The sequence below is a fragment of the Pleurodeles waltl genome, chromosome 8 (assembly GCF_031143425.1).
Source record: "Pleurodeles waltl isolate 20211129_DDA chromosome 8, aPleWal1.hap1.20221129, whole genome shotgun sequence".
Taxonomy (NCBI): domain Eukaryota; kingdom Metazoa; phylum Chordata; class Amphibia; order Caudata; family Salamandridae; genus Pleurodeles; species Pleurodeles waltl.
Window position 1 is genome coordinate 679,127,160 of NC_090447.1, and position 144,179 is coordinate 679,271,338.

Below are 144,179 nucleotides of genomic sequence, written 5' to 3' on the forward strand. Positions count from 1 at the left end.
TTGTCCTAATCCAGCCTCTGATACTGCGGTGCACCAACTGTAGTCTTAAATGGATGCCTCCCCGATAGTGCCTCTGACGTCGAACACACTCATTTCAACTTGCTAATCAACAACTAAATAAATGAAAGTGGTGCATTTTCTTATGGGACCTTTTCAATTAATTTCACAAATATTACTAATTTGACAGAGTTAAAATGCATATTAGGGATAATGAAAACCGAAATATTTATTTGTTCTCTTTTGACAACAGGTACTATGTATTGAATGCTTCCGATGGATCCATATAACATGCATTCAAACAGATGAGGAAACGTTGCTCCAACAAGAAGGTTTTCATTGTAGTAAATGTATCGGTAAATATTGTTTTTACTGTTAGCCCAATATTGGAATTTTTAGACAAGTTCACAAATCAGCCCATTCCAATGACAATTCGATCATCAATAAGACAGTGTGCTGCCACCATCTCTGCCATAAATGTACCCCTCACAAACACTGTTGTGACATTTTCTTGATCAATGTGCTAATAATGTTTATAAAATATGTATTATATTTCATACTGTTTTGGAAAAAATATATTCATGTACATAGTTGTGTCATTAAATTTCCCTTACCACTCAGAAGATCAGAATTAAAATGAAGATTAACTCTGGTGATTAGCTAGTGTCTTCATTGCGATTGCATTTTTAGTTGCCTTTATGTAGCCATACTGATTGCACCTTGGAAGATATTACGCTTTGGCTGCTACATACTGATCGTTTGCCAGGCCCTCATTACAACCTTGGTGGTCAGTGATAAAGTGGCGGTAATATCGCTAACAGGCCGGCGGTCAAAAAAATGGATTTACGCCCATGGCGGAAAACGCCAACACAGACAGCCACTTTAACATTCCGACAGCCATGGCTGTAGCAACAAACACCGCAGCGGTAACCGCCGACAGGCGGAACACAATGTACCACCCACACTATTACAAGACACCAATCTGCCAGATTTTCTGGGGCGGTACCAATGTCCTCAAACGCACGGCGGAACAGTCTTTGAAAGGGAAACCGCTCACCGCTCGACACTCAACGAAGAACCAGGACGCCATGGAGCCCGAACTACAGGTGTTACCAATGTTGGTGTATCTACCAGGAGTACGAATGGTGACGGCAATGACCACGGTGAGTACTGTACCTAGCACACAGGGGAGGGGGAAGGAAAAAGAAAGTGACACACACACGCAAAACGCAACACGCCCACCCACAACAACACACATACACACACAAATCCAATAACTTCACAGATACACCCCTTCACCCCTGGAAGAACGCAAGGACCAAACGAAATGAGTTTAACAAGTGTAATATTCAAACAATCAGATAGCCCAAGAGAACAGTAAATAATCAGTATACACAAATATTTACAGAAAGTACACAAGACCGTACACTGTCCCATGAAATGTCCGTGGACCAGTGGTTCCAAAAAGCATGGCCGAAGCCCACACATGACACCTGTCTCAAAACGGAGAGAACACTGCAGAGGCATCATGTAAACAAAAAACAGGCACCTCAGGGGGAAGGGGAGGGGGGCACCTCAGCCAGATGATGGTACAACCCCACTGCTCATCAAGGGGGCTCCATGCCCACTGCCAGGTCCTGGGGAGTGCAAAGCCACAGTCTCTCAAGTCTCTCAAGTGGGTGGGTTGCACATTGCTTGGTCCTGGGGAGTGCAAAGCCACAGTCTCTCAAGTGGGTGGTTTGCCCACTGCCTGGTCCTGGGGAGTGCAAAGCCACAGTTTCTCAAGTGGGTGGTTTGTCCACTGCTTGGTCCTGGGGAGTGCAAAGCCACAATCTCTCAAATCTCTCAAGTGGGTGGTTTGCCCACTGCTTGGTCCTGAGGAGTGCAAAGCCACAGTCTCTCAAGTGGGTGGTTTGCCCACTGCCTGGTCCTGGGGAGTGCAAAGCCACAGTCTCTCAAGCGGGTGGTTTGCCCACTGCCTGGTCCTGGGGAGTGCAAAGCCAGAGTCTCTCAAGTCCCTCAAGTGGGTGGTTTGCCCACTGCTTGGTCCTGGGGAGTACAAAGCCACAGTCTTTCAAGTGGGTGGCGTCTTCCACTGGTTCTGGAGGTGGCTTTGTGCCCAGAGTGCTTCATCCAGACAAGGACTGTGTTAGTGGATGCTCTTCTCCACTGGTTCTGGAGGGGGATTTGTGCCCAGAGTGCTTCATCCTTTCAAGGACTGTTAGTGGAGGCTTTTCTCCACTGGTTCTGGAGGGGGCTTTGTGCCCAGAGTGCTTCATCCTTCCAAGGACTGTGTTAGTGGATGCTTTTCTCCACTGGTTCTAGAGATGGTTTTGTGCCCAGTGATGCTGCTCCTGGGGTGTGGCATGTTGACTTCCTCTCACCTGTGTGTCACAGCCACGCAATGTTCCCGGAACAGGTAGCATGATACTCCATGGAGGCTGACTCACACTCCATCCTGTGGTGACTTAGGCTGCCAATTGCTGGTTCGTGTCAGTGCTGGAGGTGGTGTCTCATGTGGCATGTCCAGGACGTCACCTGCAGACTCTGACAGCTGCACACTGGGAATGGGGCTGACGTCTGACAGAGTGGCATCGGCTGTGCATGTGCCGGTGCTGGTGGTGGTGCAAGCGGCGGTGCCTGCGGCGGAGATGCTGCCAGTGCAGGCTGTGGTGCAAGTGACTGTTGGGGTGGATGGAGACACCATAGCGTCTCCGGCAGCCTCGGATGGCTGATCCTTGGGGAGGATGCTGCAGACTGATGTTGTGGCAACAGCAGTGCAGGTGGTGGTGCAGGTGGTGGTGCAGGTGGCGGTCGGAGCGGCCGTGGTGACTGAGGTTCATGTGGCTGCCATCCCCGATGATTTGGTGGTCACCAGCCCCTTCCCAGATGACATTGTGCCCAGAGGTGATGTGCCCTTTGGCTTGTGGCCCTTCCCCATCTTGACAGCCGCTGCAGGGACTTTGGCAGTGTCCACTCTGTGTTTGTGCGAGGCCTTACTGGGTGGGTGGTGTGACTGTCCCCTGCTTGAAGCCGGTCCCTTTTTGAGCTTTGCAGGTGGTGGAATAGGGTGGTCCTTCTTTCCCGTCGGTGGCACACTGGCAGCTCTGACGGGTGCCCCCTTTGACCATACTGGAGTAGCAGGGACCACAGCGGATGCAGATTTGGTGGCTGAGGTGCTGGGCTGGTATCTAGACATCCTGGCCCTAGGAGAAGGACGGGGAGGGGGAGGTGAAGGGAATAGCTCCAGGTTAGCTAGGTAAAATTTTTGGGACACACTGGGATGGGAAGATGGAGGGGGTTTGGGAGTGGAGAAAGAGGTAGTGGTTGTAGGAGGTGTACGTCTGTTGAGTTTGGATGAAGGTGGATGGGTTGGAGGCTGTTATGAGGTGGATGGCTGTTGAGTGGGTGTGTGCCGGTGTTTGTGTACTTTGGGAGGAGGGTTCACAGACATACTGGGAGAGGACACAAGGGACGTATGAATGGTAGTGGGGTGGTGATTGCACGTGAGCGGTGTGTAGTGATGGGCACGCTGGTGATGGAGGTAGTGGCTGAGGATGTAGTGCATGCAGGTGACAAGGAGGGAGGTGGAGGACGTAGAGGAGGAGGACACAGTGGAGGCAGTGGATGTTGGTGTGTCTGCATGGGTATGGTGCTAGTGTGAGTGCCTGTGGGATGTGTGCTGCTTATGTTTGCCTGAGCCACTTTTGTGTGTTGATGTGGTGCATGCTGGTCTGATGGTGTGCTTGGGATAGGCTGAGGTAGAGGGGATTGGGTCTGGGTAGTGGAAGTTGGAGGGGGGAGGCTGGACACAGGGACAATGGCTGCCATCAGTGCTGAGGCCAGAGCCTGAAATGCTCTCTGTTGGGCCGCCACGCCAGAGTGAATGCCCTCCAGGTATGCATTTGTTTGTTGCAAATGCCTCTCGACACCCTGGATGGCATTCAAAATGGTTGACTGCCCAACAGTGAGGGATCTCAGGAGGTCAATAGCCTCCTCATTGAGGGCTGACTGGGGCAGGGCCTGAGGTGCCTGGGACAAAGGAGATGCCCACCCTCCTGGGTGAGCGGGCATGGGAAACACGCTGAGTCGCTGCCGGGAGGGCGGTCCTGGGAGGGGGTGGCAGCTGTACCTGTTGTTGCGGTGGGCACAGAGGTGCCAGCCACTGCAAGGGAGCACCCATCAGAGGAGGAGTCGCTGTCGCTGGTGTCCCTTCCTGTCCCCGTCGTGGAGCTCCCCTCGCCCTCCGTCCCACTGGTGCCCTCACCGTCGGTGGATTCACCCTCCTGGGCCATGTGGGATGCAGCTCCCTCCGTCCCAGTGCCTCTGCTCCTCCACCAGATGATGCTAATGCACACAAGGACAGGGTGACAAAACAAGAAGGGAGGGAAAGACAGAGGAGACACATGGTCAATGCCAGCAACACCACTACCGTTGGCGGACACAACACACAGGGAGCAGCCCTATGCACTAGGCCATGCACTAGCAGTCAGTAGGAAAATCACCTGCCCATGGGGGACTATGCCTAACACCATTTTCTGCACACCTGGAACCCACAGGAGGCTGACTAGTTGTAGATGGCCACTACCACTATTGGAGTTGGAGTGCCTCAGATCCTGCCTAACAAAAGACCTACCCTACCAAGTTCACCCTGGCCGAGTGGAACCCACAGCCCACATCCCCCACCGAGAGACCTCGTAAAGCGCGCAGAGTCAGCTGAATGAGACTGTGCTCACCCCTTTGTGGCTGCTGTGATGCCCTCACGCACCCTTCCAACTCCAGGTATGCCACCGCAAGGATCTACAACATCAGGGGGGTCATGGTGCGACGGGCACCCCTTCCACATTGGGAGGCCATCCCCAGCTGGGCCTCCGCCGTCTTCTTGCTCCAGCGGTGCAGGTCTTCCCATCTCTTGCGGCAGTGGGTGCTCCGTCTCTGATAGACCCCCGGGGTCCGCACTTTTTTGGCGATGGCACGCCAACTACCCTTCTTCTGGTGGGCGCCGACCTAGAGGAAAGGTAAAGGATGAAAGGAAATTACTCTCCCGTCCCGTTTGTCATACTCATTGCCCACCAGGTAGGACCCATGCCCTGACACACATACACTCAGCATCCTCACATGCAGGTCTCAGCCCCCACCCCCACATGTATCTTCCATCCACACCACTCCATACATTCATGGCCCACATATCATGCTAATGGTGTACTCACCTGTTTGTCTGGTGGACTGTAGAGTAGCATGTACTGGGGGAGGACCTCATCCACTAGTCTCTCCAACTCCTCCGAAGTGAAGGCAGGGCCCGTTCCTCAGACACTCGAGCCATTGTCGCTTCCAGACACAGGTCACAGCAGCACTTGCAGTATAGGTCTTTCCTGTTGAAGATCAGGTATCAAGTGAGTGAACAGATAGAAAATGGCGGTCATGTCTACGGCGGTGCAAACCATCACCACCGGCGTACATTGTCATTGGCTCCTGGAACCCATAGGGCCCAAAGATAACCAATGCTGAGTTGCGCGGTGGTCTTTGACCGCCTACCGCGATGCTGCACAACGTCAGCGCAGTTACCTCATTTCCCCTTGTCCCTCCTTACAGGTCAGGCAGCCGCCATTTCAGGGTGGCACATGGCATGGCACCTAACTGCGTCACAGCACATTTGGGCAGAAATATGGACAGACAACGCCACACACGGATTTACTCACATTACAGCAAAAATACTTGTGCAACATCTGTGGTACATGACCCTCTGCTCACCATTCTCCTCCATAGGGCACATCCGCTGGGGGAGATGATGAGATGGCGTCATCCTCCGGTGTACAGACCCCTGGTGGATCTGTTGACAATGGAAGTCAGACACATGATTATCACCTACAGGCTTGATCGTGCCACAATCCAAGAACTGTGTGCCCAATTGGAGCCTGACCTGATGTCAGCTATCCGTCATCCCACAGGAATACCCCCTCTAGTGCAGGTCCTGTCAGTGCTCCATTTCCTGGCAAGTGGCTTCTTTCAAACTACATTCGCCATGGCATCAGGGATGTCTCAGCCAATGTTCTCCAACGTGTTGAACAGAGTGTTGTCTGCCCTGCTGAAACACATGCTAATGTGTGTAGGGGTATGTGGAAGGGGCTGGGGTGATGGTGGAGGAATATCCAGGATAGAATCCAGTCTCTTTGTATCACAGGTGCATTGTCCAAGGGGGCATAGGCAATGGAGCAATGGCAGTTCAAGGTGGACAGGGTAACAGAGTGGGACAGAAGGGTGACAATCAGGAGAGTCTTATTTCCTGGCAGGGATCTTGGCAATGTTCTGTGTCTTCTGCCTGGATCGCAGAGACTGTTTGCGGGGTGGTTCTCCTTCAGCAGGGGATGGGGTGCTGGTGGCCTGTTGGTCCTGTGGCGGTGCCTCCTGTCCACTAGCGCCGGCAGACGTGGAAGGATGTACATCGTTTGGGCTGGTGTCAGGGGCCCGGTGGTATGCCACTTTCTCCCTCATGGTGTTGGCCATGTCTGCCAGCACCCCTGCAATGGTGACCAGGGTGGTGTTAATGGACTTCAAGTCCTCCCTGATCCCCAGGTACTGTCCCTCCTGCAGCCGCTCGGTCTGGTGGGATGCTCCCATGATGTTTGAGAGTTCCTCGTAGAGAGTCGGTTTCCTGGGCCTGCCCTCCCCCAGTCACACAGCAGGCCTCCCAGCTTCCCTGTTATCCTGTGACTCTGTCCCCTGAACCGTGTGCCCACTGCCACTGACCCCAGGTCCCTGAGTGTCCTGTGTTTGTGGGGTTGCCTGGGCTCCCTGTAGTGGTGGACACACTGCTGATTGACGTGTCCTGGGGACAGTGGCATGGGCCCTCTGGGTGGGTGCTGTGGTGGTGTTTCCTGAGGTGGGAGGTTCTGTGGTGGTTTGGGACTGTGGCAGGGGAACCGACTGTCCAGAGGTCCCTGATGGGCCGGGCTGGTCATCTTGATCCAGGCATGCAGAGCTGCTGTCATCACTGTGGGCCTCTTCTGTAGGGGCACTGGATATGTCTGGCACCTCCTGTTCGGTGAAGTTGGGGTGGAAATGCATTGTTATTGTATATGTGTGTCCCATCTTGTGTAATGGGTGTGTTTGCCTCTACTACTGTGCTTGCAATATCGCCTTGGCCCTTGTGTGAGTGGTGATTGTGTGTCCTGGGTGAGTCTCTCCCTTGGACATGCTTTGGTGATGGGTGTCCATGCAGGTCTGTGATGGGTGTCCATGCATTGGTCTAACATGCAGGGCTTGGTATTGGGTTGTGGGTTGTGATAGTGGGGTATATATGAGGTGGTGGAGTGATGGGTGTGAGGGAAGGGGAAGGAGTTGGTGACGGCATGCAGGTAGGGTAGGGGATAGTATAAATTTTCCTTACCAGAGTCCAGTCCTCCTGCTACTCCTGCGGGCCCTCAGGATGCATGATCACCAAGACTTGCTCCTCCCATGTTCTTAGTTGTGGGGGAGGAGGTGGGGGTCCACTGCCAGTCCTCTGTACGGCTATCCGGAGTCTGGATGCCACGGAACGTACCTTCCCCCGTAGGTCATTCCACCTCTTCCTTATGTCATTCCATGTTCTTGGATGCTGTCCCACTGCGTTGACCCTGTTGACAATTCTCCGCCATAGCTTCATCTTCCTAGCAGTGGAAGTCTGCTGCACAACTGTGATCCGAATTACTGTGGCTCTACCCGGATGATTTCCTCCACCATGACCCTGAGCTCCTCCTCAGAAAACCTGGGGTGTCTTTGAGGTGCCATGATGTGGTGTGAGTGACGTGTGAGGTGATGGTTGATGTGATGTGTGGGATGATGTTTTAGGTTGTGTGGTGTTTTGTGCGTGGATGGTGTATGAGTGATGGTGTTGTGTGCCTCTGGATGCTGGTGTTGTCTTTGCTTTTCTCTCTCTCTGCTTCTTCAAAATCTTCCGTTGTAAGGGGTTGTGGGTAATGTGGGTGTGTGTTTTATATTGGATTGGGTGTGTGGGTGTGGTGTGTGTATGTGTATCAGGTGTGTGTATTTTGAATTGTCCAATGTGGTTATGTTTTGTAAATGTGTGTGTATTTTGAGCGCGGCAGTGTGTACCGCCAATGGTTTACCGCGGTTGAATGACCGCTGCGTTGATTCGTGGGTGGTGATAGTGTGGGCGTATTCATGGTGGCATAACGGTGTGAGTTTTGGTACCACCAATTTATCACTGACCTTTGGTGTGGAAGACTTGTGTGGGTGTCTGTCTTGTGGAGGATTTTTAAGTGTGAGTCATAATACCCGTAGCGGATTTCCGCCGTGGACAAGGTATGTTGACGGCCGTCGCCACGATGGTCAGCGGACTTTACCACCAGGGTTGTAATGAGGGCCATAATGTTTCCCAACTGTGAAGAAATTGCACAAATGTGCAGTTAATTGAGGTCTCACACGGAGCAAAGGCAGGGAACCACCACCTCTTTGATTGTGTTTATGCCTCTCTCTTTCATTTCCCTGGCTAGGAATACACAACTGTCATCCTGCATAGATTTGCCCAGCCATAGAGTGTATACAATGTCTTCAGATCCTTGGCTACAACACCTTCTAGTTCTTGGATTTCATAATGTTGCACAAGTTGGATAGTGCTTTAAGACAGCCTATACTCAAAGAAGTTTAATTTGGTTTGGTGGGTGCACAGTTCTCTAGAATTTCTTTGTGCTTTACGCTTCCTGTAACAACAGAGAGTCATCCAGCCATGAATGTGCACTACCAGACTGGCTTTGTTTTCTGTGGTTGGCAATGCACAACTGTTGGATTTCAACAATTTTTCGGTTTCCAGGCTGTAGGAAGCTGGCCTGGCCTATAGTGGGTACCTGATGGTACTTACACCTTGTGCCAGGTCCAGTTATCCCTTATTAGGAGTTAGTAGTGTTCTAGCAGCTTAGCCTGATAGAGGCAGCTATAGCAGGGCAGCTTAGGCTGAACTAGGAGACATGCAAAGCTCCTACTGTACAACTTATATCATATAGCACTATATCATAAGAAAACACAATACTCAGAGTTACTAAAAATAAAGGTTCTTTATTTTAGTGACAATATGCCAAAAGTATCTCAGAGGATATACTCCCTTAGGAGGTAAGTAGTGTAGGAAAGTACCATCTTGCCTGGCATGTTACCCCCATATTTCACTGTATATATGTTGTTTTAGTGTATGTGTCACTGGGACCCTGCCAGCCAGGGCCCCAGTGCTCATAAGTATGCCCTGTATGTGTTCCCTGTGTGATGACTAACTGTCTCACTGAGGCTCTGCTAATCAGAACCTCAGTGGTTATGCTCTCTCTGCTTTCTAAAATTGTTACTAACAGGCTAGTGACCAATTTCACCAATTCACATTGGCATACTGGAACACCCTTATAATTCCCTAGTATATGGTACTGAGGCACCCAGGGTATTGTGGTTCCAGGAGATCCCTATGGGCTTCAGCATTTCTTTAGCCACCCATAGGGAGCTCTGGCAATTCTTACACAGGCCTGCCACTGCAGCCTGAGTGAAATAACGTCCACGTTATTTCACAGCCATTTACTACTGCACTTAAGTAACTAATAAGTCACCTATATGTCTAACCTTCACCTGGTGAAGGTTGGGTGCAAAGTTACTTAGTGTGTGGGCACCCTGGCACTACCCAAGGTGCCCCCACATCGTTCAGGGCAAATTCCCCGGACTTTGTGAGTGAAGGGACACCATTTGACGCGTGCACTATACATAGGTCACTACCTATGTATAGCGTCACAATGGTAACTCCGAACATGGCCATGTAACATGTCTAAGATCATGGAATTGTCACCCCAATGCCGTTTTGGCATTGGGGAGACAATTCCATGATCCCCAGAGTCTCTAGCACAGACCTTGGTATTGCCAAACTGCCTTTCCCGGGGTTTCACTGCAGCTGCTGCCAACCCCTCAGACAGGTTTCTGCCCTCCTGGAGTCCAGCCAGGCCTGGCCCAGGAAGGCAGAACAAAGGACTTCCTCAGAGAGAGGGTGTTACACCCTCTCCCTTTGGAAAAAGGTGTCAGGGCGGGGGAGGAGCAGCCTCCCCCAGCCTCTGGAAATGCTTTGATGGGCACAGATGGTGCCCATCTCTGCATAAGCCAGTCTACACTGGTTCAGGGATCCCTCAGCCCTGCTCTGGTGCGAAACTGGACAAAGGAAAGGGGAGTGACCACTCCCCTGACCTGCACCTCCCAGGGGAGGTGCCCAGAGCTCCTCCAGTGTGCTCCAGACCTCTGCCATCTTGGAAACAGAGGTGTTGCTGGCACACTGGACTGCTCTGAGTGGCCAGTGCCAGCAGGTGACGTCAGAGACTCCTTCTGATAGGCTCTTACCTGTGTTACTAGCCTATCCTCCTTCCTAGGTAGCCAAACCTCCTTTTCTGGCTATTTAGGGTCTCTGCGTTGGGGAATTCTTTAGATAACGAATGCAAGTGCTCATCCGAGTTCCTCTGCATCTCTCTCTTCACCTTCTGCCAAAGGATTGACCGCTGACTGCTCAGGACGCCTGCAAAACTGCAACAAAGTAGCAAAGACGACTACTGCAACCTTGTATCGCTTCTCCTGTCGCTTTCTCGGCTGTTTCTTGGTGGTGCATGCTCTCAGGGTAGCCTGCCTCCTCTCTGCACCAGGAGCTCTGAAGAAATCTCCTGTGGGATGACGGAATCTTCCCCCTGCAACCGCACACAACAAAAGACTGCATCACCGGTCCTCTAGGTCCCCTCTCAGCACAACGAGCGTAGTCGCTGGAACTCAGCAACTCTGTACAAGTGACTCCCACAGTCCAGTGACTCTTCAGTCCAAGTTTGGTGGAGGTAAGTCCTTGCCTCCCCACGCTAGACTGCATTGCTGGGTACCATGTGATTTGCAGCTGCTCCGGCTCCTGTGCACTCTTCCAGGATTTCCTTCGTGCACAGCCAAGCCTGGGTCCCCGACACTCTAACCTGCAGTGCACAACCTTCTGAGTTCTCCTCCGGCGTCGTGGGACTCCCTTTTGATTCTTCGGGTGGACTCTGGTTCACTCCTCTTCCAAGTGCCTGTTCCGGTACTTCTGTGGGTGCTGCCTGCTTCTGTGAGGGCTCCCTGACTTGCTGGGCACCTCCTCTGTCTCCTCATCCAAGTGGCGACACCCTGGTCCCTCCTGGGCCACAGCAGCATCCAAAAACCCTAACCACGACCCTTCCAGCTAGCAAGGTGTAGGAGGCTGGACTGGCTTGTAGTGAGTACCAAGGGGTACTTACACCTTGCACCAGGCCCAGGTATCCCTTATTAGTGTATGGGGTGTCTAGCAGCTTAGGCTGATAGATAATGGTAGCTTAGCAGAGCAGCTTAGGCTGAACTAGGAGACGAGTGAAGCTCCTACAGTACCACTAGTGTCACTTGCACAATATCATAAGAAAACACAATACACAGATATAGTAAAAATAAAGGTACTTTATTTTTATGACAATATGCCAAAGTATCTCAGTGAGTACCCTCAGTATGAGGATAGCAGATATACACAAGATATATGTACACAATACCCAAAAATATGCAGTATAGTCTTAGAAAACAGTGCAAACAATGTATAGTTACAATAGGATGCAATGGGGACACATAGGGATAGGGGCAACACAAACCATATACTCCAAAAGTGGAATGCGAACCACGAATGGACCCCAAACCTATGTGACCTTGTAGAGGATCGCTGGGACTGTAAGAAAACAGTGAGGGTTAGAAAAATAGCCCAACCCAAGACCCTGAAAAGTGAGTGCAAAGTGCACTAAAGTTCCCCAAAGAGCACAGAAATCGTGCTAGGGGAATTCTGCAGGAAAGACCAACACCAGCAATGCAACTACGATGGATTTCCAGACGAGGGGACCTGTGGAACAAGGGGACCAAGTCCAAAAGTCACAAGCAAGTCGGAGATGGGCAGATGCCCAGGAAATGCCAGCTGTGGGTGCAAAGAAGCTTCTACTAGGCAGTAGAAGCTGAGGATTCTGCAAGAACGACAAGGGCTAGAAACTTCCCCTTTGGAGGATGGATGTCCCACGTCGTGAAGAGTTGGGAATAAGTGTTTTCCTGAAGAAAGACTGCAAACAAGCCTTGTTAGCTGCAAATCGTGCGGTAAGGGTTTTTGGATGCTGCTGTGGCCCAAAAGGGACCAGGATGTCACCAATTGCGTCTGGCGACAGAGGGGGCTTCGAGCAAGACAAGGAGCCCTCTCAGAAGCAGGCAGCACCCGCAGAAGTGCCAGAATACGCACTACAAAGAGGAGTGAAACGGTGCTCACCCGAATTTTCACAAAGGAGTCCCACGCCGCCGGAGGACAACTTAGGAGGTTGTGCAATGCTGGTTAGAGTGCCGTGGACCCAGGCTCGGCTGTGCACAAAGGATTTCTGCCGGAAGTGCACAGAGGCCGGAGTAGCTGCAAAAGACGCGGTTCCCAGCAATGCAGTCTGGCGTGGGGAGGCAAGGACTTACCTTCACCAAACTTGGACTGAAGAGTCACTGGACTGTAGGAGTCACTTGGACAGAGTTGCTGGATTCAAGGGACCTCGCTCGTCGTGCTGAGAGGAGACCCAGGGGACTAGTGATGCAGTTCTTTGGTGCCTGCGGTAGCAGGGGGAAGATTCCGTCGACCCACGGGAGATTTCTTCGGAGCTTCGAGTGCAGAGAGGAGGCAGACTACCCCCACAGCATGCACCACCAGGAAAACAGTCGAGAAGGCGGCAGGATCAGCGTTACAGAGTTGCAGTAGTCGTCTTTGCTACTTTGTTGCAGTTTTGCAGGCTTCCAGCGCGGTCAGCAGTTGATTCCTTGGCAGAAGGTGAAGAGAGAGATGCAGAGGAACTCTGATGAGCTCTTGCATTCGTTATCTAAGGAATTCCCCAAAGCAGAGACCCTAAATAGCCAGAAAAGAGGGTTTGGCTACTTAGGAGAGAGGATAGGCTAGCAACACCTGAAGGAGCCTATCAGAAGGAGTCTCTGACGTCACCTGCTGGCCCTGGCCACTCAGAGCAGTCCAGTGTGCCAGCAGCACCTCTGTTTCCAAGATGGCAGAGGTCTGGAGCACACTGGAGGAGCTCTGGGCACCTCCCAGGGGAGGTGCAGGTCAGGGGAGTGGTCACTCCCCTTTCCTTTGTCCAGTTTCGCGCCAGAGCAGGGCTGAGGGGTCCCTGAACTGGTGTAGACTGGCTTATGCAGAAATGGGCACCATCTGTGCCCATGAAAGCATTTCCAGAGGCTGGGGGAGGCTACTCCTCCCCTGCCTTCACACCTTTTTCCAAAGGGAGAGGGTGTAACACCCTCTCTCTGAGGAAGTCCTTTGTTCTGCCTTCCTGGGCCAAGCCTGGCTGGACCCCAGGAGGGCAGAAACCTGTCTGAGGGGTTGGCAGCAGCAGCAGCTGCAGTGAAACCCCTGAAAAGGCAGTTTGGCAGTACCCGGGTCTGAGCTACAGACCCGTGGGATCATGGGATTGTGCCAGCAATGCCAGGATGGCATAGAGGGGGCAATTCCATGATCTTAGACATGTTACATGGCCATATTCGGAGTTACCATTGTGAAGCTACACATAGGTAGTGACCTATGTGTAGTGCACGCGTGTAATGGTGTCCCCGCACTCACAAAGTCCGGGGAATTTGCCCTGAACGATGTGGGGCACCTTGGCTAGTGCCAGGGTGCCCACACACTAAGTAACTTAGCACCCAACCTTTACTAAGTAAAGGTTAGACATATAGGTGACTGATAAGTTACTTAAGTGCAGTGAAAATGGCTGTGAAATAATGTGTGCATTATTTCACTTAGGCTGCAGTGGCAGGCCTGTGTAAGAATTGTCAGAGCTCCCTATGGGTGGCAAAAGAAATGCTGCAGCCCATAGGGATCTCCTGGAACCCCAATACCCTGGGTACCTCAGTACCATATACTAGGGAATTATAAGGGTGTTCCAGTATGCCAATGTGAATTGGTGAAATTGGTCACTAGCCTGATAGTGACAATTTGTACAGAGAGAGCATAACCACTGAGGTTCTGGAAAGCAGAGCCTCAGTGAGACAGTTAGGCATAACACAGGGAACACATACATATAGGTCACAAACTTATGGGCACTGGGGTCCTGGCTAGCAGGGTCCCAGTGACACATAACAAACATACTGAAAACATAGGGTTTTCACTATGAGCACTGGGCCCTGACTGGCAGGATCCCAGTGAGACAGTGAAAACACCCTGACATACACTCACAAACAGGCCAAAAGTGGGGGTAACAAGGCTAGAAAGAGGTTACTTTCTCACACAAGGCTTGTTTGCGGTCGTTCTGCGTGGGAACACCTCTGCAAGCTTCTTCACGACGTGGGACAGCCATCCTCCAAAGGGGAAGTTTCTAGCCCTCTTCGTTCTTGCAGAATCCACAGCATCTACCATCCGGTGGCAGCTTCTTTGCACCCTCAGTTGGCATTTCCTGGGCATCTGCCCACTCTCGACATTGTCACGACTCTTGGACTTGGTCCCCTTGATCCACAGGTACTCAGGTCCGGAAATCCACTTTGGTTGCTTTGCTGGTGTTGGTCTTCCTTGCAGAAACCCCCTATCACGACTTATGTGCTCTCTGGGGGTTATAGGTGCACTTTACACCGACTTTTCAGGGTCTTGGGGTGGGCTGTTTTTCTAACCCTCACTGTTTTCTTACAGTCCCAGCGACCCTCTACAAGCTCAAATAGGTCTGGGGACCATTCGTGGATCGCATTCCACTTTTGGAGTATATGGTTTGTGTTGCCCCTATACCTATGTGCTCCTATTACAATCTACTGTAACTTTACATTGCTTGCATTACTTCGTTTTGCTATTACTGCATATTTTTGGTATTGTGTACATATATCTTGTGTATATTTGGCATGCTCATACTGAGGGTACTCACTGAGATACTTTTGGCATATTGTCATAAGAATAAAGTACCTTTATTTTTAGTATATCTGTGTATTGTGTTTTCTTATGATATTGTGCATATGACACCAGTGGTATAGTAAGAGCTTTGCATGTCTCCTAGTTCAGCCTAAGCTGCTCTGGTATAGCTACCTTCTATCAGCCTAAGCTGCTAGAAACACCTCTTCTACACTAATAAGGGATAACTGGACCTGGTACAGAGTGTAAGTACCCCTTGGTACCCACTACAAGCTAGGCCAGCCTCCTACATTGGTTGTGCAGCGGTGGGATAAGTACTTGTAACAACTTACCACTTTGTCATATTGTACTTTTCATAAGAGAAAAATATACAAAACAAGTTCAGTGTATGTACACCTAACCAAAAAGTTCTGCTTTTCTTCTCTTACACTATCTGCTAAGTGCTGAAAAGTACTCCTAAACTTTCCAAAACTTTCAAAAAGTTGAAAAAGTTTTTTTCCTGTTCTTTAAAAAGTCCTAAAACTTTTTTTCTCTTTTATCTGTCCCTAAACCTTTTCTATCATGTCTGGTGTAGGGACCCCTCTTAATTTGGTCAATACTACTTATGACCACCTTAACTTTAAGAGCCTAAGGAGTCTCTGCGTTGATAAAGGTTTAGTCGTAGGAAAGAACCCTTCTAGAGAGTTACTATCTAATATGCTTATTGCGAATGATAAGGTCCAGGGTGGACCCTCATCATCAAAGTTGGTAGATAGCTCACACTCTGACTCAGGGGATGCCCTTGAAGGAGTGCTACAAGGTTCCCTTCCTAACCTGCCCCTTAGCAGACCACCTAGCAATGCTGGTAGTAATAGAAGCTCCCATCACAGTAGGGATGTTTTTCTTCCTGCAGGCCAGGTTGCTAGGGTGCCAACTGTTAGGGACAGGTCTCCCACTGTTCATTCACATCATTCTTCTGTGTCAAAACATTCCCAACCCACCCACCCTGATGACAGGATGTTAGAAAGGGAACTCAATAGGTTGAGAGTGGAAGAGTCCAGGCTGAAGCTTAAACAGCAACAGCTGGCTCTAGACAGGGAATCCCTAGACTTAGAAAAAGAGAGACAGAGGTTGGGGGTTGGACCCCAAGGTGGCAGCAGCAGTATTCCAGATAGCAATCCTGTGAGAGAGCATGATTCTAGGTATCTGCATAAGATAGTTCCCCCTTACAAGGAGGGGGGTGACATTAACAAGTGGTTTGCTGCACTTGAGAGGGCCTGTATGGTACAGGGGGTCCCTCAAAGGCAGTGGGCTGCTATCCTATGGCTATCTTTCAGTGGAAAGGGTAGGGATAGGCTCCTTACTGTGAAGGAAAGTGATGCCAATAATTTTACAGTTTTGAAGAATGCACTCTTGGATGGATTTGGCTTAACCACGGAACAATACAGGATTAAGTTCAGAGACACCAGAAAAGAGTCCTCACAAGAATGGGTAGACTTTGTTGACTATTCAGTGAAGGCCTTGGAGGGGTGGTTACATGGCAGTAAAGTTTCTGACTATGAAAGCCTGTATAATCTGATCCTGAGAGAGCATATTCTGAATAACTGTGTGTCTGATTTGTTACACCAATACCTAGTGGACTCAGATCTGACCTTTCCCCAAGAATTGGGAAAGAAGGCAGACAAATGGGCCAGAACAAGAGTGAACAGAAAAGTTCATACAGGGGGTGACAAGGATGGCAAGAAGTAGGATAGAAAGTCTTCAGACAAGGGTGAGGACAAATCTAAACACGAGTCTTCATCAGGCCCACAAAAACACTCTGGTGGGGGTGGAGGGTTCAAATCCTCTTCTAATCAAGTAAAGAAACAATGGTGCTATTTATGTAAAGTAAAAGGCCATTGGACAACTGATGCCAGTTGTCCAAAGAAAAAGCACCAAGCCTCCCACTACCACAACCCCTACTGCAACCTCTAGTACCCCTAGTAATAGCAGTGGTGGTGGGAGCAAACCTACTAATAGCCAATCCAAGGGAGTAGCTGGGCTCACTTTTGGTAATTTAGTTGGGGTTGGTCTTGTTAGGGAGACGACAGAGGCTGTGTTAGTCTCTGAAGGTGCCATTGATTTGGCCACCTTAGTTACTTGTCCCCTTAATATGGATGTGTAGGAAAGTACCATCTTGCCTGGCATGTTAGCCCCATATTTCACTGTATATATATTGTTTTAGTTGTATGTGTCACTGGGACCCTGCCAGCCAGGGCCCCAGTGCTCATAAGGGTGCCCTGTATGTGTTACCTGTGTTATGACTAACTGTCTCACTGAGGCCCTGCTAACCAGAACCTCAGTGGTTATGCTCTCTCATTTCTTTCCAAATTGTCACTAACAGGCTAGTGACCAATTTCACCAATTTACATTGGCATACTGGAACACCCTTATAATTCCCTAGAATATGGTACTGAGGTACCCAGGGTATTGGGGTTCCAGGAGATCCCTATGGGCTGCAGCATTTCTTTTGCCACCCATAGGGAGCTCTGACAATTCTTACACAGGCCTGCCATTGCAGCCTGAGTGAAATAACGTCCACGTTATTTCACAGCCATTTACCACTGCACTTAAGTAACTTATAAGTCACCTATATGTCTAACCTTTACCTGGTAAAGGTTGAGTGCTAAGTTACTTAGTGTGTGGGCACCCTGGCACTAGCCAAGGTGCCCCCACATTGTCCAGGGCAAATTTCCCAGACTTTGTGAGTGCGGGGACACCATTACCCGTGTGCACTATACATATGTCACGACATATGTATAGCGTCACAATGGTAACTCCGAACATGGCCATGTAACATGTCTAAGATCATGGAATTGGCACTCCAATGCCATTCTGGCATTGGGGAGACAATTCCATGATCCCCTGAGTCTCTAGCACAGACCCGGGTACTGCCAAACTACCTTTCCCGGGGTTTCACTGCAGCTGCTGCTGCTGCCATCCCCTCAGACAGGTTTCTGCCCTCCTGGGGTCCAGCCAGGCCTGGCCCAGAAAGTCAGAACACAGGACTTTCTCAGAGAGAGGGTGTTACACCCTCTCCCTTTTTGAAAAAGGTGTCAGGGCTGGGGAGGAGTAGCATCCCCCAGCCTCTGGAAATGCTTCAATGGGCACAGATGGTGCCCATTTCTGCATAAGCCAGTCTACACCGGTTCAGGGATCCCCCAGCCCTGCTCTGGCGCGAAACTGGACAAAGGAAAGGGGAGTGACCACTCCCCTGACCTGCACCTCCCCGGGAAAGTGCCCAGAGCTCCTCCAGTGTGCTCCAGACCTCTGCCATCTTGGAAACAGAGGTGCTGCTGGCACACTGGACTGCTCTGAGTGGCCAGTGCCAGCAGGTGATGTCAGAGACTCCTCCTGATAGGCTCTTACCTGTGTTGCTAGCCTATCCTCCTTCCTAAGTAGCCAAAACTCCTTTTCTGGCTATTTAGCGTCTCTGCTTTGGGAAATTTTTTAGATAACGAATGCAAGAGCTCATCAGAGTTCCTCTGCATCTCTCTCTTCACCTTCTACCAAGGAATCGACCGCTGACTGCTCTGGAAGCCTGCAAAACTGCAACAAAGTAGCAAAGACGACTACTGCGACCTTGTAACGCTGATCCTGCCGCCTTCTCGACTGTTTTCCTGGTGGTGCATGCTGTGGGGGTAGTCTGCCTCCTCTCTGCACTAGAAGCTCCGAAGAAATCTCCTGTGGGTCGACGGAATCTTCCCCCTGCAACCGCAGGCACCAAAAAACTGCATCACCCGTCCTCCGGGTCTCCTCTCAGCACGACGAGCGAGGTCCCTTGAACTCAGCAACTCTGTCCAAGTGACTCCCACAGTCCAATGACTCTTCAGTCCAAGTTTGGTGGAGGTAAGTCCTTGCCTCCCCACGCTAGACTGCATTGCTGGGTACCACGTGACTTGCAGCTGCTCCGGCTCCTGTGCACTCTTCCAGGATTTCCTTTGTGCACAGCCAAGCCTGGGCCCCCGACACTCTAACCTGGAGTGCACGACCTCCTGAGTTGTCCTCCGGCGTCGTGGGACCTTCCTTTGTGACTTTGGGTGAGCTCCTGTTCACTCCACTTTGTAGTGCCTGTTCCGGCACTTCTGCGGGTGCTGCTTGCTTCTGAGTGGGCTCTTTGTCTTGCTGGACGCCCCCTCTGTCTCCTCAAGCAATTGGCGACATCCTGGTCCCTCCTGGACCACAGCAGCATCCAAAAACCCTAACAGCAATCCTTGCAGCTAGCAAGGCTTGTTTATGGTCTTTATGCACGGAAACAGATCTGCAAGCTTCTTCACGACGTGGGATATCCATCCTCCAAAGGGGAAGTTCCTAGTCCTCTTTGTTCTTGCAGAATCCACAGCTTCTACCATCCGGTGGCAGCTTCTTTGAACCCACAGCTGGCATTTCTTGGGCATCTTCTGTAGGAGGCTGGACTGGCTTGTTGTGAGTACCAAGGGGTACTTGCACCTTGCACCAGGCCCAGTTATCCCTTATTAGTGTATAGGGTGTCTAGCAGCATAGGCTGATAGATAATGGTAGCTTAGCAGAGCAGCTTAGGCTGAACTAGGAGACGAGTGAAGCTCCTACAGTACCACAAGTGTCACTTGCACAATATCATAAGAAAACACAATACACAGTTATACTAAAAATAAAGGTACTTTATTTTTATGACAATATGCCAAAGTATCTTAGAGTGTACCCTCAGTAAGAGGATAGCAAATATACACAAGTTATATGTACACAATACCAAAAATATGCAGTATAGTCTTAGAAAACAGTGCAAACAATGTATAGTTACAATAGGATGCAATGGGGACACATAGGGATAGGGGCAACACAAACCATATACTCCAAAAGTGTCTCTGGGGAAACTTTAGGTAACGAATGCAAGAGCTCATCCGAGTTCCTCTGCATCTCTCTCTTCACCTTCTGATAAGGAATCGACTGCTGACCGCGCTGGAAGCCTGCAAACCTGCAACATAGTAGCAAAGACGACTACTGCAACTCTGTAACGCTGATCCTGCCGCCTTCTCGACTGTTTTCCTGCTTGTGCATGCTGTGGGGGTAGTCTGCCTCCTCTCTGCACCAGAAGCTCCGAAGAAATCTCCCATGGGTCGACGGAATCTTCCCCCTGCAACCGCAGGCACCAAAAGCTGCATTACCGGTCCCTTGGGTCTCCTCTCAGCACGACGAGCGAGGTCCCTCGAATCCAGTGACTCTGTCCAAGTGACCCGCACAGTCCAGTGACTCTTCAGTCCAAGTTTGGTGGAGGTAAGTCCTTGCCTCACCTCACTGGGCTGCATTGCTGGGAATCGCGACTTTTGCAGCTACTCCGGCCCCTGTGCACTTCCGGCGGAAATCCTTTGTGCACAGCCAAGCCTGGGTCCACGGCACTCTAACCTGCATTTCAAGGCTTTCTAAGTTGGACTCCGGCGACGTGGGACTCCTTTGTGCGACTTTGAGTGAGCACCGTTTCACGCATCCTCAAAGTGCCTGTTTCTGGCACTTCTCCGGGTGCTACCTGCTGCTGAGAGGGCTCCTTGTCTTGCTCGACGCCCCCTCTCTCTCCTGGTCCAATTTGCGACCTCCTGGTCCCTCCAGGGCCACAGCAGTGTCCAAAAACGCTAACCACATGATTTGCAGCTAGCAAAGCTTGTTGGCGTTTTTTCGGCGGGAAAGCACTTCTGCACGACTCTCAACGGCGAGTGGGATTCGTCCACCAAAGGGGAAGTCTCTAGCCCTTTTCGTTCCTGCAGAAACCTCAGCTTCTTCTGTCCAGTAGAAGCTTCTTTGCACCCGCAGCTGGCATTTCCTGGGCATTTGCCCATCTCCGACTTGCTTGTGACTTTTGGACTTGGTCCCCTTGTTCCACAGGTACCCTAGATTAGAAATCCACAGTTGTTGCATTGTTGGTTTGTGTCTTTTCTGCATTATTCCTCTAACACGACTTCTTTGTCCTTAGGGGAACTTTAGTGCACTTTGCACTCACTTTTCAGGGTCTTGGGAGGGTTATTTTTCTAACTCTCACTATTTTCTAATAGTCCCAGCAACCCTCTACAAGGTCACATAGGTTTGGGGTCCATTCGTGGTTCGCATTCCACTTTTGGAGTATATGGTTTGTGTTGCCCCTATCCCTATGTTTCCCCATTGCATCCTATTGTAACTATACATTGTTGGCACTGTTTTCTAAGACTATACTGCATATTTTTGCTATTGTGTATATATATCTTGTGTATATTTCCTATCCTCTCACTGAGGGTACACTCTAAGATACTTTGGCATATTGTCATAAAAAATAAAGTACCTTTATTTTTAGTATAACTGTGTATTGTGTTTTCTTATGATATTGTGCATATGACACTAAGTGGTACTGTAGTAGCTTCACACGTCTCCTAGTTCAGCCTAAGCTGCTCTGCTAAGCTACCATTATCTATCAGCCTAAGCTGCTAGACACCCTATACACTAATAAGGGATAACTGGGCCTGGTGCAAGCCTCCTACATTGGTTGTGCAGCGGTGGGATAAGTGCTTTGAGACTACTTACCACTCTTGTCATTGTACTTTTCATAAGAGAAAAATATACAAAACAAGGTCAGTGTATATACACATAGCCAAAAAGTTTTGCATTTCCTCTTTTCACTCTTTTCTAAGTGCTGAAAAGTACTTCTAACTTTCTAAAAAGTTCTAAAAAGTTTTAAAAGTTTTTTTTCTCTGTCTTTCTAAAAGCTCTGACAAACTTTTTTATCTTTTTCTATCACTTTAACTCTCTCTAAAAATGTCTGGCACAGGCCAAAATGTTGATCTGTCCAAACTTGCATATGACCACCTTAGCTGGAAAGGAGCAAGGAGTCTCTGTGTAGAGAGAGGTTTGAGTGTAGGGAAGAATCCTTCTTTGGAATTATTGCTTAACATGCTTAGAGAACAAGATAAGGCCATAGGGGCCACATCTGTTGAAAAAGTAGCAAATGGTTCCCAATCTGATCCAGGGACTTCCCCAGGAAAGGATTCAGGAAAGAAACTTCCTAGCCTGCCCATTACTAGACAGTCTAGCATAGTTGGTAATGATGGAGAGCCTCACCATAGAAATAGTGTTGTCTCACATCATAGCAAAAGCATTTATTCTCACCATACTGGTAGTGATGTTTCTGTTAGCCAAGCTGTTAGGGTGGCTTCTGTAAGGGACAGGTCTCCTTCTGTTCATTCTTCTGTGTCTAAGAATGTCCCTTCCACCAACCCTGATGACAGAATGTTAGAGAGGGAACTCAATAAGTTGAGAGTGGAACAAACCAGACTGAAGCTTAAAAAGCAACAGCTGGATTTGGATAGACAGTCTTTTGAACTAGAGAAAGAAAGACAGAAGTTGGGTTTAGATACCCATGGTGGCAGCAGCAGTATTCCCCATAGTCATCCTGCAAAAGAGCATGATTCCAGGAATCTGCATAAGATAGTTCCCCCTTATAAGGAGGGGGATGACATTAACAAGTGGTTTGCTGCACTTGAGAGGGCCTGTGTTGTACAGGATGTCCCTCAAAGGCAGTGGGCTGCTATCCTATGGCTATCATTTAGTGGAAAAGGTAGGGATAGGCTCCTTACTGTGAAAGAAAATGATGCTAATAATTTCCAAGTTCTTAAGAATGCACTCCTGGATGGTTATGGCTTAACCACTGAACAATACAGGATAAAGTTCAGAGAGACCAAAAAGGAGTCTTCACAAGACTGGGTTGATTTCATTGACCATTCAGTGAAGGCCTTGGAGGGGTGGTTACATGGCAGTAAAGTTACTGATTATGACAGCCTGTATAACTTGATCCTGAGAGAGCATATTCTTAATAATTGTGTGTCTGATTTGTTTCACCAGTACTTGGTGGACTCTGATCTGACCTCTCCCCAAGAATTGGGAAAGAAGGCAGACAAATGGGTCAGAACAAGGGTGAACAGAAAAGTTCATACAGGGGGTGACAAAGATGGCAACAAAAAGAAGGATGGTAAGTCTTCTGACAAGGGTGGGGACAAATCTAAAAATGAGTCTTCATCAGGCCCACAAAAACACTCTGGTGGGGGTGGTGGGCCCAAATCCTCTTTTAATCAGAACAAGGAAAAGAAACCATGGTGCTATTTATGTAAAATAAAAGGCCATTGGACAACAGATCCCAGTTGTCCAAAGAAAAGCACCAATGCTCCTACCACTACAACCCCCACTGCTACCCCTAGTGTCCCTACTAATAGCAGTGGTGGTGGGAGCAAACCTACTAATAGCCAATCCAAGGGAGTAGCTGGGCTCACTATTGGTAACTTAGTTGGGGTTGGCCTTGTTAGGGAGGCCACAGAGGCTGTGTTAGTCTCTGAGGGGGCTATTGATTTAGCCACCTTAGTTGCTTGTCCCCTTAATATGGATAAGTACAAGCAGCTACCCCTAATAAATGGTGTTGAGGTTCAGGCCTACAGGGACACTGGTGCCAGTGTGACTATGGTCATAGAGAAACTGGTCCACCCTGAACAACACCTACTTGGTCACCAGTACCAAGTAACCGATGCTCACAACAACACACTTAGCCACCCCATGGCTGTTGTAAATCTCAACTGGGGGGGGGTTACTGGTCCAAAGAAAGTTGTGGTAGCCACAGATTTACCTGTAGACTGTCTACTAGGAAATGATTTGGAGACATCAGCTTGGTCAGATGTGGAGTTGGAGGCCCATGCAGCAATGCTGGGCATCCCAGGGCATATTTTTGCTTTGACAAGGGCTCAGGCCAAAAAGCAAAAAGGACAGGGAAGCTTGGATCCTGGAACAATGGACCAAGTGCTCCCTAAAGCTAGGGCTAGTAGAAGCAAACCACTTCCTACTATCCCTCCCTCTACAGTGGATTCAACTTCTGAGGAAGAAGAATTCCCTCCCTGTGCAGAACCTACACCAGAGGAGCTGGAAGCAGACACTGCTGAGCTTTTGGGTGAAGGGGGGCCTGCCAGAGAGGAGCTGAGTGTGGCACAGCAAACCTGTCCCACATTAGAGGGTCTCAGACAGCAAGCTGTCAAGCAGGCTAATGGGGATGTCAGTGACTCTCACAGAGTTTACTGGGAGGACAACCTCTTGTACACTGAGCATAGGGATCCTAAACCTGGAGCTGCCAGGAGATTAGTGATTCCTCAGGAGTACAGAAAGTTCCTCCTAACCCTGGCACATGACATTTCCCTAGCTGGGCACCTGGGTCAAATGAAAACTTGGGACAGACTGGTTCCATTGTTTTATTGGCCTAGGATGTCTGAGGACACAAAGGAATTTTGTAAGTCCTGTGAAACCTGTCAAGCCAGTGGCAAGACAGGTGGCACCCCAAAGGCACCCCTTATTCCACTGCCTGTGGTTGGGGTTCCCTTTGAAAGGGTAGGGGTTGACATAGTTGGCCCCCTAGACCCTCCTACTGCTTCAGGCAATAGATTCATCTTAGTGGTAGTGGACCATGCCACAAGATATCCTGAAGCTATTCCTTTAAGGACCACTACAGCACCTGCAGTGGCAAAGGCCCTCCTGGGAATATTTTCCAGGGTGGGCTTCCCAAAGGAAGTAGTATCAGACAGGGGAAGCAATTTCATGTCTGCATACTTAAAGGCCATGTGGAAGGAGTGTGGTGTAACGTACAAGTTCACAACACCCTATCATCCACAAACAAATGGACTGGTGGAGAGATTTAATAAAACTCTCAAAGGCATGATTATGGGTCTCCCTGAAAAACTCCGCAGGAGATGGGATATCCTTCTACCATGCCTCCTTTTTGCCTACAGGGAGGTACCCCAGAAAGGAGTGGGCTTCAGCCCCTTTGAACTTCTTTTTGGACACCCTGTTAGGGGTCCACTCACACTTGTAAAGGAGGGTTGGGAACAACCTTTAAAAGCTCCTAAGCAGGATATTGTGGATTATGTACTTGGCCTCAGATCAAGGATGGCTGAGTACATGAAAAAGGCCAGTAAAAACCTTCAGGCCAGCCAAGAGCTCCAGAAGCAATGGCATGATCAGAAAGCTGTTTTGGTTCAGTACCAACCAGGGCAGAAAGTGTGGGTCTTGGAGCCTGTGGCCCCAAGAGCACTAAAAGATAAATGGAGTGGACCCCACACAATTGTTGAAAAGAAGGGAGAAGTCACCTATTTAGTTGACTTAGGCACTGCCAGGAGTCCCCTTAGGGTGCTCCATGTCAACCGCCTGAAACCCTACTATGACAGGGCTGATCTCACCCTGCTCATGGCAACTGATGAGGGACAGGAAGAAGACAGTGATCCTCTACCTGATCTCTTCTCTTCCACAGAACAAGATGCTCTTGTGGAAGGTGTAGTTTTGGCTGATTGTCTTAATGCTGAGCAGAAAGATAATTGCATAAATCTCCTAGATCAATTCTCTGAACTCTTCTCTACTGTGCCAGGTACCACTTCTTGGTGTGAGCACACTATAGATACTGGAGACAGTTTACCTGTCAAAAGTAAGATCTATAGGCAGCCTGACCATGTCAGGGACTGCATAAAGCAAGAGGTCCAGAAAATGTTAGAACTAGGAGTAGTTGAGCACTCTGACAGTCCATGGGCTTCTCTTGTGGTACTGGTACCAAAACCCCATTCCAAAGATGGAAAGAAGGAAATGCGGTTTTGTGTAGACTATAGAGGTCTCAACTTGGTAACCAAAACTGATGCTCACCCTATACCCAGGGCAGATGAGCTCATAGATACACTGGCATCTGCCAAGTATCTAAGCACTTTTGATTTGACTGCAGGGTATTGGCAGATCAAATTGTCAGAAGATGCAAAACCTAAGACGGCATTTTCTACCATTGGAGGACATTACCAGTTTACTGTAATGCCTTTTGGTTTGAAAAATGCACCTGCCACTTTTCAGAGGTTGGTGAACACAGTCCTGCAAGGGCTGGAAGCTTTCAGTGCAGCATATTTGGACGATATAGCTGTCTTTAGCTCCAGCTGGGATGATCACCTGGTCCACCTATGGAAAGTTTTGGAGGCCCTGCAAAAGGCAGGCCTCACTATCAAGGCTTCAAAGTGCCAGATAGGGCAGGGTAAGGTGGTTTATCTGGGACACCTTGTTGGTGGGGAACAGATTGCACCACTTCAGGGGAAAATCCAAACAATTATTGATTGGGTTCCCCCTACCACTCAGACTCAGGTGAGAGCCTTCCTAGGCCTCACTGGGTATTACAGGAGGTTCATTAAGAACTATGGCTCCATTGCAGCCCCTCTTAATGACCTCACATCCAAGAAAATGCCTAAAAAGGTATTATGGACAGCAAACTGTCAGAAAGCTTTTGAGGAGCTGAAGCAGGCCATGTGCTCTGCACCTGTCCTGAAAAGCCCTTGTTACTCTAAAAAATTCTATGTCCAAACTGATGCATCTGAATTAGGAGTAGGGGCAGTCCTATCACAACTTAATTCTGAGGGCCAGGATCAACCTGTTGCTTTTATTAGTAGGAGGTTGACCCCTAGAGAAAAGTGTTGGTCTGCCATTGAGAGGGAGGCCTTTGCTGTGGTCTGGGCTCTGAAGAAGTTGAGGCCATACCTGTTTGGCACTCACTTCATTGTTCAGACAGACCACAAACCTCTACTTTGGCTAAAACAAATGAAAGGTGAAAATCCTAAATTGTTGAGGTGGTCCATATCCCTACACGGAATGGACTATACAGTGGAACATAGACCTGGGAGTAGCCACTCCAATGCAGATGGACTCTCCAGATATTTCCACTTAGACAATGAAGACTCATCAGGTCATGGCTAGTCTTATTGTCCTTCGTTTGGGGGGGGTTGGGTAGGAAAGTACCATCTTGCCTGGCATGTTACCCCCATTTTTCACTGTATATATGTTGTTTTAGTTGTATGTGTCACTGGGACCCTGGTAACCCAGGGCCCCAGTGCTCATAAGTGTGCCTGAATGTGTTACATGTGCAGTGACTAACTGTCTCACTGAGGCTCTGCTAATCAGAACCTCAGTGGTTATGCTCTCTCATTTCTTTCCAAATTGTCACTAACAGGCTAGTGACCATTTTTACCAATTTACATTGGCTTACTGGAACACCCTTATAATTCCCTAGTATATGGTACTGAGGTACCCAGGGTATTGGGGTTCCAGGAGATCCCTATGGGCTGCAGCATTTCTTTTGCCACCCATAGGGAGCTCTGACAATTCTTACACAGGCCTGCCACTGCAGCCTGAGTGAAATAACGTCCACGTTATTTCACAGCCATTTTACACTGCACTTAAGTAACTTATAAGTCACCTATATGTCTAACCTTTACCTGGTAAAGGTTAGGTGCAAAGTTACTTAGTGTGAGGGCACCCTGGCACTAGCCAAGGTGCCCCCACATTGTTCAGAGCCAATTCCCTGAACTTTGTGAGTGCGGGGACAACATTACACGCGTGCACTACATATAGGTCACTACCTATATGTAGCTTCACAATGGTAACTCCGAATATGGCCATGTAACATGTCTATGATCATGGAATTGCCCCCTCTATGCCATCCTGGCATAGTTGGCACAATCCCATGATCCCAGTGGTCTGTAGCACAGACCCTGGTACTGCCAAACTGCCCTTCCTGGGGTTTCACTGCAGCTGCTGCTGCTGCCAACCCCTCAGACAGGCATCTGCCCTCCTGGGGTCCAGCCAGGCCTGGCCCAGGATGGCAGAACAAAGGACTGCCTCTGAGAGAGGGTGTTACACCCTCTCCCTTTGGAAAATGGTGTGAAGGCAGGGGAGGAGTAGCCTCCCCCAGCCTCTGGAAATGCTTTGTTGGGCACAGAAGTGCCCAATTCTGCATAAGCCAGTCTACACCGGTTCAGGGGACCCCTTAGCCCTGCTCTGGCGCGAAACTGGACAAAGGAAAGGGGAGTGACCACTCCCCTGACCTGCACCTCCCCTGGGAGGTGTCCAGAGCTCCTCCAGTGTGCTCCAGACCTCTGCCATCTTAGAAACAGAGGTGCTGCTGGCACACTGGACTGCTCTGAGTGGCCAGTGCCACCAGGTGACATCAGAGACTCCTTCTGATAGGCTCCTTCAGGTGTTAGTAGCCTATCCTCTCTCCTAGGTAGCCAAACCCTCTTTTCTGGCTATTTAGGGTCTCTGTCTCTGGGGAAACTTTAGGTAATGAATGCAAGAGCTCATCCGAGTTCCTCTGCATCTCTCTCTTCACCTTCTGATAAGGAATCGACTGCTGACCGTGCTGGAAGCCTGCAAACCTGCAACATAGTAGCAAAGACGACTACTGCAACTCTGTAACGCTGATCCTGCCGCCTTCTCGACTGTTTTCCTGCTTGTGCATGCTGTGGGGGTAGTCTGCCTCCTCTCTGCACCAGAAGCTCCGAAGAAATCTCCCGTGGGTCGACGGAATCTTCCCCCTGCAACCGCAGGCACCAAAAAGCTGCATTACCGGTCCCTTGGGTCTCCTCTCAGCACGACGAGTGAGGTCCCTCGAATCCAGCGACTCTGTCCAAGTGACCCCCACAGTCCAGTGACTCTTCAGTCCAAGTTTGGTGGAGGTAAGTCCTTGCCTCACCTCGCTGGGCTGCATTGCTGGGAACCGCGACTTTTGCAGCTACTCCGGCCACTTTGCACTTCCGTCGGAAATCCTTTGTGTCCAAAAACGCTAACCGCACGATTTGCAGCTAGCAAAGCTTGTTGGCGTTCTTTCGGCGAGAAAACACTTCTGCACAACTCTCCACGGCGAGAGGGATCCGTACACCAAAGGGGAAGTCTCTAGCCCTTTTCGTTCCTGCAGAAACCTCAGCTTCTTCTGTCCAGTAGAAGCTTCTTTGCACCCGCAGCTGGCATTTCCTGGGCACTTGCCCATCTCCGACTTGCTTGTGACTTTTGGACTTGGTCCCCTTGTTCCACAGGTACCCTAGATTGGAAATCCACAGTTGTTGCATTGTTGGTTTGTGTCTTTCCTGCATTATTCCTCTATCACGACTTCTTTGTCTTTGGGGGAACTTTAGTGCACTTTGCACTCACTTTTCAGGGTCTTGGGGAGGGTTATTTTTCTAACTCTCACTATTTTCTAATAGTCCCAGCGACCCTCTACAAGGTCACATAGGTTTGGGGTCCATTCGTGGTTCGCATTCCACTTTTGGAGTATGTGGTTTGTGTTGCCCCTATCCCTATGTGTCCCCATTGCATCCTATTGTAACTATACATTGTTTGCACTGTTTTCTAAGACTATACTGCATATTTTTGCTATTGTGTACATATATCTTGTGTATATTTCCTATCCTCTCACTGAGGGTACACTCTAAGATACTTTGGCATATTGTCATAAAAATAAAGTACCTTTATTTTTAGTATAACTGTGTATTGTGTTTTCTTATGATATTGTGCAAGTGACACTTGTGGTACTGTAGTAGCTTCACACGTCTCCTAGTTCAGCCTAAGCTGCTCTGCTAAGCTACCATTATCTATCAGCCTAAGCTGCTAGACACCCTATACACTAATGAGGGATAACTGGGCCTGGTGCAAGGTGCAAGTACCCCTTGGTACTCACTACAAGCCAGTCCAGCCTCCTACAGACGTCGAGCAAGACAAGGAGCCCTCTCAGCAGCAGGTAGCACCGGGAGAAGTGCCAGAAACAGGCACTACGAGGATGCGTGAAACAGTGCTCACCCGATTTTACACAAAGGAGTCCCATGTCGCCGGAGACCAACTTAGAAAGTCGTGCAATGCAGGTTAGAGTGCCGTGGACCCAGGCTTGGGTGTGCACAAAGGATTTCCGCCGGAAGTGCACAGTGGCCGGAGTAGTTGCAAAAGACGTGGTTTCCAACAATGCAGTCTGGCGTGGGGAGGCAAGGACTTACCTCCACCAAACTTGGACTGAAGAGTCACTGGACTGTGGGAGTCACTTGGACAGAGTTGCTGGATTCAAGGGACCTTGCTCGTCATGCTGAGAGGAGACCCAAGGGACCGGTAATGCAGCTTTTTGGTGCCTGCGGTTGCAGGGGGGAGATTTTGTCGACCCACAGGAGATTTCTTCGGAGCTTCTAGTGCAGAGAGGAGGCAGACTACCCCCACAGCATGCACCACCAGGAAAACAGTGGAGAAGGCGGCAGGATCAGCGTTACAGAGTTGCAGTAGTCGTCTTAGCTACTTTGTTGCAGTTTTGCAGGCTTCCAGCGCGGTCAGCAGTCGATTCCTTGGCAGAAGGTGAAGAGAGAGATGCAGAGGAACTCTGATGAGCTCTTGCATTCGCTATCTAAAGTTTCCCCAGAGACAGAGACCCTAAATAGCCAGAAAAGAGGGTTTGGCTACCTAGGAGAGAGGATAGGCTAGCAACACCTGAAGGAGCCTATCAGAAGGAGTCTCTGACGTCACCTGGTGGCACTGGCCACTCAGAGCAGTCCAGTGTGCCAGCAGCACCTCTGTTTCCAAGATGGCAGAGGTCTGGAGCACACTGGAGGAGCTCTGGACACCTCCCAGGGGAGGTGCAGGTCAGGGGAGTGGTCACTCCCCTTTCCTTTGTCCAGTTTCGCGCCAGAGCAGGGCTAATGGGTCCCCTGAACCGGTGTAGACTGGCTTATGCAGAATTGGGCACATCTGTGCCCATGAAAGCATTTCCAGAGGCTGGGGGAGGCTACCCCTCCCCTGCCTTCACACCATTTTCCAAAGGGAGAGGGTGTAACACCCTCTCTCAGAGGAAGTCCTTTGGTCTGCCATCCTGGGACAAGCCTGGCTTGACCCCAGGGGGGCAGAAACCTGTCTGAGGGGTTGGCAGCAGCAGCAGCTGCAGTGAAACCCCTGAAAAGGCAGTTTGGCAGTACCAGGGTCTGTGCTACAGACCACTGGGATCATGGGATTGTGCCAACAATGCCAGGATGGCATAGAGTGGGCAATTCCATGATCTTAGACATGTTACATGGCCATATTCGGAGTTACCATTGTGAAGCTACATATAGGTAGTGCCCTCTATGTAGTGCACACGTGTAATGGTGTCCCCGCTCTCACAAAGTCCGGGGAATTGGCCCTGAACAATGTGGGGGCACCTTGGCTAGTGCCAGGGTGCCCTCACACTAAGTAACTTTGCACCTAACCTTTAACAGGTAAAGGTTAGACATATAGGTGACTTATAAGTTACTTAAGTGCAGTGTAAAATGGCTGTGAAATAACGTGGACGTTATTTGACTCAGGCTGCAGTGGCAGGCCTGTGTAAGAATTGTCAGAGTTCCCTATGGGTGGCAAAAGAAATGCTGCAGCCCATAGGGATCTCCTGGAACCCCAATACCCTGGGTACCTCAGTACCATATACTAGGGAATTATAAGGGTGTTCCAGTAAGCCAATGTAAATTGGTAAAATTGGTCACTAGCCTGTTAGTGACAATTTGAAAGAAATGAGAGAGCATAACCACTGAGGTTCTGATTAGCAGAGCCTCAGTGAGACAGTTAGTCACTACACAGGTAACACATTCAGGCACACTTATGAGCACTGGGGCCCTGGATGCCAGGGTCCCAGTGACACATACAACTAAAACAACATATATACAGTGAAAAATGGGGGTAACATGCCAGGCAAGATGGTACTTTCCTACATCTTCCCACTCCCGACTTGATCGTGACTCTTGGACTTGGTCGCCTTGTTCCACAGGTACTCTCGTCCGGAAATCCATCGTTGTTGCATTGCTGGTGTTGGTCTTCCTTGCAGAATTCCCCTATCATGAGTTCTGTGCTCTCTGGGGAACTTAGGTGCACTTTGCACCCACTTTTACAGGGTCTTGGGGTGGGCTATTTTTCTAAACCTCACTGTTTTCTTACAGTCCAAGCGACCCTCTACAAGGTCACATAGGTTTGGGGTACATTCGTGATTCGCATTCCACTTCTAGAGTATATGGTTTGTGTTGCCCCTGTACCTATGTGCCCTCATTGCAATCTATTGTGACTATACATTGCTTGCACTGTTTTCTATTGCAATTACTGCATATTTTGGTATTGTGTACATATATCTTGTGTATATTTGCTATCCTCATACTGAGGGTACTCACTGAGATACTTTGGCATATTGTTATACTAAAAATAAAGGTACTTTATTTTTATATCTGTGTATTGTGTTTTCTTATGATATTGTGCACATGACACCAGTGGTATAGTAGGAGCTTTACACGTCTCCTAGTTCAGCCTAAGCTGCTCTGCTAAGTTACCTTTTCTATCAGCTTAAGCTGCTAGACACCTCTTCTACACTAATAAGGGATACCTGGACCTGGTGCACAGTGTAAGTACCCCTTGGTACCCACTACAAGCCAGGCCAGCCTCCTACAAACACAATACACAGATATACTAAAAATAAAGGTACTTTATTTTATGACAATATGCCAAAAGTATCTCAGTGAGTACCCTCAGTATGAGGATGCCAAATATACACAAGATATATGTACACAATACCAAAAATATGCAGTAATAGCAAAACGAAGTAATGCAAGCAATGTAAAGTTACAGTAGATTGCAATAGGAGCACATAGGTATAGGGGCAATGCAAACCATATACTCCAAAAGTGGAAGGCGATCCACGAATGAACCCCAGACCTATGTGAGCTTGTAGTGGGTCACTGGGACTGTAAGAAAACAGTGAGGGTTAGAAAAATAGCCCACCCCAAGACCCTGAAAAGTAGGTGTAAAGTGCACCTATAACCCCCAGAGAGCACAGAAGTCGTGATAGGGGGTTTCTGCAAGGAAGACCAACACCAGCAAAGAAACCAAAGTGGATTTCCGTACCTGAGTACCTGTGGAACAAGGGGACCAAGTCCAAGAGTTGCGACAATGTCGAGAGTGGGCAGATGCCCAGGAAATGCCAGCTGTGGGTGCAAAGAAGCTGCCACAGGATGGTAGAAGCTGTGGATTCTGCAAGAACGAAGAGGGCTAGAAACTTCCCCTTTGGAGGATGGATGTCCCACGTCGTGAAGAAGCTTGCAGAAGTGTTCCACGCAGAAAGACTGCACACAAGCCTTGCTAGCTGCAAGGGTTGTGGTTAGGGTTTTTGGATGCTGCTGTGGCCTAGGAGGGACCAGGATGTCGCCACTTGGATGAGGAGACAGAGGGGGCGCCCAGCAAGTCAGGGAGCCCTCACAGAAGCAGGCAGCACCCGCAGAAGTACCGGAACAGGCACTTGGAAGAGGAGTGAACCGGAGTTCACCCGAAGGCACAAAAGGGAGACCCACGACGCCGGAGGACAACTCAGAAGGTTATGCAATGCAGGTTAGAGTGTCGGGGACCCAGGCTTGGCTGTGCACGAAGGAAATCCTGGAAGAGTGCACAGGAGCCGGAGCAGCTCCAAATCACGCTGTACCCATCAATGCAGTCTAGCGTGGGGAGGCAAGGACTTACCTCCACCAAACTTGGACTGAAGAGTCACTGGACTGTGGGGGTCCCTTGGACAGAGTTGCTGAGTTCAAGGGACCTCGCTCGTCGTGCTGAGAGGAGACCCAGAGGACCGGTGATGCAGTCTTTTGGTGCCTGCGGTTGCAGGGGGAAGACTCCGTCGACCCACGGGAGATTTCTTCGGAGCTTCTAGTGCAGAGAGGAGGCAGACTACCCCCACAGCATGCACCACCAGGAAAACAGTCGAGAATGCGGCCGGATCAGCGTTACAAGGTCACAGTAGTCGTCTTTGCCACTTTGTTGCAGTTTTGCAGGCTTCCAGAGCAGTCAGCGGTCGATTCCTTGGCAAAAGATGAAGAGAAAGATGCAGAGGAACTCTGATGAGCTCTTGCATTCGTTATCTAAAGAATTCCCCAAAGCAGAGACCCTAAATAGCCAGAAAAGGAGGTTTAGCTACTTAGGAGAGAGGATAGGCTAGTAACACCTGTAGGAGCCTATCAGAAGGAGTCTCTGATGTCACCTGCTGGCACTGGCCACTCAGAGCAGTCCAGTGTGCCAGCAGCACCTCTGTTTTCAAGATGGCAGAGGTCTGGAGCACACTGGAGGAGCTCGGGGCACCTCCCAGGGGAGGTGCAGGTCAGGGGAGTGGTCACTCCCCTTTCCTTTGTCCAGGTTCGCGCCAGAGCAGGGCTGGGGGATCCCTGAACCGGTGTAGACTGGCTTATGCAGAAATGGGCACCATCTGTGCCCATGAAAGCATTTCCAGAGGCTGGGGGAGGCTACTCCTCCCCAGCCCTGCCACCTTTTTCCAAAGGGAGAGGGTGTAACACCCTCTCTCTGAGGAAGTCCTTTGTTCTGCCTTCCTGGGCCAAGCCTGGCTGGACCCCAGGAGGGCAGAAACCTGTCTGAGGGGTTGGCAGCAGCAGCAGCTGCAGTGAAACCCCGGGAAAGGTAGTTTGGCAGTACCCGGGTCTGTGCTAGACACTCGGGGATCATGGAATTGTCTCCCCAATGGCAGAATGGCATTGGGGTGACAATTCCATGATCTTAGACATGTTACATGGCCATGTTCGGAGTTACCATTGTGACGCTATACATATGTCGTGACATATGTATAGTGCACGCGTGTAATGGTGTCCCTGCACTCACAGAGTCCGGGGAATTTGCCCTGAACAATGTGGGGGCACCTTGGCTAGTGCCAGGGTGCCCAAACACTAAGTAACTTAGCACCCAACCTTCACCAGGTAAAGGTTAGACATATAGGTGACTTATAAGTTACTTAATTGCAGTGGTAAATGGCTGTGAAATAACGTGGATGTTATTTCACTCAGGCTGCAGTGGCAGGCCTGTGTAAGAATTGTCAGAGCTCCCTATGGGTGGCAAAAGAAATGCTGCAGCCCATAGGGATCTCCTGGAACCCCAATACCCTGGGTACCTCAGTACCATGTACTAGGGAATAATAAGGGTGTTCCAGTATGCAAATGTAAATTGGTGAAATTGGTCACTAGCCTGTTAGTGACAATTTGGAAAGAAATGAGAGAACATAACCACTGAGGTTCTGGATAGCAGAGCCTCAGTGAGACAGTTAGTCATAACAAAGGTAACACATACAGGGCACAATTATGAGCACTGGGTCCTGGCTGGCAGGGTCCCAGTGACACATACAACTAAAACAACATATATACAGTGAAATATATGGGTAACATGCCAGGCAAGATGGTACTTTCCTACAGTGTTTTCTTATGATATTGTGCATATGACACCATTGGTATAGTAGGAGCTTTGCATGTCTCCTAGTTCAGCCTAAGCTGCTCTGCTATAGCTACCTTCTATCAGCCTAAGCTGCTAGAAACACCTCTTCTACACTAATAAGGGATAACTGGACCTGGTACAGAGTGTAAGTACCCCTTGGTACCCACTACAAGCCAGGCCAGCCTCCTACATTGGTCGTGCGGCAGTGGGATAAGTACTTGCAACTACTTACCACTTTGTCATTTTGTACTTTTCATAAGAGAAAAATATACAAAACAAATTCAGTGTATGTACACCTAACCAAAAAGTTTTGCTTTTCTTCTCTTACTCTATTGCTAAGTGCTGAAAAGTACCTCTAAACTTTCAAAAAGTTTCATAAAAGTTGAAAAAAATAATTTCTTCTGTTCCTTAAAAAGTTCTGAAACTTTTTCTTTCTTTTTCTGTCCCTTAAACCTTTTCCTATCATGTCTGGTACAGGTCAAACTCTGGATCTGGCCAGCACAGCTTATGACCACCTTAACTGGAAAGGTGTAAGGAGTCTCTGCATTGATAGAGGTTTAGGGGTAGGGAAGAATCCCTCTAGAGAATTGTTGGTTAATATGCTCATTGAAAATGATAAAGCCTTAGGTGGCACATCAGGTGAGAGATTAGCAGATGGTTCACACTCTGATTCTGGGGCAGCCCCAGCAAAAGTGTTAGATGGGAACCTTCCCAACCTGCCCCTTAGCAGGCCACCTAGCATGGCTGGTACTAATGTGAGCTCTCATCACAGTAGGGATGTCACTCCTTTAGGCCAGGTTGTTAGAGTGCCATCTGTTAGGGACAGGTCTTCCTCTGTTCATTCACACCATTCTTCTGTGTCTAAGCATGCCCATTCCACCCACCCTGATGACAGAGTGTTAGAAAGGGAGCTCAATAGATTTTGAGTGGAAGAGTCCAGGCTGAAGCTTAAAAAGCAACAGCTGGATCTAGACAGGGAAGCATTTGACTTAGAAAAAGAAAGACAGAGGTTGGGGTTTGGACCCCATGGTGGCAGCAGCAGTATTACAGATAGTAATCCTGTAAGAGAGCATGATTCTAGGAATCTGCACAAGATAGTTCCCCCTTTCAAGTAGGGGGATGACATTAACAAGTGGTTTGCTGTACTTGAGAGGGCCTGTGTTGTACAGGGGGTCTCTCAAAGGCAGTGGGCTGCTATCCTATGGATATCTTTCAGTGGAAAGGGTAGGGATAGGCTCCTTACTGTGAAGGAAAGTAATGCCAATAATTTTACAGTTTTAAAGAATGCACTCCTAGAAGGTTATGGCTTAACCACTGAACAGTACAAGATCAAGTTCAGAGAAACCAAAAAGGAGTCTTCACAAGACTGGGTAGACTTTGTTGACCATTCACTGAAGGCCTTGGAGGGGTGGTTGCATGGCAGTAAAGTTTCTGACTATGAAAGTCTGTATAACTTAATCCTGAGAGAGCATATTCTTAATAACTGTGTGTCTGATTTGTTGCACCAATATCTAGTGGACTCAGATCTGACCTCTCCCCAAGAATTGGGAAAGAAGGCAGACAAATGGGTCAGAACAAGAGTGAACAGAAAAGTTCATACAGGGGGTGAAAAGGATGGCAAGAAGAAGGATGGAAAGTTTTCAGACAAGGGTGGGGACAAATCTAAAAATGAGTCTTCATCAGGCCCACAAAAACACTCTGGTGGGGGTGGTGGGCCCAAATCCTCTTCTAATCAAGTAAAGAAACCATGTGTAGGAAAGTACCATCTTGCCTGGCATGTTACCCCCATATTTCACTGTATATATGTTGTTTTAGTTGTATGTGTCACTGGGACCCTGCCAGCCAGGGCCCCAGTGCTCATAAGTGTGCCCTGTATGTGTTATGACTAACTGTCTCACTGAGGCTCTGCTATCCAGAACATCAGTGGTTATGCTCTCTCATTCCTTTCCAAATTGTCACTAACAGGCTAGTGACCAATTTCACCAATTGACATTTGCATACTGGAACACCCTTATAATTCCCTAGTATATGGTACTGAGGTACCCAGGGTATTGGGGTTCCAGGAGATCCCTATGGGCTGCAGCATTTCTTTTGCCACCCATAGGGAGCTCTGACAATTCTTACACAGGCCCGCCACTGCAGCCTGAGTAAAATAATGCACACATTATTTCACAGCCATTTTCACTGCACTTAAGTAACTTAGAAGTCACCTATATGTCTAACCTTTACTTAGTAAAGGTTGGGTGCTAAGTTACTTAGTGTGTGGGCACCCTGGCACTAGCCAAGGTGCCCCCACATCGTTCAGGGCAAATTCCCCGGACTTTGTGAGTGCGGGGACACCATTACACGCGTGCACTACACATAGGTCACTACCTATGTGTAGCTTCACAATGGTAACTCCGAATATGGCCATGTAACATGTCTAAGATCATGGAATGGCCCCTCTATGCCGTCCTGGCATTGTTGGCACAATCCCATGATCCCACGGGTCTGTAGCACAGACCCGGGTACTGCCAAACTGCCTTTTCAGGGGTTTCACTGCAGCTGCTGCCAACCCCTCAGACAGGTTTCTGCCCTCCTGGGGTCCAGCCAGGCTTGGCCCAGGAAGGCAGAACAAAGGACTTCCTCAGAGAGATGGTGTTACACCCTCTCCCTTTGGAAAAAGGTGTGAAGGCAGGGGAGCAGTAGCCTCCCCCAGCCTCTGTAAATGCTTTCATGGGCACAGATGGTGCCCATTTCTGCATAAGCCAGTCTACACCGGTTCAGGGACCCCTCAACCCTGCTCTGGCGCGAAACTGGACAAAGGAAAGGGGAGTGACCACTCCCCTGACCTGCACCTCCCCTGGGAGGTGCCCAGAGCTCCTCCAGTGTGCTCCAGACCTCTGCCATCTTGGAAACAGAGGTGATGCTTGCACACTGGACTGCTCTGAGTGGCCAGGGCCAGCAGGTGACGTCAGAGACTCCTTCTGATAGGCTCCTTCAGGTGTTGCTAGCCTATCCTCTCTCCTAAGTAGCCAAACCTCCTTTTCTGGCTATTTAGGGTCTCTGCTTTGGGGAATTCCTTAGATAACAAATGCAAGAGCTCATCAGAGTTCCTCTGCATCTCTCTCTTCACCTTCTGCCAAGGAATCGACTGCTGACCGCGCTGGAAGCCTGCCAAACTGCAACAAAGTAGCGAAGACGACTACTGCGACCTTGTAACGCTGATCCTGCCGCCTTCTCGACTGTTTTCCTGGTGGTGCATGCTGTGGGGGTAGTCTGCCTCCTCTCTGCACTAGAAGCTCCTAAGAAATCTCCAGTGGGTCGACGGAATCTTCCCCCTGCAACCGCAGGCACCAAAGAACTGCAACACCGGTCCTCTGGGTCTCCTCTCAGCACGACGAGCGAGGTCCCTTGAACTCATAACTCTGTCCAAGTGACTCCCACAGTCCAGTGACTCTTCGGTCCAAGTTTGGTGGAGGTAAGTCCTTGCCTCCCCACGCCAGACTGCATTGCTGGGAACCGCGTGTTTTGCAGCTACTCTGGCTCCTGTGCACTTTTCCAGGATTTCCTTTGTGCACAGCCAAGCCTGGGTCCACGGCACTCTAACCTGCATTGCACGACCTCCTGAGTTGTCCTCTGGTGGCGTGGGACTCTCTTGTGCAACTTCAGGTGAGCACCGTTTCACTCCACTTTGTAGTGCCTGTTCCAGCACTTCACGGGGTGCTGCTTGCTTTTGAGTGGGCTCTTTGTCTTGCTGGCCGCCCTCTCTGTCTCCTCACGCAATTGGCGACATCCTGGTCCCTCCTGGGCCACAGCAGCATCCAAAAACCCTAACTGCAAGCTTTGCAGCTAGCAAGGCTTGTTTGCGGTCTTTCTGCAGGAAAACACTTCTGCACGACTCTTCATGACGTAAGACATCCGATCTCCAAAGCGAAAGTTTCTAGCCCTTGTCGTTCTTGCAGAATCCTCAGCTTCTACCGTCCGGTGGCAGCTTCTTTGCACCCACAGCTGGCATTTCCTGGGCATCTGCCCACTCCCGACTTGATCGTGACTTTTGGACTTGGTCCCCTTGTTCCATAGGTACTCTCGTCTGGAAATCCATCATTGTTGCATTGCTGGTCTTGGTCTTTCCTGCAGAATTCCCCTATCACGACTTCTGTGCTCTTTGGGGAATTTCAGTGCACTTTGCACTCACTTTTCAGGGTCTTGGGGTGGGCTATTTTTCTAACCCTCACTGTTTTCTTACAGTCCCAGCGACCCTCTACAAGGTCACATAGGTTTGGGGTCCATTCGTGGTTCGCATTCCACTTCTAGAGTATATGGTTTGTGTTGCCCCTATTCCTATGTGCCCCCATTGCATCCTATTGTGACTATACATTGTTTGCACTGTTTTCTATTGCTATTACTGCATATTGTTGTGTTGTGTACATATATCTTGTGTATATTTGCTATCCTCATACTGAGGGTACTCACTGAGATACTTTGGCATATTGTCATAAAAAATAAAGTACCTTTATTTTTAGTATATCTGTGTATTGTGTTTTCTTATGATATTGTGCAAGTGACACTAGTGGTAATGTAGGAGCTTCACTCATCTCCTAGTTCAGCCTAGGCTGCTCTGCTAAGCTACCTTTTCTATCAGCCTAAGCTGCTAGACACCCCTATACACTAATATGGGATACCTGGGCCTGGTGCAAGGTGTAAGTACCTCTTGGTACCCACTACAAGCCAGTCCAGCCTCCTACAGACATCCATCCTCCAAAGGGGAAGTTTCTAGTCCTTGTCGTTCTTGCAGAATCCACAGCTTCTACCATCCAGTGGCAGCTTCTTTGCACCCACAGCTGGCATTTCCTGGGCATCTGCCCACTCCCGACTTGATCGTGACTCTTGGACTTGGTCCCCTTGTTCCACAGGTACTCTCGTCAGGAAATCCATCGTTGTTGCATTGCTGGTGTTGGTCTTCCTTGCAGAATTCCCCTATCACGACTTCTGTGCTCTTTGGGGAACTTAGGTGCACTTTGCACCCACTTTTCAGGGTCTTGGGGTGGGCTATTTTTCTAACCCTCACTGTTTTCTTACAGTCCCAGCGACCCTCTACAAGGTCACATAGGTTTGGGGTCCATTCGTGGTTCGCATTCCACTTCTAAAGTATATGGTTTGTGTTGCCCCTATCCCTATGTGCCCCCAATGCATTCTATTGTGACTATACATTGTTTGCACTGTTTTCTATTGCTATTACTGCATATTTTGGTATTGTGTACATATATCTTGTGTATATTTGCTATCCTCATACTGAGGGTACTCACTGAGATACTTTGGCATATTGTCATAAAAATAAAGTACCTTTATTTTTAGTATATCTGTGTATTGTGTTTCCTTATGATATTGTGCATATGACACTAGTGGTACTGTAGGAGCTTCACTTGTCTCCTAGTTCAGCCTAAGCTGCTCTGCTAAGCTACCTTTTCTATCAGTCTAAGCTGCTAGACACCCCTCTACACTAATAAGGGATACCTGGGCCTGGTGCAAAGTGTAAGTACCCCTTGGTACCCACTACAAGCCAGTCCAGCCTCCTACACACATCCTGACACAATAGGTCTACCAGGAGGGTTTTCCAACCTTTTGTGTATTTTTGGCAATGTATGCAATGCAGGTGTTCTAGGATCTTTCTTATTGAGAAATTGATATTTGTTTTTGCTCAGGAATCCCACTTTGGAGGATTGGATACAAGCCTCAACAATTTAACTACACTACTTCTTAATTGATTATGCCGGTATTTATTAGAAGATAGTGTCATGTGCAAAAGATATGTGAATGTGTTATATATAATTGTCCTACACCCTGTATTAAATGTTTAGGCTTTGTGAATATTAGATCTCTAGCTAAAGTAAACATATGATTGACATGTTACACCGTTTGGGTGAAAACATCTATGGAATAGACTGATTTATGAATATTGATTGAACATTTCAAAGATTGTTTTTTAAATAAATTTTTCAACAATGCCTGTGTTACATAATTCGAGCACCTTTGAGACTATGGACACAGAAATTGCGATATAAATGTCTTTGAGTATTTCTTCTTTTTTAATTAATCATATGTAAGTCCAGGGAAGATGGAGGAAACGGCTTCAGGTGGTCATCACAACATCCGGAAAGTGTTAACCGATGATCGTGGGAAAAGCCAGAAGAAAGAACTTCCTGAGGAAGGGTCTGTGACAGATCGAACAATATACAAATGATGACGAGATATGCGTTTAGTTTATGGTGGGATTTATTCTAAGATTAAGGTCGAATACAGAAAAAACTTGAAGTATATAACCAGGCGGGCGGGGTTTCCTTAGGGTTTTCGGTGTTGTTGTTCAGTTTCCTGTATTGTTGATTTAGTCTCAATGTTTCTTGTTTCTTTTTCAGGGTGACTTCTGGCGGGTCCCCTCAGGTGGATTCCCGGATACCGGAAAACAAAGGAAAACAACACTCGGGTAAGTATGGGGTTTAACCAAGGTTATTTCAGTCTTTCTCTGCAGTCTTGTCTGGGTATGGGTAGGAATGATAAGGAGGGGTGGGTGTCTGTGCGGAGTTGGGGAATAAGTGCTCTCAATCTCTAGTTATAGATTTGTGGGGTGCTCATATGTGCTCGCTATCGTGCCCCTTTCGGTTCCCTCCCTTTCCTCCTCTATATTCCCTTTCCCCCCCCCCCAGTCTGATATGGCCTTTGTTTTGGTCCACAAGGACCGTACCTTGGTGAGCCACGACCCTCCTGGGTCGTGGCTGGCGTGGCGGCGTTCCTCTGCTGCGGTTTCTTCTCCTGCGGTCTTTTCTGAGGTCTCCCTCTCCTGGGCTCTCCTCTCCTGCTCCTCTGGTCTCCTCTCCTGGGCTCTCCTCTCCTGCTCCTTCTCCTGGGCTCTCCTCTCCTGCTCCTTCTCCTGGGCTCTCCTCTCCTGCTCCTTCTCCTGGGCTCTCCTCTCCTGGGCTCTCCTCTCCTGCTCCTTCTCCTGGGTTCTCCCCTCCTGCTCCTTCTCCTGGGCTCTCCTCTCCTGCTCCTCTGGTCTCTTCTCCTGCTCCTCCGGTCTCTTCTCCTCGGCTCTCCTCTCCTGCCCCTCCTTCCTTGTTCCGGTGCCGTCTTCCCTTTTGTTTACGCCGCGCCGGGAAATCCATCCGGTTTCCCAGGCAACGGCCCTCCCCCTGCCTCGCTCGTATCGCGTCGCCCCGGCAACGGGGATACGCGGACATGACGTATCGGCCTGGTCCGATACGTCATGTCGAGCCGCGGCTGCCGGGGACGCCCGGTCACACACCCCTTCCCAAGAACGGTCCTGATCGAGGACCGAGGTAGAGTCTGGGTATCTGGAGAGATAATCAGCCGGGGCCTGCTGGGGACCAGGGATGTGACGGACCTGAAATGAAAAGGGTTGGAGTTCAAGGAACCACCTCAAGATCCGTGAATTCGTATCTTTATGAGCCGATAACCAAGTGAGGGGAGCATGATCTGTATAGAGAATAAAAGGGCGACCCAAAAGGTAATACTGCAAGGTGTCTACAGCCCATTTGATGGCCAAACATTCCTTTTCAAACGTGGGATAATGGCGCTCCCGAGGAAACAGTTTCCTGCTAATATACACTATCGGGTGATCCCTACCGTCCTCATCGGGCTGGGTCAGTACCCCTCCTAGCCCGACATCAGAGGCATCTGTATAGAGGTGGAATGGTTTCGAGAAATCTGGGCACCGTAGGATGGGCTCCCTAGTCAGAAAGGATTTTAGCTGGTCAAAACTAGTCTCCTGTTGATCCGAAAAAGGGGCTAATTGATTAGGACAAGACTTAGCCAGGAGATCCGTAAGGGGGGGCGGCTAGGGTGGAATAATTGGGAATGAATCTTCGATAGTAGCCGACCAACCCTAGGAAGGAACGCAAATCTTTCTTCGTTGCAGGGCTAGGTGCATTGAGAATAGCTTCTACCTTCTTAGATTGGGGTTGGAGGTTCCCTTGACTGATTTTGTATCTTAAGTATAATATGTCAGGCTGTCCAATAACGCATTTTTTTGGATTGGCAGTTAACCCTGCCTGTCTCAGAGTATGGAATATCTGTTGCAAATGCCGTAGATGATCATTCCATGTTTCACTGAAAATAACTACGTCATCTAAGTAAGCAGCTGAAAAATGTCGGAAGGGGTTTAGGAGGCTGTCCATTAACCGTTGAAATGTCGCTGGGGCTCCATGCAGTCCGAACGGCAACACTGTGAAGTGGTACAGACCGGACTGCGTGGCAAAGGCCGTTTTCTCTTTATCTTCTGCGGCTAGTGGAATCTGCCAATATCCTTTAGTTAAATCTAGGGTGGACATGTATTTTGCTTTTCCTAATTTTTCTAATACATCATCCACCCTGGGTATCGGATAAGTATCGAACATGGAATGTTCGTTGAGTTTCCTGAAGTCGATGCAGAACATAATAGTACCATCAGGTTTTGGTACCAGGACAACTGGGGAGCACCAGGGACTAGTCGAAGGCTCTATTACTCCTAATTCTAGCATCTTTTGGACCTCGTCCTCCATAACCTGTTTCCTGGCTTCTGGGATACGATATGGTCGTAACCGGACAATTGTACCTGGTGCAGTCCGTATTTTATGGGCAATCAAAGAGGTTTTGCCTGGCACTATGGAAAAAAATGATCTGAAATGTTCCAGTAAACTGAATACCTGTTCCCTCTCTAATTTTGTTAAGGAGGCGTTCACTGTGGGCAGACTCTCCTCGATAGTGGTCTCGGTCGGGCAAAATTCAATTTGAACCCTCCCATTGGGACATAGGAACCGGCCCATGGCTTCGGTCGAGTTAGAGCTCTCGGGTTCTTCCCATTTCTTTAAGAGATTTATGTGATAAATCTGGGTTTTCTACGGCGTGGTCGAGATTTCAATTAGGTAAGTGACCGGGGAAACGGCTCGTAGTACTTTATGTGGACCCTGCCATTTTGCAACCAATTTGTGTTCAGACGTGGGGCGCATTATAAGTACCTGATGTCTGGTAGTAGAGCCCTTAATTTACTCCCTCGATCGTAATACTGTTTTTGGTTCTGTTGGGCTTGTTCCATATTTACTCGGACTGTGTCCCATAACCCTTGCAACTGAGACCGTAAGTCGTGGGCATATTCTAACAGGGGTTTCCCCCCTTCCTCCGCCTCCTCTTCCCACGCTTCTATGGCCATGTCCAGCAGGGATCGGGCTGTCTTCCGAACACGAGTTCAAAAGGACTGTGTCCGCTGGACGCCTGTTCATGTGTACGTATAGCATACAATACCAGGGGCAATTTTTGATCCCAGTCTCTACCTGACTCCTCTACTACTTTCCTTAGCAGGGTTTTTATGGTACGGTTGTACCGTTCCACCAGTCCATCGGTCTGTGGATGGTACACCAAGGTGCGAATTTGGGAAATGCCTAACGTTTTGCACACCTGCTTCATGAGTGTAGACATGAAAGGAGTTCCCTGGTCCGTGAGTATTTCATGTGGAAATCCTACTCGAGAAAATACATTAATCATTGCTTGGGCTACTGTTTTGGTTGTTATACTTTTTAAAGGAATGGCCTCTGGGTATCGGGTGGCATAATCTACCATGACTAGGATATATGTGTGTCCTTTCGTGGAGGGTACTATGGGACCTATCAAGTCCATTCCCATCCTACTAAATGGAACGTCTATGATGGGTAATGGCATGAGAGGCGCTTTTCTAGGTCTACCGGGTTCGGTAAGTTGGCACCTGGAACATTGGGAGCAAAATTTTCGTATGTGGGCGAAAACCCCAGGCCAATAGAACCGCCGGAGAAGATACTCCTCTGTTTTTTCCCTTCCGAAATGACGTCCTCCGGGTTGACAGTGGGCTAAGGTTAGAACATGTTCTCTATAGTGCTCGGGCACTAACAACTGTTGCTTACGGTCCCCGGAGCGATTAGTGGTTATGCGATATAAGAGGTTTTTTCTAATTAAGAAGTAGGGACCCACCTCTTCGGTTTCTTCTGATTTTGCCGACTTCCAAGCTTGGGCGAGAGAAGGATCTTCTCTCTGTCTTTGGGGAAACCCGACAGGCACCTCATGTGTCTCGGCAATCAGACCCGAGGGTGTGTTATGTGCCTCTTTCTCCCGGTGGTTTGCTTTTTCTACACGCTTCTCCCTACGTGACAGTTTCCTACGGGTAGAGGGGGGCTCTAGGTCGCTGTCAGAAAAAGGGGCACCCCTCCACCAATCCTGGGTCAGGGTTGGTTGCCGAACGTGGTCCAGGATCTCCTGAAAATGTTCGTAATCCGTCCCAATAATACATTCCTCTATCAGATCTGACATTATACCCATAGGAAGGATGTCCCTGTAATTCCTCCACTCTACTGTCAGGGCCTGTAAGGGGTATCTCTCCTTATCCACATGAATGCAGCAAATAGTCACCCAATGTTCGACTTCCTGGTCTGCTAGGGCTAGGAGATCCTTTCTTATCACGGATTGACTGTATCCGGAATCTATAAGGGCGCAAACCACTCTACCATTGACGTTTAGGGACTGTTTAAATTTGGGGTTGCCCCGGCCTGTACACAGCACCCGTCGTCGGGTAACTCCAACCTCCATGGGTTCACTAGTGTCTTGTTTTCTTGGACACATACGGGCAATGTGCCCCCATTCCCCACAGTTATAACACTGAGGACCTGGTACTGGTGGATGCTCGTAGGTTCTGCGAGGTATGGGTTCTTCGGGAAGGACTCTGGGAGTGCTTTTCGGGTTGGGGAGCCCCGGTTTTATGCTGGGGCGGGTTGGCATATTTCGTACATCCACCGAACGATGGTAGGCACATGCTAAGTCAATTGCCATCTCCGTATTCACCTTGGGATGTTGACGGATCCAGTGTTTTGTAGCCGTAGGCAAGGCATCTAAATATTGTTCGAGGACAATTGTTTGGATTACGTCTTCCCGGCTATTCCCTGATGGACCCAACCATTTTAAAGCCAAATCGTTTACCCGATAGTAGAAGGTTCGGGGATCCTCGTTCGGTCCCCATTTGATTTTCCTGAATTTGATTCTATAATATTCCGTGTCATGCCCCACCCGCTCTAATATACTGGTCTTAATTTCGGAATATGGGGTTGTGCCCCCGGGGTTCGCTGCTTGATATGCGGCTTGTAGGATTCCTGTAAGCAGGGGGCGACATACTGGCCCCATCTATCATCCGGCCATTGTGCGGTTGAGGCCACCCTTTCAAAATTAGTAAAAAAGGATTCGGGATCCTCCCCTTCTTGATATTTTTGCAAGACGGAACTTGGGACATTGGGGTGTACCTTAGTGGTAGCAATAGTCTCCGTTAGTTTCTTCATGGCCGTCTCGTGGACCAGTTGATTATTGGCCAGTATGGTTGCCTGACTTTTCAAAGCCGACTGTAAGGCTTCCCGGTCTTCCTTAGCCTCCCTCTGGTGGGCCTCCCACACCAGTTGTAGGTGTCGTTGGCCTTCGGCCAACTGTTTTATCATGTCCTCCAGCGAGGGGGCGTCACTCATTGTGTATACTTGTTCGATTGTCGAGGAGGATCTGGGTTCAAATCCCACTTCTGACACCACTGTGACAGATCAAACAATATACAAATGATGACGAGATATGCGTTTAGTTTATGGTGGGATTTATTCTAAGATTAAGGTCGAATACAGAAAAAACTTGAAGTATATAACCAGGCGGGCGGGGTTTCCTTAGGGTTTTCGTGTTGTTGTTCAGTTTCCTGTATTGTTGATTTAGTCTCAATGTTTCTTGTTTCTTTTTCAGGGTGACTTCTGGCGGGTCCCCTCAGGTGGATTCCCGGATACCGGAAAACAAAGGAAAACAACACCCGGGTAAGTATGGGGTTTAACCAAGGTTATTTCAGTCTTTCTCTGCAGTCTTGTCTGGGTATGGGTAGGAATGATAAGGAGGGGTGGGTGTCTGTGCGGAGTTGGGGAATAAGTGCTCTCAATCTCTAGTTATAGATTTGTGGGGTGCTCATATGTGCTCGTTATTGTGCCCCTTTCGGTTCCCTCCCTTTCCTCCTCTATATTCCCTCCCCCCCCCCCCTAGTCTGATATGGCCTTTGTTTTGGTCCACAAGGACCGTACCTTGGTGAGCCACGACCCTCCTGGGTCGTGGCTGGCGTGGCGGCGTTCCTCTGCTGCGGTTTCTTCTCCTGCGGTCTTTTCTGAGGTCTCCCTCTCCTGGGCTCTCCTCTCCTGCTCCTCCGGTCTCCTCTCCTGGGCTCTCCTCTCCTGCTCCTTCTCCTGGGCTCTCCTCTCCTGCTCCTTCTCCTGGGCTCTCCTCTCCTGGGCTCTTCTCTCCTGCTCCTTCTCCTGGGTTCTCCCCTCCTGCTCCTTCTCCTGGGCTCTCCTCTCCTGCTCCTCTGGTCTCTTCTCCTGCTCCTCCGGTCTCTTCTCCTCGGCTCTCCTCTCCTGCCCCTCCTTCCTTGTTCCGGTGCCTTCTTCCCTTTTGTTTACGCCGCGCCGGGAAATCCATCCGGTTTCCCAGGCAACGGCCCTCCCCCTGCCTCGCTCGTATCGCGTCGCCCCGGCAACGGGGATACGCGGACATGACGTATCGGCCTGGTCCGATACGTCATGTCGAGCCGCGGCTGCCGGGGACGCCCGGTCACAGGGTCTTAGACACAGAACCAGCATCTTCAAGATGAAGCGAGGGGTGCAGGGGGAGCCGGCACTGAAAAAGAAATGGGTGGGTTAATAAAAGCGGTGGGATAATACTCGCCTCCGTGTCTTTAATAAAATCTAGACTTTCCTTCACTAAAGCTAGGAAAATCTGAATTTTATTACAAGAACGGAGGCTCCTATTATGCTTGTTTAAAGCATACTAACAACAGAATCAGCCACAGAAGAAATAGGTTTGCAATAAAAAGTCCTAAAAGTGGTAACATTAGACCAATGTGCAGATCTTAGAATGTCCTCCAAGCGAGCTCCAGCCCAAAGAGCCTTAGAAACCATAGCACCTCTGGTAGAATGTGCTCCAAAAGAAGTAGTGTCGATACCCGCAAGGGTCATTATCCATTTAACCCAACGAGCAAGGGTAGGGGAGGAGACGGGTTTATGAGGTTTAGAAAAAGAAATCAACAACTGGGGAGAGGAGAACGTTCTTAAATCTGCAGTTCTAGCAATGTAAACTTTTAAACATTTACCAACACAGAGTTTAGGATGCAAAGGAAAGTACGGGTAATCAATCACAGAAATGTTAGTCTTAGTTCTTCTATGAACCCTAAAAGACACATTAGAAGGAGAAAATTGGACGGAGGATACATCCAAAGCTCTAACATCAGAAACACGTTTCAAAGAAACTAAGCATAACAACATAGTTAACTTTGCAGAAAGACACTTCAGAGAGAGCAATTCATTATCGAGCCAAGAGTTGAATAAATCCAAAACAAAATTCACATCCCATAAATGCGTATATCTAGATGCAGGGGGATTGGAAAATCTTACTCCCTTCAAAAGGCGGCACACCAAAGGATGTTCCCCAACAGGTTTTCCATCAATTCGAACATGTTCGGCAGAAATGGCAGATCTATAAGTATTCACTGTTCTGGATGCCTTTCCCTGGGAGGCTAGAAACGCTAAAAAATTAACGATTAAAGTCACATCGGCTGAAAAGGGATCTGAATTCCTGTCCAAACACCAGCCACACCAGACCAAGCAGGCAGACTTGTAAACCGAAGTCGTTCCTGGGGCCCAAGAGTGGCGGATATACTGGGCAGCTTCCTCCGAAATTCCGGGGGTTCTCCAGGCTGACCCGAAATCTTCCATGCTACCAGAGTTAAAGAGTGGTCGAGAACCATATCGTGAGGACGACCCTCTGGATCGAGAAGGAGATCTGGAAAAGAAGGAATCAGGACTGGAAAATCTATTGATAATTCTAGAACCGAAGGGAACCAAGGCTGGGTTTGCCAAAAGGGGGTCACTAATACTAAGGAGAATCGTTGACGACGAACCTGGGCCAGGACTCTGGCTATCATCATAAAAGGAGGAAAAGCATAATTGAGATGGAGAGAACAGTCCTGGAGAAAAGCGTCCGTAGCGAGAGCTTGAGGATCCGGTCTCCAGCTGTAAAACTTTGGGAGGTGAGAATTTAATCGTGAAGTGAACAGATCTATCGACATGACACCAAATTTCGAAGAAAGATTGTTGAACACTAAAGGATGAAGCCGCCAATCGCTGGAATCTTTTAGGTAGCGTGAACACCAGTCTGCTATTGTATTCATTTTCCCTGGTAGATATTGTGCCGTGACCGACAATTTTCGAAGAAGGCAAAATTCCCAAAAGCTTTTGGCTAGATCCGCAAGGGGCTTTGATCTCGTTCCTCCCAGAAGATTGATATACTTTACTGCGGAAATGTTGTCTATCTTTAAAAGAATAGAACAACTTACCTTGTCCTTTGCGAAGGTCTTTAGTGCAAAGGAGCATGCAAGCATCTCTAAACAATTGATGTGCAAAGCAGACTCCCTCTCTGACCATACGCCCCCAGTCGAGATGTTGCCACATCTTGCGCCCCAACCTGTCCGACTTGCATCGGATTCTAATACTAGATCTGGGGCCAAAGAGAAAATAGCCCTTCCATTCCAGGCCTCCAAGTGATCGAGCCACCATTGTATCTCTGCACGAGAGTCCTGATCCAACTGAACTACATCTGAGTAATGAAGACCCCTGCGGAGATGGCAAATCTTTAGCCTTTGAAGAGCCCTGTAATGTAATGGACCTGGAAATATGGCCTGAATGGAAGAAGCCAAGAGGCCTACAATTCTTGCTAGAGATCGAAGAGAAAGATGGGAGAGACTGAGGATCTGCCGTAGTTCGTGTTTTATTCGACTTACCTTCTGATGGGGAAGAGACAGAGATGTAGCTTTGAAATCTAAGAGGAACCCCAGAAATTCCACTTGAGTCGAGGGAACCAGAGAAGATTTTTCCATGTTTACCAGAAAACCAATGGACTGCAACAGATGAAGGGAAATATGCAAATGCTGCAACAGGGTGTCCTTGTTCTTGGCCATTATGAGAAAATCATCTAGATAGATGATCAATCTTATTCCCTGAGCTCTTAAAAAAGCTACCACTGGCTTCATCACCTTTGTGAAGCACCAAGGAGCCGAAGCGAGTCCGAAAGGAAGAGCCTTGAACTGGAAAATCAAACCTTCCCATTGAAACTGTAGGAATTTCCTGTAAAAGGGATGGATAGGAATCGCAAAATAAGTGTCCTGGAGATCCAGCCGAACGAACCAATCGCCCTCCCACAGAGTGTCTCTGAGATGGAGAATCGTTTCCATTTTGAAATGGTTGTAAACAACATAGTTGTTGAATAATTTTAGGTTTATCAATGGCCGAAATTTTTTGTTCTTCTTTTGGACAAGAAATATGGTACTGAGAAAACCCGAGGGATGAAAGCATGTTTCTTCTCTCACATTTTTTTAAATCAAAGATAAAATCTCTAATTTTATCAAACAAGATTGTTCCTGAGAAAACTTTAGAGGGGGAGGAGGGGAAGTTTGACTGGGAACCTGATAAAGATCTATGCAATACCCCTGAATGGTTTGAAGAACCCAAGGGTCCGCGGTAATTCAATATCAATTTGAAAGAAAATGGGCTAATCGACCTCCCACAGGAAGAGGGCCAAAATTTAAATCTCTTACCTGAGACTTGTCCTCCTCTCTGACGGTAACCTCTGTTCCTGAAACCTCTCCCTCTTTGAGGATAAAACTGAGGTCTGAATTCAGGGGAGTAGAAGGAGGAGCCTCGGAAACTGCCACCACGGGAGGCGAAGCGGCCGGTAAAGCGGCTCCTTCCTTTACCGGCCCTGCCAAAAACCCTGGAATTGAAGATCTTCTTCATCGAGACCTGAGCCTTATCCAGTGTTGCGAAGGTAGAAACGTATCTACTGAGTTCTTTAATAAACGAGTCTCCAAAAAGAAGATCGTTAGCCTGCTGTCCTTCTTCTCTAGCCGCCAAGCTGCCCAATTTAGGTTCTATTTTGAGCAAAAGACTCTTTCGTCTCTCCTGGGAAATAGCTGTGTTTGAATTTCCCAATATACAAATTGCCCATTGGGCCGAGTTGGACAGGGAATCAGGATCAATCTGTGAGACTTCCAACCTGGCATCCTCAGCTAAATCAAGAATCCTGATTAGGGGACCAACCAAATCTAAAAGTCTGTCCTGGCAAACAGACCATGCACAGTTGTGAGAAAGTAGCCTCTTTCTAACCTTGTTACCCCCACTTTTGGCCTGGTTGTGAGAGTATGTCAGGGTGTTTTCGCTGTCTCACTGGGATTCTGCTAGCCAGGGCCCAGTGCTCATAGTGAAAACCCTATGTTTTCAGTATGTTTGTTATGTGTCACTGGGACCCTGCTAGTCAGGACCCCAGTGCTCATAAGTTTGTGGCCTATATGTATGTGTTCCCTGTGTGGTGCCTAACTGTCTCACCGAGGCTCTGCTAATCAGAACCTCAGTGGTTATGCTCTCTCATTTCTTTCAAATTGTCACTAACAGGCTAGTGACCAATTTTACCAATTTACATTGGCTTACTGGAACACCCTTATAATTCCCTAGTATATGGTACTGAGGTACCCAGGGTATAAGGGTTCCAGGAGATCCCTATGGGCTGCAGCATTTCTTTTGCCACCCATAGGGAGCTCTGACAATTCTTACACAGGCCTGCCACTGCAGCCTGAGTGAAATAACGTCCACGTTATTTCACAGCCATTTTACACTGCACTTAAGTAACTTATAAGTCATCTATATGTCTAACCTTTACCTGGTAAAGGTTAGGTGCAAAGTTACTTAGTGTGAGGGCACCCTGGCACTAGCCAAGGTGCCCCCACATTGTTCAGGGCCAATTCCCCGGACTTTGTGAGTGCGGGGACACCATTACAAGCGTGCACTACATATAGGTCACTACCTATATGTAGCTTCACAATGGTAACTCCGAATATGGCCATGTAACATGTCTAAGATCATGGAATTGCCCCCTCTATGCCATCCTGGCATTGTTGCCACAATTCCATGATCCCAGTGGTCTGTAGCACAGACCCTGGTACTGCCAAACTGCCTTTCCTGGGGTTTCAATGCAGCTGCTGCTGCTGCCAACCCCTCAGACAGGTTTCTGCCCCCCTGGGGTCAAGCCAGGCTTGTCCCAGGATGGCAGAACAAAGGACTTCCTCTGAGAGAGGGTGTTACACCTTCTCCCTTTGGAAAATGGTGCGAAGGCAGGGGAGGAGTAGCCTCCCCCAGCCTCTGGAAATGCTTTCTTGGGCACAGATGTGCCCAATTCTGCATAAGCCAGTCTACACCGGTTCAGGGACCCCTTAGCCCTGCTCTGGCGTGAAACTGGACAAAGGAAAGGGGAGTGACCACTCCCCTGACCTGCACCTCCCCTGGGAGGTGTCCAGAGCTCCTCCAGTGTGCTCCAGACCTCTGCCATCTTGGAAACAGAGGTGCTGCTGGCACACTGGACTGCTCTGAGTGGCCAGTGCCACCAGGTGACGTCAGAGACTCCTTCTGATAGGCTCCTTCAGGTGTTAGTAGCCTATCCTCTCTCCTAAGTAGCCAAACCCTCTTTTCTGGCTATTTAGGGTCTCTGTCTATGGGGAAAATTTAGATAACGAATGCAAGAGCTCATCAGAGTTCCTCTGCATCTCTCTCTTCACCTTCTGCCAAAGAATCGACTACTGACCGCGCTGGAAGCCTGCAACACTGCAACAAAGTAGCAAAGACGACTACTGCAACTCTGTAACGCTGATCCTGCCGCCTTCTCGACTGTTTTCCTGGTGGTGCATGCTGTGGGGGTAGTCTGCCTCCTCTCTGCACTAGAAGCTCCGAAGCAATCTCCCGTGGGTCGACGGAATCTTCCCCCTGCAACCGCAGGCACCAAAAAGCTGCATTACAGGTCCCTTGGGTCTCCTCTCAGCACGACGAGCGAGGTCCCTCGAATCCAGCAACTCTGTCCAAGTGACTCCCACAGTCCAGTGACTCTTCAGTCCAAGTTTGGTGGAGGTAAGTCCTTGCCTCACCTCGCTAGACTGCATTGATGGGAACCGCGACTTTTGCAGCTACTCCGGCCCCTGTGCACTTCCGGCGGAAATCCTTTGTGCACAGCCAAGCCTGGGTCCACAGCACTCTAACCTCCATTGCACGACTTTCTAAGTTGGTCTCCGGCGACGTGGGACTCCTTTGTGTAACTTCGGGTGAGCACCATTTCACGCATCCTCGTAGTGCCTGTTTCTGGCACTTCTCCGGGGGATACCTGCTGCTGAGAGGGCTCTTTGTCTTGCTCGACGTCCCCTCTACCACCTGGTCCAATTTGCAACCTCCTGGTCCCTCCTGGACCACAGCAGCGTCCAAAAACGCTAACCGCACGATTTGCAGCTAGCAAGGCTTGTTGGCGTTTTTTCGGTAGGAAAACACTTCTGCATGACTTTCCACGGTGAGGGGGATTTGTCCACCAAAGGAGAAGTCTCTATCCCTTTTTGTTCCTGCAGAAACCTCAGCTTCTTCTGTCCAGTAGAAGCTTCTTTGCACCCACAGCTGGCATTTCCTGGGCAGCTGCCCATCTCCGACTTGGTTGTGACTTTTGGACTTGGTCCCCTTGTTCCACAGGTACCCTAGATTGGAAATCCACCGTTGTTGCATTGTTGGTTTGTGTCTTTCCTGCATTAATCCTCTATCACGACTTCTTTATCTTTTGGGGAACTTCAGTGCACTTTGCACTCACTTTTCAGGGTCTTGGGGAGGGCTATTTTTCTAACTCTCACTATTTTCTAATAGTCCCAGCGAACCTCTACAAGGTCACATAGGTTTGGGGTCCATTCGTGGTTCGCATTCCACTTTTGGAGTATATGGTTTGTGTTGCCCCTATCCCTATGTGTTCCCATTGCATCCTATTGTGACTATACATTGTTTGCACTGTTTTCTAAGACTATACTGCATATTTTTGGTATTGTGTACATATATCTTGTGTATATTTCCTATCCTCTCACTGAGGGTACACTCTAAGATACTTTGGCATATTGTCATAAAAATAAAGTACCTTTATTTTTAGTATAACTGTGTATTGTGTTTTCTTATGATATTGTGCAAGTGACACTTGTGGTACTGTAGTAGCTTCACACGTCTCCTAGTTCAGCCTAAGCTGCTCTGCTAAGCTACCATTATCTATCAGCCTAAGCTGCTAGACACCCTATACACTAATAAGGGATACCTGGGCCTGGTGCAAGGTGCAAGTACCCCTTGGTACTCACTACAAGCCAGTCCAGCCTCCTACAACAGTCGACTCCTTTCTTCGGATCCTTACCAAACTTAGAGAAAAATAAAACCATATTAGGATCTATAACAGGCGTGGAAGTGATGCTGTGCGGAAGGGAGGGACAGGGACATTCAGAGCGCAATTTATTTCTTGTGGCTTTGTCCAAGGAGTGTCTTAAATGACACGAAACATATTCCGCCACGTGATCAGACGGGAAACATTCAGTGGAGTTTGGATGGTGTATCAAAGTGGGATCAAACATTGGTTCCCCCAAAGCATCAAGAACAGTAAAATCATTAATATATGAAGATGGACTTGACTCAGAATGAGAAATTTTCTGCCTTTTCTCCAAAGGCCCTTGCCAGAGATCGTCAGAACCCTGTATATCATCATCCTCCCCATTATAATATGTCATCATCAGTATCCCTCAACTGAGTTATATTGAGAGGAGAGGGACCCTTTTCCACCGTATTAATCTCCTTACGGGGGGAAGGACCAGCAATCTGGGGAGACTCATCAGCGCACGACATTGCTTGTACTTTAGAAAAGGTGTGCTTTTTATCTTTGACTGGCTCAGAAACATTGGTATTCTGAGAGGACAATTTTTTTAAAGATAATTCCAATTTTTTTGACATATGTAACATAGACGTTGATACAGCCTGCTGCACAGTATTTTGAATAAAAGAATTTAAATCAGCACGAAAATTGTCCATATCAATTTCACTGGAATGATCATCCACTTTTTTAGACATTATCAGATAAGGAAAAGAAATAAATTAGGAAAGCCAGGCAGAAAGCTCACAAATTGAAAAAGAATAAAAATGTATGCTCAAAAATAAATCAGTCAACAAAGGGTTAAAAATACTGGGCTGTGGGCGTGTGGAAAAAAGAAGTGTGAAGAGGAAGACACTCCCCAACCACCAAAAAAGGTCATAAAAAGGCATGGCACGCCCCTCGTTTCTCCGAAGCCGGAACAGATGTCCTCACACCGTCACAGACGCGCTCAGCGATCAGCTGGGGAGCCACGGACTCTCTGATGAAAAGGAGAAGTTTCCGTGGAGACGCGTCCTAGCAGGAAACCGAGCTCTTCTGAGGTAAGCACTGAAATTAAATGCTTACCTCAGGAGAGCGAGGCGGGAGAGCCGAACATTCTGAAGAACGTTCCGCTCAGCCCGTGAAGCGCGAATCAAGCGCTCGTTTAGAAAGGCCGGCAAAATTTGAAATGCGACGCCAAGAAAAAACAATCTATACAATTGAAATAAGTAAAACATTAATGATGATACAATAAATACTAAAAATACTAATATTATAAATAGCACACAACGACAGAAAAATATGAGATGAGGGAATAGAACTTATCTTGACTGCGAGCAGCAAGGAAAGAGGGCTTGTTGTTTGCAGTTAAGATAGTTATTGTGATTGGGCGTTTTCTATTGGTTATTGTTTGTGACTTCATCAATGACATCTCTTCTCCATGTTTCATGGGAGATGTAGTTCTCGTTATTTATGTTATCTTGGCTGCTATTCAAATTAAAGCAAGAAAAGGAAGCATAATAGGAGCCTCCGTTCTTGTAATAACATTTAAAATCATTGCAACAACTATGACCGGTGTCTTTTGGGGAAAGATGATTCAGTACTCCATAAATAGCCTTATCAGTTAGCTCCTCATTACATAAAGAAGCGAACATGCAATAAACTTTTTTTCCATGGACAAATACTAAATACCCTCGTGCGCACTGGAGAGGATACTGGCAAAATTACTCATAAATAAGATCAGCTGAGATAAATACAACAGTTTTTGGAAACGCTATGAACGGCTCAGCGGTTTTAAAATTAGTCGGACCAGAAAGGGCACTTGCAATTCAAACGTAATGTATAGGACGCCTTGCCGTAAACAAGATATCCGTTTCACTGTGCGGACCGGAGAGGGCACCACTCAACGTAACTTGTTATGCGCGAGCACCTTCTGTTTAAAAGGCCAGCGAGGCCGCACACGGAAGGTTGAAGTCTGGCCTCTTCCGGTACGGCCTTAGAGAAATCACGAAGTATGTTTTTAAAAGCTGCCACGATTTGTTGATAATATTAGGAATGCATTTTACGACTCTTACTGTGTTTATTTTTTCAGGGTTTGTCACAACCATTGCTAAAAAATCTTTCAAATAAGACAGAGTGCTGAAAAGTCGGTAACAAATAGTGGAGACCTTAAAGATATGGCGGTTCTTCTTGAACGAGATTGCCCCTGTAAGGCATGGTGATTGATGTCACTGATGACTGTAAGTAATTTGTAAATACAGAATAATATTCTTTTACTGATTATTGCAGCATAGTTAGGTTTATAAAATTAACAAAATATTCTTAATACCTAATTATTTTTCCATTAGGAAGATGATCAATAACCTTAGAAATTATTATCAAAGAAATAAATGTAAGAAATAAATCTGAAATGATAGGTGAGTGATATTTTACCACATAAATACAAAAAAAACATTCTTAAAAACAAAGTCTTTCAAGAGATAAACATCTGAAAATCACAACAAAAATTATTTGTTTGTAGGTGCTATCAGAATAGAGAGATTTCCAGTCCTGATAATGACCCGCTGCTGATTTATATCTGTTTAAAGGGTCGAAACGTCGACATAAATTGAGTGTGGATTGATGTTAAATAATCTAGTGACTTCAGGACTCCTGGATTGAAGGAGCCTTCTGGAAGTTCACGTCCTATTTTTAACCACAGTTTCCTGTATGTATTGTACATAACACTGGCACCTTTCGCATCACAATATTCACCTTCACTGTGTTGTTATCCTTAGGAGCACCTATTACTTAATAATAATCATAAGAAATTTGTGATTAAATTATAAGATTGAAGTGGATGATTTGATAAAGAAATAATATATGAATTAACTGAAGGATACCGGATTGAATATATGTGGTTCCTTTGTTTGAGAAATTAATCTTGCCGTGGAAGTCAAGGCATACACTTCCCCCCTTATTTGGACCAGTTAATATTCTTAATGTTCATCCACCCAGGTCTAAGGGTTATTGGGTCTGCCTCATTTTTGTGAAATAATCAGTTTTCGAAGGGGCCAACTCACCTCAGGTGAGATTTGTACCCTTTTCCTTATAGGAACGATTTCAGGGAAGGATTGGAGGGGTCCCTGGACCATTATGAATACTAGAATGACCCATCTTTGGAATGGGCACAGGAACTGGACGAGGCCAGTGGACTGGACACTTCTCCAGATGCTGGCATTCTGTCTCCTCCTAATGTGGCTACAGCTCAGGGAGCAACTTATGCTATCGTTTTCAGTAGGGTGGCTGATGTCCTTGGCCTTGAACTATCTACTGAAGAGGTCAGGTCCAACCTCCTGACGAAGTTGCTTCAGATAGGGTCTTCCACATCTGAGCCCCTTTTGCCATTCAATGAAGCCCTCAGCGATGTCCTTGTGGTACGTGGTCCAACCCAGCACATGGGCTCCTGCGAACAGGACTATCGCAGACTGCCATCAGCCTGCATCGAACGACCTTAAAGTCCTAGCTCAAGATACCACTCCTGAGAGTCTTACCATCCAGTCTTCCTCTTCCTCGAGCTCATTCCCTTCCTCACCCCCGGATAGGGAATCTAAAAAGGCTGTAACAATTTGGGAAGAAGATGTTTTCTTTCTCCAGTCTTGCACTGCGGTCCGTGGACACTGCATGCCTTTTGGCCCGCTATACCCACTCTATGGGATAAGCCTGCGCAAATTCTGCCACACATACCGGAGGAGGCCCGTCCTATCGTCTCCCAAGATTTCAACTATGGGAGAGATGCAGAGAAGTTCACAATCCAATGTGGGCTGGACACAAACAACTTTCTGAGCAGATCGGTTGCTATGACAGTGGCCTTGAGACGCCACGCCTGGTTGCGTACTTCTGGTTTCTTGGGGGATCTACAAGAGTCTCTAATGAACATGCCCTTTGCTCCCGTCTCTTTGGAGACAAGGCGGACTCGGCCTTGGAGAGATTAAAGGACTGAGTCCCTTGTCCTTTCCGCCGACCTTCGCCCCCAACAGTATGCCTTTCACCCCTTTCTTGGCCTTGGAAGGGGCTCCCTGTCATGTCCCCTCCCAGCCACCATGGCACCCATGCTGTCCAGCCGCTGCGTGGCCGGGGATGCGGAATACCGTGTGAGACAGGGACCAGAGGTCTTCCCAGTTCACCCCTGCCCCCGCTGCAGCCTCCATACCCTCCTAGTCCGTCCACTGACTCCGATCCAGTTGGCAGCGGGATTCGCCATTACCTGCCCCACTGAGAATCCATCAGTATGGACAGGTGGGTTTTGCATATAGTTTGAAAGGGCTATTCCCTCCCTTTTGAATGTGCCCCGCCAGCCATGCCTCCATCAATCAGCCAACTCCTGGAGGATCATTTGGCATTTCTCCATCAGGAAGTCGCGGCTCTCTTGGCCAAGCTACAGAGAAGGTCCCTGTGCCAGAAGTAGGTTGTGGTTGTTATTGCCGCTACTTTCTGGTGCATTAAAAGGACAAGGGCTTACGTCCTTTCATAGACCTGAACTACTTCCTCAAGAAGGAGATATTCAAAATGCTCACCCTGGCTCAGGTCCTGTCTGCCTTAGACCCAGGAGACTGGATTGTACCGTTGTACTTGCAGGACACTTATTTCAATATTCCAATCCTGCCTGCCCACAGATGTTACCTGCGATTTGTGGTAGGTCACAAACACTATCAGTTCACCGTGCTCCCCTTCTGCCTTACCAACGACCCTCGGGTGTTCACGAAAGTGATGGTGGGGGTTGCAGCCATCTGCACAGGCTAGGGGTCTCGGTCTTTCCCTACCTCGACGACTGGTTGTTGAAGGCGGACTCACCCCAGGAAGTTGTCTCCCACCTTTAGACTACGGCAAGCCTCCTGCACACGCTGGGGTTCACTATGAACATGCCAAAGACACACCTGACTACCTCTCAGAGGCTCCCTTTCATCGGAGCAGTTCAGGACACAGTGCAGCTTTGTCCTTATCCTCCCCAAAAGTGAGTCCAAGATATTCAGGCTATGATTCAAACCTTTCATCCTATGTCTTGGGTTTCAGGGAGACTGACTCTGATGCTGCTGGGGCTCATGGCCTCCTGCATCCTGCAGCCTGCAGCCTCCTACACATGCCAGATGTCATACGCGGGCTCTGCAGTGTGACTTGAAGTTCCAGTGTGAGCAGCATCAGGCAAATCTCTCCGACATGGTCCAGATCTTGGAGGGGACTGCGAAAGACCTGCAGTGGTGGCTTTCGAATCTGCATTGAGTCCACAGCAGTTACCTCTCCCTTCCACAGTCAGATCTATCCATAGTGACAGATGTTTTGCTTCTGGGTTGAAGTGGCCACATGGGAGAGGCATAGATCACAGAGGCCTCTGGTCTCCGGCGGAGTCTGGGTTCCATATCAATCTTTTGTCTGTGCGCCCTGGTAAAGTGGTGTTGCGCACTAAGACTTCCTTCCTTGCCAAGGTTGTTACGCCTGTTCATGTAGGCCAACCCATAGCCTTGCCTACTTTTTACACACCCCATATACTTCACATGAGGAGGAACGACTCCAGCGTCTGGACCCAAAAAGAGCGTTGCCGTTCTATCTTAATTGTACCAAAGATTTCCGGGTGGACGATGAACTCTTTGTCAGGTATGTGGGTGAAAAGAAAGGAAATGTGATGCAAAAAAGTACCATCTCTCGATGGGTACTTCTTTGCATCAAGATGTGCTACGCTTTGGCCAAGAAGCAACCCCCCTGAGGGCTTGCATGCTCATTCCACCAGAGCGACTGCCACTTCCAATGCGTTAGCATGCAGAGTTCCTGTCCTGGATATCTGCCAGGCAGCTACGTGGGCATCCCTGCCCACGTCCGCTACACACTACTGCCCGGACGGTTAAGTCCGTTGGGGAGCTACTTTGGTCGTTCTGCCCTACAGGACTTTCTAGTATGATCGTGGCTCACAGCCCACCTCCGAGGATAGCATAACTTGTGTATCTATTCTAATGTAAGGAATCTGAAACTAGCAGCCTCTATCAGATGTGCAAGTTACTTACCTTCGGCAACTAAATATCTGGTAGAGAAGTATTCTAGTTGCAGATTCCTCACTGACCCACCCATCCTCCCAGCTTGCGAACTGATTTCTAGGGACAGGGATTCCCCCTTCAGGTCCTTATCTCTGACGCACCAATCTCAGTGTTCTTAGCGGCTCTGCGCTTTGGCGTGGAAAGTGGTTAAAAGAAACTGACGTCACTGTGCTGAGGCGGCGTCTATGTACTACTCCCAAAGTCATCACGGCGACCAAGCACCCGCAGAATCGACTGAAACCTCCTACCCACACTCACTGGTATTGCTCGAAGAAAAAAATCTAAGGATACAGTCTGACGCCTGGGGACAAATTGTAAGGTAGGAAATATGCAACTAGAATATGTCTCTACCAGATACTTGTACTTTTTTTGTCATGCCATTAATTTGAAAGTAGCGCACACTCAGTATTCTATCTGTCTATGTCTTTGTATAGCTTTCTTGTAATCGTATTTTACTGTTCGATATTTGGGACCTCCCAGGACAGTCCCAGTCTGTGACATACTTCTTAGTGCAGCTTTTCTTCAAGTTGTATGCGCTATATTCTTGTCCGTAAAGCCTTGGAGTTTTGCTCAGTTCATTTCTCACAGACCAAGTATGCTTTTCTTGTTCCAGTCTGTGGTGGCCCCACAGATATAACTGTCTAAGGTAAATGTGGGTAGCCTAGGATCCTTGTGGGAGTGATTGTAATACCCCTGGTTTAAAGTCACAGCTTCTTTCAAAACCGAAAGACCAAGATCAACATTGTACTGGGTGACCTTAGTAGATTAGTTGCACTGTGGAGTGAATTTTTGCATACGGACATGAAGGAGGCACAGAACCTACATGCTGAGTCCATTGTGTGGTGGCAGGAATATCACTGAGAATGTTAAAATTTCCCAAGCCACCTGCTGGTTGGTCGTACCTCTCCGCTTGCTGTAACGATGGTCAAGCATCTTGTAGGAGCCTGGACTGGCTTGTAGTGAGTACCAAGGGGTACTTGCACCTTGCACCAGGCCCAGTTATCCCTTATTAGTGTATAGGGTGTCTAGCAGCATAGGCTGATAGATAATGGTAGCTTAGCAGAGCAGCTTAGGCTGAACTAGGAGACGAGTGAAGCTCCTACAGTACCACTAGTGTCACTTGCACAATATCATAAGAAAACACAATACACAGATATACTAAAAATAAAGGTACTTTATTTTTATGACAATATGCCAAAGTATCTCAGAGTGTACCCTCAGTATGAGGATAGCAAATATACACAAGTTATATGTACACAATACCAAAAATATGCAGTATAGTCTTAGAAAACAGTGCAAACAATGTATAGTTACAATAGGATGCAATGGGGACACATAGGGATAGGGGCAACACAAACCATATACTCCAAAAGTGGAATGCGAACCACGAATGGACCCCAAACCTATGTGACCTTGTAGAGGGTCACTGGGACTATTAGAAAATAGTAAGGGTTAGAAAAATAGCCCACCCCAAGACCCTGAAAAGTGAGTGCAAAGTGCACTAAAGTTCCCCAGAAGACAAAGAAGTCTGGACTGGCTTGTAGTGAGTACCAAGGGGTACTTGCACCTTGCACCAGGCCCAGTTATCCCTTATTAGTGTATAGGGTGTCTAGCAGCTTAGGCTGATAGATAATGGTAGCTTAGCAGAGCAGCTTAGGCTGAACTAGGAGACGTGTGAAGCTACTACAGTACCACTTAGTGTCATATGCACAATATCATAAGAAAACACAATACACAGTTATACTAAAAATAAAGGTACTTTATTTTTATGACAATATGCCAAAGTATCTTAGAGTGTAACCTCAGTGAGCGGATAGGAAATATACACAAGATATATATACACAATAGCAAAAATATGCAGTATAGTTTTAGAAAACAGTGCAAACAATGTATAGTTACAATAGGATGCAATGGGGAAACATAGGGATAGGGGCAACACAAACCATATACTCCAAAAGTGGAATGCGAACCACGAATGGACCCCAAACCTATGTGACCTTGTAGAGGGTCGCTGGGACTATTAGAAAATAGTGAGAGTTAGAAAAATAACCCTCCCCAAGACCCTGAAAAGTGAGTACAAAGTGCACTAAAGTTCCCCTAAGGACAAAGAAGTCGTGTTAGAGGAATAATGCAGGAAAGACACAAACCAGCAATGCAACAACGATGGATTTCCAATCTAGGGTACCTGTGGAACAAGGGGACCAAGTCCAAAAGTCACAAGCAAATCGGAGATGGGCAGATGCCCAGGAAATGCCAGCTGTGGGTGCAAAGAAGCTTCTACTGGACAGAAGAAGCTGAGGTTTCTGCAGGAACGCAAAGGGCTAGAGACTTCCCCTTTGGAGGACGATCCCTGTTGCTGTGGAGAGTTGTGCAGAAGTGTTTTCCTGCCGAAAGACTGCCAACAAGCCTTGCTAGCTGCAAATCGTGCGGTAAGGATTTTTGGATGCTGCTGTGGCCCAGGAGGGACCAGGATGTAATAAATTGCGTCAGAGGAGAGAGGGGACGTCGAGCAAGACAAGGAGCCCTCTCAGCAGCAGGTAGCACCCAGAGAAGTGCCAGAAACAGGCACTACTAGGATGCATAAAATGGTGCTCACCCGAAGTTACACAAAGGGGTCCCACGTCGCCGGAGACCAACTTAGAAAGTCGTGCAATGCAGGTTAGAGTGCCGTGGACCCAGGCTTGGCTGTGCAAAAAGGATTTCCGCAGGAAGTGCACAGGAGACGGAGTAGTTGCAAAAGACGCGGTTTCCAACAATGCAGTCTGGCGTGGGGAGGCAAGGACTTACCTCCACCAAACTTGGACTGAAGAGTCACTGGACTGTGGGAGTCACTTGGACAGAGTTGCTGGATTCAAGGGACCTCGCTCGTCGTGCTGAGAGGAGACCCAAGGGAAAGGTAATGCAGCTTTTTGATGCCTGCGGTTGCAGGGGGAAGATTCCGTCGACCCACGGGAGATTTCTTCGGAGCTTCTAGTGCAGAGAGGAGGCAGACTACCCCAACAGCATGCAAAACAGTCGAGAAGGCGGCAGGATCAGCGTTACAGAGTTGCAGTAGTCGTCTTTGCTACTTTGTTGCAGTTTTGCAGGCTTCCAGCGCGGTCAGCAGTCGATTCCTTGGCAGAAGGTGAAGAGAGAGATGCAGAGGAACTCTGATGAGCTCTTGCATTCGTTATCTAAAGTTTCCCCAGAGACAGAGACCCTAAATAGCCAGAAAAGAGGGTTTGGCTACCTAGGAGAGAGGATAGGCTAGCAACACCTGAAGAAGCCTATCAGAAGGAGTCTCTGACGTCACCTGGTGGCACTAGCCACTCAGAGCAGTCCAGTGTGCCAGCAGCACCTCTGTTTCCAAGATGGCAGAGGTCTGGAGCACACTGGAGGAGCTCTGGACACCTCCCAGGGGAGGTGCAGGTCAGGGGAGTGGTCACTCCCCTTTCCTTTGTCCAGTTTCGCGCCAGAGCAGGGCTAAGGGGTCCCTGAACCGGTGTAGACTGGCTTATGCAGAAATGGGCACATCTGTGCCCATGAAAGCATTTCCAGAGGCTGGGGGAGGCTACTCCTCCCCTGCCTCCACACCATTTTCCAAAGGGAGAGGGTGTAACACCCTCTCTCAGAGGAAGTCCTTTGTTCTGCCATCCTGGGACAAGCCTGGCTTGACCCCAGGGGGGCAGAAACCTGTCTGAGGGGTTGGCAGCAGCAGCAGCTGCAGTGAAACCCCTGAAAAGGCAGTTTGGCAGTACAAGGGTCTGTGCTACAGACCACTGGGATCATGGGATTGTGCCAACAATGCCAAGATGGCATAGAGGGGGCAATTCCATGATCTTAGACATGTTACATGGCCATATTCGGAGTTACCATTGTGAAGCTACACATAGGTATTGACCTATGTGCAGTGCACGCGTGTAATGGTGTCCCCGCACTCACAAAGTCCGGGGAATTTGCCCTGAACAATGTGGGGGCACCTTGGCTAGTGCCAGGGTGCCCACACACTAAGTAACTTTGCACCTAACCTTTACCAGGTAAAGGTTAGACATATAGGTGACTTATAAGTTACTTAAGTGCAGTGAAAATGGCTGTGAAATAATGTGTGCATTATTTCACTCAGGCTGCAGTGGCAGGCCTGTGTAAGAATTGTCAGAGCTCCCTATGGGTGGCAAAAGAAATGCTGCAGCCCATAGGGATCTCCTGGAACCCCAATACCCTGGGTACCTTAGTACCATATACTAGGGAATTATAAGGGTGTTCCAGTATGCCAATGTGAATTGGTAAAATTGGTCACTAGCCTGTTAGTGACAATTTGGAAAGAAATGAGAGAGCATAACCACTGAGGTTCTGGTTAGCAGAGCCTCAGTGAGACAGTTAGGCATCACACAGGGAACACATACCTATAGGTCACAAACTTATGAGCACTGGGGTCCTGACTAGCAGGGTCCCAGTGACACATAACAAACATACTGAAAACATAGTGTTTTCACTATGAGCACTGGGCCCTGGCTAGCAGGATACCAGTGAGACAGTGAAAACACCCTGACATACACTCACAACCAGGCCAAAAGTGGGGGTAACAAGGCTAGAAAGAGGCTACTTTCTCACACAACCCCCCCCCCCCCAAACGAAGGACAATAAGACTAACCTTGGCCAGTTGAGACTTTATTGTCTAAGTGGTGATAAGTAGAGAGTAGCTCTGCAATAGACTGGTTACTCCCTTTATCATCCACTATATGATTACTTCCCTGCGGGGATGTAAACCATCCTGTTTGAAGTTTTTTAGCTAAGCAACAATGTAAAGCTGTATTTTCAGAGTTTCTATCAGTAAGTTTTAGTTTAGAGCAGTGGGAATTGTCCACTGAACCTATTTGTAGTGATGGAAATGCCAGGGATGCTGTCTCAGAAAAGCCATAGCTGGGCAAAAAAATTGTCCATATGGCTGGAAGAGAGAACAGGGATGCTGTTTCTCTTGATTTGGAGCAGGGCAGGGATGCTGTCCTATGAGCTCCACACTAGGGCAGGGATGCTGTCCTAAGTGTTGTGAGGCAGTGCAGGGTTTCTGCACTAAAGTTTCTCTGGGAGGGTTGGAGGGATGCTCCATGTTAATTAAAATGGTGCTCTTTTTCTCACCAATGTTAGTTATCCCACAGAGAGGTACTTCTACCTCAGGGATTACAGTTTTGCCAACTGATGATTCCCTTGGAACAGGTGCCACCCCAGGAGAGGTTTCTCCCACCACAGGAATGGTATCCTGAATGGTAGGGTGGTTAGGGGATACTGTGATACCTCTTTTACCTGTTGTTGGAGAGGGATCCTGAGTTTTCAGGCCTTCTCTCCTTTGCTTTTTCATTTCAGTAGAAATGAGAGGGAACAATTCCTCTGGGATGCCCAGCATGGCTGCATGGGCATAAAACTCTACATCAGCCCAACCTGAGGCCTCTAGGTCATTACCTAAGAGACAGTCTACAGGTAAGCTAGGTGATACTACCCCCTGCTTAGGGCCAGTAACTCCACCCCAACTAAACTGAATTATAGCTAAGGGAAGAAACTTAGTGGAGTTATGGACATCAATAATTTTATACTGTTGTCCAATGATGTGTTGTTCAGGAGCCACTAGGTTTTCAGTCACCAAAGTGATACTGGCACCTGTGTCCCTGTAGGCCAAGGCCTCAACACCATTTATTGAAACTGTCTGCCTGCACTTATCCATTGTAAGGGGACAAGCAGCCAGTGTGGCAAGGCCAATGCCACTAGGTGTGACAGAAACTGTCTTGGGACTAACTACCCCAGTTTCTACTATGGACCCATAAGTGAACCCAACTACACCCTTAACTTGACTGTTGCCAGTAGTCCCACCACTAGTACCACTACTGCTAGGGGCACTAGAGCTTGATGTATTAGTGGTGGTAGGCTCAGGGGGTTTACCTGGACAGGACTTATCCCCTGGCCTTAGGCCTCTGTTTTACACACAAAGCACCAAGGCTTTTTAAATTGTGTAGGTTGAGAAGAAGAGGAAGAATTTGTTTTATCCCCACCCCCTGAAGAGTGTTTAAGATTTGAAGTGGGATCTTTGGTTTTACCCTTATCCCCATGTTTATCTTGAGATTTTTCACCATCTTTCTTCTTATTGTTCTCTTTGTCACCCCCTGTATGAACTTTTCTGTTCACCCTTGTTCTGACCCATTTGTCTGCCTTCTTTCCCACTTCTTGGGGAGAGGTCAGATCAGAGTCCACCAAGTACTGGTGCAACAAATCAGACACACAATTATTAAGAATATGCTCTCTCAGGATCAAGTTATACAGGCTGTCATAATCAGTAACTTTACTGCCATGTAACCACCCCTCCAAGGCTTTCACTGAATGGTCAATGTACTCAACCCAGTCTTGTGAAGACTCCTTTTTGGTCTCTCTGAACTTTATCCTGTATTGTTCAGTGGTTAAGCCATAACCATCCAGGAGTGCATTCTTAAGAACTTTGTAATCATTGGTTTCACTTTCTTTCACAGTAAGGAGCCTATCCCTACCTTTTCCACTAAATGATAGCCATAGGATAGCAGATCACTGCCTTTGAGGGACATCCTGTACAACACAGGCCCTCTCAAGTGCAGCAAACCACTTGTTAATGTCATCCCCCTCCTTATAAGGGGGAAATATCTTGTGCAGATTCCTGGAATCATGCTCTTTTGCAGGATGACTATGGGGAATACTGCTGCTGCCACCATGGGTTTCTAAACTCAATTTCTGTCTCTCCTTCTCTACTTCTAAGGTCTGTCTTTCCAAATCCAGCTGTTGCTTCTTGAACTTCAGTCTGGTTTGTTCCACTCTCAATCTATTGAGCTCCCTTTCTAACAATCTGTCTTCAGGGTGGGTGGGAGGGACATTCCTAGACACAGAAGTATGGTGAGAATTGACAGAAGGAGACCTGTCCCTTACAGAGGGCACCCTAACAGCTTGGCTAACAGAAACATCACTTCTACTGTGGTGAGAAAAAATGCTCTTGCTATGATGTGAGACAACACTATCTGTATGGTGTGACTCTACATCCGTACCAACTATGCTAGACTGTCTAGTAATGGGCAGGCTTAGAAGTTTCTTTCCTGAATCTTTTCCTGGGGGAGTCCCTGGATCAGATTGGGAACCATTGGCTACTTTTTCAACAGATGGGGCCCTTTTGGCCTTATCTTGTTCTCTAAGCATGTTAAGCAACAATTCCAAGGAAGGATTCTTCCCTACACTCAAACCTCTTTCTATGCAGAGACTCCTTGCTCCTTTCCAGCTAAGGTGATCATATGCAATTTTGGACAGATCAACATTTTGGCCTGTGCCAGACATTTTTTTGAAAGAGTTTAAGTGATAGAAAAAGAGAAAAACACTTTTTAATCTTTTAACAACTCTTTAGAAAGTTTAGAAGTACTTTTCAGCACTTAGAAAAGAGTAAAAAGAGAAAATGCAAAACTTTTTAGTTATGTGTACACACACTGAACTTGTTTTGTATATTTTTCTCTTATGAAAAGTACAACGACAAGAGTGGTAAGTAGTCTCAAAGGACTTATCCCACCGCTGCACAACCAATGTAGGAGGCTGGACTGGCTTGTAGTGAGTACCAAGGGGTACTTGCACCTTGCACCAGGCCCAGTTATCCCTTATTAGTGTATAGGGTGTCTAGCAGCATAGGCTGATAGATAATGGTAGCTTAGCAGAGCAGCTTAGGCTGAACTAGGAGACGAGTGAAGCTCCTACAGTACCACTAGTGTCACTTGAACAATATCATAAGAAAACACAATACACAGATATACTAAAAATAAAGGTACTTTATTTTTATGACAATATGCCAAAGTATCTCAGAGTGTACCCTCAGTATGAGGATAGCAAATATACACAAGTTATATGTACACAATACCAAAAATATGCAGTATAGTCTTAGAAAACAGTGCAAACAATGTATAGTTACAATAGGATGCAATGGGGACACATAGGGATAGGGGCAACACAAATCATATACTCCAAAAGTGGAATGCGAACCACGAATGGACCCCAAACCTATGTGACCTTGTAGAGGGTCGCTGGGACTATTAGAAAATAGTAAGGGTTAGAAAAATAGCCCACCCCAAGATCCTGAAAAGTGAGTGCAAAGTGCACTAAAGTTCCCGAGAAGACAAAGAAGTCGTGATAGGGGAATAATGCAGGCAAGACACAAACCAGCAATGCAACAACGATGGATTTCCAATCTAGGGTACCTGTGAAACAAGGGGACCAAGTCCAAAAGTCACAAGCAAATCGGAGATGGGCAGATGCCCAGGAAATGCCAGCTGTGGGTGCAAAGAAGCTTCTACTGGACAGAAGAAGCTGAGGTTTCTGCAGGAACACAAAGGGCTAGAGACTTCGCCTTTGGAGGACGGATCTCTCTCGCCATGGAGAGTCATGCAGAAGTGTTTTCCCGCCAAAAGACTGCCAACAAGCCTTGCTAGCTGCAAATAGTGCGGTAAGCGTTTTTGGATGCTGCTGTGGCCCAGGAGGGACCAGGATGTCACAAATTGCGTCAGGATAGAGAGGGGACGTCGATCAAGACAAGGAGCCCTCTCAGCAGCAGGTAGCACCCAGAGAAGTGCCAGAAACAGGCACTACGAGGATGCGTGAAATAGTGCTCACCCGAAGTTACACAAAGGGGTCCCACGTCGCCGGAGACCAACTTAGAAAGTCGTGCAATGCAGGTTAGAGTGCCGTGGACCCAGGCTTGGCTGTGCACAAAGGATTTCCGCCGGAAGTGCACAGGAGCCGGAGTAGTTGCAAAAGATGCAGTTTCCAACAATGCAGTCTGGCATGGGGAGGCAAGGACTTACCTCCACCAAACTTGGACTGAAGAGTCACTGGACTGTGGGAGTCACTTGGACAGAGTTGCTGGATTCAAGGGACCTCGCTCATTGTGCTGAGAGGAGACCCAAGGGACCGGTAATGCAGCTTTTTGGTGCCTGCAGTTGCAGGGGGAAGATTACGTCGACCCACGGGAGATTTCTTCGGAGCTTCTAGTGCAGAGAGGAGGTAGACTACCCCCACAGCATGCACCACCAGAAAAACAGTCGAGAAGGCGGCAGGATCAGCGTTACAGAGTTGCAGTAGTCGTCTTTGCTACTATGTTGCAGGTTTGCAGGCTTCCAGCGCGGTCAGCAGTCGATTCCTTGGCAGAAGGTGAAGAGAGAGATGCAGAGGAACTCGGATGAGCTCTTGCATTCGTTATCTAAAGTTTCCCCAGAGACAGAGACCCTAAATAGCCAGAAAAGAGGGTTTGGCTACCCAGGAGAGAGGATAGGCTAGCAACACCTGAAGGAGCCTATCAGAAGGAGTCTCTGACGTCACCTGGTGGCACTGGCCACTCAGAGCAGTCCAGTGTGCCAGCAGCACGTCTGTTTCCAAGATGGCAGAGGTCTGGAGCACACTGGAGGAGCTCTGGACACCTCCCAGGGGAGGTGCAGGTCAGGGGAGTGGTCACTCCCCTTTCCTTTGTCCAGTTTCGCGCCAGAGCAGGGCTAAGGGGTCCCCTGAACCGGTGTAGACTGGCTTATGCAGAATTGGGCACATCTGTGCCCAACAAAGCATTTCCAGAGGCTGGGGGATGCTACTCCTCCCCTGCCTTCACACCATTTTCCAAAGGGAGAGGGTGTAACACCCTCTCTCAGAGGAAGTCCTTTGTTCTGCCATCCTGGGCCAGGCCTGGCTGGACCCCAGGAGGGCAGATGCCTGTCTGAGGGGTTGGCAGCAGCAGCAGCTGCAGTGAAACCCCAGGAAGGGCAGTTTGGCAGTACCAGGGTCTGTGCTACAGACCACTGGGATCATGGGATTGTGCCAACTATGCCAGGATGGCATAGAGGGGGCAATTCCATGATCATAGACATGTTACATGGCCATATTCGGAGTTACCATTGTGAAGCTACATATAGGTAGTGACCTATATGTAGTGCACGCGTGTAATGGTGTCCCCGCACTCACAAAGTTCAGGGAATTGGCCCTGAACAATGTGGGGGCACCTTGGCTAGTGCCAGGGTGCCCTCACACTAAGTAACTTTGCACCTAACCTTTACCAGGTAAAGGTTAGACATATAGGTGACTTATAAGTTACTTAAATGCAGTGAAAAATGGCTGTGAAATAACGTGGACGTTATTTCACTCAGGCTGCAGTGGCAGGCCTGTGTAAGAATTGTCAGAGCTCCCTATGGGTGGCAAAAGAAATGCTGCAGCCCATAGGGATCTCCTGGAACCCCAATACCCTGGGTACCTCAGTACCATATACTAGGGAATTATAAGGGTGTTCCAGTAAGCCAATGTAAATTGGTAAAATTGGTCACTAGCCTGTTAGTGACAATTTTGAAAGAAATGAGAGAGCATAACCACTGAGGTTCTGGTTAGCAGAGCCTCAGTGAGACAGTTAGGCACCACACAGGGAACACATACATATAGGCCACAAACTTATGAGCACTGGGGTCCTGACTAGCAGGGTCCCAGTGACACATAACAAACATACTGAAAACATAGGGTTTTCACTATGAGCACTGGGCCCTGGCTAGCAGGATCCCAGTGAGACAGTGAAAACACCCTGACATACACTCACAAACAGGCCAAAAGTGGGGGTAACAAGGCTAGAAAGAGGCTACTTTCTCACACAACGCCCCCCCAAACGAAGGACAATAAGGCTAACCTTGGCCAGTTGAGACTTTATTGTCTAAGTGGTGATAAGTAGAGAGTAGCTCTGCAATAGACTGGTTACTCCCTTTATCATCCACTATATGATTACTTCCCTGTGGGGATGTAAACCACCCTGTTTGAAGTTTTTTAGCTAAGCCACAATGTGAAGATGTATTTTCAGAGTTTCTATCAGTAAGTTTTAGTTTAGAGTAGTGGGAATTGTCCACTGAACCTATTTGTAGTGATTGAAATGCTAGACAGGGATGCTGTCTCAGAAAAGCCATGGCTGGGCAAAAACGTTGTCAATATGGCTGGAAGAGAGAACAGGGATGCTGTTTCTCTTGAGTTGGAGCAGGGCAGGGATGCTATCCTATTAGCTCCACACTAGGGCAGGGATGCTGTCCTAAGTGTCGTGAGGCAGTGCAGGGTTTCTGCACTAAAGTTTGTCTGGGAGGGTTGGAGGGATGCTCCATGTTAACTAAAATGGTGCTCTTTTTCTCACCAATGTTAGTTATCCCACAGAGAGGTACTTCTACCTCAGGGAGTCCAGCTTTGCCAGCTGATGATTCCCTTGGAACAGGTGCCACCCCAGGAGAGGTTTCTCCCACCACAGGAATGATATCCTGAATGGTAGGGTGGTCAGGGGATACTGTGATACCCTTTTTACCTGTTGATGGAGAGGGATCCTGAGTTTTCAGGCCTTCTCTCCTTTGCTTTTTCATTTCAGTAGAAATGAGAGGGAACAACTCCTCTGGGATGCCCAGCATGGCTGCATGGGCATAAAACTCTACATCAGCCCAACCTGAGGCCTCTAGGTCATTACCTAAGAGACAGTCTACAGGTAAGCTAGGTGATACCACCACCTGCTTAGGGCCAGTAACTCCACCCCAACTAAACTGAATTATAGCTAAGGGGAGAAACTTAGTGGAGTTATGGACATCAATAATCTTATACTGTTGTCCAATGATGTGTTGATCAGGATGCACTAGGTTTTCAGTCACCAAAGTGATACTGGCACCTGTGTCCCTGTAGGCCAAGGCCTCAACACCATTTATTGAAACTGTCTGCCTGTACTTATCCATTGTAAGGGGACAAGCAGCCAGTGTGGCAAGGCCAATGCCACTAGGTGTGACAGAAACTGTCTTGGGACTGACTACCCCAGTTTCTACAGTACTATGGACCCAAAAGTGAACCCAACTACACCCTTAACTTGACTGTTGCCAGCAGTCCCACCACTAGTACCACTACTGCTAGGGGCACTAGAGCTTGATGTATTAGTGGTGGTAGGCTCAGGGGGTTTACCTGGACAGGACTTATCCCCTGGCCTATGGCCTCTATTTTTACACACAAAGCACCAAGGCTTTTTAAACTGTGTAGGTTGAGAAGAAGAGGAAGAATTTGGTTTATCTCCACCCCCTGAAGAGTGTTTAAGATTTGAAGTGGGATCTTTGGTTTTACCCTTGTCCCCATGCTTATCTTGAGATTTTTCACCATCTTTCTTCTTAGTGTTCTCTTTGTCACCCCCTGTATGAACTTTTCTGTTCACCCTTGTTCTGACCCATTTGTCTGCCTTCTTTCCCAATTCTTGGGGAGAGGTCAGATCAGAGTCCACCAAGTACTGGTGCAACAAATCAGACACACAATTATTAAGAATATGCTCTCTCAGGATCAAGTTATACAGGCTGTCATAATCAGTAACTTTACTGCCATGTAACCACCCCTCCAAGGCCTTCACTGAATGGTCAATGAAATCAACCCAGTCTTGTGAAGACTCCTTTTTGGTCTCTCAGAACTTTATCCTGTATTGTTCAGTGGTTAAGCCATAACCATCCAGGAGTGCATTCTTAAGAACTTTGTAATCATTAGCTTCATTTTCTTTAACAGTAAGGAGCCTATCCCTACCTTTTCCACTAAATGATAGCCATAGGATAGCAGCCCACTGCCTTTGAGGGACATCCTGTACAACACAGGCCCTCTCAAGTGCAGCAAACCACTTGTTAATGTCATCCCCCTCCTTATAAGGGGGAACTATCTTGTGCAGATTCCTGGAATCATGCTCTTTTGCAGGATGACTATGGGGAATACTGCTGCTGCCACCATGGGTTTCTAAACCCAGTTTCTGTCTCTCCTTCTCTACTTCTAAAGTCTGTCTATCCAAATCCAGCTGTTGCTTCTTGAGCTTCAGTCTGGTTTGTTCCACTCTCAATCTATTGAGCTCCCTTTCTAACAATCTGTCATCAGGGTGGGTGGGAGGGACATGCCTTGAAACAGAAGTATGGTGAGAATGGACAGAGGGAGACCTGTCCCTTACAGAGGGCACCCTAACAGCTTGGCTAACAGAAACATCAGTACCACTGTGGTGAGAATAAATGCTTTTGCTATGATGTGAGACAACACTATTTGTATGGTGTGACTCCACATCATTACCAACTATGCTAGACTGTCTAGTAATGGGCAGGCTAGGAAGTTTCTTTCCTGAATCTTTTCCTGGGGGAGTCCCTGGATCAGATTGGGAACCATTAGCTATTTTTTCAACAGATGGGGCACTTCTTGCCTTATCTTGTTCTCTAAGCATGTTAAGTAACAATTCCAAGGAAGGATTCTTCCCTACACTCAAACCTCTCTCTATGCAGAGACTCCTTGCTCCTTTCCAGCTAAGGTGATCATATGCAAGTTTGGACAGATCAACATTTTGGCCTGTGCCAGACATTTTTAGAGAGAGTTAAAGTGATAGAAAAAGATAAAAAAGTTTGTCAGAGCTTTCAGAAAGACAGAGAAAAAACTTTTAAAACTTTTTAGAACTTTTTAGAAAGTTAGAAGTACTTTTCAGCACTTAGAAAAGAGTGAAAAGAGGAAATGCAAAACTTTTTGGCTATGTGTATATACACTGACCTTGTTTTGTATATTTTTCTCTTATGAAAAGTACAATGACAAGAGTGGTAAGTAGTCTCAAAGCACTTATCCCACCGCTGCACAACCAATGTAGGAGGCTGGACTGGCTTGTAGTGAGTACCAAGGGGTACTTGCACCTTGCACCAGGCCTAGTTATCCCTTATTAGTGTATAGGGTGTCTAGCAGCTTAGGCTGATAGATAATGGTAGCTTAGCAGAGCAGCTTAGGCTGAACTAGGAGACGTGTGAAGCTACTACAGTACCACTTAGTGTCATATGCACAATATCATAAGAAAACACAATACACAGTTATACTAAAAATAAAGGTACTTTATTTTTATGACAATATGCCAAAGTATCTTAGAGTGTACCCTCAGTGAGAGGATAGGAAATATACACAAGATATATATACACAATAGCAAAAATATGCAGTATAGTCTTAGAAAACAGTGCAAACAATGTATAGTTACAATAGGATGCAATGGGGAAACACAAACCATATACTCCAAAAGTGGAATGCGAACCACGAATGGACCCCAAACCTATGTGACCTTGTAGAGGGTCGCTGGGACTATTAGAAAATAGTGAGAGTTAGAAAAATAACCCTCCCCAAGACCCTGAAAAGTGAGTGCAAAGTGCACTAAAGTTCCCCTAAGGACAAAGAAGTCGTGTTAGTGGAATAATGCAGGAAAGACACAAACCAACAATGCAACAACTGTGGATTTCCAATCTAGGGTACCTGTGGAACAAGGGGACCAAGGTCAAAAGTCACAAGTAAGTCGGAGATGGGCATATGCCCAGGAAATGCCAGCTGTGGATGCAAAGAAGCTTCTACGGGACAGAAGAAGCTGAGGTTTCTGCAAGAACGAAAAGGGCTAGAGACTTCCCCTTTGGTGGACGGATCCCTCTCGCCGTGGAGAGTCGTGCAGAAGTGTTTTCCCGCCGAAAGACCGCCAACAAGCCTTGCTAGCTGCAAATCGTGTGCTTAGCGTTTTTGGACGCTGCTGTGGCCCTGGAGGGACCAGGAGGTCACAAATTGGACCAGGAGAGAGAGGGGATGTCGAGCAAGACAAGGAGCCGTCTCAACAGCAGATAGTACCCAGAGAAGTGCCAGAAACAGGCACTACGAGGATGCGTGAAACGGTGCTCACCCAAAGTCGCACAAAGGAGTCCCACGTCGCCGGAGACCAACTTAGAAAGTCGTGCAATGCAGGTTAGAGTGCCGTGGACCCAGGCTTGGCTGTGCACAAAGGATTTCCGCCGGAAGTGCACAGGGGCCAGAGTAGGTGCAAAAGTCACAGTTCCCAGCAATGCAGCCCAGCGAGGTGAGGCAAGGACTTACCTCCACCAAACTTGGACTGAAGAGTCACTGGACTGTGGGGGTCACTTGGACAGAGTCTCTGGATTCGAGGGACCTCGCTCGTTGTGCTGAGAGGAGACCCAAGGGACCAGTAATGCAGCTTTTTGGTGCCTGCGGTTGCAGGGGGAAGATTCCGTCGACCCAAGGGAGATTTCTTCGGAGCTTCTGGTGCAGAGAGGAGGCAGACTACCCCCACAGCATGCACAAGCAGGAAAACAGTCGAGAAGGCGGCAGGATCAGCGTTACAGAGTTGCAGTAGTCGTCTTTGCTACTATGTTGCAGGTTTGCAGGCTTCCAGCGCGGTCAGCAGTCGATTCCTTGGCAGAAGGTGAAGAGAGAGATGCAGAGGAACTCGGATGAGCTCTTGCATTCGTTATCTAAAGTTTCCCCAGAGACAGAGACCCTAAATAGCCAGAAAAGAGGGTTTGGCTACCTAGGAGAGAGGATAGGCTACTAACACCTGAAGGAGCCTATCAGAAGGAGTCTCTGACGTCACCTGGTGGCACTGGCCACTCAGAGCAGTCCAGTGTTCCAGCAGCACCTCTGTTTCCAAGATGGCAGAGGTCTGGAGCACACTGGAGGAGCTCTGGACACCTCCCAGGGGAGGTGCAGGTCAGGGGAGTGGTCACTCCCCTTTCCTTTGTCCAGTTTCGCGCCAGAGCAGGGCTAAGGGGTCCCCTGAACCGGTGTAGACTGGCTTATGCAGAATTGGGCACATCTGTGCCCAACAAAGCATTTCCAGAGGCTGGGGGAGGCTACTCCTCCCCTGCCTTCACACCATTTTCCAAAGGGAGAGGGTGTAACACCCTCTCTCAGAGGAAGTCCTTTGTTCTGCCATCCTGGGCCAGGCCTGGCTGGACCCCAGGAGGGCAGATGCCTGTCTGAGGGGTTGGCAGCAGCAGCAGCTGCAGTGAAACCCCAGGAAGGGCAGTTTGGCAGTACCAGGATCTGTGCTACAGACCACTGGGATCATGGGATTGTGCCAACTATGCCAGGATGGCATAGAGGGGGCAATTCCATGATCATAGACATGTTACATGGCCATATTCGGAGTTACCATTGTGAAGCTACATATAGGTAGTGACCTATATGTAGTGCACGTGTGTAATGGTGTCCCCGCACTCACAAAGTTCAGGGAATTGGCCCTGAACAATGTGGGGGCACCTTGGCTAGTGCCAGGGTGCCCTCACACTAAGTAACTTTGCACCTAATCTTTACCAGGTAAAGGTTAGACATATAGGTGACTTATAAGTTACTTAAATGCAGTGAAAAATGGCTGTGAAATAACGTGGACGTTATTTCACTCAGGCTGCAGTGGCAGGCCTGTGTAAGAATTGTCAGAGCTCCCTATGGGTGGCAAAAGAAATGCTGCAGCCCATAGGGATCTCTTGGAACCCCAATACCCTGGGTACCTCAGTACCATATACTAGGGAATTATAAGGGTGTTCCAGTAAGCCAATGTAAATTGGTAAAATTGGTCACTAGCCTGTTAGTGAAAATTTTGAAAGAAATGAGAGAGCATAACCACTGAGGTTCTGGTTAGCAGAGCCTCAGTGAGACAGTTAGGCACCACACAGGTAACACATACATATAGGCCACAAACTTATGAGCACTGGGGTCCTGACTAGCAGGGTCCCAGTGACACATAACAAACATACTGAAAACATAGGGTTTTCACTATGAGCACTGGGCCCTGGCTAGCAGGATCCCAGTGAGACAGTGAAAACACCCTGACATACACTCACAAACAGGCCAAAAGTGGGGGTAACAAGGCTAGAAAGAGGCTACTTTCTCACACCTGCTCACCAAAATTAGCCCTGAAAGCAGGATCCTGAGGACCGCAGGTAACAACTTCACTACAAAGAAAACTTGCCTGTTTTCCGATAGAGCTTTGATTGCTAAAGAAAGCACACTCGGCAGCAAAAATGGATGGTGGTAATCATCCTTACAGGCACGAGAAGGCAAAGAGATAACCACATTGTGTTCTAGATGTTGATAATATGGTTATTACGATAGAAATTTAACTATTTCCTTAAAGTGTCCAAAGGGACACCAAGTCCCAGGATCCATTTTGCTTTGTTGACTGGAGGGGGAGCGGCCCCTTCAACGCGGGCGCTTATAGCGCGCCGCACATCACCGCCGCCTGCTCCCGCGACCAGAGGGACACCAAGTCCCAGGATCCACTTTGCTTTGCTGACTGGAGGGGGAGCGGACCCTTCAATGCGGGCGCTTATAGCGCGCCCAACATCACCGCCGCCTGCTCCCGCGACCAGAGCGACACCAAGTCCCAGGATCCACCTTGCTTTGCTGACTGGAGGGGAAGCGGCCCCTTCAATGCGGGCGCTTATAGCGCGCCGCACATCACCGCCGCCTGCTCCCGCGACCAGAGGGACACCAAGTCCCAGGATCCACTTTGCTTTGCTGACTGGAGGGGGAGCGGCCCCTTCAACGCGGGCGCTTATATCGCGCCGCACATCACCGCCGCCTGCTCCCGCGACCAGAGGGACACCAAGTCCCAGGATCCACTTTGCTTTGCTGACTGGAGGGGGAGCGGCCCCTTCAACGCGGGCGCTTATAGGGCGCCGCACATCACCGCCGCCTGTTCCCGCGACCAGAGGGACACCAAGTCCCAGGATCCACTTTGCTTTGCTGACTGGAGGGGGAGCGGCCCCTTCAACGCGGGCGCTTATAGCGCGCCGCACATCACCGCTGCGTGGGACGCACGCGGGCAAAGCCCGGGCAAAGCCCAGGCCAAGGGCGGGCCTGTCCTGTGCCCATCAGCGCCTGGAAGAAGCTGGGCTGGGCCAGCCCCCTAAGAAGGAAGTATTAATTTCTGCTGGCACGGTACGTGGTTAGTGGGTTTCTACATGTTTATTGACAGTAGTGCTTGCAGTGGTTGCTGCAAGAAAGGGTGCTGAACTGTAGCTCCTGGGCTAACTAGCCCTTTGAGTTCTTTCCATCTTTTACTGCAGGTCACTACTAGTGGGAGTCTAAACGTTGGGCCAATATGGCTGAGTGTGCATTTAACAGAGATTTATGAAATGGGGAAGCGGAAGGCTGCTGATGCCCCCTTCAGGGGTCAAGAAATCTAAAAAACGGCCTGATAAGATCTTGGTTGGGCATTGTGCCACAAACTCAAACCAATTTAAAACAATTGACTCTCTGTTTGAAGAAGTTGAGGCAATATTGAGGAGTCCTTCCATTGCTGCTCTCTCCAATCTAGACACCTCCCCGCCCAAGAAGATTCCTGACTTATTTAAGAAAAAAACATCTATGCCCAGGATGGAGGTTGAGGTGGGCTGGCATCCTCCTCCCAAATTTCAGGATATACTCCCCTTTCCTCCAAAGAAGTCTTCGTCATCTTTAGCTTCCGTGGAATTAGCAGGACGACTTCATGCTGAGGACGTCTTACCCCTTAGTTCCATGTCACCGTCTATTATTGATATTCCATGCTCCAATAGGTTTTCAGTTCTCTCCTCTAGCAATATAAGACCGGAATGCCCTCAAACTTTAACCGCAGATGGATCTAACAAGGGGATCCAGGCTTGCAAGGTGGGCAGTAATGAAGATTCCCAATTGGTAATCATCTCCCACAAACTGGATGATATTAAGTCATTATTGATAACACTTCTGAATAAAATTTCCGATCACAAAGACCAGAGGGGAGATTCCAAGGGTATTTTGGCCGATGAGGTCGCTCTTAAACTCGAACAAGCACTAATATTTCAAGTTTATCTAATTGTAATAGCAAAATGACCTCCATTCCTATTTGTAACCGGGACAGGGGAACCAACGACAGGCCGTCCTGCCAGCCCATTAATAATACTAATGAGCGAACCTTTAAACCTAGTGTCAATAAATATGTTTGCTCTGTTGGGCGGCGGGACCCAGGTACGGTTTGTCCTACAGTTTCGAACAAAGTCCATGAGAGATTTCCTAGAGCAGGTTTTCATGCAAGTCCCCCTCGAGTTTCTTCCTTTGATTGCGTGAGACCTATACAATCGCTTGATCCGAAAGGAACATATGGACGAAGGAAGGATGGTAATTGCTTATACTTAACTGGGGTATCCAGATTGCCACAGGGCAACATAGAATCCAAGGATTCTCTCATTAACAAAGTAATCTTTTGGATACGTACACAAAGGATGACGTCTTTCTGTCATCCGGTCTGATATACAAGAGGTCCGTAGACATAATCAACTGGGGTCTGATTTTGATTTTATATCTATTTTCTTTTATGATAGCAGTATTGTCAACAACCTCATATTCTTTGATGCACGGACCAGTTCTCTAAGTTCTGGTAGGAAGTCGGTTCTTAGACTCTGCAGACACCCTCCTGGAGACATGTTGCACAGGGGCTGCTGCTCAATTGGAAATAAGGCAGATGGAGTCATATTCTACCAGCTATCCATTTATCAACCAAGGCTGAGAATCATTCCCCTTCACTTTCTGATTTGGATTGACTATCTGCTTCTCATGCAAAAATGCCAATTACAACAAATGGAGAATGTCAGGAAGAATACAAAGGGAGTTTAATGTCTGTACCTCAAATAAGAACTCAAACGGTGATTTCGCAACCAAAACTTAATGTTATGCCCTGGAATAGAATCAAAGCTAGATGATCCAGATTGGATGGGCTTTGTTAACAATTACGATGTCTGTTTATTTCAGGAAACTTGGGCTGTGGAATCGTATCACCTAGAGGGTTTCACGTCTTATTTCTCTCCTGCCCAATTGGCTACTAGAGGATTTGGCAGATGTAAAGGAGGACTTATGATCTCATTGAATAATAGGCTAGATTGCGATCATTCTGTGATTGAATTTAACTCTCATGATTTGTTGGGTATACAGCTCACATTTTGTCCTGGCATTAGGTTAACTGTATTAAATGCATATGCAAGGTCTGTTCCACGTACCACTGAATCTGAGATACTCACACATCTGTCTGAGTTTGTAGAGTCCTTAGATCCTTTAAATTTTTTGATGATTGCAGGTGATTTTAACTCTTCTTTTCTACCTGATGGCAGTATTATTACCTTAATTAGTGAGGAAGATGAACTATGGGGAATCCCTCAACCCAAGGAAATGGTTCTGTCTCCTGCATCGTGTGTATCCATGCAGTTGGCCGCACTCTGTTTAAAATATGGTTTGAGAGAATGCAACGGTCGCACTAGATCTGATCCAAACCGTGCTCTTACATTTAAGCGAGGGCTTTCTTTTAGTACTATCGATTATATTCTGGTGGATATCAGGCTTTGGTCTAGTACACTAGATATGGAAATCATTTCTCGCCATGACAGTGATCATAATCCCTTGTTGTAGGAGGCTGGACTGGCTTGTAGTGGGTACCAAGGGGTACTTACACTTTGCACCAGGCCCAGGTATCCCTTATTAGTCTAGAGGGGTGTCTAGCAGCTTAGGCTGATAGAAAAGGTAGCTTAGCAGAGCAGCTTAGGCTGAACTAGGAGACGAGTGAAGCTCCAACAGTACCACTAGTGTCATATGCACAATATCATAAGAAAACACAATACACAGATATACAAAAAATAAAGGTACTTTATTTTTATGACAATATGCCAAAGTATCTCAGTGAGTACCCTCAGTATGAGGATAGCAAATATACACAAGATATATGTACACAATACCAAAATATGCAGTAATAGCAATAGAAAACAGTGCAAACAATGTATAGTCACAATAGAATGCATTGGGGGCACATAGGGATAGGGGCAACACAAACCATATACTTTAGAAGTGGAATGCGAACCACGAATGGACACCAAACCTATGTGACCTTGTAGAGGGTCGCTGGGACTGTAAGAAAACAGTGAGGGTTAGAAAAATAGCCCACCCCAAGACACTGAAAAGTGGGTGCAAAGTGCACCTAAGTTCCCCAAAGAGCACAGAAGTTGTGATAGGGGAATTCTGCAAGGAAGACCAACACCAGCAATGCAACAACGATGGATTTCCTGACGAGAGTACCTGTAGAACAAGGGGACCAAGTCCAAGAGTCATGATCAAGTCGGGAGTGGGCAGATGCCCAGGAAATGCCAGCTGTGGGTGCAAAGAAGCTGCAACTGGATGGAAGAAGCTGTAGATTCTGCAAGAACGACAAAGGCTAGAAACTTCCCCTTTGGAGGATGGATGTCCCACATCGTATAGAGTCGTGCAGAGGTGTTTGCGTGCAGAAAGACCACAAACAAGCCTTGCTAGCTGCAAGAGTCTTGGTTAGGGTTTTTGGATGCAGCTGTGGCCCAGGAGGGACCAGGATGTCGCCAATTGTGTGAGGGGACAGAAGGGGTGTCCAGCAAGACAAAGAGTCCACTCAGAAGCAAGCAGCACCCGCAGAAGTGCCAGAAAAGGCACTACAAAGTGGAGTGAACCGGAGCTCACCCGAAGTCACAAAAGAGGGTCCCACGATGCCGGAGGACAACTCAGGAGGTCGTGCACTGCAGGTTAGAGTGCCGGGGACCCAGGCTTGGCTGTGCACAAAGGAAATCCTGGAACAGTGCACAGGAGCCGGAGTAGCTGCAAAAGACGCGGTTCCCAACAATGCAGTCTAGCGTGGGGAGGCAAGGACTTACCTCCACCAAACTTGGACTGAAGAGTCACTGGACTGTGGGAGTCACTTGGACAGAGTTGCTGAGTTCAAGGGACCTCGCTCGTCATGCTGAGAGGAGACCCAGGGGACCGGTGATGCAGTTCTTTGGTGCCTGCGGTTGCAGGGGGAAGATTCCGTCGACCCACGGGAGATTTCTTCGGAGCTTCTAGTGCAGAGAGGAGGCAGACTACCCCCACAGCATGCACCACCAGGAAATCAGTCGAGAAGGCGGCCGGATCAGCGTTACAGAGTTGCAGTAGTCGTCTTTGCTACTTTGTTGCAGTTTTGCAGGCTTCCAGCGCGGTCAGCAGTCGATTCCTTGGCAGAAGGTGAAGAGAGAAATGCAGAGGAACTCTGATGAGCTCTTGCATTCGTTATCTAAGGAAATCCCCAAAGCAGAGACCCTAAATAGCCAGAAAAGAGGGTTTGGCTACTTAGGAGAGAGGATAGGCTAGCAACACCTGAAGGAGCCTATCAGAAGGAGTCTCTGACGTCACCTGGTGGCACTGGCCACTCAGAGCAGTCCAGTGTGCCAGCAGCAACTTTGTTTCCAAGATGGCCGAGGTCTGGAGCACACTGGAGGAGCTCTGGATACCTCCCATGGGAGGTGCAGGTCAGGGGAGTGGTCACTCCCCTTTCCTTTGTCCAGTTTTGCGCCAGAGCAGGGTTAAGGGGTCCCTGAACCGGTGCAGACTGGCTTATGCAGAAATGGGCACATCTGTGCCCATGAAAGCATTTCCAGAGGCTGGGGGAGGCTACTCCTCCCCTGCCTTCACACCATTTTCCAAAGGGAGAGGGTGTAACACCCTCTCTCAGAGGAAGTCCTTTGTTCTGCCATCCTGGGACAAGCCTGGCTTGACCCCAGGGGGGCAGGAACCTGTCTGAGGGGTTGGCAGCAGCTGCAGTAAAACCCCTGAAAAGGCAGTTTGGCAGTACCAGGGTCTGTGCTACAGACCACTGGGATCATGGGATTGTGCCAACTATGCCAGGATGGCATAGAGGGGGCAATTCCATGATCATAGACATGTTACATGGCCATATTCGGAGTTACTATTGTGAAGCTACATATAGGTAGTGACCTATATGTAGTGCACGCGTGTAATGGTGTCCCCGCACTCACAAAGTCCTGGGAATTGGCCCTCAACAATGTGGGGGCACCTTGGCTAGTGCCAGGATGCCCTCACACTAAGTAACTTTGCACCTAACCTTTACCAGGTAAAGGTTAGACATGTAGGTGACTTATAAGTTACTTAAGTGCAGTGTAAAATGGCTGTGAAATAACGTGGACGTTATTTCACTCAGGCTGCAGTGGCAGACCTGTGTAATAATTGTCAGAGCTCCCTATGGGTGGCAAAAGAAATGCTGCAGCCCATAGGGATCTCCTGGAACCCCAATACCCTGGGTACCTCAGTACCATATACTAGGGAATGATAAGGGTGTTCCAGTAATCCAATGTAAATTGGTAAAATTGGTCACTAGCCTGTTAGTGACAATTTGAAAGAAATGAGAGAGCATAACCACTGAGGTTCTGGATAGCAGAGCCTCAGTGAGACAGTTAGTCACCACACAGGTAACACATTCAGGCACACTTGTGAGCAAGGGGGCCCTGGCTGGCAGGGTCCCAGTGACACATACAACTAAAACAACATATATACAGTGAAAAATGGGGGTAACATGCCAGGCAAGATGGTACTTTTCTACACAACCCCCCCCCCAAACGAAGGACAATAAGACTAGTCATTCCCTGATGGGTCTTCATTGTCTAAGTGGAAATATCTGGAGAGTCCATCTGCATTGGAGTGGCTACTCCCAGGTCTATGTTCCACTGTATAGTCCATTCCCTGTAGGGATATGGACCACCTCAACAATTTATGATTTTCACCTTTCATTTGTTTTAGCCAAAGTAGAGGTTTGTGGTCTGTCTGAACAATGAAGTGAGTGCCAAACAGGTATGGCCTCAACTTCTTCAGTGCCCAGACCACAGCAAAGGCCTCCCTCTCAATGGCAGACCAACGCTTTTCTCTAGGGGTCAACCTCCTACTAATAAAAGCAACAGGTTGATCCTGGCCCTCAGAATTAAGTTGTGATAGGACTGCCCCTACTCCTAATTCAGATGCATCAGTTTGGACATATAATTTTTTAGAGTAACAAAGGCTTTTCAGGACAGGTGCAGAGCACATGGCCTGCTTCAGCTCCTCAAAAGCTTTCTGACAGTTTGCTGTCCATAATACCCTTTTAGGCATTTTCTTGGATGTGAGGTCATTAAAAGGGGCTGCAATGGAGCCATAGTTCTTAATGAACCTCCTGTAATACCCAGCGAGGCCTAGGAAGGCTCTCACCTGAGTCTGAGTAGTAGGGGGAACCCAGTCTATGATAGTCTGGATTTTCCCCTGAAGTGGTGCAATCTGTTCCACACCAACAAGGTGTCTCAGATAAACCACCTTTCCCTGCCCTATCTGGCACTTTGAAGCCTTGATAGTGAGGCCTGCCTTTTGCAGGGCCTCCAAAACTTTCCATAGGTGGACCAGGTGATCATCCCAGCTGGAGCTAAAAACAGCTATATCGTCCAAATATGCTGCACTGAGAGCTTCCAGCCCTTGTAGAACTGTGTTCACCAACCTCTGAAAAGTGGCAGGTGCTTTTATCAATCCAAAAGGCATTACTGTGAATTGGTAATGTCCTCCAATGGTTGAAAATGCAGTTTTAGGTTTAGCATCTTCTGATAATTTGATCTGCCAATACCCTGCAGTCAAATCAAAAGTGCTTAGATACTTGGCAGATGCCAGTGTATCTATGAGCTCATCTGCCCTGGGTAGAGGGTGAGCATCAGTTTTGTTTACCAGGTTGAGACCTCTGTAGTCTACACAAAACCGCTTTTCCTTCTTTCCATCTTTGGAATGGGGTTTTGGTACAAGTACCACAGGAGAAGCCCATGGACTTTCAGGGTGCTCAACCACTCCTAGTTCTAGCATTTTCTGCACCTCTTGCTTTATGCAGTCCCTGACATGGTCAGGCTGCCTATAGATCTTACTTTTGACAGGCAAGCTGTCTCCAGTATCTATAGTGTGCTCACACCAAGAAGTGGTACCTGGCACAGTAGAGAAGAGTTCAGAAAACTGACCCAGGAGATTTATGCAATGGTCTTTCTGCTCAGCAGTAAGACAATCAGCCAAAACTACCCCCTCCACTAGAGCATCTTGTTCTGTGGAAGAGAAGAGATCAGGAAGAGGATCACTGTCTTCTTCCTGTCCCTCATCAGTTGCCATGAGCAGGGTGAGATCAGCCCTGTCATAGTAGGGTTTCAGGCGGTTGACATGGAGCACCCTAAGGGGAATCCTGGCAGTGCCTAAGTCAACTAAGTAGGTGACTTCACCCTTTTTCTCAACAATTGTGTGGGGTCCACTCCATTTATCTTGGAGTGCTCTTGGGGCCTCAGGCTCCAAGACCCACACTTTCTGCCCTGGTTGGTACTGAACCAAAACAGCCTTCTGATCATGCCATTGCTTCTGGAGCTCTTGGCTGGCCTGAAGGTTTTTACTGGCCTTTTTCATGTACTCAGTCATCCTTGATCTGAGGCCAAGTACATAATCCACAATATCTTGCTTTGGAGCTTTTAAAGGTTGTTCCCAACCCTCCTTGACAAGTGTGAGTGGACCCCTAACAGGGTGTCCAAAAAGAAGTTCAAAGGGGCTGAAGCCCACTCCTTTCTGGGGTACCTCCCTGTAGGCAAAAAGGAGGCATGGTAACAGGATATCCTATCTCCTGCGGAGTTTTTCAGGGAGACCCATAATCATGCCTTTGAGAGTTTTGTTAAATCTCTCTACCAGTCCATTTGTTTGTGGATGATAGGGTGTAGTGAACTTGTAAGTCACACCACACTCCTTCCACTTGGCCTTTAAGTATGCAGACATGAAATTGCTTCCTCTGTCTGAAACTACCTCTTTTGGGAAGCCCACCCTGGAAAATATTCCCAGGAGGGCCTTTGCCACTGCAGGAGCTGTAGTGGTCCTAAGAGGAATTGCTTCGGGATATCTGGTGGCATGGTCCACTACCACCAAGATAAACCTATTGCCTGAAGCAGTAGGAGGGTCAAGGGGGCCAACTATGTCAACCCCTTCCCTTTCAAAGGGAACCCCAACCACAGGTAGTGGAATAAGGGGTGCCTTTGGAGTGCCACCTGTCTTGCCACTGGCTTGACAGGTTTCACAGGACTTACAAAACTATTTTGTGTCCTCAGACATTCTAGGCCAATGAAACAAGGGAACAAGCCTGTCCCACGTTTTCATCTGCCCCAAATGTCCAGCTAGGGGAATGTCGTGAGCAAGAGTTAGGAGGAACTTTCTGTACTCCTGAGCAATCACTAATCTCCTGGCAGCTCCAGGTTTAGGATCCCTTGCCTCAGTGTACAAGAGGTTGTCCTCCCAGTAAACTCTGTGAGAGTCACTGACATCCCCATTAGCCTGTTTGACAGCTTGCTGTCTTAGACCCTCTAGTGTGGGATAGGTTTGCTCTGCCACACTCAGCTCCTCCCTGGCAGGCCCCCCTTCACCCAAAAGCTCAGCAGTGTCTGCTTCCAGCTCCTCTGGTGTAGGTTCTGCACAGGGTGGAAATTCTTCTTCCTCAGAAGTAGAATCCACTGTAGAGGGAGGGATAGTAGGAAGTGCTTTATTTCTACAAGCCCTAGCTTTAGGGAGCACTTGGTCCATTGTTCCAGGATCCAAACTTCCCAGTCCTTTTTGCTTTTTGGCCTGAGCCCTGGTTAAAGCAAAAAAAGGCCCTGGGATGCCCAGCATTGCTGCATGGGCCTCCAACTCCACATCTGACCAAGCTGATGTCTCCAAATCATTTCCTAGTAGACAGTCTACAGGTAAATCTGAGGCTACCACAACTTTCTTTGGACCAGTAACCCCCCCCCAGTTGAGATTTACAACAGCCATGGGGTGGCTAAGTGTCTTGTTGTGAGCATCGGTTACTTGGTACTGGTGACCAAGTAGGTGTTGTTCAGGGTGGACCAGCTTCTCTATCACCATTGTGACACTGGCACCTGTGTCCCTGTAGGCCTGAACCTCAACACCATTTATGAGGGGTAGCTGGTTGTACTTATCCATATTAAGGGGACAAGCAACTAAGGTGGCTAAATCAATAGCCCCCTCAGAGACTAACACAGCCTCTGTGGTCTCCCTAACAAGACCAACCCCAACTAAGTTACCAAAGGTGAGCCCAGCTACTCCCTTAGATTGGCTATTAGTAGGTTTGCTCCCACCACCACTGCTATTAGTAGGGACACTAGGTGTAGCAGTAGGGGTTGTAGTGGTAGGAGGCTTGGTGCTTTTCTTTGGACAACTGGGATCTGTTGTCCAATGGCCTTTTAGTTTACATAAATAGCACCATGGTTTCTTTTCTTTGTTTTTATTGGAAGAGGATTTGGGCCCACCACCCCCACCAGAGTGTTTTTGGGGGCCTGATGAAGACTCATTTTTAGATTTGTCCCCACCCTTGTCAGGAGACTTACCATCCTTCTTCTTGTTGCCATCTTTGTCACCCCCTGTATGAACTTTTCTGTTCACCCTTGTTCTGACCCATTTGTCTGCCTTCTTTCCCAATTTTTGGGGAGAGGTCAGATCAGAGTCCACCAAGTACTGTTGCAACAAATCAGACACACAATTATTAAGAATATGCTCTCTCAGGATCAAGTTATACAGGCTGTCATAATCAGTAACTTTACTGCCATGTAACCACCCCTCCAAGGCCTTCACTGAATGGTCAATGAAATCAACCCAGTCTTGTGAAGACTCCTTTTTGGTTTCTCTGAACTTTATCCTGTATTGTTCAGTGGTTAAGCCATAACCATCCAGGAGTGCATTCTTAAGAACTTTGTAATCATTGGCTTCATTTTCTTTCACAGTAAGGAGCCTATCCCTACCTTTTCCACTAAATGATAGCCATAGGATAGCAGCCCACTGCCTTTGAGGGACATCCTGTACAACACAGGCCCTCTCAAGTGCAGCAAACCACTTGTTAATGTCATCCCCCTCCTTATAAGGGGGAACTATCTTGTGCAGATTCCTTGAATCATGCTCTCTTGCAGGATGACTATGGGGAATACTGCTGCTGCCACCATGGGTTTCTAAACCCAATTTCTGTCTTTCCTTCTCTACTTCTAAGGTTTGTCTATCCAAATCCAGCTGTTGCTTCTTGAGCTTCCGTCTGGTTTGTTTCACTCTCAATCTATTGAGCTCCCTTTCTAACATTCTGTCATCAGGGTGGGTGGGAGGGACATGCCTTGAAACAGAAGTATGGTGAGAATGGACAGAAGGAGACCTGTCCCTTACAGAAGGCACCCTAACAGCTTGGTTAACAGAAACATCACTTCTACTGTGGTGAGAAGGAATACTCTTGCTATGATGTGAGACAACACTATCTGTATGGAGTGACTCTACATCAGTACCAACTATATTAGACTGTCTAGTAATGGGCAGGCTATGAAGTTTCTTTCCTGAATCTTTTCCTTGGGGAGCCCCTGGATCAGATTGGGAACCATTGGCTACTTTTTCAACAGATGGGGCCCTTTTGGCCTTATCTTGTTCTCTAAGCATGTTAAGCAACAATTCCAAGGAAGGATTCTTCCCTACACTCAAACCTCTTTCTATACAGAGACTCCTTGCTCCTTTCCAGCTAAGGTGGTCATATGCAAGTTTGGACAGATCAACATTTTGGCCTGTGCCAGAGATTTCAGAAAGAGTTTAAGTGACAGGAAAAGTGAAGAAAAAGTTTTTCAGAACTTTTAGAAAGACAGAAAAAAACTTTTTAAACTTTTAAAGAACTTTTTAGAAAGTTAGCAGTACTTTTCAGCACTTAGAAAAGAGTTAAAAGAGGAAATGCAAAACTTTGTGGTTATGTGTATACACACTGAACTTGTTTTGTATATTTTTCTCTTATGAAAAGTACAATGACAAAAGTGGTAAGTAGTCTCAAAGCACTTATTCCACCACTGCACAACCAATGTAGGAGGCTGGACTGGCTTGTAGTGAGTACCAAGGGGTACTTGCACCTTGCACCAGGCCCAGTTATCCCTTATTAGTGTATAGGGTGTCTAGCAGCATAGGCTGATAGATAATGGTAGCTTAGCAGAGCAGCTTAGGCTGAACTAGGAGACGAGTGAAGCTCCTACAGTACCACTAGTATCACTTGCACAATTTCATAAGAAAACACAATACACAGATATACTAAAAATAAAGGTACTTTATTTTTATGACAATATGCCAAAGTATCTCAGTGAGTACCCTCAGGATGAGGATAGCAAATATACACAAGATATATATACACAATACCAAAAATATGCAGTATAGTCTTAGAAAACAGTGCAAACAATGTATAGTTACAATAGGATGCAATGGGGACACATAGGGATAGGAGCAACACAAACCATATACTCCAAAAGTGGAATGCGAACCACGAATGGACCCCAAACCTATGTGACCTTGTAGAGGGTCGCTGGGACTATTAGAAAATAGTAAGGGTTAGAAAAATAGCCCACCCCAAGACCCTGAAAAGTGAGTGCAAAGTGCACTAAAGTTACCCAAAGGACATAGAAGTCGTGATAGGGGAATTCTGCAGGAAAGTCACAAACCAGCAATGCAACAACAATGGATTTCCAGTCGAGGGTACCTGTGGAACAAGGGGACCAAGTCCAAAAGTCACAAGCAAGTCGTAGATGGGCAGATGCCCAGGCAATGCCAGCTGTGGGTGCAAAGAAGCTGCTACTGAACAGTAGAAGCTGAGGATTCTGCAGGAATGAAAAAGGCTAGAGACTTCCCCTTGGGAGGATGGATCCCCCACGCCGTAGAGAGTCGTGCAGAAGTCTTTTCCCGCCGAAAGACCGCCAACAAGTCTTGCTAGCTGCAAATCGTGCAGTAAGGGTTTTTGGACGCTGCTGTGGCCCAGGAGGGACTAGGATGTTGCCAATTGCGTCTGGGGACAGAGGGGACATCGAGTAAGACAAGGAGCCCTCTCAGCAGCAGGTAGCACCTGCAGAAGTGCCAGAAACAGGCACTATGAGGATGCGTGAAACAGTGCTCACCCGAAGTTGCACAAAGGAGTCCCACGTCGCCGGAGACCAACTTAGAAAGTCGTGCAATGCAGGTTAGAGTGCCATGGACCCAGGCTTGGCTGTGCACAAAGGATTTCCGCTGGAAGTGCACAGGGGCCGGAGTAGCTGCAAAAGTCGCGGTTCCCAGCAATGCAGTCTGGCGTGGGGAGGCAAGGACTTACCTCCACCAAACTTGGACTGAAGAGTCACTGGACTGTGGGAGTCACTTGGACATAGTTGCTGGCTTCGAGGGACCTCGCTCGTCCTGCTGAGAGGAGACCCAGGGGACCGGTGATGCAGTTCTTTGGTGCCTGCGGTTGCAGGGGGAAGATTCCGTCAACCCACGGGAGATTTCTTCGGAGCTTCTAGTGCAGAGAGGAGGCAGACTACCCCCACAGCATGCACCACCAGGAAAACAGTCGAGAAGGCGGCAGGATCAGCGTTACAGAGTTGCAGTAGTAGTCTTAGCTACTTTATTGCAGTTTTGCAGGATTCCAGCGCGGTCAGCAGTCGATTCCTTGGCAGAAGGTGAAGAGAGAAATGCAGAGGAACTCTGATGAGCTCTTGCATTCGTTATCTAAGGAAATCCCCAAAGCAGAGACCCTAAATAGCCAGAAAAGAGGGTTTGGCTACTTAGGAGAGAGGATAGGATAACAACACCTGAAGGAGCCTATCAGAAGGAGTCTCTGACGTCACCTGGTGGCAATGGCCACTCAGAGCAGTCCAGTGTGCCAGCAGCACCTTTGTTTCCAAGATGGCCGAGGTCTGGAGCACACTGGAGGAGCTCTGGACACCTCCCAGGGGAGGTGCAGGTCAGGGGAGTGGTCACTCCCCTTTCCTTTGTCCAGTTTCGCGCCAGAGCAGGGCTAAGGGGTCCCTGAACCGGTGCAGACTGGCTTATGCAGAAATGGGCACATCTGTTCCCATGAAAGCATTTCCAGAGGCTGTGGGAGGCTACTCCTCCCCTGCCTTCACACCATCTTCCAAAGGGAGAGGGTGTAACACCCTCTCTCAGAGGAAGTCCTTTGTTCTGCCATCCTGGGACAAGCCTGGCTTGACCCCAGGGGGGCAGAAACCTGTCTGAGGGGTTGGCAGCAGCAGCAGCTGCAGTGAAACCCCTGAAAAGGCAGTTTGGCAGTACCAGGGTCTGTGCTACAGACCACTGGGATCATGGGATTGTGCCAGCTATGCCAGGATGGCATAGAGGGGGGAATTCCATGATCATAGACATGTTACATGGCCATATTCGGAGTTACCATTGTGAAGCTACATATAGGTAGTGACCTATATGTAGTGCACGCGTGTAATGGTGTCCCCGCACTCACAAAGTCCGGGGAATTGGCCCTGAACAATGTGGGGGCACCTAGGCTAGTGCCAGGGTGCCCTCACACTAAGTAACTTTGCACCTAACCTTTACCAGGTAAAGGTTAGACATACAGGTGACTTATAAGTTACTTAAGTGCGGTGTAAAATGGCTGTGAAATAACGTGGACGTTATTTCACTCAGGCTGCAGTGGCAGACCTGTGTAATAATTGTCAGAGCTCCCTATGGGTGGCAAAAAAAATGCTGCAGCCCATAGGGATCTCCTGGAACCCCAATACCCTGGGTACCTCAGTACCATATACTAGGGAATTATAAGGGTGTTCCAGTAATCCAATGTAAGTTGGTAAAATTGGTCACTAGCCTGTTAGTGACAATTTGAAAGAAATGAGAGAGCATAACCACTGAGGTTCTGGATAGCAGAGCCTCAGTGAGACAGTTAGTCACCACACAGGTAACACATTCAGGCACACGTATGAGCACTGGGGCCCTGGCTGGCAGGGTCCCAGTGACACATACAACTAAAACAACATATATACAGTGAAAAATGGGGGTAACATGCCAGGCAAGATGGTACTTTCCTACAGAAATATCTAGAGAGTCCATCTGCATTGGAGTGGGTACTCCCAGGTCTATGTTCCAATGTATAGTCCATTCCCTGTAGAGATATGGACCACCTCAATAATTTAGGGTTTTCACCTTTCATTTGTTTTAGCCAAAGTAGAGGTTTGTGGTCTGTCTGAGCAATGAAGTGAGTGCCAAACAGGTATGGCCTCAACTTCTTCAGTGCCCAGACCACAGCAAAGGCCTCCCTCTCTATGGCAGACCAACGCTTTTCTCTAGGGGTCAACCTCCTGCTGATAAAAGCAACAGGTTGATCCTGGCCCTCAGAATTAAGTTGTGATAAGACTGCCCCTACCCCTAATTCAGATGCATCAGTTTGGACATAGATTTTTTTGGAGTAACAGGGGCTTTTCAGGACAGGTGCAGAGCACATGGCCTGCTTCAGCTCCTCAAAAGCTTTCTGACAGTTTGCTGTCCATAATACCTTTTTAGGCATTTTCTTGGATGTGAGGTCATTAATAGGGGCTGCAATGGAGCCATAGTTCTTTATGAACCTCCTGTAATACCTAGTGAGGCCTAAAAAGGCTCTCACCTGAGTCTGAGTAGTAAGGGGAACCCAATCTATAATAGTTTGTATTTTCCCCTGAAGTGGTGCAATCTGTTCTCCACCAACCATGTGTCCCAGATAAACCACCTTCCCCTGTCCTATCTGGCACTTTGAAGCCTTGATAGTGAGGCCTGCCTTTTGCAGTGCCTCCAAAACTTTCCATAGGTGGTGTAGGAGGCTGGACTGGCTTGTAGTGAGTACCAAGGGGTACTTGCACCTTGCACCAGGCCCAGTTATCCCTTATTAGTGTATAGGGTGTCTAGCAGCTTAGGCTGATAGATAATGGTATCTTAGCAGAGCAGCTTAGGCTGAACTAGGAGACGTGTGAAGCTACTACAGAACCACAAGTGTCATTTGCACAATATCATAAGAAAACACAATACACAGTTATACTAAAAATAAAGGTACTTTATTTTTATGACAATATGCCAAAGTATCTTAGAGTGTACCCTCAGTGAGAGGATAGGAAATATACACAAGATGTATGTACACAATACCAAAAATATGCAGTATAGTCTTAGAAAACAGTGCAAACAATGTATAGTTACAATAGGATGCAATGGGGACACATAGTGATAGGGGCAACACAAACCATATACTCCAAAAGTGAAATGCGAACCACGAATGGACCCCAAACCTATGTGACCTTGTAGAGGGTCGCTGGGACTATTAGAAAATAGTGAGAGTTAGAAAAATAACCCTCCCCAAGACCCTGAAAAGTGAGTGCAAAGTGCACTAAAGTTCCCCCAAAGACAAAAAAGTTGTGATAGAGGAATAATGCAGGAAAGACACAAACCAACAATGCAACAATGATGGATTTCTGATCTAGGGTACCTGTGGAACAAGGGGACCAAGTCCAAAAGTCACAAGCACGTCGGAGATGGGCATATGCCCAGGAAATGCCAGCTGTGGGTGCAAAGAAGCTTCTACTGGACAGGAGAAGCTGAGGTTTCTGCAGAAACCAAAAGGGCTAGAGACTTCCCCTTTGGAGAACGGATCCCGCTTGCCATGGAGAGTCGTGCAGAAGTGTTTTCCCGCCGAAAAAAAGCCAACAAGCCTTGCTAGCTGCAAATCGTGCAGTTAGAGTTTTTGGATGCTGCTATGGCCCAGGAGGGACCAGGAGGTCGCAAGTTGGACCAGGAGGTAGAGGGGACGTCGAGCAAGACAAGGAGCTCTCTCAGCAGCAGGTAGCACCCGGAGAAGTGCCAGAAACAGGCACTACAAGGATGCGTGAAATGGTGCTCACCCGAAGTTACACAAAGGAGTCCCACGTCGCCGGAGACCAACTTAGAAAGTCGTGCAATGCAGGTTAGGGTGCCGAGGACCCAGGCTTGGCTGTGCACAAAGGATTTCCGCCGGAAGTGCACAGGGGCCGGAGTAGCTGCAAAAGTCGCAGTTCCCAGCAATGCAGTCTAGCAAGGTGAGGCAAGGACTTACCTCCACCAAACTTGGACTGAAGAGTCACTGGACTGTGGGAGTCACTTGGACAGAGTTGCTGGATTCGAGGGACCTCGCTCATCGTACTGAGAGGAGACCCAAGGGACCAGTAATACAGCTTTTTGGTGCCTGCGGTTGCAGGGGGAAGATTCCGTCGACCCACGGGAGATTTCTTCGGAGCTTCTAGTGCAGAGAGGAGGCAGACTACCCCCACAGCATGCACTACCAGCAAAACAGTCGAGAAGGCGGCAGGATCAGCGTTACAGAGTTGCAGTAGTCGTCTTTGCTACTTTGTTGCAGTGTTGCAGGCTTCCAGTGCGGTCAGCAGTCGATTCCTTGGCAGAAGGTGAAGAGAGAGATGCACAGGAACTCTGATGAGCTCTTACATTCGTTATCTAAAGTTTCCCCAGAGACAGAGACCCGAAATAGCCAGAAAAGAGGGTTTGGCTACTTAGGACAGAGGATAGGCTACTAACACCTGAAGGAGCCTATCAGAAGGAGTCTCTGACGTCACCTGGTGGCACTGGCCACTCAGAGCAGTCCAGTGTGCCAGCAGCACCTCTGTTTCCAAGATGGCAGAGGTCTGGAGCACACTGGAGGAGCTCTGGACACCTCCCAGGGGAGGTGCAGGTCAGGGGAGTGGTCACTCCCCTTTCCTTGTCCAGTTTCGCGCCAGAGCAGGGCTAAGGGGTCCCTGAACCGGTGTAGACTGGCTTATGCAGAATTGGGCACATCTGTGCCCAAGAAAGCATTTCCAGAGGCTGGAAATCCTCCCCTGCCTTCACACCATTTTCCAAAGGGAGAGGGTGTAACACCCTCTCTCAGAGGAAGTCCTTTGTTCTGCCATCCTGGGACAAGCCTGGCTTGACCCCAGGGGGGCAGAAACCTGTCTGAGGGGTTGGCAGCAGCTGCAGTGAAACCCCAGGAAAGGCAGTTTGGCAGTACCAGGGTCTGTGCTACAGACCACTGGGATCATGGAATTGTGCCAACAATGCCAGGATGGCATAGAGGGGGCAATTCCATGATCTTAGACATGTTACATGGCCATATTCGGAGTTACCATTGTGAAGCTACATATAGGTAGGGACCTATATGTAGTGCACGCGTGTATTGGTGTCCCCGCACTCACAAAGTCCGGGGAATTGGCCCTGAACAATGTGGGGGCACCTAGGCTAGTGCCAGGGTGCCCTCACACTAAGTAACTTTGCACCTAACCTTTACCAGGTAAAGGTTAGACATACAGGTGACTTATAAGTTACTTAAGTGCCGTGTAAAATGGCTGTGAAATAACGTGGACGTTATTTCACTCAGGCTGCAGTGGCAGGCCTGTGTAAGAATTGTCAGAGCTCCCTATGGGTGGCAAAAGAAATGCTGCAGCCCATAGGGATCTCCTGGAACCCCAATACCCTGGGTACCTTAGTACCATATACTAGGGAATTATAAGGGTGTTCCAGTAAGCCAATGTAAATTGGTAAAATTGGTCACTAGCCTGTTAGTGACAATTTGAAAGAAATAAGAGAGCATAACCACTGAGGTTCTGATTAGCAGAGCCTCAGTGAGACAGTTAGTCACTACACAGGTAACACATTCAGGCACACTTATGAGCACTGGGGCCCTGGTGAACAGGGTCCCAGTGACACATACAACTAAAACAACATATATACAGTGAAAAATGGGGGTAACATGCCAGGCAAGATGGTACTTTCCTACACAACACCCCCCCCCCCAAACGAAGGACAATAAGACTAGCCATGACCTGATGAGTCTTCATTGTCTAAGTGGAAATATCTGGAGAGTCCATCTGCATTGGAGTGGCTACTCCCAGGTCTATGTTCCACTGTATAGTCCATTCCCTGTAGGGATATGGACCACCTCAACAATTTAGGATTTTCACCTTTCATTTGTTTTAGCCAAAATAGAGGTTTGTGGTCTGTCTGAACAATAAAGTGAGTGCCAAACAGGTATGGCCTCAACTTCTTCAGAGCCCAGACCACAGCAAAGGCCTCCCTCTCTATGGCAGACCAACGCTTTTCTCTAGGGGTCAACCTCCTACTAATAAAAGCAACAGGTTGATCCTGGCCCTCAGAATTAAGTTGTGATAGGATTGCCCCTACTCGTAATTCAGATGCATCAGTTTGGACATAGAATTTTTTAGAGTAACAAGGGCTTTTCAGGACAGGTGCAGAGCACATGGCCTGCTTCAGCTCCTCAAAAGCTTTCGGACAGTTTGATGTCCATAATACCTTTTTAGGCATCTTCTTGGATGTGAGGTCATTAAGAGGGGCTGCAATGGAGCCATAGTTCTTAATGAACCTCCTGTAATACCCAGTGAGGCCCAGGAAGGCTCTCACCTGAGTCTGAGTAGTAGGGGGAACCCAATCAATAATTGTTTGGATTTTCCCCTGAAGTGGTGCAATCTGTTCCCCACCAACAAGGTGTCCCAGATAAACCACCTTACCCTGCCCTATCTGGCACTTTGAAGCCTTGATAGTGAGGCCTGCCTTTTGCAGGGCCTCCAAAACTTTCCATAGGTGGACCAGGTGATCATCCCAGCTGGAGCTAAAGACAGCTATATCGTCCAAATATGCTGCACTGAAAGCTTCCAGCCCTTGCAGGACTGTATTCACCAACCTCTGAAAAGTGGCAGGTGCATTTTTCAAACCAAAAGGCATTACAGTAAACTGGTAATGTCCTCCAATGGTTGAAAATGCAGTTTTCGGTTTAGCATCTTCTGGCAATTTGATCTGCCAATACCCTGCAGTCAAGTCAAAAGCGCTTAGATACTTGGCAAATGCCAGTGTATCTATGAGCTCATCTGCCCTGGGTATAGGGTGAGCATCTGTTTTGGTTACCAAGTTGAGACCTCTGTAGTCTACTCAAAACCGCATTTCCTTCTTTCCATCTTTGGACTGGGGTTTTGGTACAAGTACCACAGGAGAAGCCCATGGACTTTCAGAGTGCTCAACCACTCCTAGTTCTAACATTTTCTGTACCTCTTGCTTTATGCAGTCCCTGACATGGTCAGGCTGCCTATAGATCTTACTTTTGACAGGCAAGCTGTCTCCAGTATCTATAGTGTGCTCACACCAAGAAGTGGTACCTGGCACAGTAGAGAAGAGTTCAGAGAATTGATCTAGGAGATTTATGCAATGGTCTTTCTGCTCAGCAGTAAGACAATCAGCCAAAACTACACCTCCCACAAGAGCATCTTGTTCTGTGGAAGAGAAGAGATCAGGTAGAGGATCACTGTCTTCTTCCTGTCCCTCATCAGTTGCCATGAGCAGGGTGAGATTAGCCCTGTCATAGTAGGGTTTCAGGCGGTTGACATGGAGCGCCCTAAGGGGACTCCTGGCAGTGCCTAAGTCAACCAAGTAGGTGACTTCACCCTTTTTTTCAACAATTGTGTGGGGTCCACTCCATTTATCTTGGAGTGCTCTTGGGGCCACAGGCTCCAGGGCCCACACTTTCTGCAATGGTTGGTACTGAACCAAAACAGCCTTCTGATCATGCCATTGCTTTTGGAGCTCTTGGCTGGCCTGAAGGTTTTTACTGGCCTTTTTCATATACTCAGCCATCCTTGATCTGAGGCCAAGTATGTAGGAGGCTGGACTGGCTTGTAGTGAGTACGAAGGGGTACTTGCACCTTGCACCAGGCCCAGTTATCCCTTATTAGTGTATAGGGTGTCTAGCAGCTTAGGCTGATAGATAATGGTAGCTTAGCAGAGCAGCTTAGGCTGAACTAGGAGACGTGTGAAGCTACTACAGTACCACAAGTGTCACTTGCACAATATCATAAGAAAACACAATACACAGTTATACTAAAAATAAAGGTACTTTATTTTTATGACAATATGCCAAAGTATCTTAGAGTGTACCCTCAGTGAGAGGATAGGAAATATACACAAAATATATATACACAATAGCAAAAATATGCAGTGTAGTTTTAGAAAACAGTGCAAACAATGTATAGTTACAATAGGATGCAATGGGGAAACATAGGGATAGGGGCAACACAAACCATATACTCCAAAAGTGGAATGCGAACCACGAATGGACCCCAAACCTATGTGACCTTGTAGAGGGTCGCTGGGACTATTAGAAAATAGTGAGAGTTAGAAAAATAACCCTCCCCAAGACCCTGTAAAGTGAGTGCAAAGTGCACTAAAGTTCCCCTAAGGACAAAGAAGTCGTGTTAGAGGAATAATGCAGGAAAGACACAAACCAACAATGCAACAACTGTGGATTTCCAATCTAGGGTACGTGTGGAACAAGGGGACTAAGTCCAAAAGTCACAAGCAAGTCGGAGATGGGCAAATGCCCAGGAAATGCCAGCTGCGGGTGCAAAGAAGCTTCTACTGGACAGAAGAAGCTGAGGTTTCTGCAGGAATAAAAAGGGCTAGAGACTTCCCCTTTGGTGGACACATCCCGTTCGCCGTGGAGAGTCGTGCAGAAGTGTTTTCCCGCCGAAAGAACGCTAACAAGCCTTGCTAGCTGCAAATTGTGCGGTTAGCGTTTTTGGACGCTGCTGTGGCCCTGGAGGTACCAGGAGGTCGCAAATTGGACCAGGAGAGAGAGGGGACGTCGAGCAAGATAAGGAGCCCTCTCAGCAGCAGGTAGCATCCGGAGAAGTGCCAGAAACAGGCACTACGAGGATGCGTGAAACGGTGCTCACCCGAAGTCGCACAAAGGAGTCCCACGTCGCCGGAGACCAACTTAGAAAGTCGTGCAATGCAGGTTAGAGTGCCGTGGACCCAGGCTTGGCTGTGCATGAAGGATTTCCGCCGGAAGTGCACAGAGGCCGGAGTAGCTGTAAAAGTCACGGTTCCCAGCAATGCAGCCCAGCAAGGTGAGGCAAGGACTTACCTCCACCAAACTTGGACTGAAGAGTCACTGGACTGTGGGGGTGACTTGGACAGAGTCGCTGGATTCGAGGGACCTCGCTCGTCGTGCTGAGAGGAGACCCAAGGGACCGGTAATGCAGCTTTTTGGTGCCTGCGGTTGCAGGGGGAAGATTCCGTCGACCCACGGGAGATTTCTTCGGAGCTTCTGGTGCAGAGAAGAGGCAGACTACCCCCACAGCATGCACAAGCAGGAAAACAGTCGAGAAGGCGGCAGGATCAGCGTTACAGAGTTGCAGTAGTCATCTTTGCTACTATGTTGCAGTTTTGCAGGCTTCCAGCGCGGTCAGCAGTCGATTCCTTGGCAGAAGGTGAAGAGAGAGATGCAGAGGAACTCGGATGAGCTCTTGCATTCGTTATCTAAAGTTTCCCCAGAGACAGAGACCCTAAATAGCCAGAAAAGAGGGTTTGGCTACCTAGGAGAGAGGATAGGCTACTAACACCTGAAGGAGCCTATCAGAAGGAGTCTCTGACGTCACCTGGTGGCACTGGCCACTCAGAGCAGTCCAGTGTGCCAGCAGCACCTCTGTTTCCAAGATGGCAGAGGTCTGGAGCACACTGGAGGAGCTCTGGACACCTCCCAGGGGAGGTGCAGGTCAGGGGAGTGGTCACTCCCCTTTCCTTTGTCCAGTTTCGCGCCAGAGCAGGGCTAAGGGGTCCCTGAACCAGTGTAGACTGGCTTATGCAGAATTGGGCACATCTGTGCCCAAGAAAGCATTTCCAGAGGCTGGGGGAGGCTACTCCTCCCCTGCCTTCACACCATTTTCCAAAGGGAGAGGGTGTAACACCCTCTCTCAGAGGAAGTCCTTTGTTCTGCCATCCTGGGCCAGGCCTGGCTGGACCCCAGGAGGGAAGATGCCTGTCTGAGGGGTTGGCAGCAGCAGCAGCTGCAGTGAATCCCCAGAAAGGGCAGTTTGGCAGTACCAGGGTCTGTGCTACAGACCACTGGGATCATGGGATTGTGCCAACTATGCCAGGATGGCATAGAGGGGGCAATTCCATGATCATAGACATGTTACATGGCCATATTCGAAGTTACCATTGTGAAGCTACATATAGGTAGTGACCTATATGTAGTGCACGTGTGTAATGGTGTCCCCGCACTCACAAAGTTCAGGGAATTGGCTCTGAACAATGTGGGGGCACCTTGGCTAGTGCCAGGGTGCCCTCACACTAAGTAACTTTGCACCTAACCTTTACTATGTAAAGGTTAGACATATAGGTGACTTATAAGTTACTTAAGTGCAGTGTAAAATGGCTGTGAAATAACGTGGACGTTATTTCACTCAGGCTGCAGTGGCAGGCCTGTGTAAGAATTGTCAGAGCTCCCTATGGGTGGCAAAAGAAATGCTGCAGCCCATAGGGATCTCCTGGAACCCCAATACCCTGGGTACCTCAGTACCATATACTAGGGAATTATAAGGGTGTTCCAGTAAGCCAATGAAAATTGGTAAAAATGGTCACTAGCCTGTTAGTGACAATTTGGAAAGAAATGAGAGAGCATAACCACTGAGGTTCTGATTAGCAGAGCCTCAGTGAGACAGTTAGTCACTACACAGGTAACACATTCAGGCACACTTATGAGCACTGGGGCCCTGGGTTACCAGGGTCCCAGTGACACATACAACTAAAACAACATATATACAGTGAAAAAATGGGGGTAACATGCCAGGCAAGATGGTACTTTCCTACAAAGTACATAATCCACAATATCTTGCTTTGGAGCTTTTAAAGGTTGTTCCCAACCCTCCTTGACAAGTGTCAGTGGACCCCTAACAGGGTGTCCAAAAAGAAGTTTAAAGGGGCTGAAGCCCACTCCTTTTTGGGGTAGCTCCCTGTAGGCAAAAAGGAGGCATGGTAGAAGGATATCCCATCTCCTGCAGAGTTTTTCAGGGAGACCCATAATCATGCCTTTGAGAGTTTTGTTAAATCTCTCCACCAATCCATTTGTTTGTGGATGATAGGGTGTAGTGAACTTATAAGTCACACCACACTCCTTCCACATGGCCTTTAAGTATGCAGACATGAAATTGCTTCCCCTGTCTGATACTACTTCCTTTGGGAAGCCCACCCTGGAAAATATTCCCAGGAGGGCCTTTGCCACTGCAGGAGCTGGAGTGGTCCTTAAAGGAATAGCTTCAGGATATCTTGTGGCATGGTCCACTACCACCAAGATAAACCTATTGCCTGAAGCAGTAGGAGGGTCAAGGGGGCCAACTATGTCAACCCCTACCCTTTCAAAGGGAACCCCAACCACAGGCAGTGGAATAAGGGGTGCCTTTGGGGTGCCACCTGTCTTGCCACTGGCTTGACAGGTTTCACAGGACTTACAAAAATCTTTTGTGTCCTCAGACATTCTAGGCCAATGAAACAAGGGAACAAGTCTGTCCCAAGTTTTCATTTGTCCCAGATGCCCAGCTAGGGGAATGTCGTGTGCAAGAGTTAGGAGGAACTTTCTGTACTCCTGAGGAATCTCTAATCTCCTGGCAGCTCCAGGTTTAGGATCCCTTGCCTCAGTGTACAAGAGGTTGTCCTCCCACTAAACTCTGTGAGAGTCACTGACATCCCCATTAGCCTGTTTGACAGCTTGCTGTCTTAGACCCTCTAATGTGGGACAGGTTTGCTGTGCCACACTCAGCTCCTCCCTGGCAGGCCCCCCTTCACCCAAAAGCTCAGCAGTGTCTGCTTCAAGCTCCTCTGGTGGCTTCTGCACATGGAGGGAATTTTTCTTCCTCAGAAGTAGAATCCACCGTAGAGGGAGGGATAGTAGGAAGTGGTTTGCTTCTACTAGCCCTAGCTTTAGGGAGCACTTGGTCCATTGTTCCAGGATCCGAGCTTCCCTGTCCTTTTTGCTTTTTGGCCTGAGCGCAAAAATATGCCCTGGGATGCCCAGCATTGCTGCATGGTCCTCCAACTCCACATCTGACCAAGCTGATGTCTCCAAATCATTTCCTAGTAGACAGTCTACAGGTAAATCTGTGTCTACCACATCTTTCTTTGGACCAGTAACCCCCCCAGTTGAGATTTACAACAGCCATGGGGTGGCTAAGTGTGTTGTTGTGAGCATCGGTTACTTGGTACTGGTGACCAAGTAGGTGTTGTTCAGGGTGGACCAGTTTCTCTATGACCATAGTCACACTGGCACCAGTGTCCCTGTAGCCCTGAACCTCAACACCATTTATTAGGGGTAGCTGCTTGTACTTATCCATATTAAGGGGACAAGCAACTAAGGTGGCTAAATCAATAGCCCCCTCAGAGACTAACACAGCCTCTGTGGCCTCCCTAACAAGGCCAACCCCAACTAAGTTACCAATAGTGAGCCCAGCTACTCCCTTGGATTGGCTATTAGTAGGTTTGCTCCCACCACCACTGCTTTTAGTAGGGACACTAGGTGTAGCAGTAGGGGTTGTGGTGGTAGGAGGCTTGGTGCTTTTCTTTGGACAACTGAGATCTGTTGTCCAATGGCCTTTTACTTTACATAAATAGCACCATGGTTTCTTTTCTTTGTTTTGATTAAAGGAGGATTTGGACCCACCACCCCCACCAGAGTGTTTTTGTGGGCCTGATGGAGACTCATTTTTAGATTTCTCCCCACCCTTGTCAGAAGACTTACCATCCTTCTTTTTGTTGCCATCTTTGTCACCCCCTGTATGAACTTTTCTGTTCACCCTTGTTCTGACCCATTTGTCTGCCTTCTTTCCCAATTCTTGGGGAGAGGTCAGATCAGAGTCCACCAAGTACTGGTGCAACAAATCAGACACACAATTATTAAGAATATGCTCTCTCAGGATCAAGTTATACAGGCTTTCAAAGTCAGTCACTTTACTGCCATTTAACCACCCCTCCAAGGCCTTCACTGAATGGTCAATGAAATCAACCCAGTCTTGTGAAGACTCCTTTTTGGTCTCTCTGAACTTTATCCTGTATTGTTCAGTGGTTAAGCCATAACCATCCAGGAGTGCATTCTTAAGTACTGTAAAATTATTGGCATCACTTTCTTTCACAGTAAGGAGCCTATCCCTACCTTTTCCACTAAATGATAGCCATAGGATAGCAGCCCACTGCCTTTGAGGGACATCCTGTACAACACAGGCCCTCTCAAGTGCTGCAAACCACTTGTTAATGTCATCCCCCTCCTTATAAGGGGGAACTATATTGTGCAGATTCCTGGAATCATGCTCTTTTGCAGGATGACTATGGGGAATACTGCTGCTGCCACCATGGGTTTCTAAACCCAACTTCTGTCTTTCCTTCTCTATTTCTAAAGACTGTCTATCCAAATCCAGCTGTTGCTTTTTAAGCTTCAGTCTGGTTTGTTCCACCCTCAACTTATTGAGTTCCCTTTCTAACAATCTGTCATCAGGGTTGGTGGGAGGGACATTCCTAGATACGGAGGTATGATGGGAATGAACAGAAGGAGACCTGTCCCTTACAGAGGGCACCCTAACAGCTTGGCTGACAGTGTAATATGAGAGCACATCATCTGTATGATGTGACTCCACCTCAGTAACAACTATGCTAGACTGTCTTGTAATGGGCAGGCTAGGAAGTTTCTTTCCTGAATCTTTTCCTGGGGGAGTCCCTGGATCAGATTGGGAACCATTAGCTACTTTTTCAACAGATGTGGCCCCTTTGGCCTTATCTTGTTCTCTAAGCATGTTAAGTAACAATTCCAAGGAAGGATTCTTCCCTACACTCAAACCTCTCTCTATGCAGAGACACCTTGCTCCTTTCCAGCTAAGGTGATCATATGCAATCTTAGACAGGTCAACATTTTGGCCTGTGCCAGACATTTTTAGAGAGAGTTAAAGTGATAGAAAAAGAGAAAAAAGTTTTCAGAACTTTTTAGAAAGGCAGAAAAAAAACTTTTTAAACTTTTAAGAACTTTTTGAAAGTTTAAAAGTACTTTTCAGCACTTTAGAAAAGAGTGAAAAGAGGAAATGCAAAACTTTTTAGATATGTGTACTCACACTGAACTTGTTTTCTATATTTTTCTCTTATGAAAGTACAATGACAAGAGTGGTAAGTAGTCTCAAAGCACTTATCCCACCGCTGCACAACCAATGTAGGAGGCTGGACTGGCTTGTAGTGAGTACCAAGGGGTACTTGCACCTTGCACCAGGCCCAGTTATCCCTTATTAGTGTATAGGGTGTCTAGCAGCTTAGGCTGATAGATAATGGTAGCTTAGCAGAGCAGCTTAGGCTGAACTAGGAGACGTGTGAAGCTACTACAGTACCACAAGTGTCATTTGCACAATATCATAAGAAAACACAATACACAGTTATACTAAAAATAAAGGTACTTTATTTTTATGACAATATGCCAAAGTATCTTAGAGTGTACCCTCAGTGAGAGGATAGGAAATATACACAAGATGTATGTACACAATACCAAAAATATGCAGTATAGTCTTAGAAAACAGTGCAAACAACCTATAGTTACAATAGGATGCAATGGGGACACATAGGGATAGGGGCAACACAAACCATACACTCCAAAAGTGGAATGCGAACCACAAATGGACCCCAAACCTATGTGACCTTGTAGAGGGTCGCTGGGACTATTATAAAATAGTGAGAGTTAGAAAAATAACCCTCCCCAAGACCCTGAAAAGTGAGTGCAAAGTGCACTAAAGTTCCCCCAAAGACAAAGAAGTCGTGATAGAGGAATAATGCAGGAAAGACACAAACCAACAATGCAACAATGATGGATTTCCGATCTAGGGTACCTGTGGAACAAGGGGACCAAGTCCAAAAGTCACAAGCAAGTCGGAGATGGGCATATGCCCAGGAAATGCCAGCTGTGGGTGCAAAGAAGCTTCTACTGGACAGGAGAAGCTGAGGTTTCTGCAGGAATGAAAAGGGCTAGAGACTTCCCCTTTGGTGGACTGATCCCACTCGCCGTGGAGAGTCGTGCAGAAGTGTTTTCCCGCTGAAAGAATGCCAATGAGCCTTGCTAGCTGCAAATCGTGCGGTTTGCGTTTTTGGATGCTGCTATGGCCCAGGAGGGACCAGAAGGTCGCAAATTGAACCAGGAGGTAGAGGGGTCGTCGAGCAAGACAAGGAGCCCTCTCAGCAGCACATAGCACCCGGAGAAGTGCCAGAAACAGGCACTACGAGGATGCGTGAAATGGTGCTCACCCGAAGTAACACAAAGGAGTCCCACGTCGCCGGAGACCAACTTAGAAAGTCGTGCAATGCAGGTTAGGGTGCCGTGGACCCAGGCTTGGCTGTGCACAAAGGATTTCCGCCGGAAGTGCACAGGGGCCGGAGTAGCTGCAAAAGTCGCGGTTCCCAGCAATGCAGTCTAGCGAGGTGAGGCAAGGACTTACCTCCACCAAACTTGGACTGAAGAGTCACTGGACTGTGGGAGTCACTTGGACAGAGTTGCTGGATTCGAGGGACCTCGCTCGTCGTGCTGAGAGGAGACCCAAAGGACCGGTAATGCAGCTTTTTGGTGCCTGCGGTTGCAGGGGGAAGATTCTGTCATCCCACGGGAGATTTCTTCGGAGCTTCTAGTGCAGAGAGGAGGCAGGCTACCCCTACAGCATGCACCACCAGCAAAACAGTCGAGAAGGCGGCAGGATCAGCGTTACAGAGTTGCAGTAGTCGTCTTTGCTACTTTGTTGCAGTGTTGCAGGCTTCCAGCGCGGTCAGCAGTCGATTCCTTGGCAGAAGGTGAAGAGAGAGATGCAGAGGAACTCTGATGAGCTCTTGCATTCGTTATCTAAAGTTTCCCCAGAGACAGAGACCCTAAATAGCCAGAAAAGAGGGTTTGGCTACTTAGGAGAGAGGATAGGCTACTAACACCTGAAGGAGCCTATCAGAAGGAGTCTCTGACGTCACCTGGTGGCACTGGCCACTCAGAGCAGTCCAGTGTGCCAGCAGCACCTCTGTTTCCAAGATGGCAGAGGTCTGGAGCACACTGGAGGAGCTCTGGACACCTCCCAGGGGAGGTGCAGGTCAGGGGAGTGGTCACTCCCCTTTCCTTTGTCCAGTTTCACGCCAGAGCAGGGCTAAGGGGTCCCTGAACCGGTGTAGACTGGCTTAGGCAGAATTGGGCACATCTGTGCCCAAGAAAGCATTTCCAGAGGCTGGGGGAGGCTACTCCTCCCCTGCCTTCACACCATTTTCCAAAGGGAGAGGGTGTAACACCCTCTCTCAGAGGAAGTCCTTTGTTCTGCCATCCTGGGACAAGCCTGGCTTGACCCCAGGGGGGCAGAAACCTGTCTGAGGGGTTGGCAGCAGCAGCAGCTGCAGTGAAACCCCAGGAAAGGCAGTTTTGCAGTACCAGGGTCTGTGCTACAGACCACGGGGATCATGGAATTGTGCCAACAATGCCAGGATGGCATAGAGGGGGCAATTCCATGATCTTAGACATGTTACATGGCCATATTCAGAGTTACCATTGTGAAGCTACATATAGGTAGTGACCTATATGTAGTGCACGCGTGTAATGGTGTCCCCGCACTCACAAAGTCCGGGGAATTGGCCCTGAACAATGTGGGGTCACCTTGGCTAGTGCCAGGGTGCCCTCACACTAAGTAACTTTGCACCTAACCTTTACCAGGTAAAGGTTAGACATATAGGTGACTTATAAGTTACTTAAGTGCAGTGTAAAATGGCTGTGAATTAACGTGGACGTTATTTCACTCAGGCTGCAGTGGCAGGCCTGTGTAAGAATTGTCAGAGCTCCCTATGGGTGGCAAAAGAAATGCTGCAGCCCATAGGGATCTCCTGGAACCCCAATACCCTGGGTACCTCAGTACCATATACTAGGGAATTATAAGGGTGTTCCAGTAAGCCAATGTAAATTGGTAAAATTGGTCACTAGCCTGTTAGTGACAATTTGGAAAGAAATGAGAGAGCATAACCACTGAGGTTCTGATTAGCAGAGCCTCAGTGAGACAGTTAGTCACTACACAGGTAACACATTCAGGCACACTTATGAGCACTGGGGCCCTGGTGAACAGGGTCCCAGTGACACATACAACTAAAACAACATTTATACAGTGAAAAATGGGGGTAACATGCCAGGCAAGATGGTACTTTCCTACACCCCCTGTATGAACTTTTCTGTTCACCCTTGTTCTGACCCATTTGTCTGCCTTCTTTCCCAATTCTTGGGGAGAGGTCAGATCAGAGTCCACCAGGTACTGGTGCAACAAATCAGACACACAATTATTAAGAATATGCTCTCTCAGGATTAAGTTATACAGGCTTTCATAATCAGTAACTTTACTGCCATGTAACCACCCCTCCAAGGCCTTCACTGAATGGTCAACAAAGTCTACTCAGTCTTGTGAAGACTCCTTTTTGGTCTCTCTGAACTTCATCCTGTACTGTTCAGTGGTTAAGCCATAACCATCAAGGAGTGCATTCTTAAGAACTGCAAAATTATTGGCATCATTTTCTTTCACAGTAAGGAGCCTATCCCTACCCTTTCCACTAAATGATAGCCATAGGATAGCAGCCCACTGCCTTTGAGGGACATCCTGTACAACACAGGCCCTCTCAAGTGCAGCAAACCACTTGTTAATGTCATCCCCCTCCTTATAAGGGGGAACTATCTTGTGCAGATTCCTAGAATCATGCTCTTTTGCAGGATGACTATTGGGAATACTGCTGCTGCCACCATGGGATTCAAATCCCAGTTTCTGTCTTTCTCCTTCTATCTCTAAGGACTGCCTATCTAAATCCAGCTGTTGCTTCTTGAGCTTCAGTCTGGATTGTTCCACTCTCAATCTATTGAGCTCCCTTTCTAACATTCTGTCATCAGGGTGGGTGGGAGAGGCATGTCTAGAAACAGAAGTATGCTGAGATTGAACAGAAGGAGACCTGGCCCTAACAGATGGCACTCTAACAACCTGGCTAACAGAATGAACACTCCTACTATGATGAGAATGAACACTTTTACTGTGATGTGAGGCAACACTCACATCAGTGTCAGCTATGCTAGGTGGCTTGCTAGGGGGCAGGTTGGAAAGATTCCCTCCCACATATTTTGCTAGGGGTGCCCCAGAATCAGAATGGGAACCATCAGCTAATTTCTCACCAGAAGTGCCAACTAAGGTCTTATCTTGTTCAATGAGCATATTAACCAACAGTTGTCTTGAAGGATTCTTTCCTACCCCTAAACCTCTATCTATGCAGAGACTCCTTGCTTCCTTCCAGCTAAGGTTGTCATAAGCTATGTTGGACAGATCAAGAGGTAGACCTGTACCAGACATGATAGAAAGTGTTTAAGGGACAGAAAAAGTGAGAAAAAAAAGTTTTCAGAACTTTTTAAAGAACAGAAAAAAAACTTTTTACACTTTTTAAGAACTTTTAGAAAGTTTAGAGGTACTTTTCAGCACTTAGCAAAGAAGTGAGAGAAGAAAAGCAAAACTTTTTGGTTAGGTGTACATACACTGAACTTGTTTTGTATATTTTTCTCTTATGAAAAGTACAATATGACAAAAGTGGTAAGTAGTTGCAAAGTACTTATCCCACCGCTGCACAACCAATGTAAGAGGCTGGACTGGCTTGTAGTGAGTAACAAGGGGTACTTACACCTTGCACCAGGCCCAGGTATCCCTTATTAGTGTATAGGGTGTCTAGCAGTTTAGGCTGATAGATAATGGTAGCTTAGCAGAGAAGCTTAGGCTGAACTAGGAGACGAGTGAAGCTCCTACAGTACCACTAGTGTCACTTGCACAATATCATAAGAAAACACAATACACAGATTAAAAATAAAGGTACTTTATTTTTATGACAATATGCCAAAGTATCTCAGTGAGTACCCTCAGTATGAGGATAGCAAATATACACAAGATATATGTACACAATACCAAAAATATGCAGTATTAGCAATAGAAAACAGTGCAAACAATGTATAGTTACAATTGGATGCAATGGAGGCACATAGGGATAGGGGCAACACAAACCATATACTCTAGAAGTGGAATGCGAACCACGAATGGACCCCAAACCTATGTGACCTTGTAGAGGGTCGCTGGGACTGTAAGAAAACAGTGAGGGTCAGAAAAATATCCCACCCCAAGACCCTGTAAAGTGAGTGCAAAGTGCACTAAAGTTCCCCAAAGAGCACAGAAGTCGTGATAAGGGAATTCTGCAGGAAAGACCAACACCAGCAATGCAACAATGATGGATTTCCAGAGGAGAGTACCTGTGGAACAAGGGGACCAAGTCCAAAAGTCACGATCAAGTCGAGAGTGGGCAGATGCCCAGGAAATGCCAGCTGTGGGTGCAAAGAAGCTGCCACCGGATGGTAAAAGCTGTGGATTCTGCAAGAACGACAAGGGCTAGAAACTTCCCCTTTGGAGGATGGATGTCCCACGTCGTGAAGAGTCGTGCAGATGTGTTTCCGTGCAGAAAGACCGCAAACAAGCCTTGTTAGCTGCAAGGGTTGTGGTTAGGGTTTTTGTATGCTGCTGTGGCCCAGGAGGGACCAGGATGTCGCCAATTGCGTGAGGAGACAGAGGGGGCGTCCAGCAAGACAAAGAGCCCACTCAGAAGCAAGCAGCACCCACAGAAGTGCCAGAACAGGCACTACAAAGTGGAGTGAACCAGAGCTCACCCGAAGTCACAAAAGAGGGTCCCACGACGCCGGAGGACAACTCAGGAGGTCGTGCACTGCAGGTTAGAGTGCCGGGGACCCAGGCTTGGCTGTGCACAAAGGAAATCCTGGAAGAGTGCACAGGAGCCGGAGTAGCTGCAAAACACGCGATTCCCAACAATGCAGTCTAGCGTGGGGAGGCAAGGACTTACCTCCACCAAACTTGGACTGAAGAGTCACTGGACTGTGGGAGTCACTTGGACAGAGTTGCTGAGTTCAAGGGACCTCGCTCGTCGTGCTGAGTGGAGACCCAGAGGATTGGTGATGCAGTTCTTTGGTGCCTGTGGTTGCAGGGGGAAGATTCCGTCGACCCACGGGAGATTTCTTCAGAGCTTCTAGTGCAGAGAGGAGGCAGACTACCCCCACAGCATGCACCACCAGGAAAACAGTTGAGAAGGCGGCCGGATCAGCTTTACAAGGTCGCAGTAGTCGTCTTTGCTACTTTGTTGCAGTTTTGCAGGCTTCCAGAGCAGTCAGCGGTCGATTCCTTGGCAGAAGGTGAAGAGAGAGATGCAGAGGAACTCTGATGAGCTCTTGCATTCATTATCTAAAGAATTCCCCAAAGCAGAGACCCTAAATAGCCAGAAAAGGAGGTTTGGCTACTTAGGAGAGAGGATAGGCTAGCAACACCTGGAGAAGCCTATCAGAAGGAGTCTCTGACATCACCTGCTGGCACTGGCCACTCAGAGCAGTCCAGTGTGCCAGCAGCACCTCTGTTTCCAAGATGGCAGAGGTCTGGAGCACACTGGAGGAGCTCTCGGCACCTCCCAGGGGAGGTGCAGGTCAGGGGAGTGGTCACTCCCCTTTCCTTTGTCCAGTTTCGCGCCAGAGCAGGGCTGGGGGATCCCTGAACCGGTGTAGACTGGCTTATGCAGAAATGGGCACCATCTGTGCCCATGAAAGCATTTCCAGAGGCTGGGGGAGGCTACTCCTCCCCAGCCCTAACACCTTTTTCCAAAGGGAGAGGGTGTAACACCCTCTCTCTGAGGAAGTCCTTTGTTCTGCCTTCCTGGGCCAAGCCTGGCTGGACCCCAGAAGGGCAGAAACCTGTCTGAGGGGTTGGCAGCAGCAGCAGCTGCAGTGAAACCCCGGGAAAGGTAGTTTGGCAGTACCCGGGTCTGAGCTAGAGACTCGGGGATCATGGAATTGTCTCCCCAATGCCAGAATGGCATTGGGGTGACAATTCCATGATCTTAGACATGTTACATTGCCATGTTTGGAGTACCATTGTGACGCTATACATATGTCGTGACATATGTATAGTGCACGCGTGTAATGCTGTCCCCGCACTCACAAAGTCCGGGGAATTTGCCCTGAACAATGTGGGGGCACTTTGGCTAGTGCCAGGGTGCCCACACACTAAGTAACTTAGCACCCAACCTTTACCAGGTAAAGGTTAGACATATAGGTGACTTATAAGTTACTTAAGTGCAGTGGTAAATGGCTGTGAAATAACGTGGACGCTATTTCACTCAGGCTGCAAGGGCAGGCCTGTGTAAGAATTGTCAGAGCTCCCTATGGGTGGCAAAATAAATGCTGCAGCCCATAGGGATCTCCTGGAACCCCAATACCCTGGGTACCTCAGTACCATATACTAGGGAATTATAAGGGTGTTCCAGTATGCAATGTAAATTGGTGAAATTGGTCACTAGCCTGTTAGTGACAATTTGGAAAGAAATGAGAGAGCATAACCACTGAGGTTCTGGATAGCAGAGCCTCAGTGAGACAGTTAGTCATAACACAGGTAACACATACAGGGCACACTTATGAGCACTGGGGCCCTGGCTGACAGGGTCCCAGTGACACATACAACTAAAACAACATATATTCAGTGAAATATGGGGGTAACATGCCAGGCAAGATGGTACTTTCCTACACTTGTGCCTTGTACTAACCAACCAAGCTTTTCTAAAAATGCGACACATAGAGATTACTAATGTTCCAATCCCTCGACTGAATCATAAACGAACTCGTGTTAGCTGGCAAAATGTGGCAGCAAATCCATATCAGATCAGGGATATTTATTTATCATTTCTAAATCTCTTTTCGTTTTTTGGGGAACAAGAGGTCGCTACTATTCCTATTCTGATAATTCACACGGAATTGGTGGATACCATACAGGGTATTTTCTATAAAGAAACTCGCCTAAAGCGGTCACCTGATATCATCTCTTCCAACGAATGGTATAATAAGGATTGCGCTCTAGCAAGATCTAATTTAAAAGAGGCATTAAAAAACCTCTTTCAAGAAGATATTGTGGATGCTAGATCTAAATATGCTAAGGCCCTGAAGCAAGCAAAAAAAAGCTGGGAAGATGGAATCTGGCAGAGGTTATTGGTTGCAGTTAAAAATAAGGATGATGGTTCTTTTTGGAGACTGCTGGCTTGCAGATCGAGAGAGGGAATTGACTCTATCAGCTCATATATTCAACCCGATAGATGGGTGACCCATTTCTCTGAAATTTATGCCTATCCTGTATTGCATGACCCTAAGGTTATCAGTTATGATGTTGATGTTGCTTCTACAAAAAGCTCCTCGGAGAGCTTTGTCTTTTCTATAGCCGAAACAACTGATGCTATTAATTCTCTGAGGTCAGCTAAAGCCCCTGGCCCTGACAAGATACCTTTGGATCTGTTTAAATCTGAGCCCACTATATGGGCATGGTATATCAATTTATTGTCCAATGCCATAGCAGCAGGTGGTCCCATTCCTGATTCATGGCATGGTGCAGAAATAATCCCTGTTTACAAGAAAGGCGATGTAGGTTTGCCAGCGAACTATAGACCGATTAGCCTTATTGATATCCTCCAAAAGATTTTTGTGAAACAAATTCTGGCCAAACTTACGGAATGGGTTTTGAAGAACCAGATTTTATCCCCTCTACAGGCTGGATTTTGTTCAAAAACTTACACTGTGGACCAAGTCTTTAGGTTGTCACTGTTATTCTGGAAGTATGTCACCTTAGCCAGACAGAAATTATATGTGGCCTTTGTAGACCTGAGATCTGCTTTTGATCTTGTGCTAAGAGACAACCTGTGGGGAGTTCTGAACAAAATTGGTACCCCAGAGAACTTAGTACATTTAATCCAAAGACTGCACGAGAACACTTATGCATAAGTAAGATGGGGCAACCAGGGGGAACTCACTGACAGAATAGATATCAGGAGAGGGGTACGACAGGGTTGTGTCCTTGTTCTGACTCTTTTCATCTTGTTCATCAATGAGGCAGTGCAAGTTATTACTAATTGCCAAAATGATGCGCCCTCTTTGAATAACACAAAAATCCAGATTCTGCTATTTGCTGATGATTCGCTCTTGATCTCCCGAACACCGGTGGGCCTACAGGTATTAATGGATAGGTTTAGCTTGTTTTGTGATGACTTTGGGTTGGAGCTTAATCACACCAAAACTAAAGTTATGACCATGGGACGTGGTCCCACCAAAGGATATACCATCCTTCACAAAGGGACTCCACTGAGTAAGGGTTGCTCCATTGATTATCTGGGGGTTAGAATCAGTAAAGATTTGCGGAGGAAGGCCCAGATTAATAAAAGCTCAGCCCTCCTGGCACATAGATCTGGAGCAATTCTGTGCTTCCACAAGTCGACTATCGAGAGAGTAGTCACTCCAGCAGTAAAAATTTATCAGGCAAAGGCTCAGAGTGCTGTGGCTTACGGGGCAGAAGTCTGGGGATACTCAAATGCTGGTAAACTTTCAATAGGAGAAAATATTTTTGTCAGATCACTTTTGGCTTGTCCACGTAATACTCCTTTGTTACCAATGTATTGGGACCTCGGACTTGCACGTATCTCAGACATTATAGCTTTAAGACCGCTGCTTTTCTGGGTACGTGTTTGGACTACTCCTGAGCTACTCACATATAAGGAATCCATCCAAGATATTTTAGATAGACCTAACGTGCTTACTATTCCTTGGTTTAAACACATATCAAAATGGTTTTACATTCTGGGTCTTAGTAACTACTGGAGCCATCCTTATAACTTAAGGAAAGAGCAGAAGAAGCATCTAAAAACAGCTTATTGGGCGTATGTCAGGGGAAACTACTTGCTTCATTTGTCTCATGGCAGATTGACTTCTCCATTTCTTGACACCAAGTGGCATCCGTGTTTTGAACTGTTTAGGGATCTTATTACTGATCCATTAAGCAAGAGTCTGTATTTCCAGTTCAGATATGGATGCCTACCTCTTAAATCTTTTGGCATTAGGCGGGATTCTGCTCCGAGAACTGATTTATGCCCGAGTTGTAGCACTTCTCCGGAAACCATTGTACATTTTATGTTCATATGCCCAGCATATAGGATTGCTCGTCAGAGGTGGCTACGTCCAGTTTGTAAGAACATGGGGATCAGATGTTGTATAGATGCTTTAAGGATTATGATGAGGGACATATCCTGTCCCCTGTTCTGTGCAGTTAGCAAGTTCCTTGCAGCTGCATGGCATATACGAATTTGGCAGTTCAAAAATTCTTCTTAATTACTACGAGGCCCCATGATTAGGGTGTTAGTTCACTGTATGATTTTTTGGCTATTTTGAGGAACAAGGTTTAGGTAGTTATGTGTTGTGTGAAGAGAAATACCTCCTTGATTTTAGTATTTCTGTTTTTATACCTTTTTATGTATTTTTGAATGTAAGATATTTATGATTTTAAATGTTATTCTTGTCTTGTGTGATTTATGCGTTGATGGTTTAAATTAACTGAATAAAGAGATGTGTTGATGATGATGATGAAATAAATAAATGTGTTGATTAGTTCAGGTTATGTTACTATCAGTCTTATTTCAATTTTTTTTAAAGTACTGGAGCACAATGTATGTTGAAGAGTGAAAAACATTCAAATAAAAAATGTAAAATTACTTTTTGTGGTTTTCGTTATGGTTTGGATGTATTATGATGTGAATGAAGGGTCCACGTTCAGTTCACAGATGTACATGAAAAAAATAAAAAGAGTCAGACATTATTTCAAATGACAAACAATCTTTTGCTTAGAATATTGGATTAAGCACAAACTGCCTATGACACATAAAACTAATAATAGAGACGCAGTCATTGCATTATGGTGTTTTATATGCAAACGCAAGCGTAAGGTTTAAATAAGAACTATTAAAACTGTAACAAAGTCAAACCAACACAAGTGTGTCATCTTTGTAGTGCCTTTCATAAGTATATATAGAAGAATACCCTGAAAGAAATCTGTAAATTTAAAAATGTTGTGCATATTGTGCAGATATGCAGATATGTGTCTGCATATCTGCACAATAGGTTTCTGTGAATAGGATGAGAGTGTTGACACAGATGCAATCATTTGCATATTTCCTTTTTATAGTAAAATGGGATAAATGTGTCTTGTTTAATGGGTTTTTCCACATTAGAAGTGAATGCCAAAAAATGCACACTTTGCACTGTAGTTTGAAAATAGCTAGATTTTTAATCGATATTGCCTTAAATATGTAACATATATGTATGCATTTACTCATATTCAGAAAGATGATTAAAGGGATCCTGTTAATTGAGAAGCACGTTTTAAATCAATGATTAAAAAGTTGATCTATTAATCACACAGTATGTAATTACGGGGCTGATTACAAACCCGGCGGAAGATGCTGAATTTGCTGTGCCACTTCTGAATCCCTTGCAGTGCGCATGCCCGATCTGGATTGTGGCGGTGAAAATGCCGGAATGATTGGTCCGGATGGGTTGGTGGCGCTGAAAGTTTTGTTCAGTCAAATGGGTGTTTAAGGGAGCGCCGCCGTGCAGATTACAACTTGCCTGTGAGGAAATTCGATTTTTAATACGATCGTATCGACCCGCCATTTTGTGGCCCGCCGCCATTTTATGTTGCCTTCACTCAGGCAGCACAGCGAACGAAGTCCATTCTGCCTTTTCTGCTTATTCTGCAACATGGTGTTCAAAACAGCCTTCTGCCTCTATCTTTACAAGGCTGGTATTAAGGTCTGACCGAGTACACTAATCCCTGTCTGGTTTTCTAATCCTTGTTTCAACTATCTGTAGGCTCACACTATTCTCCGCCGATCTTATCTTATCGTCTGGCCTTCGCTGTCCTTTGCTAGTATTCTCTCATTTCACAACTGTCCTCCAAACGCACACAAACTTATCGCACCACATGCAACTTCGTTGTGGATCGGTTAATGAATTAGTTCAAGGGAGGGGTGACAAACACAGCTGGAGGGGAGGCAACCTTAAGTCACTTGATACTTTGTTTTCCAATTCCTTCTATTGGTGCTGTCTTGTTTTCCGACATTTCTATTGGCTCTGTTCTATCTTTACATTATTCTTACTGGCTCCTTTCTATGTGTTCTGGGAGTGTATGTAGTTAATAAATGGTTTTTATACGGTATATAAGATTGTGCGCCACAAAGTAAAGTGGCAGTCTCCTGAGAACATACCTTGTGTACTTCTTGGACAACTGTACTAGCTGCAGCTAATAAAATCTGATCTTTTACGCCTGACAGAGTGTCCCGTGTCTCTGTTAGTTGAGGCAGGTGAATCCAAGGAGATTTCAGGCGTACCCTGCGCCGCCAGGCCCATAAGGTTCTGGTTCTTCAACTGGCGCCCAACGTGGGGCGGCTTCAGCGGTACCGGTTCTGCCTGAAGGTCGTGAGGAACCCCGCAAGAAAATTCTGGAGGAATCGCGAGCCACGTCAAGCGACCCCTGTATGTCGAAGTGGTCCGAAGGTCTTTTTCAGCGCGGTTACTCCTTCCTGACGGCTACTGACGACTGCTGCCCTGACTGCCGCCCTGCCTTGGCCCTTTCTTTGATGATGTATGGTAAAGCGAGACGATAGACGGGCCTCTGTTGGTGTAAGAAGACATCCTTAGTTAAGTATTTGGTGGGTCGCGCCCACAAATTTTGGTCTTTGTTTTGTCCTTAGGTCCTTAGATTTGGCCATTGCAGTGGCCAAAGCCGAGGGGTAAGTGCATTTGTGCTGTGTAAACTGAAAGTTTTACCCCCTTGATGTTTGTGAACAGCCAGTAAAAATCGTGAGATGTCTGGTCTGACTAAGTTTGGAAAACTTTGTTGCTTTGGTTGTAATAGGGACTCCCAGCTTGAGGACTCCTGTCCGATTCCTTCGGTTGGAACTCCCACATATGAGCTCTATTCTAAACATGGTGTTGGTCCTATTGCCTTTAATAAGACATGGACCCGATATACAAAGAAAGATGGTGTTTTAAAATGGCCAGAAAATGGTAGTTTCGAAACTGATGTGCTAGATAATTTAGAAGCAACGTTATTTAAAAGAAAAGCCCGGCCGGCAATGTTTGACTCTTTTCGCCTTTGGCGTAAGGAAGCCAAACAGAGAGAAATTAAACAAGCGAAACGAGATAGGAAAACACAGGGAATGACGATTATACAGGCTGCTCAGCAATTCAAAGATGATGAAATAGATAATGCAATGGAAATTTCAGACAGACAGCATCGAATGGCAATAGATAAATGCTATCCGACGTTGCCTATCTCTTCCCTTGATAAGAGAAAAGATTTTGAGGAAGATTCCTTAATGTCCCACTTATTGAAATTGCCTCCGCCCTATGTACAAGGTGCTAATGCACCCCCGATGTTACAGCCTGTTCAGCCGCCAGTTGTGCTTCCGCCTGCTCCAGCTTTTCCACATTTGCCTCCTCAAGTATTGCCTATGCCAGCTTTGCCTTTAACTCCTTTGCCTTCTGCTCCTTTGGCAATTCCTAATGCTCCTTTAGTTAATTCACCTAATACCTTGTCCCCTATCCTTATGTCAAATTCTCCATCTATGCGTAAGCGATTTGCAGATACTGTCTCTGGTCTCTTATCACCTTTCTTTGAAGCTTTAAATGTGTCTCCAGCTTTTTCTCGAAGACAGTCTCGTAGTCAATTCCCAGACTCCGAAGAGCGAGAAAAATTGGACTCACTTGCTTGTAGATGGATCAAGAAGGGTCCCCAATATAGTACGTCTGATATTATGTCCACCTTTCTGCAATGGAATGCACCTACGCAGAGATATGTTTTTAAAGTTATGTGCGATACTCTCGCTAAAGAATGGGAGGATATGAATTTGGGTTCGGTCCCACAGGATCTGTTAGATGTTCAGGCTGACTTTGACAAAGGACTTATTGTGGGTCCTAAGGTTGAAAACGCTGTCAGAACACTTATTTCTTTCAGATCCCTATTGTTCTCACAGACTTTTCCTGATTCTGATCCTTCAGTTAGGACAGCACTGAAAAACTATCCCATGAGAGAGGTTTCTCCAATATGGAAGGAAGAAGTTGCAGCAGCAGGTGCTAATCCAGCTATTCCTGCGCATTTTCAGCGCATATGGATACATGTCCCCTGGAAAAGGTCTGAAGTTTTAGCACTTAAACAGTCACTACCAGATTCACGCAAAAATCCTGCTGGTTACTATAAAGAGTTGTCGCAAACAGTTGATGCATGTACTATGAATCTAGCAGATATTGACATGTTGATGGGAAATGTAGTTCCACAGACAATATGGGCTAAAATTCGTAGAGAGGATCACGCTCAAGAATTAGGCGGCGATTGGAACGCTATTATTGCCGCAGATAGAGGTCAAGTAGGTGGTGCAAAGCCCGACGCTTTGATCTCAGAACTCCCTGGTAGGATTATTACATTAATGAAAACAATGATGCCTACTTTGAGAGTTAATTGGGATAAGCTAGCAGCATGTAAACAAAAGAAAGATGAAAGTGTTTCCGATTTCTTTACCCGATTCGAGGAGACATTCATTGATCACAGTGGTCAAGATATGGCTACAGAAGGGGGACAGCGATTATTTGTGGATAAGTTCGTATATAACTTGCTTCCTGAACTATCACACAAGCTAAAAGACTCCGAGAGTTCATGGGCAGTTTCTTCTTCCGCCCAGATATTGGCTACTGCACAATATTATGAAAATAGAGACAAAGAAGAAAGGGAAAAACAAGAGAAAAAGACGAAAGAATTAAAAACTAAAGTTCTCTTGCAACAGGCTTATCCTCCTCGTTATGTTCAGCCTCAGTTTCAACAGCCTCCGCAGTTTCAGAGGTTGTATCAAAAGCCTGAACCATTCATTCCAAGACCTTTGCTAGGTCCCAATCAATGTGCTTATTGTAAGGAGGAAGGTCATTTTAAGAACAGTTGTCCGGCATTGTTGCAGCGTAATGGAGCAACATCTGCTTCACGAGGTCGTGGTGGTCCTCAGTCAGCAAATAGAGGTAGAGGTCGAGGTGTGTTAACCCAAGAGCAGCGTTCTTTTGTTCCTCCAAATTCCGGAAATTACTTTGACCAGCAAAATGTTAGGTCTACACAGTATTACAGTGAGGATCAGTATATTGAAGGAGGGAATGAAAGTCTTCATTTTGAATAGGACAGCCATGGACAAAGTAAGGGGGTTACGTCAATTCCAGTGGATCAGAATGGACCTTATGTTAATGTCACTACAATGGGTGTTTCAGAGCCATTTCTTTTAGATACTGGTGCCATGAGAAGCTCTATCATTCATTCTAAACTCCCTGGCGCACCTTTGTCTGGCTTAACGAATGTATCTGTAGGATTTTCTGGCGCCCCTGTTCGCAATCCAGTTTCTTGCCCTTTGCCTGTTTCAATAGGCCCTTATGATTTAGAAGCTCCGCTTCTTCTGACGAATGGTTGTGGTGAAAATCTGTTGGGTTTAGATCTATTAAAAAGAATGCATGCTACGATATATTGTTCACCTTCTGGTGTATACCTCACTCTAGGACAGAAAATGACTAGTCCAATGTACTTATCAAAAGATCAATTCCCACCTGAATTGCTTTCTCTTCCCGAAACGCTTTGGGCTACGGGTCCGAATGACGTTGGTTGTCTTGAGATCCCACCTTATGTTGTTACTCTTAAGCCCAATGCTGAAATGCCACGTATTCCGCAATACAGAATCTCTACTGAAGGTGAGAAAGCACTTCTGGAAATTGTCCATGATTTGATTCAGAAGGGTGTGGTTGAGGAAACGAGAGGAAATACATGTAACAGTCCTGTTCTTCCGGTTCTTAAACGCACTGATCCTTCTCAGCCTCCTGTTTATCGTTTTGTAATTGATCTTCGGGAGGTAAACAAGATTGTCGTACCGCAGTTTCCTGTAGTCCCAGATATCACTGCTCTGTTGACGATGATACCTTCTACAGCGACTTGGTTTTCAGTTATTGATCTAAAGAATGCTTTCTTTAGTATTCCCATCGCCGAAGAGAGTAGAGATATTTTTGGTTTTTCCCTCGGAGGCCGAAGCTTCCGGTTTAAACGCGCACCTCAAGGTTATTGTGAAAGTCCCTCTATTTACAGTCAAGCTCTAAAATGTCATCTTGATGCCTTTTCCTTACCGTCCGGTGCCGCTCTCATTCAGTACATGGATGACTTATTAGTTGCAGCTGATTCAGAGGAGATTTGCAAAAACGTGACCGTTGCACTGTTGCGTCATTTGTTTGATCTGAATCACAAGGTTTCTCCTTCTAAATTACAATATGTCTGTCGCGAGGTGACTTATTTGGGTCATCTCTTGTCAAAGGAGGGACGACGATTGACCCCCGAACGAATTCAGGCAATTGCACAAATGTCAGTGCCATCCACACAAAGAGAGGTACGTGCCTTTTTGGGCATTACTTCTTATTGTAGACAGTGGATTCCGAGTTTCTCTTTATTGGCTAAACCGCTGTTGGCGCTAACTTTAAAAGATACGCCTCAGCCTCTTCCGTGGACTGACGAGTGTCAGAAGAGTTTTACTGATTTGCGTATTGCTTTGTGTTCTGCTCCTGTATTGGGTACTCCTGATTACAGTAAGCCCTTTACGCTCTATGTCCACGAAAGAGAGGGTTGTGCATTGTCAGTCTTAACGCAGCGTTTTGGAGATCAACAGCGACCATGCGCATATTTCTCAGCTACGTTAGATCCAGTAGCTAAAGCATTGCCTAGTTGTCTTAAGGCAACAGCGGCAACAGCAATTTCTATTCGACAGTCTGCTGGAGTAGTGCTAGATAATACTCTCATTGTTATGGTGCCACATGCAGTGGATACTTTACTAAATAGGACAAAAACGCAGCATCTTACGAGTGCTCGGTTGTCCGGATATGAGCTGACGCTTTTGGCTAGTCACATACACATCAAACGATGTAATACCCTGAATCCAGCTACTTTGTTGCCTCTTCCAGAAGAGAGAGATGTCTCTGAACAGCATGATTGTTTTCTCCGTACTGAAGAAGAGACTAAGGGTAGAATTGACCTAAAAGACACGCCATTAGTGAATCCAGATGGAACACTATGGGTAGATGGTTCTTGTTTCAAGCTCCCGAATGGAGATACAGTTTCAGCCTACGCTATTACTACTTTGCATACGATTGTGGAGACAGCACGCATTAGACATAATTCAGCTCAGGCAGCTGAATTGATAGCCTTAACTAGAGCGTGTGTGTTATCCAAAGGAAAAAGAGTAAACGTGTACACTGATAGCCAATACGCTTTTGGTGTAGCGTTTAACTTTGGGCGCTTATGGAAGGAAAGAGGATTCTTTACTTCCCATGGTACTAAGATACAACATGGTCAATTAGTGACTGAACTTCTTGAGTCACTTACAATGCCTACTCAGATAGCGATCGTGAAGTGTAGTGCACACAAAAAGATTGTGGACGATGTTGGTCGAGGAAATGCATTTGCAGATGAGGTAGCGAAAAAGACAGCCAGAGACAACACAAGTCGAATGTATGTTGCAGGTCCCGCAAACTGCGTAAGAGAAAAGGGAATGTGTGAAGATACAGTAGAGAGTGTGAAATCAATTCAAGGAGAGGCTACGGAGAATGAGTTGAGAAAGTGGAAGGAAAGTACAGGAATGTTAGATGAGATGGGATGTTGGGTTGAATTATCAGAACATCAACGTTGGCTGTTACCAGATGCTTATGTACTACCTGTAGTTACTATGGCACATGGTCCAGCTCACCTAAGTGCAAAAGGAATATGTAAACTTCTGGCTCCAGTGTGGCAAAATGAGGGGATCCCAAAGTGTGCAAATAATGTAGTAAAACATTGTATTGTTTGCTTGATGTACAATCCGGGAAAGGGAACCCCAACTCCAGCAGGTCATTTTGCTCCTCCAACATATCCATTTGAGGTGTTGCAGATCGATTATATTCACATGGAACGATGCAACAACCTCAAATATGTTCTGGTGGTAGTATGTGCTTTTTCTAGATGGGTAGAAGCCTACCCTCTGAAGGACAATACTGCTTTATCAACTGCCAAAATACTTTTGAAAGAATTCTTCCCTAGGTTTGGTTTGCCGCGCATTGTCTGGAGTGACAATGGGAGCGAATTTGTGGGTCAAGTCATGCAAAAAGTTTGTGCAGGTCTTGGCATAAAACAGAAGTTCCACGCGGCGAATCACCCACAGTCGGCTGGTTTAGTAGAATGCTACAATGGAACCTTGAAGCTTAAAATTGCTAAGGTGCAAGCTAGCACAGGACTTAATTGGCCTGATGCTTTACCATTGGCTCTTCTGTCCACCAGAACAGCAGTACACTCTTGTTTGGGGCTTAGCCCTTACGAAGTGATATTTGGTCGCCCAGCTAATGTATGGGGAGTTCCTCGTCCTAAGAAATACTCAGACTTGCCATACCCGATGTTGATTGACTACTTGCATGACCTTACAACTAAATTGCGTGTTCTTCATCAACAGGTTCAGAGTGCTCTACCAGAGGCTTCCACAGACCCAGGTCATTCCATCCGACCAGGTGACTGGGTCTGCACGAAAAATTTCCAACGGCAGAGAAATTTGGAGCCCAGATGGAGAGAGCCACGCCTGGTTCTTTTGACCACAAGAACAGCAGTTAAAGTCGAAGGAAAGAAAAACTGGGTGCATGCCGTGCACTGCAAGAAAGTGCCTTTGCCCTTGCCTTTCGATCAGTGGGTCCGTAGAGGCATCAGTGACTCTGAAAGTGAGAAAGTTCCGCAATTTGTACCATTCAGTGATGCGCGTCTAATTGGAACACTTTCTGAGAAAGAGGACGACGACATCCTTCAAGAAGCAATACCATCGCATCGTCGCTTGAACACGACAAATCCAGGAACATTGTTTCAAAACCAGACTGCCTCTGGACAGGAACGCTATAATTTGAGACCAAGACCAAAGAACTTGTAAATTTCTCTCCTATGTAGTACTCTATCCCGGTTGCAGGGTCACGGTAGGAGTCTTAGTTACGACCTGAGTAAGTGGCAATAGGCCTGCAGGACCTCACAGTGTCATAGGACGGTAGATAATCGTGACTACAGTGATTGAGGAAGATTGCCGTGAGCATCCACTTAGAAAGATGGAGGCTACATTAGATAAAAAAGAAAGTAAAAATGTAAAGAATAATTGTAAAGAAATATGTAGTCGTTGTAGTATTGCTCTATGCGTCATTATATTGTCGTGTATTCTTTTGGCATCTGTAAACTGGATCATTATTACTCTGCAGCAAAAAGTTGTCTCTTCTCCTACCTCTACATCTTCTTCTACTATCTCTCCGCACCTATTTCACACTCTTCCCCAGCATGAACTCATCAGAAGAACTGAATACTTTAACAATTCCTTCGTCCAGTTGTTACATCAACATCAGTTAGTGATCAATACAACTGACTGTTGGGTGTGTGGACTCATACCACATACAGTAGAAAAAGGAATGCCATATTTAGTTCTTCCATTCTCCTATGAAGGTTCCGCTTGGGCTTATTTTGTCATTTTCAATAATGCATATCAAAGTAAAATTAAACAACCTGTCAGTTCACATAGTGTTGGTTCAAATTTCAGTCATAGTTTATTGATAAAGGGAATGGTAGCTATGGCTAAAATCATGGAAAAAAGTGAAGCTTCCATAGATGAAAGAAAAGCATATACCAATTGGAACATAACTAATTACATTTCCAGCCTCAATGATAAGGTTAAGCAAGGAAAATCTCCTCCGATACGGGTCATACCCCAACAAGGAAATTTCTGTCTGCAAATAAATGGTAGAACTCCAAACACCGGACAAAGAGAAAGTTTATGTTCCCATACATATGTTTATTCAGCCCTGAATTCACTGCCGTTAGTACCATCTCAAGGTACATACTTCGTTTGCCACGATAGGGCTTATACATGGTTGCCAGCTGATTTCTCTGGTACTTGTTATATAGCCTTTCTTCTTCCCCCTACATACGCCGCTCCTGCGAACCATCATAAAAATAGATATGGCAGAGGGATTGTGGATTCGAAAGACACAGCAGGACAAGAGGGAGGAGATTTCCTCAAAGGATTTCTTCCCTTCTGGGGTCCAATGGCCAACAGCAGAAATATAAGGCAATTGGTTCGTGTCGTAGAAACCACCATAGACATCACTGTAGGAGCTTTAAGTAACATTACAGCTGAACTACAGGCTGATCGTCTTATGACCTTGCAGAACCGTGTTGCCTTAGACTTTGTTCTTGCGGACCGTGGTGGAGTATGCAAATTGATCGGATCAAGTTGCTGTATTTTCATACCTAATGACGCTCCGACAGTATACCAAGCTATCTCTAAGTTACACATAATCTCCGAGTCGATTCATCAGGACGAAGGAGATTGGTCCTTTTCAGAGTGGTTTTGGGGATTACTGTCCAAATGGGGTTGGAAGGTATTGACATTCTTTGGAGTAATTTTAGCTTTTATATTCTCTTGTTGTCTTTGTATGCACTGCGGTCCTGCCATCTGCAACCTATGTGCTACTGCATGTATTCCCAAACCCAAGTCACAAAGAGCAGAGAATATCAAAATGACGGTACAGCAACAGCTTGATGACCTCATGGCCATAGACATCGACTCAGATTAACATGAGTTTGTGTATCTTGCCTGAGTTCTGGCAAAAGGAGGGTCTGAGGAAATTCGATTTTTAATACGATCGTATCGACCCGCCATTTTGTGGCCCGCCGCCATTTTATGTTGCCTTCACTCAGGCAGCACAGCGAACGAAGTCCATTCTGCCTTTTCTGCTTATTCTGCAACATGGTGTTCAAAACAGCCTTCTGCCTCTATCTTTACAAGGCTGGTATTAAGGTCTGACCGAGTACACTAATCCCTGTCTGGTTTTCTAATCCTTGTTTCAACTATCTGTAGGCTCACACTATTCTCCGCCGATCTTATCTTATCGTCTGGCCTTCGCTGTCCTTTGCTAGTATTCTCTCATTTCACAACTGTCCTCCAAACGCACACAAACTTATCGCACCACATGCAACTTCGTTGTGGATCGGTTAATGAATTAGTTCAAGGGAGGGGTGACAAACACAGCTGGAGGGGAGGCAACCTTAAGTCACTTGATACTTTGTTTTCCAATTCCTTCTATTGGTGCTGTCTTGTTTTCCGACATTTCTATTGGCTCTGTTCTATCTTTACATTATTCTTACTGGCTCCTTTCTATGTGTTCTGGGAGTGTATGTAGTTAATAAATGGTTTTTATACGGTATATAAGATTGTGCGCCACAAAGTAAAGTGGCAGTCTCCTGAGAACATACCTTGTGTACTTCTTGGACAACTGTACTAGCTGCAGCTAATAAAATCTGATCTTTTACGCCTGACAGAGTGTCCCGTGTCTCTGTTAGTTGAGGCAGGTGAATCCAAGGAGATTTCAGGCGTACCCTGCGCCGCCAGGCCCATAAGGTTCTGGTTCTTCACCTGCCTTACCACCGGGCTTTGCATGGGTGTGAGCCCGCCATGCAAAGGCCGGCAGAAACGTATTAAGGGGCCCATGGGAGCCCTGCACTGCCCATTCCCTTTGAAATGGGCAGTGTAACAGTCCCCCTGTCAGCACATTATAAATATAAATGTGTTGCACAACACAGGCAATGCAACCTGTATTGGCCTAAGCTACCTTTTAGCCGAGGTCCATGCAGGCAGCACTTCCATCAGTCTCAGCCCAGGTGAGAAATTCTAATTGGGTAGGAGAGAAAGCTACAGCTTAGCGGCGGCATCCTCCCCATGCCATTGGCAGGGCATCGGGAGCACCTCCAAAGTCTTAATTGGGCCATAATCTAAGAATTTTCCAAATAATCACAAAATATATTTTGATTGTGATTAGAGGATAAGGTTAATAAAATATTAGCACCACAGTTCTCCAGCTGTAGTTGTAAAGGCCCAGGTATATAATATAAATGTGGTTTAGCGCTCCGTAAGGTTTTTATTGTTTGTTTTTCTTTTCTTATAGTTAAGTCAGCTGATTAATAAAGTAAAGGAAGAACATGCAACATCAGCACCTCAGTTCCTGACATAGAATTCAAGTATTTTCCCAAAATTATCAAAAGTAAATGTGCTTTGATTTGCTAATATGTCCCTAATCTGTGCTGTCCTATCTCTAGTTTACATTATTGAAGCCTCACCATCCAACCACAGCTTCAAAACCATGACACAGAGCTTTGCACCCAAAACTACTGTATGTATCATACAATTAAAGGAATAGGCATTTCATCTTCCACTAAAATGTGGCGATGTTTTGGCCCTCCTGTATGACAAGTGAATTACACTCAAACAGACCTGCATGTAACGGTGATTGAAATATCCACCACATTGTCAGAAAGTACTCTGCAGGCCAATACCTACCATCTAAACAATTTAGGTACACGCTATTAGTGAATTCCGGACTTTGTTACCCAGGATTGTTATGGAAGGGAGATATGCTTAGTGAACGGAATTGGCATGTGAATCTAGTCTGATTTTATTAATGTGTGCTCTTAGAAGATAGCATTTATGTAATTGGCAAAACCAACTGTTGTAAGTCTGTAGCTCAGTGGTGCATGGGCCACAACAACAACAAAAAAGTAACAACCCGTCACATTTATTACAACATAAACAATGCCCAGGGCGATGTAATTGCATGGAACCACTGATTTAACCACATGAAATTCAAACATTCCCACCTTGAATAGAATAAAGCATGTGGTTTGTAATTTGCGATGTAAAAAAATTTTATATTTGGCAAACTGCAATTTTAAACTACACACCATACTCATGCATTCAAACTTAATCGTTTCTCCTTTTATATCTATTGAAATCGACTGTGGTAGTTAAAAGGCATAACCCACAGCACTGATTATCATAATTACCAAAACTGAAATATTATTTTGTTACAGTTGCTTTTCATTCCGTGACTGCTGTAATGCAGGGCAATATAGAAAAAATAGTCCTGAAAATTCGACAGAAAACAGTAATGCATAATATGGATTGCGTGGACCTTTCAAACATTTCATATCAAAACGACCTAGTAAATTTCGATTTTCTCAGAGAGAAATTACTGGAACTTGAGGGGAATCAACATATTTCTTACAAAACACATCTGCATAGATCCCACACATGATATATATTTTTTTGCCTTATTGTGCCATTCATACAATAAAATTCTGAAAGGCCAATATGTAGGAAAGTACCATCTTGACTGGCATGTTACCCCCATATTTCACTGTATGTATGTTGTTTTAGTCCTTGTGTCACTGGGATCCTGCCAGGCAGGACCCCAGTGCTCATAGTATGTGCCCTGTATGTGTTCCCTGTGTGGTGCCTAACTGTATCACCGAGGCTCTGCTAACCAGATCCTCAGTGTTTATGCTCTCTCTGCTTTCCAAATTTGTCACTAACAGGCTAGTGACTAAATTTACCAATTCACATTGGCATACTGGTACACCCATATAAATCCTTTGTATACGGTACTGAGGTACCCAGGGTATTGGGGTTCCAGGAGATCCCTATGGGCTGCAGCATTTCTTTTGCCACCCATAGGGAGCTCTGACAATTTTCACACAGGTCTGCCACTGCAGCCTGAGTGAAATAACGTCCACGTTATCTCACAGCCATTTACCACTGCACATACGTAACTTATAAGTCACCTATATGTCTAACCTTCACTTAGTGAAGGTTGGGTGCCAAGTTACTTAGTGTGTGGGAAACCTGGCACTAGCCAAGGTGCCCCCACATCGTTCAGGGCAAATTCCCTGGACTTTGTGAGTGCGGGGACACCATTACACGCGTGCACTATACATAGGTCACTTGGCAGTCGATTCCTTGGCAGAAGGTGAAGAGAGAGATGCAGAGGAACTCTGATGAGCTCTTGCATTCGTTATCTAAAGTTTCCCCAGAGACAGAGACCCTAAATAGCCAGAAAAGAGGGTTTGGCTACCTAGGAGAGAGGATAGGCTACTAACACCTGAAGGAGCCTATCAGAAGGAGTCTCTGACGTCACCTGGTGGCACTGGCCACTCAGAGCAGTCCAGTGTGCCAGCAGCACCTCTGTTTCCAAGATGGCAGAGGACTGGAGCACACTGGAGGAGCTCTGGACACCTCCCAGGGGAGGTGCAGGTCAGGGGAGTGGTCACTCCCCTTTCCTTTGTCCAGTTTCGCGCCAGAGCAGGGCTAAGGGGTCCCTGAACCGGTGTAGACTGGTTTATGCAGAATTGGGCACATCTGTGCCCAAGAAAGCATTTCCAGAGGCTGGGGGAGGCTACTCCTCCCCTGCCTTCACACCATTTTCCAAAGGGAGAGGGTGTAACACCCTCTCTCAGAGGAAGTCCTTTGTTCTGCCATCCTGGGACAAGCCTGGCTTGACCCCAGGGGGGCAGAAACCTGTCTGAGGGGTTGGCAGCAGCAGCAGCTGCAGTGAAACCCCAGGAAAGGCAGTTTGGCAGTACCAGGGTCTGTGCTACAGACCACTGGGATCATGGAATTGTGCCAAAAATGCCAGGATGGCATAGAGGGGGCAATTCCATGATCTTAGACATGTTACATGGCCATATTCGGAGTTACCATTGTGAAGCTACATATAGGTAGTGACCTATATGTAGTGCACGCGTGTAATGGTGTCCCCGCACTCACAAAGTCCGGGGAATTGGCCCTGAAGAATGTGGGGGCACCTTGGCTAGTGCCAGGGTGCCCTCACACTAAGTAACTTTGCACCTAACCTTTACCAGGTAAAGGTTAGACATATAGGTGACTTATAAGTTACTTAAGTGCAGTGGTAAATGGCTGTGAAATAACGTGGACGTTATTTCACTCAGGCTGCTGTGGCAGGCCTGTGTAAGAATTGTCAGAGCTCCCTATGGGTGGCAAAAGAAATGCTGCAGCCCATAGGGATCTCCTGGAACCCCAATACCCTGGGTACCTTAGTACCATATACTAGGGAATTATAAGGGTGTTCCAGTAAGCCAATGTAAGTTGGTAAAATTGGTCACTAGCCTGTTAGTGGCAATTTGGAAGAAATGAGAGAGCATAACCACTGAGGTTCTGATTAGCGGAGCCTCAGTGAGACAGTTAGTCACTACACAGGTAACACATTCAGGCACACTTATGAGCACTGGGGCCCTGGTGAACAGGGTCCCAGTGACACATACAACTAAAACAACATATATACAGTGAAAAATGGGGGTAACATGCCAGGCAAGATGGTACTTTCCTACAGGTATCCTGCACACCCTGACTGTTTTCTTACAGTCCCAGCGACCCTCTACAAGCTCCCATAGGTCTGGGGTCCATTCATGATTATCATTCCACTTTTTGAGTATATGGTTTGTGTTGTTCCTAGACATATGCTTGCCTATTGCAACCTATTGTAATGCTACACTGTTTGCATTACTTTTCTGACTCTTACTTATCTTTTTTGTGTTTTTGTACATATAACTTGTGTATATTACTTACCTTCTTACTGAGGGTACTCACGGAGATACTTGTGGCATATTGTCATAAAAATAAAGTACCTTTATTTTTAGTAACTCTGTGTATTGTGTTTTCTTATGATATTGTGCATATGACATAAGTGGTATAGTAGGAGTTTTCCATTCCTCCTAGTTCAGCCTAAGCTGATTTGCCATAGCTACCTTCTATCAGTCTAAGCTGGTAGAAACACCTCTATTCTACTAATAAGGGATAACTGGACCTGGCACAAGGTGTAAGTACCTTTGGTACCCACTACAAGCCAGGCCAGCCTCCTACATTGGTGGTGCAGTGGTGGGATAAGTACTTGCAACTGCTTTACCACTTTGTCATTTTGTACTTCTCGTAGGAGAATCATATACCAAACAGTTCAGTGTATGTACACTTAACCAAAAAAGTTTGCTTTTCTATCCTAAAACTTTTTACAAAGTTCCGAAAAGTTTCTTAAAACTTCTAAAAGTTTCCTAAAAGTTAGAAAAAGTTTTTTCTCTCTACTTTCAAAAGTTCTAAAACTTGTTCTCTCTTCTCCCTATCTCTAAACCTTTAACTGTCTGTGGTAGATTCCACTCTCAAAACTGTCAATGCTACTTTTGAACTACAAGAGCTTACGGAGTTTCTGCTTAGATAGAGGTTTAGTTATAGGAAAGAACCCTACAAAAGAGTTTCTGTTTAACATGCTTGTTGTAGACGTCTAGAACCAAGCTGGCCCATCAAATGAGAGGTTAGAACATGTAGAAACTTCCCAGTCTGACTCAGAAGAGTTCCCTGAAAACGGAGGGGAGGGTTCTGATCAGGGTCTGCCCCCTAGCAGGGCACCTAGTAATGCTGGTAGTGATAGAGGTTCCCATCACAGTAGGGCATTGTTTATTCCTAGAGGCCAGGTCACCAGGGTCCAGACAGTTAGGGACAGGTCCCCCTCTGAAGTTTCCAATTTGTCATCTGTGTCAAAGCATTCCCAGCCCACCCACCCTGAGGATAACTTGTTAGAAAGGAAACTCAGAAAGTTGAGGGTTGAAGAGACCAGACTGAAGCTTAAACAGCAACAGCTGGCCTTAGATAGGGAATCCCTAGACATTGAGAAGGAAAGACAGAGGTTGGGGTTAGGACCCCATGGTGGCAGCAGCAGTATTCCTGATAGTAATTCTGTTAGACAGCATGATTCCAGGAATCTGCACAAGATAGTCCCCCCTTACAAGGAGGGGGATGACATCAACAAGTGGTTTGCTGCACTTGAGAGGGCCTGAATGGTACAATTGGTCACTCAAAGGCAGTGGGCTCCTATTGTGTGACTATCTTTCACTGGAAAGGGTAGGGATAGGCTCCTTACTGTTAGAGAAAGTGAAGCTAACAATTACACAGTCTTGAAGGATGCACTCTTGGATGGATTTGGCCTAACCACTGAACAATACAGAATTAAGTTCAGAGACCCCAGAAAAGAGTACTCTCAAGACTGGGCAGATTTTGTGGACTGTTCAGTGAAGGCCTTGGAAGGGTGGTTACATGGCAGTAAGGTATCTGACTATGAAAGCCTGTATAATTGTATTCTGAGAGAGCATATTGTGAACAAGTGTGTGTCTGACTTGTTGCACCAATGCCTAATGGACTCAGATCTGACCTCTCCCCAAGAATTGGGAAAGAAGGCAGACAAGTGGGTCAGAACAAGGCTGAACAGAAAAGTTCATACAGGGGGTGACAAGGATGGCACGAAGAAGGAAGATAAGTCTTCTGACAAGGGTGGGGACAAAAGTAAACATTCTGAGTCTTCATCAGGCCCACAAAAATCCTCTGGGGGTGGTGGGTCCAAATCCTCTTCCAATAATCACCCTAAAAACCCTTGGTGTTATTTGTGTAAAGTCAAAGGCCATTGGGCAACTGATTTCAGTTGTCCAAAGAAAAACACCAAGCCTCCCACCACCACAACCCCTGCTGCAAATTCTAGTGCCCCTACTAATAGCAGTGGTGGTAGGAAACCTACTAATAGCCAATTCAAGGGTGTAGCTTGGCTCACTATTGGTAATGTAGTTGGGGTTGGTCTTGCTAGGGAGACCACATACGGTGTTTTAGTCTCTGAAGGTGCCATTGATTTTGCCACCTTGGTTGCTTGTCCCCTTAATATGGATAAGTACAAGCAACTTCCCCTAATAAATGGTGTTGAGGTTCAGGCCTACAGGGACACAGGAGCCAGTGTAACTATGGTGATAGAGAAACTGGTCTACCCTGAACAACACCTACTTGGTCAGCAGTACCAAGTGACAGACACTCATAAGAACACTCTTAGCCACCCCATGGCTGTTGTGAATCTCAACTGGGGGGAGGGTTACTGGTCCAAAGAAAGTTGTGGTTGCCTCAGATTTACCTGTAGACTGTCTACTAGGGAATGATTTAGAGACATCAGCTTGGGCAGAAGGGGAGTTGGAGGCTCATACAGCAATGCTGGCCATTCCTGGGCATATTTGTGCTTTAACCAGGACTCAGGCCAAAAAGTAAAAAGGACAGGGTAACTTGGATCCTGGAACAATGGACCAAGTGCTCCCTAAAGCTAGGGGTAAGAAGGGTAAATCCCTACCCACTATCCCTCCCTCTACAGATGATTCCCCTTCTGAGGAAGAGGAATTTCCTCCCTGTGCAGAACCTTCACCAGACGAGCTGGCAGCAGACACTGCTGAGCTTTTGGGTGGAGGGGGGCCTGCCAGGGAAGAGCTGAGTGTGGCACAGCAAACCTGTCCCACAGTAGAGGGTCTCAGACAGCAAGCTCTCAAACAGCAAAATGGGGATGTCAGTGACAGCCATAGAGTTTACTGAGAAGATAACCTCCTGTACACAGAGGCAAGGGACCCAAAACCTGGAGCAGCCAGGAGATTGGTCATTCCCCTGCAGTACAGAGAGTTTCTTCTAACTCTTCCACATGACACTCCTTTGGCTGGGCATTTGGGCCAGATCAAAACATGGGAAAGACTTGTCCCCTTGTTTCACTGGCCTAGGATGTCAGAGGACACCAAAGATTTTTGCAAGTCTTGTGTGACCTGCCAAGCTAGTGGCAAGACTGGTGGCACTCCAAAGGCCCCTCTAATTTCACTTCCAGTGGTTGGGGTGCCCTTTGAAAGGATAGGGGTTGACATAGTTGGCCCCTTGACCCTCCTACTGCTTCAGGCAATAGGTTTATCTTGGTGGTTGTGGACCATTCCACAAGATATCCTGAAGCAATTCCTATAAGGACCACTACAGCCCCTGCAGTGGCAAAGGCCCTCCTGGGAATCTTTTCCAGGGTGGGTTTCCCTAAAGAGGTAGTATCAGGCAGAGGTAGCAACTTCATCTCTACATACTTAAAAGCAATGTGGAAGGAGTGTGGTGTTACCTACAAGTTCACCACTCCTTACCATCCACAGACTAATGGACTGGTGGAGAGATTTTATAAAACTCTCAAAGGCATGATTATGGGACTCCCTGAAAAACTCCGCAGGAGATGGGATATCCTTCTACCATGCCTCCTTTTTGCCTACAGGGAGGTACCCCAGAAAGGAGTGGGCTTCAGCCCCTTGGAACTCCTCTTTGGGCACCCTGTAAGAGGTCCACTTACTCTTGTGAAGGAGGGTTGGGAACAATATTTAAAAGCTCCTAAGCAGGACATAGTGGATTATGTACTTGGCCCAAAATCTAAAATGGCTGAGTACATGAAAGAGGCCAGTAAAAACCTTCAGGCCAGCCAAGAGCTGCAAAAGCAATGGCATGACCAGAAGGCTGTTCTGATCCAGTACTAACCAGGACAGAAGGTGTGGGTATTGGAGCCTGTGGCCCCAAGAGCACTCCAGGACAAATGCAGTGGACCCCATCAAATTGTTGAGAAAGGTGAGGTTACCTATTTGGTAGACCTGGGCACTGCCAGGAGTCCCCTTAGGGTGATTCATGTCAACCATCTAAAACCCTACTATGACAGGGCTGATCTCACCCTGCTCATGGCAACAGATGAGGGACAGGAAGAAGAGAGTGACCCTCTCCCTGATCTCTTCTCTGCCACTGAAGTAGATGCCTTAGTGGAGGCAGTAGTTTTAGGAGATTGTCTGACTGCAGAACAGAAAGACAACTGCATAAATCTCCCAGGACAATTTTCTGACCTATTTTCAATTGTACCAGGTACAACATCCTGGTGTGAACACACACTTTACACTGGAGACAGCCTGCCTGTCAAAAGTAACATTTATAGGCAGCTTGACCATGTCAGAGTCTGCATTAAACAACAGGTGCAGGAAATGTTGGATCTGGGAGTGATTGAACCTTCTCAAAGCACATGGGCTGGCCCAATGGTGCTTGTACCAAAACCTCACACCAAAGATGGAAAGAGGGAGATGAGGTTTTGTGTAGACTACAGAGGTCTCAATCAGGTACCAAAAACTGATGCTCACTGTGAGAAAGTAGCCTCTTTCTAGCCTTGTTACCCCCACTTTTGGCCTGTTTGTGAGTATATGTCAGGGTGTTTTCACTGTCTCACTGGGATCCTGCTAGCCAGGTCCCAGTGTTCATAGTGAAAACCCTATGTTTTCAGTAAGTTTGTTATGTGTCACTGGGACCCTACTAGCCAGGACCTCAGTGCTCATAAGTTTGTGGCCTATATGTATGTGTTCCCTGTGTGATGCCTAACTGTCTCACTGAGGCTCTGCTAACCAGAACCTCAGTGGTTATGCACTCTATGCTTTACAAATTGTCACTAACAGGCTAGTGACCAATTTTACCAATTCACATTGGCATACTGGAACACCCTTATAATTCCCTAGTATATGGTACTGAGGTACCCAGGGTATTGGGGTTTGTGGTTCTAAAAATTCTGGACCCATGTAATTTACTTTGCCACAGCAGTACGATTTTAGTATCAAAAGACCGATAATGACTAGTACACTAAGCATGAGCATTTTCACTCAATTCCAGCAGCGTTTTCACCTCGAAATCGCCATTTTCGTCCTGCACTCGTGGCTCCCATTTTTAAAAGTTGCCCTCACATAGGCTTATAATACAGTCAGATTTGATTCCAAGGACACGTACACCTTGATTGACTTTTCTCTGACCTGGGCAACCTGGAACCATTGCCTCAGGCCAAACCTGTTTGGTCAGTCCCTCTCCCAGTGGCCGAATCAGATAGCATCAAGGCACACCATGCCATAAAACCCTTATTATCGCTCACACACCCTGCCTAATCTTGCTCACACCTGCACCTGCTCTTTTCTTCTTCTTACTTTACGAGGGGGAGGTGCCCGTTTTTATTGGGGGTCCACACTTATCTGATGTAAAATACTAGGCCTTGCCGGGTAATTTATTATGGGTTGGATGACATGAAATATGAGGTTTCATCATGACACTGTTTTTTCCTTTGTAGTGAAAACATGTGAATGACCAACCAAAATGTCAAGAATGTTTGCCTGAAGCTTAAAAAACTGTATATAAGGAAACCTGATTTTGCATTGACACACAGTCTCCTGAGAACATACAAACCGTGCTGTTGTACTTCTAGGACGCTTGTTACTTGGTTGCAGCCAATAAATTCGATCTTTGACTTCACCTAGAAGACTCTGAGTTTCTGTGGTCTGAATCAGGAAAGTACCCGAGGTCTTTGGGTGTACCCTGGCACCGCTGGGTTACCGGATCAGTACCGGTTCTGAAAAACCCAGTACCTCAGTTGGCGCCCAACGTGGGGCGATACCAGCGGTACCGGTCCAAGCCTGAGGTCCGTGAGGAGTTTCGTGTGAAAATTCTGGAGGAAGGCCGCCACTTCATCGACCCCTGCATGTCGACGTGGTCCAAAAGTCTTTGCTGCGAGGTTCCCCGCTTCCCGACGGCTACGAAGGACTGCTGCCCTGGCTGTCGCCCTGATTTGGACCCTTGATGTTTGGTAGAGCGAAACGATAAGACGAGTCTTCTGGTGACGTCATCGATATTTTCAGTTAAGTATCAGTGGAGCGTCTCCCAGTCCTTAGTTGGATACTTGGTTTGGTCCTTAGTTGGACATTTGGTTTGGTATCCCTTCGGGATCACTTTGATTTGGAACTTGCAAGTACCAAAGCCGAAGGACTCGTGTATTCACGAGACTATCGTAAACGATAATCCTTTGAAGTTTGAAGCTAGACTAGTGAGCGAAGATGCCTGGTCTTAGCAGACTTGGAAATTTGTTTTGTCTTGGTTGTAAAAGGGACTCCCGGTTGGAGGACTCATGTCCGGTTCCTCCGATTGGAACTCCAACCTATGAATTATATGTGAAGCACGGAGTAGGCCCCATCACATATAATGAAGTATGGATCCGTTACACCAAAAAAGATGGTGTTTTAAAATGGCCCCAAAATGGTAGCTTTGACACAGAAATCTTAGATAACCTCGAAGTTAGACTTTTTAAGAAGAAAGCCCGGCCGGCAATGTTTGATTCTTTCCGCTTATGGCGTAAGGAAGCCAAGCAAAAGGAAATTAAATTAGCTAAGAAAAATAAGAGAGAAAAAGGTATTTTGATTATGCAAGCTGCTGTACAGTTTAAAGATAACGAAGTAGAACAGTTGAATGAGCAGTTGCATAGGCGACATAAAATGACAGTAGATAAATGCTATCCAGTTTTGCCGCCTCTTCAGCAAGATGCAGCAAAAGACTCTGAAAAAGATCCCCTAATGTCGCATTTGTTAAGTTCGCCACCACCCTATGCGCAGAATGCAACGGCACCTCCGCAACCTCTAGTTGCACAACCAGTGGTTGCATTGCCTCCTGCTCCTCCCCAGCACCCACCAGCTATTCTTCAGTTGGTTCCCATTCCTCCGGTGCAGCCTCCTCGAGGGCCACCGGCTTTGACATCTGCTCTGCCTTTACTTCCTACAACTTTGACTACTATGGCGACTACCACTCCTGGTATTGTTTCTGACACTGCTTCTGTCTCTGCCTTGTCTCATTCTGTTTTTCCTCCTGTTCATTTGTCAACCTCTCCCTCTATCCGTCAGAGAATGACAAACACTGTGACTAGTCTTTTACCCCCTCTCTTTGGGTCATTAGCTACGACCCCAGTTTCAGAGCGTAAACAATTGCGTAGCCAATTGCCTGATGGTATGGAGAAAGAGACACTGAATTATTTGGCGCATAAATGGGTTACTGAACCAGCGAGATATGAACTAGAGTCTGTTATGGATGTCTTCCATCAGTGGGAAGAACCGAAACAGAGATACGTTTTTGAAAAAATGTGTACTTTTCTTTCTGAGAATTTAGAGGAAAATGGTTTGGAGCCCAATCCGCCTAAGTTGTGTCGTGTACGGTTCGATTTTGCGACAGGTTTGATTGTGGGTTCAGATGTCGAGAAAGCAGTTGCGATGTTATTGTCGTTTAGGACTGAAGGTGTTTCCAGGTTATTGTTTAAATATGATTCTTCTGCTAAAAAGAAAGGGAAACAGTACCCCATGAGAGAAGTTCCCCCCACAGTGGAGGGAAGGGGACCCAAATGCTAATCCACCTGTCCTGCCTCATTTCCAGCGTGTATGGGTACACGTTCCATGGAAGCGAGCTGAAGTCTTAGCCCTTAAGCAGACATTGCCTGATCCCCGTAAGAATCCTATAGGGTATTACAAGGAATTGTCACAGACTGCAGGGTCTTGCATTATGAATTTAGCTGACATAGACATGTTGTTTGGGAATGTTGTTCCACAGCCTTTATGGGGAAAGATTCGCCATACAGACCATGCTTAAGAGTTAGGTGACACATGGGCTAATATTGCTGCTGCAGATGCCCGACAAATTGGTGGTGCTAAACCTGAGCCTTTAGTGACAGAGCTTCCTGGTAGGATTATTGATTACATGAAAACTATAATGCCTGCGATGCGTTTAAACTGGGATAAATTGTCTGCATGTAAGCAAAAGAAAGAAGAAACGGTATCAGATTTCTTCACCAGGTTTGAAGAAACGTTTGTGGACCACAGTGGTCAAGATATGAGCACGGAAGGTGGTCAACGTTTGTTCGTCGATAAATTTGTGCATAATCTGCTTCCTGAGTTGTGTAAAAAGTTAAAAGACTCAGAAAGTTCTTGGGCAGTTTCCTCTTCAGCACAGATATTGGCTACTGCACAGTACTACGAAAATAGAGATAAAGATGAGAGAGATAGAGTAGAAAAGAAAACAAAAGAATTGAAAACAAAGGTTCTGTTACAACAAGCGTACCCGCCACGTGGTGGTCAGAATAGTGGTGCACAGAACAACTATCAGAATAACTATCAGCCCCAACCGTTTCAGAGAAACTCGCAAAGAGCCGAGTATGCTCAACCACGTATCCCAGTAGGTCCCAATCAGTGTTCATATTGCAAGGAAGAGGGTCATTTCAAGTATAGTTGCCCTGCTTTGCTACAGCGCGCAAATGGTACTTCCGGTTTAAGAGGTCGAGGTGTTCCACAAGCACCTAGAGGAAGAGGACGTGGATATGTTCCCCAGAGCGCGCGCCCATTCCTCCCTCAAAACTCAATGAACAGATTTGATCAACAGGTTAATGCATCTGGTAGGACGGCTCAGTACTTTACTGATGATTACTATACAGAGGATGAGCATTTGGACAGTAATGATTGCTAGGACAGCCATAGACAAAGAGAGGGAGTTGTTTCAGTTCCAGTAGATCAGAGTGGGCCTTATGTTAAGGTGATTGCATCAGGTGTGTCAGAACCTTTTCTGTTGGATACTGGTGCTACCAAGAGTTCTATTATGCACTCAAAACTCCCTGGCGCACCTTTGTCTGGCGAAACAAATGTATCAGTAGGGTTTTCCGGCGCCCCAGTTAGAAATCCGATTTCTAACCCTATATCTCTTTCTGTTGGACCTTGTAAATTTGAAACACCCCTTATTTTGAAGACAGGTTGTGGCGAGAACTTGTTAGGATTAGATCTGTTAAAGAGATTGTATGCAACATTGTATTGCTCTCCTTCTGGAGTGCAACTCACATTGGGTAAGAAAGTGGTTTCACCAATGTATTTGTCAAAGGACAGATTTCCACCAGAATTTTCGTCTCTTCCTAATCCTCTTTGGGCTACTGGACCTAATGATGTAGGTCTTTTGGAAATACAGCCATATGTGATAACATTAAAAGCCAATGTTAAAATGCCACGTATTCCCCAATACAAGATCTCTAGTGAAGGGGAAAAAGCGTTGTTGGCAATTATTCGTGATCTGATTGAGAAGGATGTAATTGAAGAGACAAGAGGCAACGTTTGCAATAGTCCTGTTTTGCCTGTCTTGAAGCATACTGACCCTACTCAGCCACCTGTTTATAGGTTTGTAATTGATCTTAGAGTGGTGAACAAAATAGTTGTGCCACAGTTTCCAGTCGTCCCCGATATCACTGCATTGTTGACAATGATTCCAGCTTCAGCCACTTGGTTTTCAGTAATAGACCTGAAAAATGCTTTCTTCAGCATCCCTATTGCAGAAGAGAGCAGGGACATTTTTGGCTTCAATTTGGGAGGACGAAGCTTCAGATTTAAGAGAGCTCCTCAAGGCTATTGTGAAAGTCCATCCATCTATAGTCAGGCTTTGAAAGCACAACTTGACACTCTTATGTTACCTGATGGCGCCACTCTCATTCAATATGTCGATGATTTGCTAGTTGCCGCAGATACTAAGGAGATCTGCAAAGAAGCAACATTGTCATTATTGCGTCATTTGTCTGATTTACACCACAAAGTGTCCCTTTCAAAGTTACAGTATTGTCAAAACAAAAAGAAGTGACCTATTTAGGTCATCTCTTTTCGAAGGAGGGAAGGCAACTGACCCCAGAGAGAATCAGGGCTGTTGCAGCAATGAGTGTTCCAAGAACACAAAGAGAACTGCGTGCTTTCTTGGGTATTACATCATATTGCAGACAATGGATACCTAATTTTTCGTTAATAGCCAAACCCTTGGTGGCATTAACTTGTAAAGATACACCAAATCCCGTCCCATGGTCTGAAGATTGTCAGAAAAGTTTTGTTGAATTACGTGATGCATTATGTTCAGCTCCTGTGTTGGGTACCCCAACTACAGCAAGCCTTTTACATTGTATGTCCATGAGAAAGAAGGTTGTGCGTTAGCAGTTTTGACACAACAGTTTGGAGACAGGGAGCGTCCATGCGCCTATTTCTCTTCAACCTTAGACCCAGTAGCTAAGGCACTACCGAGCTGCTTAAGAGCGGCAGCGGCAGCTGCTGTTTGTATCCGACAGTCTGCTGGTTTAGTGATGAATAACACATTAATCGTAATGGTTCCACATGCAGTGGACACGTTGTTAAACAGAACCAAGACACAGCATTTAACTAGTGCTCGATTGTCAGGTTACGAGTTGACATTGTTAGCAAGCCATGTACATATAAAAAGATGCACTACACTTAACCCAGCTACGTTATTGCCGATTGTGACGGAGTTAGATACTTCTGAACAACATGATTGTCTCCATAGAACAGAAGAAGAAACGAAAGGGAGAATAGACCTTCTGGACACTCCCATTGCAAAGAGTGATGGTACTTTGTGGGTGGATGGTTCATGCTTTAAGCTCCCGAATGGTGACACGACTGCGGCGTATGCTGTGACAACTTTGTGTACGATTGTTGAAGCTGCACGTATCCCACATAATTCAGCCCAAGCAGCTGAGTTAATAGCCCTAACAAGAGCATGTACAGTATCAAAAGGAATGAAAGTGACGATCTATACCGATAGCCAATATGCGTTTGGTGTGGCCCATAGTTTTGGGCGTTTGTGGAAGGAACGTGGGTTCCTGACCTCGCATGGAACTAAAATACAGCATGGTCAGTTGGTAAATGAGCTCCTTGATTCACTTACTTTACCGTTGCAAGTTGCGATTGTGAAGTGTAGCGCACATAAAAAGGTGACTGATGATGTTGGTCGTGGGAATGCATTTGCTGACGAGGTCGCAAAAGAAACGGCAAGGAATGTGATGAGCCGAATGTATGTCGCGGGCCCTGCAAGATGGATTGTTGATGTTGGAATGTGTGAAGACACGATAGAAAGCGTGAAATCGATTCAAGCTGAAGCCACAGAGAGAGAATTGAGTGTGTGGAGAGAAAGTACGGGTAAATTGGATGCAAATGGTTGTTGGGTCGAGTTGTCAGAACATCAAAGATGGTTGCTACCCGATGCGTATGTGCTTGCAGTAGTTACAATGGCTCATGGAATGGCTCACATCAGTGTGAAAGGGATTTGTAAGTTGTTGGCCCCAGTATGGCAAAATGCAGGAATTCCCAAGTGCGCAGAAAATGTGGTTAAAAATTGCATGGTATGCCTGAAACACAACCCTGGTAGAGGAACCCCAACTCCAGCTGGTCATTTTGCACCTCCTACGTATCCGTTTGAGGTTTTGCAGCTAGATTTCATCCACATGGAGAGGTGCAACAACTTAAAATACGTACTCGTTGTTGTTTGTGCCTTTTCAAGATGGGTGGAAGCCTGTCCCCTAAAAGACAATACTGCGCTATCCACAGCCAAAGCCCTTGTGAAAGAGTTCTTCCCTAGATTCGGAATGCCGAGAATGATCTGGAGTGACAATGGAAGTGAATTTGTGGGTCAAGTGATGAAGAAAGTATGCGAAGGGCTAGGCATAAACCAAAAGTTTCACGCTGCAAATCACCCCCAATCAGCTGGATTAGTGGAGTGCTATAATGACACTCTAAAGCTAAAATTGGCCAAGATACAAGCGAGCTCTGGTCTCAAATGGCCTGACGCTCTACCCTTAGCACTCCTATCAACCAGAATGACTGTGCATTCACGAGTGAAACTTAGTCCTTATGAAATAGTCTTCGGCCGCCCGGCCAATATATGGGGAGTGCCTAGGCCCAAGAAGTTTAGCGAGATAGAGCATCCTGTTTTGCTTGACTATCTGTATGAATTGACGGCTAAATTGCGTGTCTTACATCAACAGGTCCACGACACCCTGCCTCCGGTCTCTGAATCTCCAGGTCATCCCATTGAGCCTGGATCCTGGGTTTTAATAAAGAACTTTCAGCGAACCAAAAACGAGCAGCCCAGGTGGACCGGACCGCACCTCGTTCTTCTCTCCATAAGATCAGCTGTTCGAGTAGAAGGGAAGAAACACTGGATCTATGGGACCCATTGCAAAAGGGTACCCCTACCTCTGCCATATGACCGGTGGGTCCAGGAAGGTGTCGCCGACTCAGAGACTGAAACCGTGCCACGTTTTCTGCCTTTCAGCGATGCACGAATAAAAGGAACACACACTGAGAAAGAAAGTGATGACATTTTACAATCAGCAGTATCACCGTCAGTTCGATTGGACACTACAGAACCTGAACTCCTTTTTCAGGACCACACGATACCTGGGACTAACCGTTATAATCTACGACCAAGAATAAAGGACAAATAAAACAGTTTACTTTTCTTCCCTTTAGCAAAGTTCTCCAATATGGAAAATTATTTTTGAATGACTTTTTGCTTTTTTTTTTGTTTTTTGAACCTCCATCCGGGTTCAGCTGTAGGATCGTGGCTGAAAAGACTTAGGGGGGCAGCCTATGGACACAAGGTCTACAGGTCTGGTTTGTTCTAGGGCGGCCTGGAACATTCAGAACACTCCTAAGTGAAGTAAACCAAGCGCCACGAACGGCAACGGTTAGAGGATGGAATCTTTCCAAAATGGAGAACATGTTGAAAGACTGAGTTTCAAGAAGAGAATATGTGAAACGATAACCAGGAAACGTTTTTTGCTGCTGTGCATTTTTATGTTATTTAGTATACTTATGTTTTTTATAGGATATATTTTATTCTGTTTTAACGTGATATTGGCACCCACTACCTCGTCTACACCTCCTCCTTCCACTGTTTCCCCACATTCTTTTCAACTCCTCCCTAAACATGAATCTGCTAGGAGACTAGAGTTCATTAATAACTCCTTCATCCAGCTTTTGCACCAACACCAACTAGTGATAAATACAACTAACTGTTGGGTGTGTGGCCTTATGCCTCACACAGCAGATAAAGGTATCCCTTATCTGATCCTGCCTTTCAGCCACAATGGTTCCGTGTGGGCATTCAGAACGATATTCATCTATGCACACTACCCCCTACGTTTTGCGGAAGACAACCCTAAGAAAGATGCTTTAGTTAAAGGTATCATAAACATGATGAAGGACAATATCTTCTACGAGACTATCCCCAGAGATGAGACAATGGCATATATAGGATGGAACATGACCGGATATGAAGCCACAATGAGTGAGAAACAGCAAGCTAAGATATCTTCCCTGATTTGGGTTGTACCCCATCAGGGTCACCTGTGTCTGCAAGGTACTGGCAAGAATCCCAGAGCTCAGCTAGGAGAAAGCGTCTGCACTGAGACATATGTCTTCGCATCTCAGACCTCCCCTCCGCTCTTGGCAGCTAAGGGTATCTATTTCATCTGCCATGATAGAGCCTTTACATGGTTGCCCCCTGACTTTTCGGGCACATGCTTCGTTTCGTTCCTGTTGCCCCCTACCTACACAGCAGCAGCAGATTACCACAAGGATAGTTAGAGGCGTCTTCAGTGAAGAAGACACTGCAGGACAAGAATTTGGGGACTTCGTAAAGGGTTTTCTGCCGTTCTGGGGACAAATAAGTAACAGCAGGAGCATAAGGCAATTGATAAGAGTGGTTGAATCCACCGTGGCTGAAACCGCTGGTGCCCTTGGTAACTTGACTGCTGAGCTCCAGTCGGATCGTCTTATGACCCTTCAGAACAGGGTCGCATTAGATGTCATACTTTCAGACCGGGGTGGAGTATGTACATTGATCCAATCGAGTTGCTGTGTTTTTGTCCCAGATAACGCTCCAACAGTATACCAGGCCATCTCCAAACTGCATAGAATTTCCGAATCTATTCATTAAGATAAAGGAGATTGGTCATTAATGGGATGGTTCTGGGAACTGATATCAGCATGGGGATGGAAGATTCTGATGGTCATTGGGATGATCTTGGCCATTCTTTTCCTGTTCTGACTATGCGTGCAGTGTGCTCCTGCGATATGTGGTTTCTGTGTTACATCATGCATAAGGAAACCTGCACCAAGAAACAAGCTAAATACTAGGATGATGTTACAGCAACATCTCAACGACTTTAGAAACATAGACCTGGACTCAGATTAGCATGAGAATAGGTTTATTGCCTATGTAAGGTCAAAAGGAGGGTTTGTGGTTCTAAAAATTCTGGACCCATGTAATTTACTTTGCCACAGCAGTACGATTTTAGTATCAAAAGACTGATAATGACTAGTACACTAAGCATGAGCATTTTCGCTCAATTCCAGCAGCGTTTTCACCTCGAAATCGCCATTTTCGTCCTGCACTCGTGGCTCCCATTTTTAAAAGTTGCCCTCACATAGGCTTATAATACAGTCAGATTTGATTCCAAGGACACGTACACCTTGATTGACTTTTCTCTGACCTGGGCAAGCTGGAACCATTGCCTCAGGCCAAACCTGTTTGGTCAGTCCCTCTCCCAGTGGCCGAATCAGATAGCATCAAGGCACACCATGCCATAAAACCCTTATTATCGCTCACACACCCTGCCTAATCTTGCTCACACCTGCAACTGCTCTTTTCTTCTTCTTACTTTACGAGTGGGAGGTGCCCGTTTTTATTGGGGGTCCACACTTATCTGATGTAAAATACTAGGCCTTGCCGGGTAATTTATTATGGGTTGGATGACATGAAATATGAGGTTTCATCATGACACTGTTTTTTCCTTTGTAGTGAAAACATGTGAATGACCAACCAAAATGTCAAGAATGTTTGCCTGAAGCTTAAAAAACTGTATATAAGGAAACCTGATTTTGCATTGACACACAGTCTCCTGAGAACATACAAACCGTGCTGTTGTACTTCTAGGACGCTTGTTACTTGGTTGCAGCCAATAAATTCGATCTTTGACTTCACCTAGAAGACTCTGAGTTTCTGTGGTCTGAATCAGGAAAGTACCCGAGGTCTTTGGGTGTACCCTGGCACCGCTGGGTTACCGGATCAGTACCGGTTCTGAAAAACCAAGTACCTCAGGTTCCAGAAGATCCCTATGGGCTGCAGCATTTCTTTTGCCACCCATAGGGAGCTCTGACAATTCTTACACAGGCCTG